Source organism: Rattus norvegicus, chromosome 5 (assembly GCF_021556685.1).
Source record: "Rattus norvegicus strain SHRSP/BbbUtx chromosome 5, alternate assembly SHRSP_T2T, whole genome shotgun sequence".
Classification (NCBI taxonomy): Eukaryota; Metazoa; Chordata; class Mammalia; order Rodentia; family Muridae; genus Rattus; species Rattus norvegicus.
The window spans coordinates 82,854,200-82,998,378 of NC_141538.1; the positions used below are offsets into that span (position 1 = coordinate 82,854,200).

Here is a 144,179-nt window from a genome sequence, read left to right on the forward strand (position 1 = left end):
ACTATTAAAGTGAATTCCATGGAAGGGTGACTTTTATGACCCCTGTTTATCTATGCTTGATTTAACAACCTACTAAGAAATGGATCTTTGAGATTCACCCAAGCCTTTGCCATTGAAGCTTAACATTTCTTTCGATGACAAAGCGCTGTGCCCTGGTACAGATGTTCCAATTTGTTTAACCTTAATCACTGAAGAGCATTTGAGTTATGTCTAGTAATTACGCATAAAACTGTTATGAATATTCATGTACATGTCTTTGTGCAAACTCATTTTAATTCTTTGACATCAGTGACCCAGAGCGGCACTGTTGGGTTGTACGGTGAGCACAGGTTCGTTGTCTAAAAAAAGTGCTGTAGTTGCTTCAGAGAATATTTTATTTTTATCAGCAAAATGTCTGAGATCCAATAGTCCTTTCAGAATTTGGTATTACCACTTGTATTTATTTTAGCCATTTTTTCTTTTTTCTTTTTTTTTCTCGGAGCTGGGGACCGAACCCAGGGCCTTGTGCTTGCTAGGCAAGCGCTCTACCACTGAGCTAAATCCCCAACCCCCATTTTTTTCTATTTGTGTGTGTGTGTGTGTGTGTGTACACAAGTGTCACAGTATGCATGCTGGTGGATATGTATGTGATATATATATATATATATATATATATATGTGTGTGTGTGTATATATATATATATAATGTTTGTGTATACACATGTGCCACAGTATATGTATGCATATGGTGTGTGTACAAACAAGTACCACAATATGTGCATGTGTGTATATGATATATGTATGCATAGATCAGCGGAAAAACTTGGATATCAGTCCTTGCTTTCAGATAGGGATAGCTTGTTTGTCTAGGTCAGCCTAACTGGCCTGAGAACATCTGGGGATTCTCCTTCCTCTGCCTCCTATTTCCCTGTAGACGTTCCAGGATTACAGATGTGCACCACCACACCTGACTGTATGTGAGTTCTGGGAATTTGGAGCCCCCATGTTTAGGCTGCACACTTTACTCACTGAGCCATGTCCCTAGCTCTGCTTTATCCATTGTTTTTCTGATTTGAGATAAGGTTTCTCTGTGTAGTCCTGGAAATTTGGAACTCACTCTGTAGACTGGGATAACCTTGTACTCACAGACATTTGTTTGCCTCTGCCTCCCAAGTACTGGGACTAAAAGTTTGTACCTCCATGCCTAGCATGTTCTAGCTATTCTGATAGATGGGAAGTAGTAACCCATCATGATTTAGTGAGTGATGATGAGAATGTCCTTTTCTGTGTTTGCCTGCTCTGGTAAAAATTCTCTTCAGTGACATAAATATTTATTTCGGGGGCTTAAGTGTTTCTTCTTTTCTGCATTCTCAGAGGATTCAAAAGCACATGGCAGTCCACTTGTTAATAAAGAAGGAACTAATGTGCTCATTAATGAAACAGCAGAAGGTAGGTAAAAATCCCCCACTTTCACAAAGCTCACGAAGCAGTCCCCTGTTGTCTATAGGGAATATGTTTGCATACCTCTGCCAGATGCCTGAAACTACAAACAACCAAATCCTAAGAAGGCCCTCCTCCACCTACAATGTAGCTCATGATAGGGTGAAACCCAGAGAAATCTATTGAAGGCAAAGATATTGTAAGTTGAAATCAGATTTAACAACATTTCACCTCTTAAATTTCACAGCTTAGTACCATAGGGCACAACAGAGTTTTTATTGAGTGGCTGACAATGACTGGGGTTTATTGCCATCCCCCCAAATCCCCGGAGAGTGTCTGTCACAGACTGCTAGGTAGGAAAAGTTAAAAACTACGTTTTGCTTTTATACCATCGCAAAGGGGAAAATTGCAAGTCAAACTACAGGCACTGGGGGCCGTTGACGAGTACAATATTTTTCCTTTCCATATGTACCTGTGATAAATCTTAATTTATAAACTGAGGACACTAGGCAAATCACTGCAATAACTGACTATAAAATAGAACAACTGTAATAATCCACTGTAATAAAAATCGCCAGCATCACAACGGTCACACTTTGAAACCTCTCTCAAACAGAACGCTGGTTACTTTATTGCAAGCATGATGACAGTGTGGCAGGTGATCTGGTAATCGAGATGCCTGCTCACTGATTCACGGTAGCATATCACGGAGAGCATGAACACTGGAGCCGAGGGGCTGCTTGTCTTGCATAGGACGGGGTAAGACACAGCAAGATTTCACGTGTCTCTGAATGGTCAGCAGTTCAGAATGCAGGGTTCGTTCGTTGCTGGAAAGAACACAGGGAATGCTTATCAGCAGTTTAGAAAATAAAGTAGACAGGTGGGGAGGGAGTGATTTTAATGTGAAAGATAGTGATTAGAAAGACCACCACTTTGTGCCTAGCCCTGGAGAGGCTTGATGTGCCTGGATGGGTGGGTGAGATCTGGTCGGGGGACATCTGCTTAGAGGAGAAAGGGAGGAGGGATGGAGGGTAGGATTGTGAGAGGAGGTGACCAGGAAGGGGGCAGTAAGCATGTAAAGTGAATAAATAGGAAGGAAGGGAGGAAGGAAGGGAGAAAGGAAGGAAGGAAAGAAGGAAGGAAGGAAGGAAGGAAGGAAGGAAGAAAGCATCACTGAAAGGAGACCAAGAAGTGGAGAGCAGAGGAATTGAGGAGAGCAAGAGCAAGCACAGAGAAAATACAATGTCATGTCTGTGATAAAATGTCCTCAGGAAACTTGTTAGTACACCAACTAAAAAACGTTAATTAGAAAAGAAAAGAATAAGCCTCCTTCAGAGGAGATTCAGGAGCAATAACCCATAGGAGACAGGAAGGCTGTGGGTGGCTTGGTGAAGAGAGTTTCTGGTTGTAGAGAAGGCATGGGTATGTAGTCAACAAGGATAAAATCAAGGCACCTAGGTGAAGTGGGGGTAAGAACAAGGTGACCGGGTTGGGTAGCAACAGAGGCCACTCGGAAAGGGTAAGATTTACTTTCTCTAGTGAGATATGTGTCTTTGAAGGCATAGGGTACAGAAGTCATCAGGTTTTGATGTTATTATGAGAAGACCTTGCCAGGCTACTGTTTTGAAAACAGCCAAAGGGAAGGGACAGGCAGGGAGGCAAGCTGGGACATTTTTTCTGATCATCTGTGAGAAGCACGATGGCATTTCAGGTAAGTGTCAAAAGCAGGAAGGTCTCAGGAAAGAGTGAACTTAGGATATATTTTAGAGAAGAGTGTCTTTTCTTACAAAGCTGGGCAGAGGAAAATGTTTCAGTGCAGGGTTCCCTTTTCCTGTAAACCACTTTGAATGCCAAGCTGCCCCCCGCCCCCACAACTGGGACACATCCAAAGCATTTTCTTAGTGATTCAGCTATACTGAGAATAAGGATGGCATATCACATAACTAGGGGTGCTATTGGTGGTAGTGTCTCCCAGTGGAGGTGCTGGTGGTGGGTGTTCGCTGGATCTGTAGATGGAAGGCACCAAAAGGCACATTTCAGCTCAAATTTAAGCCCATGCCAATTTCATTTAGAAATACACCACGCTGCTCTTTCGAAGGCAAGACTTTGAGAGGAAATTCAATGACTGCAGGAGTGATCCAAATCATTTCTACTCTCCAGGTTCCATTTTTCCCAGCATGTGGGATTGGGATGTGAAATCTGTGCCTGTGAAGGATGTTTCTGCATAATGTCCAGGGTTTCTGGGACTCCCCCTGCCCTTCCTTTGCTCAGCCTTTGGTTTTCCCACCATCTTTGCATAGCTCTTTAGCACCCTAGTTTGGGAGTAGCTCTTTCCACAGAGTGTACTATAGAAAGTTCCCCATGGTGCACCACAGACAATAAGACTGGGCCATTGGGAGGTGTCAGCAGATGTCTTCCCTGTTGCTTCTTGACTGGGAGAAGTATTTGTTTTTAATTTAAAGCATTTTGGTTTTTTGAGATTATCATATAATCATTTTCCCTCCCCTTTCATGCCTCCAAAGCCTTCCACATACTCTTCCTTGTTCCGTTTTCAAGTTCATGACCTCTTTTTCATTAATTACTATTACTTATATTCCCATGTATCTGTCCATAAATATGTAAGTACAACCTGCTCAGTCTGTAGATCGTTACTGGTATGGGTGTTTTCAGGGCTGGACATTTGGTATTGGGTAACCAGTTGTTGTGTTCTTCCCTGGGGAAGATTATTTCTCCCACTCTCAGCATCCTCAGATACTTATAGTACTTTGTGTAAGGTCAAAGCTTCCTGGACTTTCCCACATCTGTATTGGCATGCTTACTGTGGTCCTTCTTCTGCTCATGAATCCACCCTGGCAGTCCTGTGAAGATTCCAAACTCGCTCTTCTGAGTGTGCCAAGCCCATTGTTCAATTAGGGACGTCTTATCACACAGCTTTGTCATGACCTGTTTGTATAGCAATCTTGCCCACTGGCATGTAAACATCTCACAGAAAACAGATAGGAGTTTGTAATTGATAAATGTTTCATATTCAGGATGTAGCTGCTAGGTAAATGTTTGAGGGAACACTACATGTGGCCAGGGCCCAGTGGGTACACATCCGTGTTGAGACAGGCTATCACAGGTTGAAGGATTCAGGCCAGTTCAAACAGGAGGAGTGGTTTGGTTAGGGTTTTCTGATAGATTCCATGGATGCAGTAAGGAGAATAAGGATGGAACCGAGGGCCATTTTAGTGGTGACATGGGAATATTCAAAGTAAATAATACCCACAAGAGCATGCTTGACCATACCTGGCTCTGGCTGCAGACAGTCACTATTACCACCCTTGTGGTTATTAGTTACGGGGAAGCCTAGACAATACCAGTGACTTGATGTTGGTTGGCCTAGGAAAGAGGGAAAACGAGAAGAAATGCCTCAGCATCGTTGTCCATATTCTGGATGGTTCCCAGAATCATGTGTATGAGCACATCTATGCACTCGGGTGTGCGCAAGTCCATTTGTGTGAACGGAGGCCAAAGGCAACCTCGAGTGTCATCCCCCAGGTGCTGTTCCCCACCTTGATTATTGGACAGTGTCTCAGTGATCTGGGGCTTGCCAACTAGCCTAGACTAGCTGGTCATGGAGCTCCAGGGGTCTTCTTTACCTCTCCCTATAGCTTCTGAGGGATTGAACTCAGGAGGTCCTCTTGGTCTTAAGGCAAACATTTCCCCAACTGAGATATTTTCCCTAATCCCAAGAATTTGTATCTGTATGGTCATTCTTGATTCCTACACAACCTTGGCAGGTAGGCACAGTCACTCTAATTTTGAAGAGCAGGAAACAGCCAGAAAAGTGAGGCTGCTTACTCAGAATCCCCAAAGTGAGTGGCAGAGTACTAACCAGCTCAGCTGACCCAGGCTCCCAAGACTGCTCGGTTCTTTCTGGAGGTTGTGGCCAGCAGAGGTCAGAGTACTTAGAGAAACAAGGCAGGGCTCCAGGCAGGGAAGGGTGTGGGGGATGAGCAGGAGATGAGGCAGCAGAGGAGAGTGGGTGGCTCCTCTGGTGAGGGCAGATGTAGCATTGTGTTTATGAACAGTTTGTCTAGTCAGTGTTCAGACTTCATAACCATGACAGCAGCCAAGGGGCACACGTTTATCACGGCCTTCCTATGGAATGCTTCTGTAACGGGGCGTGAAGCTGAGGCTCTGTGGAAGGAAGTGTTAGAAGACATGCCAAATTCAACGGTTTTGGAAGTTAGAGTGACAAGGTGGCGAGGTGGTATGCAAGCAATGAGCAGTTGGGGCTGCGGATGAGTAACTGTTAGGGAATAGCTCCACTATCAGAGGAAAAGGAAGTGATTCAAGGCAGGCTAAGCAGACTGCCTAATCAGAAACCTCAGAACAAGTCAGTTAGCTTAAGACTGGCAGAGCCAAAGGACTGGTTCTCCCCGAGCTGGTTTTCCTAAAAGTACACAAGCTGCAGCACATTGCTGGAGGCAGTGCATGTGAGGGGGAGGGAGGGGGATGTGGGGGAAGGGAGAAGAAAGAACCAAAGACAAGAAATTCAAGAACTGGGATAACAAGCCAGAGATTCAGGGACAAGTGGAAACCAGGGCAAGCTCTCAGAGACTGAGAGACAGGAGCAGAGAGCAACAGGACACAGGACAGAGTGATGCGCGTAACTATGTAGTCACGGTAACTAGAGAACTCAGTAAGAACTCTTGAGGGATGACACATGGGCTTCCTTAGCAGCATGGGTTTGTGGCTTACGCTGCTGCACCGTCTTACACATCTAGGCTTTTGCCTCCTCTTAGTCGTTTGTGTTACTAGGGCAAAATACTTGGTCTGAGTAGTTTGTAAGTGCATTGCTCATTGTTGTAGATGTTGGTTTTGTCAAGACCAAAGAAAGGAGCAGATTTGATCCCTAGTAAGGGTTCACTCCCTCTTTCAAAGATGCAATCATGCTGCATCCTCCAAAAGCAGAGGGGGAGAAACAGCCTTAACACTTACAAAAGGGAATCCTTTCTAAGGGTACCAATCCCATCCACAAGGGCAGAGATTTGGGCGGCCTCTTCATATTAATGTGTCTAAGATGGCATTTTTTTCCTGTGCTAATTTTCTGAGGGAGGACTTAGGCCACTCCATGGTGCAGATTCCTCTGGGTCAAAGGCCACTGACATGAGACCCTGTGCATACTCATCCTCAGAGCCCCTTCCCTTGGGCTGAGCTGCATCTCTGTGCCTGCATCAGTCTGTGAGGAGAAATGCAGCACTCTGAGGATAGGGCTGTCACACACTCAACACACACAGTCTGTTTAATGTGGGAGAAAATAAAGGGCAGGGGTTTGTCTGCTGATTGCTGCAGTAGACAACCTCCCAATGTGTCCTAAACGATAAAAGTTTGATTTTCATATCATGTTGGGAATGCTTGTTTTTCTGATCAGTAGATTTCTATTATGGACCTCAGAGGCCTGGCCATAAAGTGATTGTTCTCATTGATTTTGATATTAGAAAACACATTAAAGCAGTCGTGCATTGCTTTTACTGATATTCTCTGGTGCATCTCACTAGGTGATTCTCCACTCCCTCCTCTTCCTGTACAGCTTCTTTTTAGGAAAAATTTATTCTCTCTCTCTCCCTATCCTTCTCCCTCTCTCTTTTCCTCTCCCACTTCCTCCCTCCCTCCCTCCCTCCATCCCTCCCTCCCTCCCTCCCTCCCTCCCTCCCTCCCCTCTCCTTCCCCTCTCCTCTCTCTCTCTCTCTCTCTCTCTTTCTCTCTCTCTCTCTCTCTCTTTTTGATAGTCTATCAAAGAATCTGGAGCTCACTGATTGGCTAGAGTGGCTGCCAGTGAACTCCAGGGGTCAACGTGTCACTCTTCCTCCAGGGCTGGGGTTGCAGACATACACACCGCACCCAGCTTTATGTAGGCTCTGGGGTGCTAACACAGGTCCTCATTTGGTACAGCAGGCACTTCTCTTACTGAGCCACCCGCCTAGCCACACTGCTTCTAAAACTGTTGGTTGCAGGGCCACACAGAATCAGGCCACTGAACTTGGTGGGCCATGACAGATTTTCTAACAACACTGCAAGCTTGGTTCTGAATAAATATGCACTTTGCCATGTGCTAGCCATCACTATGAACAACTCCGGTGAACCCTGCCTGTAGCACCTCAGCTCAGAGCCCAGTCTACTGTATGTGATGAGTTACGTTGTCCTTTTTGTGCATTCACAAAAGCGTCTTGCTCTTATGGGAGCAGAATGGCTTAATTATAGAAAACAGACGTTATTAACTTCCTGCTGTCATTCTTTAGCTTGTGAGTTTCAGATTGGTAATCTTTGGGTTGTGTTGTATTAGAGTGTTTGATGTAAAAGACAATCACTGTTAAAGTTGCCAATGAGTTTCATAAAATAATAATTAAGTGAATTTTGCTTAGGATTCTGGCAGAATTTCAGGCATCTTCTGAAGTGACCACAGACATGCTTTTGTCATGCTGTCCTATCTATTTAGGCGAACTAATCTTCTCATCATTGACAGTTGTAAAGTCAAGATGTCAGTCAACTCTGAAAAGTGTTGGAGACGCATTCCGTCATGTAGTGTCGAGCATTTAGCTGAGATCTAATGACTTATGTAAAAATAAGCAAATCCTTCCATCTTGTCAGTATGCAAACTTTCCTTCACCTTTAATAAATGGTAAAATTATATGCATATCGAGAAATTGACTTTGCACAAATTATGTTGTTCTGTGAGTAAAGATTTGATTTATATACTTACACAAATACTTGGAGTTTTATGAACATTTTGCAGGCACTCAGTGCAGACACCGCTGTTGCAATAGCTGCTTGTTGTCAACCATGCTCAACCTTACCATATTCTCCTCTATTTCTACCATGGCAAGCCCTTGGGCTGTGCTGCCTTACAGCTGTTTGTAAACAAATTCCAAAGGCAGTAGACAACTGTCCTACTCTGAGTACCAGAGAAAAAAGATTTGTCTATAAGGGTTGCTTCCTTCACAGAATAATTCCAGGACTCAGGCGACTTGACACACTAAAATAGAACTGGCTATTAGTCCATTTACAGCAGAGGTTCTCAACCTGTGGGTCTCGACCCTTTTGGGAGTTACATAACCTTTTCACAGGGTTCGCCTAAGACCATTGGAAAATACAGATATTTACATTATGATTCATAATAGGAGCAAAATTACAGTTATGAAGTAGAAATAAAAATAATTTCATGGTAGCGGTTCACCACAACATGAAGACCTGTATTAAAGGGTCACAGCATTAGGAAGGCTGAGAGCCACCACTCTACAGAGAAACTCAAGGCTGAGGACTTCATCCTGAAGCACGTAGGTCCCAATATCTTTTCCATGGAAACCACTGAGCCATACACAAATATGTCCTAGGTTTTCATCTTACTGATAATCCTGAGTGGCTGGATGGCAAGACTGAGTACCAGGGCTCTGGGGGAGGGGCTCTCCAGCCTGGAGAGAGAGGGGAGTTGGAGGGTGTTTGCTGACAAGGTGGCCCATAGAGGAGACAAGGAGTCAGCAAGGGGAGGGAGTGAGGGAGTGAGTCAGGTGCGATGGTCAGGAGATGGGAGGGGGGGATCTCTGAGCTGACTTCCTAACAATCAGGCTGCATCTGTGGCTCCGAGTGGCATCCAGGCCATTTCTGCTGCTCTCACTCACTGTCAATCAGTTGCTTCTTTCCTTATACAAGTTTCACAGAACAAAGACAGAATGACAATTGTCCAAGTGGTACGGAAGATACGTGTGACTTTTCATTACATGTCCAGGGTTACAAGTCCAGACATAATTAGAAAATACAAGTATTAGAAAATACAAGCAGAACAGATTTCTTTCTTCTTATTATCAGCCTATAACTTCGATTTAAGGAATCTAGAGAATGGCTCCTCCAAAGTGAACACATTCATTGTATGACAGACTGCTTTCGAGCTGGCAATGGTTGCTGTTGGAAAGATTTTCTGACAAACAGAAAATATCTGAATCGGTCTTTTTATGAGTATACAAATGCTTAACTTCTTTTACTATATGTGTATATGTTTCATCATCTATGCTATACAGTAGCAAAAACTTCTTTTAGTAAACCTTTCTTATTTACTGAATTGTATTCCTTCAGGAGTGCACCCTGCATGACCCATTATCTTTAACCTACATCTTCGAGACTTCTAAGCCTATAATAAAAAGAGACCTTGAATCTGTAACCTAGTCTCCTGACCAGTCAGAGTTTGTCAATTATCTCTGTTTGCCCTGCATCAAGTATACTGTTTTGAGTTTGCTCAGGGGCAGACAGGCAAACAAGATCCCTGAAGTAATGATGTCATCTAGCTATGTGCTTATCTGTACGTAGTAATCTCCAGAGCATAAGGAGACTTCTAAACAGTGGCCAGATAAAGTTAATTTTAGGATTTTCCTAAAAAGACTCAGGAAGAGACATAAAACGAATCATAATTCAGAAAGTCCCCAACAGTGAAACACTCAGAGACCAATACCCAAAAGTTAAAGATAGAAGGACAGAGATTACAGCAATCTGCTCAGTTTTGCTGGGATTGTGCAGTGGACATGGCTGTGCCACCCTTGGTCTCCTGGGAAGACAGTGTGAGCATCATCAAATCCTTGAATCCCTTCAAGTTCAGACCAGCAGGACCAGCATGAAGATTGTCATTGCCGACTGTGGACAGGTCTGATACCTTTGACTTGCATATGGCTTACCCAGCAGCCCCTTTCTTCTGTCACTCAGGACAGAGTTTCCCACCCTGTCTGTTCTCAGTTTCCCATAATCTTTTTGTTCTCAATTTCCCTCCAAGTCTGCCTGCATTGCAGAGATGGGTGTCTGACTATTAACAAGTAAACAAGAGTGGTTAAAAGTCTTCTTAGGCCAAAAGGGGTCACGAGTGGAAACACTGAGGAGCTTTGTCTAACTGTAGTGCTCATATGTTTGTCTGTTGCTTTAATATTCTTTGAATGAGGAAAAGCCTTCTGGCCAGCACATGGTTGCCTTGGAAGAGAAGTGACCTTTTCCTTTTGTGAAAAGGAAAGTGCCACTTCAGGCTCAGACTTGAAGATTTAAAGAACTGAAACCACCAGGGTTTGGTACCTTCTGTTAGCTTTGTTTACTCTATACTCAGCTCCTTCTAGTTGCTATTGTAACAATCCAAAGACCCACTTCAGTTGGGGGAAGAAAGGACACTAGAAAACACCTTCTGTAAGGCCTTCAGGGGAAATCACTTCATGCAAATATCTGTGTCTCAGAAGGAAACTGCCCAAGGTCAATCTTTTGTCCATCCTGAGAAGGCAGTAAGCCTAGTGGGCGCTTTTGCTTTTGCTTTCCTGTTTCCAAATATGAAAAAGTCAAGATGTCAGGAGACCGGTCACCAACTTATTGCATGACTTCAAGCCATACCCCTTCACCAGTCTCCAGTAAAACTAGGGTTTTCATGTGGGCATAAAGGGAGTGGGCTGTTGTGGGGAAATGTGCTTCCTGGTGAGCTTGGCTGATTTTTGTGACACCAAGCCTGATATTTTAGAAACTGGTTGTTTCCTATAAGCATGGGTGTGCAGGCCCACACTGGATCTCGATGATAGCATCTTGGTTAGCAATTCAAAGCCTAAGACCTGGATTGCTGTTCCTAGCTGTGTGCCTTACCTCCTTCAGACATGTGACCTTCTGCTAACTGTTAATCTTTCCCTTAGCTTCCATGTATTCTCCTTGGCAGTGACAAGGTGACAATGATATGGCCACACACTGTGAAGGCCCAAACGCACCATGTTCATACAATGTACACCCAAGGTACAATGCATGCTTCTCAGCTCTTCCTTTAATGAGGTCAGCCTTAGCTGGTACAGACTGGGTGCCCTCACCCTGTTTATTGCTGACAGACCTCTTTCTCCTTGAATTAGTTCAGAGAATAATCACTCCCAAGGACTTTTTCAGAAAGGATGGTGAGTAGGTCATGGAAACATCCTCCCCACTGAGTCTCCAGATAACTGTCCCTCAGTCTATAGCATCCCAGTCTTCTTCATCCCGCCAGATAACTGTCCCTCAGTCTATAGCATCCCAGTCTTCTTCATCCCGCCAGATAACTGTCCCTCAGTCTATAGCATCCCAGTCTTCTTCATCCCGCCAGATAACTGTCTCTCAGTCTATAGCATCCCAGTCTTCTTCATCTCGCCAGATAACTGTCTGTCCGTCTACAGCAACCTAGTCCTCTTTATATTGTCTCTTTCTGAGATATGTATGGCTCTTTTCCTTTTCTGGTTTTCCATATTCCCTTCTGCAAAACTAGTAAGCGAGATGAGAACGTCTCCAATGTAATTGACTTCTAACTCATCCTAGGCTGGATGATCTGAACTCAGTTAAAGCAGGGTTTCTTAGTCTGTTATTGATTTTGTATTTGCCTATGTATGTGTATATGCATATGTGCATATGTGCATACACCCACGCATGCATAGAAGCTAAGGGTAAAACTTGCATGTTGTTCTGCAGAACACAGTCCATTTTGATTATTTGAGACAGGATCTCTGACTTTTACTTGGAACCTTTTCCAGTTCAGCTAGGCTGTCTGGCCATGAAGTGCCAGGGATCAGCCTATCTCTATATCTCCAGAGCTGAGATTTCAAGTGTGTATTACATTACCTGGCAGTTTTCTTATATGAGTTCTGGGGATCCAACTCAGTACCTCAGACTTGTGTAGCAAGGCACTCCCATTGGCTTTTCAGAACAGGCAATTTTCTGTTGCCCTGTGTATAGAGACTATCTAGCAGCATCCATTGTCTCTTCCCCTTAGACACTAGGAACATCCCTTTCTCAGGTTGTGACAATCAACCTGAGACAATCAAGTGCTTCCAGACATTGCCACCAGTTCCCTAAAGAACATCACTGACTTGGATGAGAAACATGCCTTAGGTGCACTAAACACCGACACTTCATGCCACCACTGTGTAAGAGTTTCACGTGCTCTCATCTTAGTCCGTCCTAATGCAACCTTCTGAAGTGAGCATGTTACCTTCATTTTGCACAAGAAGGCAATGAGCTGCTAATAAAACATTAACTTGGGATATAAACCTGAGTGTTCACCACTTCCAAACCTGGTTGCTGCACTCCTTTGAATGTCATAGAGGAGTAATCTTTTGCAGATGAAACTTATTTACTAAAAGAATCCCTGGAGCTGGGGCCAGACAGAGCTAATTCAAAAGCCCATGAGACCATGTCCAACTTCAGAATGATCTATATCGGGGGGTGAGGGTACTGGTCATGCAGGTGCTTTGCCTCTGACCAGGTCTTGATCTCTTGTTCTTAGAACAAAGCTCGGCTTCCTAACTAGCACACAAATCTCTTTTCATCAGCCTTCAATCTTTCTGCACCGTTACATCTGTCTTCTCCCTTTTCTTCGTTAGCATCAGGGGTTGACTCATGAATTCCCCGAAGGCGCTATGCTCATGATTCTCTTTGGTCATCCGAATTTGCCTTTGCCTCATGTGGAACACCTCTCTGCTACCCTGGGGCTGGCCTAGGTTAGTAGTACTTTTCCCTTGGGGACACTATCTGATCCCTAAGCTTGTGTATAGTATTCCTTTGGGGTTACCCCACAAACTGCTCTGAGTTTTCTGTTGGCCAGTCTGTCCCCCTCACCATACTTCGGTGTTTTAAACACATTTACTATTCCTTTTTAAAATCTGTAATCTCAGGTCAGGTAAAGGTGCTTGCTCAAGTTTGTTAATGTTGTCCTCTGGCCTTCATGTCTCCACAATACAAAATACACACAACAAATAAGATATATAAAAATAAATAGATAATCCCTCGTGTTCAACACTGGCATTGTTACAACAAATATTTGCCACATGGATGAGTGGCAGCTGATGTTGTAGGTGTTGGATGGTTTGAGAGGTACTGTAGGAAGAGTGGTGTGAAAAAGTAAGCAACTTTTTTTTTCAGCTTATCAGAATCTGATAAGTGAATGATCAATTTGAAGCCTGGAATGGCCCAGGTTTCCCTCTTCTTACCTCAAAATCTTCAGTAACTTACCTGGAAGGTGATCCTATTCAGTAGAAATGTGACTCAGATAACTACCTTTGACACTAAGTTAGATAAGAAACTGATTTGGTTACATGGAAAGGAGTCAGTGTTCTCTCTGTGGCCTAAATATTAGCCAGGAGGGCTGAAGAACCAGGGGCTACATGACCCATGAACACTGCTTACTTTAGCCTTTAGCTCGACAAATCTACTTGATGAGATAACTTGAAGAACAGGTATTTGCGATACTTTAGAGCAAGCTTTCACAATGTTGGTAGCATGGCATTTGGTGTCATTGTGAGAGCTAGTCTATGTATGGGTAGCAGCCTCTACAGTTTCTACCTGTTAGCCACCAACAGTACCCTCTATGCTCTTATAATAACCACCATGGATATGTTCATAAATATCCTGATGCCCCAATTGAGAGCCTCTGTCTTCGAGGTGTTAGAAGTGGGGTCCATCTGATGGAGTTGTAGGAGCACTAGAGAAAATCTGAGCTGCCATTCACTGAAGAATTTTTATAAGTTCTATCTGAAGTTGGCTTTGGGAAAAAGCTTGTCACCCCCTCTGTGCTTTCCTGTGGAGTGTAGGTTTCTTTTTCTAATGAAGAGAACACTGCAAGTCCAGAACTTAGTGGATTTTTCTAAGTTCAGCTTTGATCTTAGGAGTCATCTGGAGGATGGGAAATCCTGGACCTTGGATAGGGACCAGTTATTTAGCATCCACAGTTGTGTGATAAGGGATAGAGCTGAGGCTCTTGCTTACGTGGCATAGTTTCTCTCTAGAGACTGACATTTCTCTTTTCCGTGGGCTTATTAAGAGTTTCTTGGAAGGACTCTATCTCATTGAATTTCTTATTAGTTGCCCTCTTTCCCACCACCTAAGACTATTAGACTTGAAGAATGAGTCAAGCCCTTTGTTACACTGGGGAAACTGAAGCTTAGAAAAATGAAGAGATTTGGCTAAGGCCGTATAGTCTGTGGGCCCCTGTTAACTTGCTTCTGGGATTCTATCTCCTGTGAGGGCAGTCCATCCCACATCTACTGAAGCAGAGGCTGGACCCTGTTGTAGATGTCTGCCAGTGTTCCTCTTATTTCATGGAAGCTTACTCCAGTTACACATCCTGCCCCCTGCTTTCTGTTTGCTGATGTATAGCCATGCAATTCCCACACCTGGGGCTCAGAGAACATTGTAGAAGAAGGAAAAGAAAGATGGTAAGAGCCAGGCCATCTGGAAGTTTGCTATGAGATTTTGTCTCCTAGATATGCCAGAAGTTACCCCATAAAGTCTAACCCAACCATGAGCTGACCAAGGAGGCCAACAATGAACATGCTAGCATAGAAAAGAGAACGCTCACCTGACTGAGAGAATTAGTCAACTTGGGAATGCTGAAAACAGGAGAAATAATCTTCAACAAAGTCATATAAGATTGTGAGGCCATAGGTTTGAAAAAGAGTAAGCAGGGATATATGAGAGAATTTGGGTGGAGGGGGAAATAGTGTAATTATATTGTAATGTCAAAAATAAAAAATATTTTAAAAAGAAATTATATGTTAATGTTACTTTTCAATTGACACTTTGGTTGTTGACTGAAAGTTTAACTCAATGAAATAAAACAGATGGGAAAAATCTGAAGGATTGCGCCAGGTCTAAAATGATTTGTGGAGAAATTAGATCCTTTTTGGAAAGCCCCCTGGGTCTGGAGGACATGAAGCCCTCTATCATGTAAAGTGGGGCATGGGTTGTTTTCCATCATGTGACTTAGAGGAATGAAACTGCGGTTTGGAGTCAGGTTCAGCTCCTAGCTCCTCCACATCCTCACCACTGAGAGACACCATTTTTTAATGCTCCCTCTGGGCTAATCTTGTTATCTAGATTCTCCATCTTATAATTCCAGCAAGTAGAGGAGTCATTAGAAGAGAAAACTGCATTACAGAGAGTTTAAAACACAAGGGGACAGTTAAGGAACAGAATTGGAAATCAAAGAGTCAGGGTGGACTCCAAGTCACCTGACACCAGACTGTAGATATCTAAATTGAGATTTTTATTAAATATTTTGTTGCAACGTAACACCTCTAAACTTCAGTTTCTTAGTCTACTGAGTCGGGGTGATGATACCTCCTTGGAAGAATCCCTATGGCGATAAATAATAATAATTCTTTAAAATATTTTTAATAATTAATTTTATGTATATGGGTGTTTTAGCTACATATATGTCTGTGTATCACATGTCTGTCTGGAGCCCATGGAAACCAGAAGAGGACATCGGATCCTCTAGAACTAGTATTACAGATTGTGCTAAGAATTGAGCCCTGGTCCTCTGAAAGAGCAGCCAGCACTCTTAACCACTAAGCCATGTCATTATCGCCAAGGCTAAAGATAATTCTTGGATAGTATTTGGCACCCTTGAGAGTCTAGCATGTTCTCAGTTTTTCTTCCTTCAACATAGTAAGTTTAATATAAACTGTGATTTTTTTTAAATGCAATATTGGTTTAGGCAAACTAATGAGTGGATATATAGATGTGATTGTATTGAATTTAGCATAAAACTAAGCCATGTTTGTATTTTCTTCATTTGCCCTGAGGAAATGGAGGCTCGCGCGCGCGTGCGCGCGCACAAACACACACACACACACACACACACACACACAGAGAGAGAGAGAGAGAGAGAGAGAGAGAGAGAGAGAGAGAGAGAGAGAGAGAGAGAGAGAGAGAGAGAGAGAGAGAGAGAGAGATCATTGATCTGCTCAAATTCACATATCAAAGACTTGGCTGAGCTAGAATTTGGTTTCATAATCGTTGAATTCCACAGTGGCCACTATTCTCAAGACTATATTCTAGCCTCATTTGAGTTCTAGAATTGTTCAACTGATTCAAGCCATTCTATGGACATGCTTTGAACCCTTCCAAATAAAAATAAGCTGAATGTTTATCTGAATTAGATCTCTTGTTTTAGAAGCTGCTTCTTTGAGGACCATCTGCTTTCTGTCAAACTTTGAGGACTCTAAAATCAATTCTTGTTCTAGTTTAGGTCTCCATCCATCCCTCTATTATCATGTCCCAGTACCACTTTAGTACCTCAGACTAACCTTCAGTAAAAATGGGGTGAAATGTTTTTAAAGCTCTTCCTGTTGTGGTCCCAGAGCACACAGCTAACCCCATTTCCCCTATGCCCTCCCTTCTATGAGTCCCCCGTGATTTATAACCTCCCCACCTCTCAGATTCCTTTCTTTAACCCACCAGGCTCCCCTGTTTGGCATTTTTAAAATTCATTTAGACCGGCCTTCACTTGATACAAATACTTTTCCTTTCCAAGTCTGTGTCTATACATGTGGGGACTCTGTGGCATCAACAGTCACATTTTACAGGTCAAAAATGTCTAAGACCAGAAGTCAGTTTTCTCTTCATATCTGTACCAGTCCAACATGTGCCCCTAACAGCATGTGCTGTTGGCTGCCTAAGGAAAAATCAGGGAACTCCATGTAACATAAAAGTAGGTACTTTGGAGATCCAGACTAAATATGCCTCCCAGTATTAACAAACTTTGTGATCTTGGATAAATTATAACGAACCATTGTGAGCCTCAGTTACTGGTGAATTGTGAAGAGCTCTGCGACTTTGAAGGTGTATGGTAGTCTGTTCCACAAAAGCACCATGAGGTCCAGGCAGAGGCTCTCTGCACACTGCTCCTCTTTGATTTGCACACAGTCTTACTGCATTTCATGAAGTCACTGAACACTTTTACCTCGCCTGTGATTCTGACACTTGAGCGTTTGAAAAACAGAGGCTTCAGAACAGACCCAAAGGCCGAAATTCCAGAGCACTTTTTGTAGACATGATTGGCAAGTTACCATTTTGTGAATGAACAGAATGGACAACTTTGGGAGGAAGAAGACTTTGTTGTTCTTCAAGGGGAAACACGTGGGAATCAGCTTGTGATTGTCTGAATCTCAGTGGACTCTCAATCATCACTTGGCTCAGAGACAGGTGAGATCCAGTGCCTGACACATACAATCTAGAAAAATGAACTCATGTTTAGCCTAGCAGAGTACATAAGTCCCATTTGAGCTGACACTTACCCAATCGTAAAAAGAGAAACTAAGGCTTAGGATGGGAAAAACATCTAGTTTCCTAATGGCCAACAGTAGCATTTTAGTTTCTTTTTCATACAAGGCAATCTATAACCTGGTACCTATATAGTTCCTGGTTGACCAAGATGGACTCAGTGTGGCATATCAGAACTGAATTCAGCTCGATTCTCTTGTGGTTTCATGACTTTCAGGGCTGAGCAAATTTGAGGGTGAAAGAGGAAGAAGGTGCGAGGTCAGTAAGCAGACATAGTAATTGTTTTAGTCATTTTTTTTGCATTGTTATGACAAAAATCAATAGTAACTTAAGAAGATGTTCATTTTGGCTTATGAGAAGGCACAGCACCTCTTGGCAGACTAGGAATTAGAAAACAGGGAATAGTAGGCATCTGTTCTTTTTTAAAAAAAAATTCAGTCAGGTAGCACAGTTTATGAGATGCTGCTGTCTCCATTAAGGGTATTAAAGTACCCTCCCAGACATTCTGAAACTCATTTAGGTCAACTGTGAAGACAGCCATCGATGTCTTTCTCTCTGGATTATTGCTTCATCTAAAATGTGATATGAGTTAGGGTGAGCAGCTCTCAAGATGGTTGAAAACCAGAAAGGATATGATAATATTTTTATCAGTCTTCTTGAAGTTATTTGTTTCTGGATAATAGTGGACTATCAACTTGTAAGACCCTGTTACTGAATATACCACGTACAAAAAGTATAGAACACAGAGAAACCTAGCTGGTATTCAGTTGGAAACCCCATCCTTCATGACTAGTAGTGTCTATAGTGCTGGAAGGTACTATGAAGGATACCAAAGGTGAAAAGAAATCATCAGTCTCACCCAGCCGTGACTCCTGCAAGCTACCGTAATAACACTCCTGGTAAAATATGGTCAACCATGCAGTAGTGTCATGGATATTACAGATGTAACCAACCATTTAAAAATTGAATTTAAAACCTCCTTCCTGAGATGGAACATATCCAGAGCACTGGAAGGTCAGCTTTTCATTAGGGTGAATACAGACATTGCTGGGTGGCTGCTAACTGATGGGTTACAGATGTGTGTAGTGGCGAAGATGGAGAAAGTTTTGGGAACTCTTTCCTGAGACTAGTGATGTGTGCCTCTGTGGGGTGGTAAATCATACTGGGAGCAGTATCTGGATATCACTGGTGTCTAGGGAGAGGCTATGAGAGAGCTGCTGGGACAGTAGTGCTACTCTGGATGGGCATTTTGGAAAGATTGAAACTTGAAAATTTGGGCCAAAATTTGTCACAAAACATGAGAAGAAAAAAAAAGACAGATGATAAAGACTATAGGGGCTGAGAACTTGTGAGGTTGTCCTGTCTTTTAAAAATGAGTTTATAGGAACTAGCTAACCCTTGACTTCTTAGAATTATATAACAGTGAATAAGATGTTATAATAAAAACCAAGCACTGCATCTGTCTTCCTGGGAGACGGAAATGGGTATAAATCCATTTTCTATGTATAAAATTGGCAAATAGGGTTAATTTGTTTTTATTAGTTATTATTTTCATGCCTTTTAACTCTTGTTCTTTCTCTTGTCCAGTTGCTCTGGATAAGAATATTCATAACATGTTGAATAAAAATGGTTATGGAGGACATTTTTGTTATGTTTTGCATCTTAGATGGGCAAATTAGACATCACTCTGATGTAAATTGTGAACTTGTTACATGGACTCTTATTCACAAATAGATTCAAAATAAAATATTTAGGAATAAATATATCAAAATCAGAGGAATATTTCAATAATGAGAATTATAAAACAGATGAAAGAAATTAAAGAGGGACACACACATTTAGAAGCCTTCCATATTCATGGACAAGAAGAACCAACATTGTTACTACACCATATATGTCCATGGCAGCTTATTAGATTTAATACAATTGTCATCCAAATGCTGATTGTTCTGTAGTTTTTTTGTAAACAACTCTAAACTTTCTATGAAAGCACAGAAGTCCCTGTATAGTCACAACAATCTTAGGTAAAAGGAACAAAGTTAGAGGTAGCATATTATCTTACAACATCCTGCAAATCTATAGTAATTGAATGCCATGGGGTTGTCATAAAAATAGAAACATAAATTAATGCAACAAAATAGATTGCCCAGAGATAATATCACATTTACAGTCATCTAATTTCCAGAAAAGCACACACACACACACACACACACACACACACACACACACACAAAACCATGGAATAAAGACAACCTCTCAATAAATTGTGCTTATGTAGGAAGGGGATATATGTATGAAGGGCATAGAAATTTGACCTTTATTTCTCATCCAATAGAAAAGCAAAGAGCAATAGGAACAATTCAAAGGATCAAGGTTGGTCCAAGAGCAGAGTGTATTTATAGCTAATTGATCGTTCTCCTCCCAAGGCTCATGAATAATTGTGAAAGAGGGGGCAGAAAGAGTCTAAGAGGGGTGGATGACTTCATGGAAATAGTGTTTTCCAGATGTAGCAGGGCAGCTACCTATGTGAACTCACAGAAGTTATGACATCATGTATACGACCTTTGAAAGCTGAAGACAGAGAAAATCCCAGCATGGCACGAGGAAGTGAGCACAAATTTCCACATCTGGTAGAGGATCTATTAGCAATTGATAGCTTCTTAAAGATGGAGAGACAGTCTTGTTTAAGGGTGAAGCTCCTGGTAAGTTGACCATACTTCAGTGGAAGGGTAAACATACAAGTCTATATGGCCAGTACACATTGGCCTTGATGGGAGCAGGGGAGGACTCAAAAGTTGGGTCAGCAGGGATGGGTGTGTGTGGATCTGGGAGGAGTTGGGAAGAAGCAGATATGATCAAAATGTGTTGCATGACACTCTCAAAGAAATAACAGTTTTTTAAAAAAATCCAATCAAAGATTTAAACATGAGACTAGAAACTATGAAACTATTAGAAGAAAACATGGAGAAATCAAGACAGTAAAGACGACAAGGTGTCAAAATGGTGAGATAGCTCAGCAGGGGGGAAAATGCCTAGTGAGTTGAGTTTGATTTCTGGAATCTGTATAGTGGAAGGAGAGAGCAGACCCCTGAAGTTGTCCTCCATCCTCTATACACACACACATACACACACACACACACACACACACATACACACACCACCTATGTCAAATACTGGCAAGGATGTGGAGAAAAGGAACCTATATACTGCTGGTAAGGATATAAGTTACTACAGTTACTGTGGAGCCCCATGCAGAGGGTTTCTATAATGCTGTCTACCATAGAATGTAGCAACCTCACCTCTGAGTGAACGTGGGAAAGAAATGACAGAGAGACCAGCTTGTTACTGCACTATCTACAATTGCTAAAATTTGGCTGCTCATTAAGAGGTTGATGAACAAAGAAAATGTGGTCTATATACACAATAGCAATTATTCACGTAGAAGCAGGAGTATTTCATTATTTGCATCAAAATAGACAAAAAGTGTTATGTTTGGTGAAATGTCAGGAAGAGGAAGATAAATTTTGCATAGAGTATAGCAGTCACTACTAGAGGCAGGGAAAGGGGGATGGTGATGGGTTAGATGACAAGTACTCTAATACATAGACATCAGAGATAATTTTGTGTTATGTGGTTTAGAAGTGGGAAGGAAGTACAGTTTGAAGAAACCTATGATATACATATGAATGACTGGGAAGCATTAGAATCAATTTACAAAATGAATTAGAAGCCTCCAAGCCCAAAGATATTAAGGAACCATTTATAACCTCAAATTAATTAACACCTATTGTATATATAAGATACCACATAAATAAATATATGAATTCTAATTTAAAAAGTCTAAGAAAATTATATGGAAATGCAACTAACCCAAATTGGTCATTTCATACTACACGTAGGTGTCAAATTATTACACTGAATCATATAAATTTGTACAATTAAAAGAATAGTCAAAAACCTTATAAAAGCAGATGGTGTTTGAGATGAGACTGAAAGGATGGAGACATCTTTACCAGAAGAAGAAGCAATAACAATGCACCAAGTGACAACGTTCTTAAGGAGTAGCATGCTTATAGGTAGCAGGCTTCTTGGACAGCAAATTGTGACTTGGCACAGTCAGAGTAGGGCTTCATGGAGAAGTAGGGCAAGAAAAGATATTCAGATCCTAAGAGCTTACAGATCAGATTCAGAAGAACTTCTGTCCTGGACGGCAGCCATAAGCAGTGGAAAAATGATGATTGAGTGAGATTGGATGAAAGATGCTATCTCAAAACACTGCTGTCACAGCGGCGGGCATCTGTGGGAGGTGAGAGCGGATAGAGCAGAGCCAGCGGTGCAAACCTGATTCCCTTGTCCAGTCAAGACCTGAGAAATGTGAAACCTAGAGACTCATGATATGGGAGAGGCAGCGGACAGAGAAAAATAGAAGTAAGAAATATTTACATTTAAAATTTGTGGCTAGTTCTACAATGGCCCCACAGACAAGTATGGAGCTGGGATTTGGGATGCCCTGGGAAATGAGAAGCCTCAAGAGGAATGCCATTTTGTGAGTTCCCTTGACTGGTGTCTTAATTAGGGTTTTTTTAAATTGATGTAACAAAGGCAACTTGGAGAGGAAAGGCTTTACTTGACCTTAAAATTCTTTGGTCACACTCCATCAGTGAGGGAAACCAGAGCAAGAGTTCTTGGACTGCTGCTCACTGGCTTGCCCCCTTACCTTGCTCAGCCTGCTGGGGACTACCTGCCCAGAGTTCGCACTACCCACAATGGACTGTCTCCTCCCACATCAAGACAATAGTCCATAAGCTTGCCAAAGACCAACCTCACATGGATATTTTCTGTATTGCGAATCTCTTTTGCCAAATGACTCTGACTTGTGTCAAGTGGACATACTACTAATATACAGCTGGGTGTATTTGGTAGGAAGGACTATTACAGCCCATGTAAAAGGCTTGCTGAAGGTGGTGAAACTCAGTTAAGGAACTTGAGGAATGTGGCCTGAGGCTGGAGATTTCAATCATGGCAAAATGACCTCAGATGTTGAAGGGTATTGGAAGCTGCTATGACTTGAATGCTGGTGTCCCCTCCTACAGAAACTCAAAGGTCAATGTTTAGTGGGTTATTCAAGATGTGATTAAATCTTGAGACCTCCCTTATGAGTGGGTGCAGTGCGTATCATAGAGGTCTCACAGAGTTTCAATACGTTCAACCTTTCAACTTTTCACCATGTAAGGACATGGCCATCATCTTTTCTGGAAAGAGCATCTTTTAAGCAGAGAGCACTCCTCGCAAGATAAATTATACAGAATTTTCAGAAATAAATTTCTGGACTTTATAAACTAGCTAGTCCCAGGCATGTTGTTATAGTAGTAAAGACTTGTCTAAGACAAAAGCCAGTGTGTTGGGTCCCCTCAACACCTCCCTGCATATACACTAAACAGCTAGCTGTCCCCTCTTTGGTTGCCTCCCTCCTGTCACAAGAAGATGTCCACCTCTCCCATAGAGTGTCTGTGCTGAATCCTTTTGATACCAAATATCCACCCAACAATGCAGTTTCAACCTGTCTTAGCTAGAGAAACCTCTCTTTCAAAGAACTGTCTAAGAATTCTTGCACAAAAATAAATGATTAATGATGGCATTACCACAGTAAGCCAGTGCCTTGATTGAAATTGATTTTCATTTTCTCCCCTCATTTGGAGCTCAAAAGTATTTCAAGCTGCTTGTCAAACAAAGCAAAAACATGGCTGAATGAAAGAAAGTTTTTTTTTTTAAATCCACACAGAGTTCTAGCAGCAGATTCTAATGCTGGTTGTGGTCTGCACATGGAAACAGTTAAGAAATAAGGAACTTGCAGCGGTATGACCTGAGCATGGAAAAGCATTGTGGCCATGACTCTAAGCATGATGGGTTATGGTTCTGGGCTGCTCTCTCTCACTCCTGTTTCCTCTATCCTCCTCCTACTCCAAACCTCGTCTTCCTGGTTTCTTCCATTGTCATTTATCCAACTGCCTTCTTCCTCCTTCCTTCCCCACCCAGCTCTTTCTCACTCCAGGTTTCTGTGTCATTCCACACATAGAAGCAAAGTCTGACACGTCTGTGATGTTTCACAGATCATGAAGCCAGGTGGAACACATGAGCTCATCAACCTCACGGCCACACGTGGAGACTGGTGCTGTCCCCATTCTGCAGATGATGAAAACAGAGTCCAAGAAGGATGAGATCACTTGCCTGAAGCCACATAGCCATGGGAAGGCAGACGTAAGCTGGTAGCTTGTGTTGTTTTTCCTTCCAACTCTGTAAGTCACAGAAATTCCAACCTGAAAGCTTACACTGCATTTTTCTGCACAGGAATCGAATCTTCTCCATGTTCAAGGACCCCAGAGAATAGCTGCTGTGTCCTAAGAAGATTTTTCAGAGAACACCAGTGGAGTGTTTCTCTTCTTGAAACTTTTCTTGAATTATGGGGAAGCCCTCCTTTAAATAATTAGAATCTTTTGATGCTCAAGATGCCTTGTGTATAACACTGTGCCCATAGATAGATAGGCCTAGAGTCTGGAGCCAACCCGCTGCGACTCATTTGTTAGATTGTCAGGAGTTTTGTGAACTGTTGATTGAAGACAGCAGATTTCTAAATATTAAATTATTGGTGAACAAAGATCAGAGATATGCTAAATTCATGTCTTCTTGATTGTTTTACTCTGATTTATGACCACTATTATAACCTCTGTAATCTGGAGGAGGCTCACACATTTGTGAGCAGAGAAAATAAGAACATTCCTGTACTTTTGCTTTTCTTTTCCTATGTCTGAGTCCAGTGCCATTCACTGGATTTTGGAATGTGCTGAAAAAGAAATATTTACACTTTGTAAACTGGCAAAAGTTATGAATGCAGGCCTCCCTTCTTCCTCAGGAAACCATCTGTTAAACATTTAGTAGTCCATTGCTGGCTAAAGAACTGTGGTCAAGAGTTGAGTGGCTTGTTTTATTGTCTTTCTTGCTGTCATGAACTTGGGCAGGAGAGAGAATGGTATCGACAGGAGAATGAAAAGGAAGTGATTCATGCCTCCCCTTTTCCACGTTTGTGGTGCTGATAAAAGTAGCAATGGTATGAATTATTTAACAGCACTCTGGACTCCAGAATCCCATTCATGGCCACTGGATGAACAATGGGGTCAGTTAACTTTTGTCCAAATTAATTACTAATTCCAAATAGAAGCCAGATTTGGGGGATTTATTTATTTATTTATTTATTTATTTATTTATTTATTTATTTATTTATATATATATATTTATTCATACATAAATTAACCTGATGTTAATTCAAGTGCTTGGAGCCCAACAGCAGATGTAGCAGCTCTGATCTTTGGCTTCTGATTGCTTTGGCTGGGAGTCTTAAGCTTGATGAGACATCTAAACAGCTGGCACCTTCCCAGTGATCTCAGTGCATGCTTGGAGATTATGCTCAGCAAACTGGGTGAACCACCTGGAAGGGAGGGAACTATCATGTCCTCTCCTGTCATCAGCAGACCTTGTCTGGACCTGGAAATCTCCACCCTTGTAGTTAAGAACACTTTTTCCTTTCTTCTCTTTAGTCAGATTGGTCATCAGATGTCTACGTTACTACTGTAAGAAACTGAACATGGCACTGGGCTTGGTCCATGCCTTATTTGATCTTTTGTGTAAAGGGGTTAAGAGAGAGAGGCTTATATAATCTCCTCAAATTGTGGCTTCTTTTTAGCTATGTACGTGACTTAAATCCTTCCCCGCTGCCCTTGGCAGTTATGTCTTCCATAGTCCAGTCAAACATGTGTTGAATTCCTTTTATGACCTGGCTTTGATGCTAGAGAGGAGACATCTGATTCCATCCTTGTCTTGGGAAGCCAAAGCTAATAGTAGTTTGTTTAACATTTTCAAGAGAAATGCCAGGCCATTCTAGGACACCCAGTTCTAAATATATTCAGATTGAAGATGGTGATACTTATTAAGCCTTTACTTTGGGAACTAGACTATGGAACTCTCATGGCAGGAAGAATGGGTACACTTATTTTGATCTGTGCCACATTGGTTTGATTAGTCTAGCTGAAGTTTCTTTCCATATCATGATGGTTGTAAAATCTCTTGAGAAGTCTGGAAGCCCACAGAGGAAAGCCCCTTGGGAAACCTGATTATTGACCGTGGCCTTTTCAAATAAGATTGGTTTCTAATGTTCTGAATGTTGGACATTCCATGTCTTCATTCTCTCTTCCTCTTGCCACTTGCAAGGGAGGGGATAATTGATTGTATTCGGAAAGTATGCCCAGAAGATGGCATCTATTCCAGAGGGATGGTAAGAGGAACACGTTGGCAGTAGGAAATGTCATGCTAGGAGTCTAGAGTGTCACAGGGGAAAGTACCGTAGACAGCCTATGAGGTGTGAGCACAGAGAGTCCCCGCCTGGCCAGGGAGGGGTTCAGAGCAGGTAAGATACACCAGCATTTCTCTCCCTTCCAACAAGGACATGACTTGATCTTTCTTGATGGGTTCCCTAAAGAAAGTCTTCCTTTGGTAATCCAGGATAGTGGGATGTTTCTAAGCTGGAATCCTATGTAGGAAGCATCAGCGTGTTTGCACTATTCTTCACTGCTTAGCTTCCAGAAAGAGCTATCACTTCCTCCATCAGAGACAGCTTTACTCTCCTACAATTGGGCTTTCTGAAAAACACCGTTTTAAAAGATGTTTTCCATTAATGGCATGTTTTTTTTCCAGTTCACATGGAGCTTCCAAGCTGTATGCTATTCTCTGAGGTCCCAACATGTGCACCCAGCCAAGGTTCAAAGGAACTCACTCTGTCTGGGAATGTGTTGATAAGCCTCCCTGTTCCGTTCAGATTCTCTTGAATCATCACACTGAGCAGGGAAGACGGTCAAACTGGAGTGCCTTTTGAAGTACCTGGGTCACTAACTCCACAGGCTTTCTGTGTCTGTGTTGTTTGGGGGGACTCTGCTTTGGCTATCTTTCCTCACTCATTTTGTGAAAACCTTTCCAAAGTTCCCTTTCCTCATTGTGCCTTATCTCCTGAGACTTTCCCGATTCTGGCTTCTCAGTGAATATTAATCTTGTGGGTATGCCGCCATCATCATAAAGTCATAGTGTATTTAGTTTTCTCTTTGCCCTGTCCTGAATGATGCTGGTTACTCCTTGCTTAACTCCTCAGCTAGCCTGACTATCTGGATCATCTTCAGTTTATCCCCTGTCTTCTGCTCTCCCCTTTTCATCATCAAATATGGAAGGATTCCAACACATATCTCAATCTTCCTGTAGATTACAATCATTCTTTTTCTGCCTCTAGTCTTGCTTCCTTTCTTAGTTAACTCAGATTGCAAAAACTAAAGCCTCGCATAGTGTCATAATCAGGGTGGCAAAGGCTGAGAAAAGAAATCCAAGAGCAAAATGCCAGCAAGTTCCCTTGAGGCTCTGCCCTGGCTCACAGTCAGTATCTGTGTGCTGTGTTCTCATGTGGTACAATGAGTGAGCGACTGCTGGAGCCTATTTCATAGGAGCACTGATCCGGTCTATCTTCTCTATCTTCTCTTACCTTCTCTCTGAGTTTCTACTTTGTCCCCGTTTGGGCCTTACCGCTCTCAATATTCTGTTCTTCATTTTCGTAGCAATTCTACTAAGGCCTCAAGTTCTTGAGAAGTCTCAGCTAGAGGCCTCTGCTCCCCTCCCCCAAACATATTATCTTTCTTGCTTCCAGGTCTATTTATATATTCCAATTTAAATAAAAAAACATGAAAAATTGATATTATGATCTACAAGTGAGAGTGAACATGTGACACTTAACTTTTGGTACAAAAGTCACCTTGGTCAAATATATGATTCTTAATATTAGTAATCTGACTTAGTTCTTGCTACTATAAGAAAACACCTAAGCCTAGGTGATTTTAAAAGAACAGACAGTTGTTTCTGAGTATACTAGAGTAGATGAAGTTGACTGCTGAAAAGCAGTTGGTCAAGTTGCAGTCTGTGTCTTAGAGATGGTATGTTTTGGCTATACCTTTCCACCTTCTGGAATGAAGGCTCTGTCCTTTGATGGTGAAAGAGATGTAGAGGCTAAACTTGAGCCTTCAGATCCTTTCATAAGGCACTAATCTCATGTTATTCACATGAAACTCTCATGACTGCCCACTTCTCCAGGCTTCATTTGTTTATACTGTTGTATTAGGGATTGCATTTGAATTGAAGTTTGGAAGGGACACACACTTTCAAATGATAGCATCATTTGCTAAAAATGGACATAAAGACATTTTTTTACATTAAGTTCTCTAGTTGATCATTTTATACCATGAACTAGCAGTTTGGGCCAGGTCAGGCTCTTGAATTCCCCTTCATTACTTGGTTGGTTTCAAACTTTCTGGTTTTGGTCATGTTGAGAATGGTTTGAAAAGTCGAGACTGCTAAAGAAACTTGATGTATGCTCAGTCTAGAGAGTAAAAGAAACTACCTAGTTCTTCTTACATCAAAACAAGAAAAAAATGTAAGTTACATGATGTGATGGTATGAGTTGTCGGTCAGCTTGAGAGAGTCTAGAGTCACCTGCAGCAGGAAAAGTGACTAAGACAAATAACAATGACAAACATTGTGACATGGGTCTGCACTTTGTGTTCTGGCTTGTGGTGACCAGAAGCCAGGCTGGGTCTTTTGGTGTTCCTAAGTGAGAAAGCCATCTGATGATGGCTACAGTTTGCAAATGCGTGGATTCCAGACTGATAAATGAGAAAGCAGAAAGACAAGAAGAATGGCTGCCTCCTCCATACAGGGAGAGAGAAGGTTATAGATAGGCTTAATTTACATATTCATGGACTTAAAATTTTTATAATAATTAAAAAATCAAAAGCTTGGCTAGGGAGGTGGCCCTGTTGGAAAGTTTCTATTGCTCAAGCACTGAGCTGGCTTTTTTGTGAAGCTAGGTGTAATGACATGTGCCTGTGACCCAAACCTTGTGTGTTTCATGGTGGGATCCACGTGGAGACATGGGTCCTTGAAAGTCGTTGGCCATCAACCTACTCAAATTGATAAGCTTCAAGTTCAAGAGAAACCCTGTTTCAAAAAATGGCAACTTCCTCCATGAACAATAACAAAACATCCAGAAGAAAGCATAAGATACCTCCTTCTAAGTGACTCTCAAAATAATATATGCTATAGGTGATGTGGGATGCCTCTCAGTAATGGCACTCACTTATTGTTGGCAACTGACAGCTGTCTAATTGAACTTAGGGTACACTCAACAGAAGGGATATCATGCCTGATCCTAGAAACCTAGGCAACTACTTGGGGGTAGTAAGATCATTTATTTTAGAAGACAGTCTACTACCGCCACTTCTCTAGAGCAGCATAATTCCTAACTCCACTCTAAATCTTATCCTTATACCCACACATAAGTAGAGCTTCCAACCATCGTCCAAGAAACCTCTCTTTCGATAACAAATGTAGACAATTACAGAAAACCACAACTGGACACACTGCAAAGACCAACGGACTTGGACACTCATCTGCTGCACAGCTTGTGAATCTACATCTTAGCGAACATCCCAGAAGAGAGGCAGAATGGTTGTAAGATCCAGGATACCTGGAAGTCTGCTGTGTGACTGCCTCTCTAAGAAATGGCTGGATAGCAGCAGCTCTCTGCTCCCAGACCCCGTGAGAGAGAAACCCAACCGCCTGGTCAGGTGGGCACTCCTGAGGCTGCAGAGCTGAAGAGACCACCAACACTGCTCACCCCTGCCCACATCCCTGGCCCAAGAGGAAACTGTATAAGGCCTCTGGGCTCCCGTGGGGGAGGGCCCAGGAGCAGCAGTACCCCTGCCTGAGACACCACCGGAACCTGAAGGAAACAGACCGGATAAACAGTTCTCTGCACCCAAATCCCGTGGGAGGGAGAGCTAAACCTTCAGAGAGGCAGACAAGCCTGGGAAACCAGAAGAGACTGCTCTCTGCACACACATCTCGGACGCCAGAGGAAAAAGCCAAAGACCATCTGGAACACTGGTGCACTGAAGCTCCCGGAAGGGGCGGCACAGGTCTTCCTGGTTGCTGCCGCTGCAGAGAGCCCGTGGGCAGCACCCCACGAGCGAACTTGAGCCTCGGGACCACAGGTAAGACCAAATTTTCTGCTGCAAGAAAGCTGCCTGGTGAACTCAAGACACAGGCCCACAGGAACAGCTGAAGACCTGTAGAGAGGAAAAACTACACGCCTGAAAGCAGAACACTCTGTCCCCATAACTGACTGAAAGAGAGGAAAACAGGTCTACAGCACTCCTGACACACAGGCTTATAGGACAGTCTAACCACTGTCAGAAATAGCAGAACAAAGTAACACTAGAGATAATCTGATGGCGAGAGGCAAGCACAGGAACCCAAGCAACAGAAACCAAGACTACATGGCACCATCGGAGCCCAATTCTCCCATCAAAACAAACATGGAATATCCAAACACACCAGAAAAGCAAGATCTAGTTTCAAAATCATTTTTGATCATGATGCTGGAGGACTTCAAGAAAGACGTGAAGAACTCCCTTAGAGAACAAATAGAAGCCTACAGAGAGGAATCACAAAAATGCCTGAAAGAATTCCAGGAAAACATAAATAAACAAGGAGAAGCCCATAGAGAGGAGACACAAAAATCCCTGAAAGAATTCCAGGAAAACATAAATAAACAAGTAGAAGCCCATAGAGAGGAGACACAAGAATCCCTGAAAGAATTCCAGGAAAACACAATCAAACAGTTGAAGGAATTAAAAATGGAAATAGAAGCAATCAAGAAAGAACACATGGAAACAACCCTGGATATAGAAAACCAAAAGAAGAGACAAGGAGCTGTAGATACAAGCTTCACCAACAGAATACAAGAGATGGAAGAGAGAATCTCAGGAGCAGAAGATTCCATAGAAATCATTGACTCAACTGTCAAAGATAATGTAAAGCAGAAAAAGCTACTGGTCCAAAATATACAGGAAATCCAGGACTCAATGAGAAGATTAAACCTAAGGATAATAGGTATAGAAGAGAGTGAAGACTCCCAGCTCAAAGGACCAGTAAATATCTTCAACAAAATCATAGAAGAAAACTTCCCTAACCTAAAAAAAGAGATACCCATAGACATGCAAGAAGCCTACAGAACTCCAAATAGATTGGACCAGAAAAGAAACACCTCCCGTCACATAATTGTCAAAACACCAAACGCACAAAATAAAGAAAGAATATTAAAAGCAGTAAGGGAAAAAGGTCAAGTAACATATAAAGGCAGACCTATCAGAATCACACCAGACTTCTCGCCAGAAACTATGAAGGCCAGAAGATCCTGGACTGATGTTATACAGACCCTAAGAGAACACAAATGCCAGCCCAGGTTACTGTATCCTGCAAAACTCTCAATTAACATTGATGGAGAAACCAAGATATTCCATGACAAAACCAAATTTACACAATATCTTTCTACAAATCCAGCACTACAAAGGATAATAAATGGTAAAGCCCAACATAAGGAGGCAAGCTATACCCTAGAAGAAGCAAGAAACTAATCGTCTTGGCAACAAAACAAAGAGAATGAAAGCACACAAACATAACCTCACATCCAAATATGAATATAACGGGAAGCAATAATCACTATTCCTTAATATCTCTCAATATCAATGGCCTCAACTCCCCAATAAAAAGACATAGATTAACAAACTGGATACGCAACGAGGACCCTGCATTCTGCTGCCTACAGGAAACACACCTCAGAGACAAAGACAGACACTACCTCAGAGTGAAAGGCTGGAAAACAACTTTCCAAGCAAATGGTCAGAAGAAGCAAGCTGGAGTAGCCATTCTAATATCAAATAAAATCAATTTCCAACTAAAAGGCATCAAAAAAGATAAGGAAGGACACTTCATATTCATCAAAGGAAAAATCCACCAAGATGAACTCTCAATCCTAAATATCTATGCCCCAAATACAAGGGCACCTACATACGTAAAAGAAACCTTACTAAAGCTCAAAACACACATTGCACCTCACACAATAATAGTGGGAGATTTCAACACCCCACTCTCATCAATGGACAGATCATGGAAACAGAAATTAAACAGTGATGTAGACAGACTAAGAGAAGTCATGAGCCAAATGGACTTAACGGATATTTATAGAACATTCTATCCTAAAGCAAAAGGATATACCTTCTTCTCAGCTCCTCATGGTACTTTCTCCAAAATTGACCATATCATTGGTCAAAAAACGGGTCTCAACAGGTACAGAAAGATAGAAATAATCCCATGCGTGCTATCGGACCACCACGGCCTAAAACTGGTCTTCAATAACAATAAGGGAAGAATGCCCACATATACGTGGAAATTGAACAATGCTCTACTCAATGATAACCTGGTCAAGGAAGAAATAAAGAAAGAAATTAAAAACTTTTTAGAATTTAATGAAAATGAAGGTACAACATACCCAAACTTATGGGACACAATGAAAGCTGTGCTAAGAGGAAAACTCATAGCGCTGAGTGCCTGCAGAAATCAACAGGAAAGAGCATATGTCAGCAGCTTGACAGCACACCTAAAAGATCTAGAACAAAAAGAAGCAAATACACCCAGGAGGAGTAGAAGGCAGGAAATAATCAAACTCAGAGCTGAAATCAACCAAGTAGAAACAAAAAGGACCATAGAAAGAATCAACAGAACCAAAAGTTGGTTCTTTGAGAAAATCAACAAGATAGATAAACCCTTAGCCAGACTAACGAGAGGACACAGAGAGTGCGTCCAAATTAACAAAATCAGAAATGAAAAGGGAGACATAACTACAGATTCAGAGAAAATTCAAAAAATCATCAGGTCTTACTATAAAAACCTATATTCAACAAAACTTGAAAATCTTCAGGAAATGGACAATTTCCTAGACAGATACCAGGTATCGAAGTTAAATCAGGAACAGATAAACGAGTTAAACAACCCCATAGCTCCTAAGGAAATAGAAGCAGTCATTAAAGGTCTCCCAACCAAAAAGAGCCCAGGTCCAGACGGGTTTAGTGCAGAATTCTATCAAACCTTCATAGAAGACCTCATACCAATATTATCCAAACTATTCCACAAAATTGAAACAGATGGAGCCCTACCGAATTCCTTCTACGAAGCCACAATTACTCTTATACCTAAACCACACAAAGACACAACAAAGAAAGAGAACTTCAGACCAATTTCCCTTATGAATATCGACGCAAAAATACTCAATAAAATTCTGGCAAACTGAATCCAAGAGCACATCAAAACAATCATCCACCATGATCAAGTAGGCTTCATCCCAGGCATGCAGGGATGGTTTAATATACGGAAAACCATCAACGTGATCCATTATATAAACAAACTGAAAGAACAGAACCACATGATCATTTCATTAGATGCTGAGAAAGCATTTGACAAAATTCAACACCCCTTCATGATAAAAGTCCTGGAAAGAATAGGAATTCAAGGCCCATACCTAAACATAGTAAAAGCCATATACAGCAAACCAGTTGCTAACATTAAACTAAATGGAGAGAAACTTGAAGCAATCCCACTAAAATCAGGGACTAGACAAGGCTGCCCACTCTCTCCCTACTTATTCAATATAGTTCTTGAAGTTCTAGCCAGAGCAATCAGACAACAAAAGGAGATCAAGGGGATACAGATCGGAAAAGAAGAGGTCAAAATATCACTATTTGCAGATGACATGATAGTATATTTAAGTGATCCCAAAAGTTCCACCAGAGAACTACTAAAGCTGATAAACAACTTCAGCAACGTGGCTGGGTATAAAATTAACTCAAATAAATCAGTAGCCTTCCTCTACCCAAAAGAGAAACAAGCCGAGAAAGAAATTAGGGAAACAACACCCTTCATAATAGACCCAAATAATATAAAGTACCTCGGTGTGACTTTAACCAAGCAAGTAAAAGATCTGTACAATAAGAACTTCAAGACACTGAAGAAAGAAATTGAAGACCTCAGAAGATGGAAAGATCTCCCATGCTCATGGATTGGCAGGATTAATAGAGTAAAAATGGCCATTTTACCAAAAGCAATCTACAGATTCAATGCAATCCCCATCAAAATACCAATCCAATTCTTCAAAGAGTTAGACAGAACAATTTGCAAATTCATCTGGAATAACAAAAAACCCAGGATAGCTAAAGCTATCCTCAACAATAAAAGGACTTCAGGGGGAATCACTATCCCTGAACTCAAGCAGTATTACAGAGCAATAGTGATAAAAACTGTATGGTATTGGTACAGAGACAGACAGATAGACCAATGGAATAGAATTGAAGACCCAGAAATGAACCCACACACCTATGGTCACTTGATTTTTGACAAAGGAGCCAAAACCATCCAATGGAAAAAAGATAGCATTTTCAGCAAGTGGTGCTGGTTCAACTGGAGGGCAACATGTAGGAGAATGCAGATCTATCCATCCTTATCACCCTGTACAAAGCTTAAGTCCAAGTGGATCAAGGACCTCCACATCAAACCAGACACACTCAAACTAATAGAAGAAAAACTAGGGAAGCATCTGGAACACATGGGCACTGGAAAAAATTTTCTGAACAAAACACCAATGGCTTATGCTCTAAGATCAAGAATCAACAAATGGGATCTCATAAAACTGCAAAGCTTCTGTAAGGCAAAGGACACTGTGGTTAGGACAAAACGGCAACCAACAGATTGGGAAAAGATCTTTACCAATCCTACAACAGATAGAGGCCTTATATCCAAAATATACAAAGAACTCAAGAAGTTAGACCGCAGGGAAACAAATAACCCTATTAAAAAATGGGGTTCAGAGCTAAACAAAGAATTCACAGCTGAGGAATGCCGAATGGCTGAGAAACACCTAAAGAAATGTTCAACATCTTTAGTCATAAGGGAAATGCAAATCAAAACAACCCTGAGATTTCACCTCACACCAGTGAGAATGGCTAAGATCAAAAACTCAGGTGACAGCAGATGCTGGCGAGGATGTGGAGAAAGAGGAACACTCCTCCATTGTTGGTGGGATTGCAGACTGGTAAAACCATTCTGGAAATCAGTCTGGAGGTTCCTCAGAAAATTGGACATTGAACTGCCTGAGGATCGAGCTATACCTCTCTTGGGCATATACCCAAAAGATGCCTCAACATATAAAAGAGACACGTGCTCCACTATGTTCATCGCAGCCTTATTTATAATAGCCAGAAGCTGGAAAGAACCCAGATGCCCTTCAACAGAGGAATGGATACAGAAAATGTGGTACATCTAGACAATGGAATATTACTCAGCTATCAAAAACAACGAGTTTATGAAATTCGTAGGCAAATGGTTGGAACTGGAAAATATCATCCTGAGTGAGGTAACCCAATCACAGAAAGACATACATGGTATGCACTCATTGATAAGTGGCTATTAGCCCAAATGCTTGAATTACCCTAGATCCCTAGAACAAACGAAACTGAAGATGGATGATCAAAATGTGAATGCTTCACTCCTTCTTTAAATGAGGAAAAAGAATACCCTTGGCAGGGAAGGGAGAGGCAAAGATTAAAACAGAGACTGAAGGAACTCCCATTCAGAGCCTGCCCCACATGTGGCCCATACATATACAGCCACCCAATTAGACAAGATGGATGAAGCAAAGAAGTGCAGACTGACAGGAGCCGGATGTAGATCGCTCCTGAGAGACACAGCCAGAACACAGCAAATACAGAGGCGAATGCTAGCAGCAAACCACTGAACTGAGAATAGGACCCCCGTTGAAGGAAAGAGAAAGAACTGGAAGAGCTTGAAGGGGCTCGAGACCCAAAAAGTACAACAATGTCAAGCAACCAGAGCTTCCAGGGACTAAGCCACTACCTAAAGACTATACATGGACTGACCCTGGACTCTGACCTCATAGGTAGCAATGAATATCCTAGTAAGAGCACCAGTGGAAGGGGAAGCCCTGGGTCCTGCTAAGACTGAACCCCCAGTGAACTAGACTATGGGGGGAGGGCGGCAATGGGGGGAGGGTTGGGAGGGGAACACCCATAAGGAAGGGGAGGGGGAAGGGGGATGTTTGCCCGGAAACCGGGAAAGGGAATAACACTTGAAATGTATATAAGAAATACTCAAGTTAATAAAAAAAAAAAGAAATGGCTGCATAAAGAAGGCCTGAACAATTCCAATAGTGAGAGGTCCTATCTCTAGTCCAAGAACTACTGGCAACTACTGACATATGAGAGATGGAGAATTAGCCTCTCCTGGGGAAGAGCTCCCTGATTGGTTATCTAACACAAAGTTATAAGCTATGAAACCATTTGTACACAAACAAGAAAAATGGCTCAGCAGAATGTGTGTGTGTGTGTGTGTGTGTGTGTGTGCTTCAAGGAAAAGGAGGCTATAAATTTGAGAAGGAAGCATGGGAAGGATTACATGGAGGGAAGATGGGAGGGGATGGATGGAAGGGAAGGAAGGGGAATGATGTAGTTATATTTTGTGAAAATATAAAAGTGCATAAATAAAAGTAAAGGTAGAGAACTCTCGAAGAGAGTTGGCTGACCTCAGGCCTCCATACACCTACATGCATACATATATACTACATCTACATGGACACACACTGCCCATATGTCCAACATCATTGCCTTATGACTGTGAAGAGACACCATGACCATAGCAATTCTTAGAAAAGAAAACATATATTTGGGGCTGGCTTACAGTTCAGAGGTTTAATCCATTCCCATCATGGTAGAAAACATGGTGATGCTGACAGACATGGTGCTGGAGAACCTGAGAGTTCTACATCCTGATCTGCAGACAGCAGGAAGATCAAGACCCTGGGCCTTCCTTGAGCACCTGAAACCTCAAAACAAACCCCTAGTGGCACACTTCCTCGAAGGCCACCCTCCTAACAGTACCACACTCTATGAGTCTGTGGGAGTCATTGTCATAAAACAATCACAGTCAGATAGACACAGAAATGTAAAGATAATAAAGATGAATAGAAATTGGGCTGGGGGATGCTTTACTTTGCTGGGTAAAGCACTTAGAGTACATGAGCATGAAGACCTAAGATAGATATAGTAGCATGCCTCTGTAGTCCCAGCATCATTGCTGTGTGATGGGAAGCAGAGACAGGTAGATCATTAGAAGATGACAGGCTTCAATAGCAGCAAACGGTAGGAGGCGCTGTCTCAGACAAGGCAGAAGATGGCTTAGGACACTTGAAACTTGAAAGTGTCCTCTGACTCATGTGTGCTGTGGCATGTGTGCATCCCCTCCCCCCTATAAAACATTTTAAAAATAAAAGTCAGAATCTACACGAATCATTTGAATAAAAAATAAAACTTTTAGCACTGAAAATTTTAATATATATTTATGAAAGTAATAGAATAAAGTATTGTCCTCAATGCTCAAACACAAAGCAAGATGGCTCATCTCCTGATGACTTTTGAGAAAATGGCGTTTCTTCAGCCCCTTTGTGGTGTCCTAGTGGATGTGCTTATCTTATCTCTTATTTTCATCATTGATATAATGTTGGAGGAAGACAAGAGTCTTAAAGTTCTCAAGCTCTGTCGATTTGCAGAGGAAAAAAATGTCAGTGCTGGGGACCGAGCCAGGACATTGCTAGTTCTAGGAGAGCACTCCACACTGAGCTCACCCTCAGCCTCCAGTGCTAGTTTTGGATGAGCAAAGGGACAGCCTATATGGTCAGCATGCTGAGACAAAGGAATCTAATAAGGCCATCTTCCTTTGCCCCTGCCCTTCTCTGCCCTCCCCGGCCTCTTCTCCCCTTCTCTCCCCATTCCTTTCCCTTCCCTTTTTCTTTTCCTTTCTTCTTTCATCCTTTCCCTCCCCCTCCTCTTTCTTTTCTATCCTCCTTTAGCTGTTTCTCCAAATGTTAATAGTGAAAGCATGAATGATTAACAGATGGCTTCATCAAACAATAAAATTAAATAGTGATACTTTGAAGATCTAAGTATATCCCAGAAGACACATGAAGAAAGAGCCTCTTTGCATGTTCTGAAAATTGGCATGTGCTGCTTGGGATTGCATCTGTGGTATTAAGGCAATCTGATCCTCTCATCTCTTAAGCAGGAACACACGAGATTAGTCTCTAAGATAAAACTATGAATGGTTCCCATAAGATAAAACATCACACCTTTCCCTCATATGTAGAATATAGACTTCACTATGTGTCTATGTGAATACATATGCATGCACTTGTGTAAATAAATGCATGTATCTGTGTGTTAAGGGTTAGAGGGAGGAAAGAGATGGGAAGAGTGTGGGAGAAGGGGTGGGGAAGGACAGGATGCAGCAGGGGAAATAGGAACAATGTACTATGTATACGTGTATGAAAATCTTAATGAAACTAATTATTTTTTATGTTAGCTAAATAAAAGACTTATACAGAGTCAGGTTATGGAATTATCTATGTGTCCATGAGCAGATGCATCAAGAAAGCACAGTAGGTATACCAACTGTAGTTGTATTCAGCCATCAAGAAGAATGGTGTGCTATTTCCAGAAAAAAAATAAGGATTGAACTGGAGATGATAATGCTAAGAAGATAGATGCTGCGTGCTTTTCCCCCCCTCATATGAAGAATTCAAACAAAAAATGTACACCAATATGACATGAAGTTAGAAGTAGGGCTCTCTGAGGAAGAAGGAGACCCACTGAAAATGGTGAGGAGTGGGTGACAGGGTGAATATGAGCAGAATGATAGAATGGCATAAAAATGCCACGGCATACAGCGGATACATGCTAACTAAAATTATTAGTCAAAAATGGTTCCAATGTGATGAAGATGTTAAAAACACATGTGAGGATCTTGGTTATGATCATAGGATGATAACAGAGAGTAGGGAAATAACACTATTTCTACACAGATAGGGTTTTACACACAGTATTAAAATATCTAAATTAAGTGTTGTGAGTAAAAATGACTCATTCACATGTACTATGAGACCTTATGTTGATCACTGAGTTCAGCTCTTCCAGATGGCTTCCTTCAGTGCTGAGAGCTATAATTGGAATAGAAGCAAATCCCAAATCCAGACCTTCAGATTCGCCTGGGAGTTTACAAGTTCTACAAGTAAGGCCATGGATCAAGTTCTACACCTTCAGCTAATTTTTAGAGAGGACTGGGTACTGGAAAGAATGGCAAGATGTAAAATAAATGGATACATTTGGTGACAGCATGCTGCCAGGCTAGCATGATAACATCAGTTCTTCAGGGCCCCAGGAACACTGATGGTCCTTCAAGTCAATGTCATCCAGACCTTAAGGAGCATTGTGCTTGCAGCTATGATGTTGGTCCCTGGGCTTCATGAGAATAACAAGTGAGAGTAGCCCCAGGAAACTTACAAACTAGAGCAGAGTTTCTCAACCTGTGGATTATGACCCATTTAGCGAACCTCCATCTCCAAGAGCATTTACATTACAATTCATAAGAGTAGCAAAATTACGACCATGAAGTAGCAATGAAAACGATTTTATGATTGGAGGTCACCCCATCTTGAGGAGCTGTGTTAAAGTATGGCAGCATTAGGAAGGTGGAGAACCACTGATTTGGGGGCAATTATCCAAAACTGTATCTGTCCTAGTTAGGGTTACTGTTGATGTGATGAAATACTACAACCAAAAGCAAGTTGGTGGAGGAAAGGGTTTGGTCAGGACACAATCTCAGACTTGTGGGCTGGAGCTGATGGGGAGGCCATGAGGACGAGCAGCTTACTGGCTTGCTCCTATGCCCTTAAGCCAGCACCACTCTATGGACACCTGGAGAAACTGATAGGTAACTACATCTATTCGCAGCCAAAGTGCTCCAATGGGCACGGTGGCAGCCACCACAATTTCAAACAGTGTGTGTTGCATGTTTTGACATTAGAATTTCAGTAAAATCTAGATGACCCTGAAGACATTTTCCTCCAGGACAAAGGGGCAGTCCTACACCTGGTGTGCTACCATCAGATCTGTAACTACTGGTGCCAATACCAACTTCCATTTGTAAGAGGAACTTTTGTGAATGGTGCAGTCATGAGCTCTCATGCTTGGGGGTCTGTGCCATGATTGGTGCAAACACGATCCTTCACTTCCATTCGTTCATCCTACATCATTACAATAGTTTGCAAGGTCTGCCACGATGATATGTGTACCCCTTTCTGCCTATAGAAGTAGGCTGTTCAGCTTGGTCTCTGAGGGTGGCTAGGAGATAACCTTTCTGTGCTCTCATTCGATGTTGCAAAAATTAGTCCCAAATAAAATTCTTTGGATGATTTTTACTTGCCTACTTTTGAGTAGGGTTTTTCTCCATTAATTAATTAATTAATTAATTATTCACTTTAATGGGAACAAGAATGTCCTTGGCAGGGAATAGGGAGGCAAAGTTTAGAACAGAGGCAAAAGGAAACCCACTCAGAGCCTGCCCCACATGTGGCCCATACATATACAGCCACCCAATTAGATAAGATGGATGAAGCAAAGAAGTGCAGGCTGACAGGAATGGGATGTAGATCTCTCCTGAGAGACACAACCAGAACACAGCACATACATAGGCGAATGCCAGCAGCAAACTACTGAACTGAGAACGGGACCCCCATTGAAAGAATCAGAGAAAGGACTGGAAGAGCAGCAGGGGCTCCAGACCCCTTATGAACAACAATGCCAAGCAACCAGAGCTTCCAGGGACTAAGCCACTACCTAAAGACTATACATGGACTGACCCTGGACTCTGACCTCATAGGTAGCAATGAATAGCCTAGTAAGAGCACCAGTGGAAGGGGAAGCCCTTGGTCCTGCCAAGACTGAACCTCCAGTGAACGTGACTGTTGGGGGGAGGGCGGTAATGGGGGGAGGATGGGGAGGGGAAGCCCATATAGAAGGGGAGGGAGAGGGGTTATGGGGATGTTGTCCAGGAAACCGGGAAGGGGAATAACAATCGAAATGTAAATAAGAAACCCCCAAGTTAATAAAGATGGGAAAAAAATTCTTTGGATGATTTTTACTTGCCTACTTTTGAGTAGTGTTTTTCTCCATTAATTAATTAATTAATTATTCACTTTACATCCTGATTACTGCCCTACTCCTCCCAGGTCCTCCTTACACAAGCCCTCCCTTCACCCCTCCCCTCCTTGTCAGAGAGTGTGGAGGCCACTCTGGGTGTCCCCCCCACACACCCCCTGGGCCATCATGTCTCTGTGGCGCTAAGTGCACCATCTTCACTCACTGAGGTCAGACAGAGCAGCCCAGTTAGGGGAAGGGGATTCACAGAGTTTCTTTAATGATATAGTGGACTGAGCTGGTAACAGAAAGGAAAAGGGGCTGTGGGGGGCGGGGAGCAGGGCAGGAGTAAGAGAAAAGGCAGCTGTAGCAGTGAGGACTGTGTGTAGCTTGTCAACAGTGACAAGAGGCAGCTAAGGAGCTTGGGAGAGGGACTGAGACAGACGTGATCAGGCAGAGAAGTGTCAGACAAGAGAGCTGGGAAGCTGAGGGCCAAGAAGGAACTGCGACTAAAGAGAAATAGAAGCTGTTAAAAACAAAGAAGAGAAACTATAGGCCTCAGCCATACAGAACTGGGCCAGAGAACAGCTGAGTTCTAAGAGCCCAGGGTCTTAGACACCTTAGGCCCAAGAGCTTTTTTCAAAGGCTGAGTCTTCCCTCAGCCAAAGGCCTGAAGTTTGTGTTATATATCATTGTCGGGTTAAGGGTTTTTATACCTGAAGCCTATAGGAGATTTATGACACCAGGTGGTGCCACCTACTGCTGATTGTGGTCCTCTGTGTTGTGCCCCTGCTGACAGAAGTCAAGAATTACTAAGACTGACAAATATCAGAGCTGCTTGGCCCAGAATAATAAGGCTCAGAATGATAAGGCTCCAACCTTGGTGCCTAAAGCAGTAAAGATCTGGCTTCTAAAGAATTTGCTCTGAGTCTGTTAGTCCATGCCCAAGGCCTTAGACACTTGTTTATGGTTGCCAGCAAAAGAGCTTCTTTATGCCTACCCCTTGACTCCTATCTGGGTAGAGCAAAATGGACCCCAGGCAGAAGACTCATAGTAACTAGAAAAGAAACCAGAGTTTCTGGCTAAAGGCCAGGTGAAGGGGTTCTATTACTCTATCCCCCTGGTCCTGGTATCTTTTCCTTGGTGGTTCTTTTCTACCAAAGCATTTTTTTCCAACTAAGAGAAACACATAAGTATGTGCTTCGGGTTTCCATTGCTGAAAAATGCTGTATAATAATAACTGGACACAAACTAGACATCTAGCTCAGAAGTCAGTGGGATTCTCATGATCAGGGCTGACTTTGTCCTGTGCCTGACACTCTCACCCAGTTGTGAGTTGGTTAGACAGCTTGATGATCTTGGCTAAAGTTATTCACATTTCTGGGACTCGGCCAACTTTATTAGCCAATCTGAACTAGACTGCTGCTGCTGCTGCTGGTGGTGGTGGTGGTGGGAAGATATTAGCTACTTTCACATTTCTCAAGGTGTGTTTAACCCTCCCCTCTTGTTCTAGGACCTTGCCAAAGATACTTCATTACTCTACATCATATAGTGTTGATATTTTCTCATTTTTGATGACTTTCACCATTTTGAAATATACTGATCAGATATTTTATAGCAATCCCTGTACTGAGACTTGCCTGAAGTTTTTCTTGTGGTTAGATTAGAGATTAGTGTTTTGGGCAAAGTACCATAGAAATAAAATGTCATTTCCATCTCATATCAAGAATCAGCAGGTTTGATGTTTTCAATGAATCTCATATGAGAACTTATTTTTAATATTATAAATGAGATGACAAAGTAAAAATCTAATTTCTTCAAATTAGTTCAGAAATTTAAAAATATATTTATTTATTTATTTATTTATTTATTTGTGTGTGTGTGTGTGTGTGTGTGTGTGTGAGAGAGAGAGAGAGAGAGAGAGAGAGAGAGAGAGAGAGAGAAAGAGAGAGAGAGAGGTATGTGCAAGTGTCTTCAGAGACCCAAAGAGTGTGTGGGGTCCTCTGAAGCTGGAGCAATAGACAGCTATGAACCCCCAATGTGGGTGCTGACTTCTGTTCCAGAGGACATAGAACATTCTGGTTCTCTAGAAGAGAAGCATCATCTCTACTACTGAGCCATCATCTCTTTTAAAGGCAGAGGCAGAGAGCACTAGCTCTCCAAGAGGAAAGATAAATCACTCAGTTGGACCAGAATGTGTCAGATACCTTGCTGCTGGGGTTACAGAGAAGTTGTGAGCCTCATGGTGTGGGTGCTGGGAACTGCTGGAGAGCCATCCCTGCAGCCCAAACTTTTCTGTTTTAATTGTCACTTGGATTAAATAAAAAGGTGTGAGATCTTAAGTGGCTTAGTTATTGCAAGAACAAAAGCTGGGATTACTTTCTCATAGCAAATATAAAGTGAATAAATCCAGTTCTATAAGTAAACAAAGACACAAGCATGTGCCTTTACGTTAGGATGAAGATCGATCGTTCCTAAGCAGTGTGCATCTTTCCAGCTGAAAGATGTTCATGTGAGAGTTTCTATCAGCAGACAGCTCTTTTCATGATGACTGGTATAAGAGTTAATTTAATTTCCAGTAAGCTTTTCTCTCTCCTTGACTAATGATTTCCTTTCTCCCCCAGAGTTACTTCTTATCTTTGGGAAAATGATATTATCTACTCCAGTGCTGCTCATTTTCAAAAGATGTCATGGCAAGAGTTTTTAATAGTTAGGATTCTTCACTTCCTGCCAGCAAAGGGTGGTGTCCTCTGCTTTCACTGACAACAGCAACCCAAACCAAATTTAGATGCATAATCCTTAATTCCCACATTCTAGAGCCACAGAGGAGAAGGGAGCAGGAGGGGGAGCATTCACTCACTCAGTAAATATGTACTAAGCATTTATTATGAACTGGGCTCTGAGCCAGGAGACAGTGAGACAGTGGCTTTCCTAAAAGATCAGGAAATACATGTACACGTGCATTTGTGTGTATGAAGACAGACTATTGTGGGGTGGGTTGGGGGGAGGAGAAACCGAATCTCTCAAACCTGTACATCAGCAGGAGTGGCACGTTTGGGTGAAGGATAACACAATTTCTGTATTTAATGATCTTAAGAATTTAGGGTGTGTGTGTGTGTGTGTGTGTGTGTGTGTGTGTGTGTGTGTGTGTGTGTGGAGGGAGGAGGTTCTGTAGAAAGTGACTCTTGAGCTGATGTGTAAAGTCACCCAGCCAGAACTGAAGAGCATAGAAGAGGGCATTTGGCTTCTCAAGAGAAAAATTGCTCAGATGGACCACAGTGTATTGACTGGAGAATGGGAAGATGGAGTTAGGGGACAGTCAGGAAGAGGTGGTGGTGGTGATGGTGGTGGTGGGGTAGTGTTGGCAAGAATTCCAGGTCTACCACCCGCCAATTCCAGTTAGCATTTCTGAATTGCTTTCTCCCATCTTTACAGTGGGGATGATAATTTGGACCCTTTTGGGTTAAATGAAGTAACTTTGAGGACTGTCTAGTATGGCATTGGCAGCAAGAGAGAGCCCAACAAAAAGGGTACTGAAGTAGCAGGGTTTGGAAGGTCTTTGAATTTTCTGGAGAGATCTCCTCTGGCCTCATCCTGAATGCATCTTGACAGTCAAAGTCTAGGGGTAGAAGATAAGGGAGGTGATCTCTTTTAGATTCTAGGCACACCTTGGATGGCATAGATCGAGGGCCTCACAGAGGTTGGTCTCAGTGGGACACAGTTCCCTTCTACCCTTCACTGAGAAATTTCAGACAGACTTTTCCCTTGGAGTCCAATGATGATCTCAGCTTACTCCTCTGCTTTCAGCCATTCCTGAAACAAGGATGCTTGTGATTGAGCTGCAGGAAGCAAAAAGGAGCCATCCACTGCCATACTGTGCTGCTCCAGATCTTGTGTGTAGCTTCTGTCTCCTCAGTTAAATGGTTGACTCCAGGTGTGTAGAATGTTCAACAGGACAGAAAAGGCCATGCTTTTGACCTCTGCAGGAGAGAAGGGGCCTGCAGAGGCAAGCTGCTTAGCCAGCACCCATTCAGATGTGGCTCAGAGCAGTGGGGCAGTTGCTCTTGTGTAGAGACACCAATATCTCTCAACTCACTACATGGTGAGGAACTTTTCATTCCCCTTCTTGTTCTGCTTCTTCTTGTTCTTCTTCTTGTGCTTCTTTTCGTTGTTCTTGTTGTTCTTGTTCTTGTTCTTCTTGTTCTTCTTATTCTTCCACTTCTCTTCCTCTTTCTTCATTGAGTAAATGTCCAAACGAGCCAGTGATTGGGTATCACTATTAGCTATACTGCCTCTGGCTACTCTCAACTACTGACATTTATATACCATCTCCTTGATTTTTCTAGTCAGAACCCTCAATCTCAACTGTCTTTGCCACTTGCTCTTCTCCACCAGTCTAGATCCTCCTCTGACTGACATTAAAGTTAGTCCTTAGTCAGGCTCTTTTTTGGTACCCCATTTGAGGTCAACCTTTCCAAAATCAAGTTAATCTATGATTCTGCCTGCCTTGACTTGTCATCCCAAGGTTTCAGGCATGCACTGGGCTGAGAACTCATGGAGGACCAGGACCTCATGGTGCTTGTCTCACAGATGCAGGCCAACATCATGGATATGCCAAAATAGAAAGAGTATAAGCAAGAGTTAGTGAATAAAACCCAGTATGTGGAGAAGACATGAGGATGCTTTCCCGCTGTCTTAGGACACTTTAAAGGGAAGTTTCTTGACACATTTTTAGTCTCCATAACAACAAAGTAAAAATTGTACTAAAATTTTATTTCTTAGGAGTCTGGAAACAGGCTGTATGTTAAAGATGTAGACAGTATGTACAGGACCCTGGATTCAATCCTCAGTTGTGCAAAAGAATTATTATTTAAATAATCACTCAATAGTAATTAATGTTCTCTGCAAACACTTAATAATTTACAGACAAGTAAGAAGCAAACTAAAGCCCCTATAATCCCACCAGGTAGATAACATACCTATAATTTGTTATACAAACCCTACATTTTATCTAGTGAGTCTGGATATGTGTAATTTCAATTATTGTACATTTTATGACTCTCCTTTAATCATTTATTACACCACCAACATTCTTCTTGCCACTAGTTGTGTTTTAATAATTGTATGATGTCTACTAAAGATGAAACAGAGCCAGACTATTGTCTTGTTTAATGAATCCCTCGATTCTGGCCGCTCAATGGCTTCTAATTTTTCTTCCCCTGTTATAACTTATGACATAATGAACATTTTGCAGCTAAATCTTTCTACACTTTTATCTTTTTCCCTTTCCTCTTTAGACTATATCCTTAGAAGTAAAAGACAGATGCATCTGGCATTATGATGAAGTGAGATGCAAAGCACCTACCATAAGTTAAAAAAACCTAAGCTGAAAAGTGCACACAACAGCCCTACCTTACTATAGCATGGTTTATCCCCTCCATGTCCTGACAGCATAGGTGCTTTGCTCTTGGGATTGCACAGCTGACTTTGCTGTTGCTCTGCACTATAACAAAAGACTATCACACTACTTATGGCCATCCCACACAAATATCCCCGTTCAAAAATCAGTGCCTTCTTAAGTCCCTCTGAAGCTCTCAGATAAAATTTAAATAGTCCCTTGGTTGTTTACAATACTTAATGCAGTGTAAGTGCTATAAAAGATAATCTGCCAATATTCAGTGCAAATACATTTTTCCAAATATTTTTGATCTGTGGTTTCTTGAATGTGCTATTGTAGAATCCATGGACACAAATGACCAACTGTATGGTTTCTACGAAATGCCTAATTTCGGGCCCAAAAAGCATTAAGTCAATCCACAATCAATCGGAAATCACCTGTAATGGGCATAAAGACATGCATTTGATTTTCAATCATCTTGGTGCAGACTTCATTTTTGACAAATAAGTTCATACCATCAATACTCCCATCAAAACTATTCATTGATCAGTCCTGTGCTTGCTATTGTTTAAGAACAATATTAAAATATTGCTCTAGATCTTCCTGGTTGCTGCCGCCACGGAGAGCTCATAAGCAACACCCCACGAGCAAACTTGAGCCTCAGGACCACAGGTAAGAAAAACCTTCCAGCTCCAAGCAACCTGCCTGGTGAACTCAAGACACGGGCCCACAGGAACAGCTGAAGACCTGTAGATAGGAAAAACTACATGCCCGAAAGCAGAACACTCTGTCCCCGTAACTGGCTGAAAGAAAACAGGAAAACAGGTCTACAGCACTCCTGACACACAGGCTTATAGGACAGTCTAGTCACTGTCAGAAATAGCAGAACAAAGTAACACTAGAGATAATCTGATGGCGAGAGGCAAGCGCAGGAACCCAAGCAACAGAAACCAAGACTACATGGCATCATCAGAGCCCAATTCTCCCACCAAAGCAAACACAGAATAACCAAACACACCAGAAAAGCATGATCTAGTTTCAAAATCATATCTAATCATGATGCTGGAGGACTTCAAGTAAGGCATGAAGAACTCCCTTAGAGAAACACAGGAAAACATAAATAAACAAGTAGAAGCCTACAGAGAGGAATCACAAAAATCCCTGAAAGAATTCCAGGAAAACACAATCAAACAGTTGAAGGAATTAAAAATGGAAATAGAAGCAATCAAGAAAGAACATATGGAAACAACCCTGGATATAGAAAACCAAAGGAAGAGACTAGGAGCCATAGATACAAGCATCACCAACAGAATACAAGAGATAGAAGAGAGAATCTCAGGAGCAGAAGATTCCATAGAAATCATTGACTCAACAGTCAAAGATAATGTAAGGCAAAAAGAGGTACTGGTCCAAAACATACAGGAAATCCAGGACTGAATGAGAAGATCAAACCTAAGGATAATAGGTATAGAAGAGAGTGAAGACTCCCAGCTCAAAGGACCAGTAAATATCTTCAACAAAATCATAGAAGAAAATTTCCTAACCTAAAAAAAGAGATACCCATAGGCATTCAAGAAGCCTACAGAACTCCAAATAGATTGGACCAGAAAAGAAACACCTCCCATCACATAATAGTCAAAACACCAAACGCACAAAATAAAGAAAGAATATTAAAAGCAGTAAGGGAAAAAGGTCAAGTAACATATAAAGGCAGACCTATCAGAATCAAACCAGACTTTTCGCCAGAAACAATGAAGGCCAGAAGATCCTGGACAGATGTCATACAGACCCTAAGAGAACACAAATGCCAGCCCAGGTTACTGTATCCTGCAAAACTCTCAATTAACATAGATGGAAAAACCAAGATATTCCATGACAAAACCAAATTTACACAATATCTTTCTACAAATCCAGCACTACAAAGGATAATGAATGGTAAAGGCCAACATAAGGAGGCAAGCTACACCTGAGAAAAAGCAAGAAACTAATCGTCTTGGCAACAAAACAAAGAGAAGAAAAGCACACAAACATAACCTCACATCCAAATATAAATATAACAGGAAGCAATGATCACTATTCCTTAATATCTCTCAACATCAATGGCCTCAACTCCCCAATAAAAACACATAGATTAACAAACTGGATATGCAATGAGGACCCTGCATTCTGCTGGCTACAGGAAACACACATCAGAGAGAAAGACAGACACTACCTCAGAGTGAAAGGATGGAAATCAACTTCCCAAGCAAATGGTCAGAAGAAGCAAGCTGGAGTAGCCATTATATTATCAAATAAAATCAATTTTCAACTAAAAGGCATCAAAAAAGATAAGGAAGGACACTTCATATTCATCAAAGGAAAAATCCACCAAGATGAACTCTCAATCCTAAATATCTATGCCCCAAATACAAGGGCACCTACGTACGTTAAAGAAACCTTACTAAAGCTCAAAACACACATTGCCCCATCACACAATAATAGTTGGAGATTTCAACACCCCACTCTCATCAATGGACAGATCATGGAAACAGAAATTAAACAGAGACGTAGACAGACTAAGAGAAGTCATGAGCCAAATGGACTTAACAGATATTTATAGAACATTCTATCCTAAAGCAAAAGGATATACATTCTTCTCAGCGCCTCATGGTACTTTCTCCAAAATTGACCCTATAATTGGTCAAAAAACGGGCCTCAACAGGTACAGAAAGATAGAAATAATCCCATGTGTGCTATCAGACCACCACGGCCTAAAGCTTGTCTTCAATAACAGTAAGGGAAGAACGCCCACATATATGTGGAAGTTGAACAATGCTCTACTCAACGATAACCTGGTCAAGGAAGAAATAAAGAAAGAAATTAAAGACTTCTTAGAATTTAATGAAAATGAAGGTACAACATACCCAAACTTATGGGACACAATGAAAGCTGTGCTAAGAGGAAAACCCATAGCTCTGAGTGCCTGCAGAAAGAAACAGGAGAGAGCATATGTCAGCAGCTTGACAGCACACCTAGAAGCTCTAGAACAAAAAGAAGCAAATACACCCAGTAGGAGTAGAAGACAGGAAATAATCAAACTCAGAGCTGAAATCAACCAAGGAGAAACAAAAAGGACCATAGAAAGAATCAACAGAACCAAAAGTTGGTTCTTTGAGAAAATCAACAAGATAGATAAACCCTTAGCCAGACTAACGAGAGGACACAGAGAGTGTTTCCAAATTAACAAAATCAGAAATGAAAAGGGAGACATAACTACAGATTCAGAGAAAATTCAAAAAATCATCAGGTCTTACTATAAAAGCCTATATTCAACAAAACTTGAAAATCTGCAGGAAATGGACAATTTCCTAGACAGATACCAGGTACTGAAGTTAAATCAGGAACAGATAAACCAGTTAAACAACCCCATAACTCCTAAGGAAATAGAAGCAGTCATTAAAGGTCTCCCAACCAAAAAGAGCCCAGGTCCAGATGGGTTTAGTGCAGAATTCTATCAGACCTTCACAGAAGACCTCATACCAATACTATCAAACTATTCCACAAAATTGAAACAGATGGAGCACTACTGAATTCCTTCTATGAAGCCACAATTACTCTTATACCGAAACCACACAAAGACCCAACAAAGAAAGAGAACTTCAGACCAATTTCCCTTATGAATATCGACGCAAAAATACTCAATAAAATTCTGGCAAACTGAATCCAAGAGCACATCAAAACAATCATCCACCATGATCAAGTAGGCTTCATCCCAGGCATGCAGGGATGGTTTAATATACGGAAAACCATCAACGTGATCCCTTATATAAACAAACTGAAAGAACAGAACCACATGATCATTTCATTAGATGCTGAGAAAGCATTTGACAAAATTCAACACCACTTCATGATAAAAGTCCTGGAAAGAATAGGAATTCAAGGCCCATACCTAAACATAGTAAAAGCTATATACAGCAAACCAGTTGCTAACATTAAATTAAATGGAGAGAAACTTGAAGCAATCCCACTAAAATCAGGGACTAAACAAGGCTGCCCACTCTCTCTCTACTTATTCAATATAGTTCTTGAAGTTCTGGCCAGAGCAATCAGACAACAAAAGGAAATCAAGGGGATACAGATTGGTAAAGAAGAAGTCAAAATATCACTATTTGCAGATGATATGATAGTATATTTAAGTGATCCCAAAAGTTCCACCAGAGAACTACTAAAGCTGATAAACAACTTCAGCAAAGTGGCTGGGTATAAAATTAACTCAAATGAATCAGTAGCCTTCCTCTACACAAAAGAGAAACAAGCCTAGAAAGAAATTAGGGAAACGACACCCTTCATAATAGACCCAAATAATATAAAGTACCTCGGTGTGACTTTAACCAAGCAAGTAAAAGATTTGTACAATAAGAACTTCAAGACTCTGAAGAAAGAAATTGAAGAAGACCTCAGAAGATGGAAAGATCTCCCATGCTCATGGATTGGCAGGATTAATATAGTAAAAATGGTCATTTTACTAAAAGCTATCTACAGATTCAATGCAATCCCCATCAAAATACCAATCCAATTCTTCAAAGAGTTAGACAGAACAATTTGTAAATTCATCTGGAATAACAAAAAACCCAGGATAGCTAAAACTATTCTCAACAATAAAAGGACTTCAGGGGGAATCACTATGCCCGAACTCAAGCAATATTACAGAACAATAGTGATAAAAACTGCATGGTATTGGTACAGAGACAGACAGATAGACCAATGGAACAGAATTGAAGACCCAGAAATGAACCCACACACCTATGGGCACTTGATTTTTGACAAAGGAGCTAAATCCATTCAATGGAAAAAAAATAGCATTTTCAGCAAATGGTGCTGGTTCAACTGGAGGTCAACATGTAGAAGAATGCAGATCTATCCATCCTTATCACCCTGTACAAAGCTTAAGTCCAAGTGGATCAAGGACCTCCACATAAAACCAGATACACTCAAACTAAAAGAAGAAAAACTAGGGCAGCATCTCGAACACATGGGCACTGGAAAAAATCTCCTGAACAAAACACCAATGGCTTATGCTCTAAGATCAAGAATCGACAAATGGGATCTCATAAAACTGCAAAGCTTCTGTAAGGCAAAGGACACTGTGGTTAGGACAAAACGGCAACCAACAGATTGGGAAAAGATCTTTACCAATCCTACAACAGATAGAGGCCTTATATCCAAAATATACAAAGAACTCAAGAAGTTAGACCGCAGGGAGACAAATAACCCTATTAAAAATGGGGTTCAGAACTAAACAAAGAATTCACAGCTGAGGAATGCTGAATGGCTGAGAAACACCTAAAGAAATGTTCAACATCTTTAGTCATAAGGGAAATGCAAATCAAAACAACCCTGAGATTTCACCTCACACCAGGGAGAATGGCTAAGATAAAAAACTCAGGTGACAACAAATGCTGGCGAGGATGTGGAGAAAGAGGAACACTCCTCCATTGTTGGTGGGATTGCAGACTGGTAAAACCATTCTGGAAATCAGTCTGGAGGTCCCTCAGAAAATTGGACATTGAACTGCCTGAGGATCCAGCTATACCTCTCTCGGGCATATACCCAAAAGATGCCCCAACTTATAAAAAAGACACGTGCTCCACTATGTTCATAGCAGCCTTATTTATAATAGCCAGAAGCTGGAAAGAACCCACATGCCCTTCAAGAGAGGAATGGATACAGAAAATGTGGTACATCTACACAATGGAATACTACTCAGCTATCAAAAACAATGCCTTTATGAAATTCATAGACAAATGGTTGGAACTGGAAAATATCAACCTGAGTGAGGTAACCCAATTACAGAAAAACACACATGGTATGCACTCATTGATAAGTGGCTATTAGCCCAAATGCTTGAATTACCCTAGATGCATAGAACACATGAAACTCAAGACGGATGATCAAAATGTGAATGCTTCACTCCTTCTTTAAAAGGGGGAACAAGAATACCCTTGGCAGGGAATAGAGAGGCAAAGATTAAAACAGACATAGAAGGAACACCCATTCAGAGCCTGCCCCACATGTGGCCCATACATATACAGCCACCCAATTAGACAAGATGGATGAAACAAAGAAGTGCAGACTGACAGGAGCCGGATGTAGATCTCTCCTGAGAGACACAGCCAGAATACAGCAAATACAGAGGCGAATGCCAGCAGCAAACCACTGAACTGAGAATAGGACCCCCGTTGAAGGAATCAGGAAAGAACTGGAAGAGCTTGAAGGGGCTCGAGATCTCTTATGAACAACAATGCCAAGCAACCAGAGCTTTCAGGGACTAAGCCACTACCTAAAGACTATACATGGACTGACCCTGGACTCTGACCCCATATGTAGCAATGAATATCCTAGTAAGAGCACCAGTGGAAGGGGAAGCCCTGGGTCCTGCTAAGACTGAACCCCCAGTGAACTAGATTGTTGGGGGGAGGGCAGCAATGGGGGGAGGTTGGGGAGGGGAACACCCATAAAGAAGGGGAGGGGGAGGGATTAGGGGGATGTTTGTCCGGAAACCGGGTAGGGAATAACATTCGAAATGTAAATAAGAAATACTCAAGTTAATAAAAAAATTGTTTTAAAATGTTTTAATAAAAATTATATTTCAATATCAATGTTTAAAAATAATATTTAAATTTATATTTAAAATATTATTTAATAAAAATTTAATAAAATATATTAAATATTTGGTAATTAATGAGTGGAGAGGGGATCCTATTTTAAGGTGAACCTCTTTGAGGATTGGTGATATAGACACTCATTCTATCAGTAAATCTGGTTTCTAGAGGTTTTGCTTCACTCTTGTGAGTGACTAATTATCCTCCCAGTTTTCAATTGGTTAGTATGTGTTTTCCCTAGCAGCTGTTGATAATAGTACGACTTGCTGTGCCTGCCATTTGCTAAATTATTTTGTATATCACGCTGAATAACTCTAACTCTTGAAATAAGATTCCTCATTTTCTGCAGATATATGATGTCTTTTCTAGCATTGCTTCTGGAAAAAGGTGATTTTCATTTTGTAGAGACTCTAAGGCAAGAAGGCATCATTAGTTAAAACACCGAGTTGTTAAGAAGGAACAGGGTCGTTTTGATCTGTTGGCTTACTTTGAACAAAACTCTCCATGGTATTATAAGCGTTTATTTTTTTCTCACATATGAAACACAATGGGCTGGGTGATAATTTAGTTGCTTTAAATTTAAAATGCTTGCTGTGCAAGTTTAAGTATCTGAGTTAAATATCCAGAAACCATGTGAAAAAAAGTTTAACATGGTGATGCACAATTATAATCCCAGACTAGTGGGACAGAGACAGGCCAATCCCTGGGGGATCGTTGGCTACACAATTTAACTCAGAGGACTCTAGGCCAATGAGAGAGACTTTGTCTCAAAATTAAGGTTGGTGGTTCCTGAAGGATGCCAAATTCACCTAGGTTTGTCTTGTGGCCTTGACACACAGGCAGGGATATGTGTAATAGTACACATATATACATGCATACTCACACACATGCTGAGAGAGAGAGAATAACATAAATGTAATATCATGTATCTCATTATAGATAGTGATTGATTTTGCGAATACATTTTCTTTTTAATTTATCATTTGCCTTTTACTTATGTCTTGACTATGGATATCTATGTTTCAGAGTTACCTGTAAAGGTAATCTACTAACATATAAAAGGTACGGACAATGACAAGCAACTCAGTCCATTCCAGGCCCAGGCTCCAATTATCCACTGGGAAAGAGTTTTATAGTTGGACCCATTTACCTTCTCTTTTGTGTCTATGTTCATCACTATAGTTTGAAAGCATTTAACCACTGTAAGGTGTTACGAATATTGATTATGTTTCTTACTGCTTTATGTTTTCTTTTACCTCTAAATTTTTAATGACATGGGGTTTATTTTGAGTTTACACAATGATATGTTTCTTCCTTCCTTCCTTCCTCTCTTTCTTTCTTTGTTTCTTTCCTCCTTCCTTCATCTCTTTCTTTCTTTCTTTCTTTCTTTCTTTCTTTCTTTCTTCCTTTCTTTCCTTCCTCCTTCCTTCCTTTCTTCCTTCCTTCCTTTCTTTCTTTCTTTCTTTCTTTCCTTCCTCCTTCCTTCCTTTCTTCCTTCCTTCCTTTCTTTCTTTCTTTCTTTCTTTCTTTCTTTCTTTCTTCCTTCCTTCCTTTCTTTCTTTCTTTCTTTCTTTCTTTCTTTCTTTCTTTCTTTCTTTCTTTCTTACTGAGTAGTTAGCCAACATTTACATTTTAAGTGTGGAGAGAAAGCAGGGAGTACTTCATGTCTAATTGCAGACTCCAAGAGGGTTAATTAGAGACAAATAAAATGAGCAGAGATGCCCATGCTGAGGGAAGATATGTCACAGGAAAGAACTGCTTCTGGAAGTAGAAAGGGATGTGTTCGTTATTTCCCCAGTGAACCCACGATTTGTAACTGATAGGTCCCAACAAATAACTGATGTAACAGGAGGGGAACCAGCAGGGCCACTCCCAGGCAATTCTTCCATCACATTTCCTCCATGGCTATGCCAGGGTAGAGCAATGCGGGGCATTCTCCTAAGCCTAGTAGGTGGGGCCTCAATAACCCTGGGTGAAGGCTTATTGTCTTTCAGGACTAGTGTCTTGGAGGGCTGTGAGGTGTGGCCCATCTTGGGACCCAGAGGTGAGTATTATGCCTCTGCCTTGTGGTGCTCAACTCGTGCCGTATGTGAACTTGAACACAGAAGCCAAGGTCTTAAGGGAGAGCTGAGTAGCGTTTACCAGGCAGCTGCCCCAGGAAAGTCCCAAACCTGTTCTCCTTTCCATTTTTGTCTTTCATTCCTTGTGTCAAATATGGTAATATTTTATATAACTCACATGGCCTTGGTCCAACACACAGTGTTCTCGGATTTCAAGAACCTAATCTGTTGGATTCTTATCCAGGAAAACCACATCCTTCTTTCCTGTACCAATTATGAATCCTCAGTGAACTGCCTCTCCCTTTGGACCATTTCCATGGCCTCCTTATTGGTTTCTTCCCTGCCAGTGCCTTCCTCTTGTCCTTCCTGCACAGAGTGAATGGATGGTGTTCATGTCCCCACAATACCCAGCTACGGATGATACAACTTTAGTTCAATTATTGCGGAGGTGTCTTTTGGTTTGTGAGTGAAGTCTAGATGAAACATTGCATGTAAACCCATTCCATTTACTTCTAGTCCTTTCCATGGTTGCCTTATACTCTCATTATGCCAGACTGTTGTGGTCCAACCCAGTGTGATTTCCCTCTTCCCATGTCTTCTTTCTTTGATCATGGGCATCATCGTTTAACCTCCCTCTCAAAGTTTCCATGTAGGTAAGGTCTTCCTGGTTGCTTCAAGACAGAATGACCTTCCTTTGTCATTTTCATAACTGATGTTAGTGTCCCTTGACCATCTGTGGTATCTTGCCTGGGTCCTCATTCCTCACGAGCTCAATGCTATTATTTGGATGAGAAACTTACATCTTTCTGACTTCATTCTTCCCAAGGATGAATACTCCACACACACTTGCCAAATTTGTCAGTGCTCAGTAAGCATTTAGCATTAACAATTCTTCATGGTTGCCATTAACCCAGGGGTCAACTTAAATTTAATTGCCACTTAGAAGTTGCTATAGCAAAGCTAATTAATGCCATATGCACAAAAGCTTTGGGAGGAAGGAGACATTCTCACAGCTTGTTTGAAGTAATGATTTTCAAGCTTCATTTTGGGTTTTTAAGTAGCATCTTTGTAATGACACCTCAATTAATTCATCCTTAAGTCTGTCTAGAGTCAGGTCTAAAATTACCACTACAAACAAATCATTATAAGACATACTAAATTATGGGGATTGAGGTAAACAGAAATTTATCTTTTGGTTGTTTTAAAGGTACTTTAGTTCTTTTTTTTTTTTTTTTTTCCGGAGCTGGGGACCGAACCCAGGGCCTTGCGCTTCCTAGGTAAGCGCTCTACCACTGAGCTAAATCCCCAACCCTTAAAGGTACTTTAAATGATGTACAATAACTGTTTGCTGTTTGTTGAATTGTTCTACATGCTCAACGTGCATTTATGTATTTAATTTTCAGAATGCCTCTAAAAGATAGTTAAAAGTTATCATTTTCTTTTTCCATATTTTGAGACAGAAGCTTGCTACGTAACCAAGGCTGGATTCCAACCTTTCATCCTCCTGTTTCAGTCTCCCTCATGCTAGGATTACAGGAGCCTAGCACCCTGCCTGGCTTCAGTTATCCTATTGTCCGGCTAGAACACAGGCTGATCTAGATGGCTCATTCCTAAAGAAGATAGGATATTACAGTTAAAAGGAACAGTATAGAACCAAAGGCTCTGTGCTTTTATGATGAATCTTCTGTTTCACAAAGAGAAATGAGTTGTAAATTTTAAGATGTCTTTAGTAATTTGCTGAGAGCTATGTGTTCCCATTTCTTTGGTATGGCATCCTAATGTGTGGTCATTTATCCTAGTGAGATAAAGTAGCACCTTATTCAAAGCAGAGACATGAATTTTTTTGATCAACTTTTCTGATTGTGTCTATAACTTATATTGGGAAAAATGGGATCAACAGTTCTCAAAGTGTGGTCTAGGTACCCCATCTTAGCGAGCCCCTAGGATACTTCTAAGAAGCCCATGGGATGAGAACTACCTCTTTAAAGAAATGAAGGTTTTATTTGGCTTTCATACTCACTCTTTCATGAATATACAATGGACTTTCTCAGTTTCTGTGTGACCAACATGACCTATGACATGGCCACATGTTAAAGGCAGGAGCCAATGTGGGAATCCAGCTGACTTCTTTTGTACCAAACATTAAGGAGATTTGAAAAAAAAAAAAAGTCATTCTTCTCATCAAATTATTTTTTTTCTTGGAAAACAGATATTACTTTTTTTTAGTAACAGTATGTTATTATATTGACCTTTTAACATCTGGTAGATATGGGTTCATTGTTATTTCAAAATAAATAAATGTATTTTTAAAGATTTATTTTATTTTAAATTATGTGTATGTGGATATGTGCATGTTAGTGCACATGCCTGTAGGGGCCAGAAGAGGGCATCAGATCCCCTGGATCTGGGGTTTCAGGTAGTTGTGAGCCTTACAATGTGAGTGCTGAAACTGAACTTCTGTCCTCTGGCAGAGTAACATGCGCTCCTAACTGCTGAGCCATCTCCTCAGCCTGCCCAATGGTCATTTAAAAAAATCTTAATTTGGTCATCATTAATAGATAAAACCCATACAAACAAATGTCTAATTATAAAATAATTAATAGGATTAAGAGCATTTGTAGTAAGTTGAGCAACAATTTTTCTAACATATTAAAGAACCAACAACCTTGAACAACGTTAGTGTGGAGAAGGTGGAACAGATATGGGTCTTGACTTGCATCTAGGATTTCTTTCTTTTTCTCTTTCTCCTTATTTTTTATTTTTCTGAAATTTATGTATTTAAAAAAATCTATTGAGAATTTTCTACATGAATACAATCTGTGTTGATCAGATACACCCCATCTCCACCCCTCCTGTCTAACTCTTTCCATGTCCCCCTACTTTTGCGTTTTAAGTTCATGCTTTCATTTAATTTTTTTTATGGTTTTTGAGTTTGAACCCAGGACCCGACATAATGTTCGACGGATGGTCTTCCATGAAGCTATCCCCTTATCTTACACTGGTTTTTGAAACTGTAACTCAGTTCTCCGTGTGTGCTTAAATGCTTAAACTTGAAATGCATTTTGCCATGGTGATTGATTAGATTTAAAATTTCACTCATGTGTATTTGTACATTCTATCCTGTTGTAGGTGCTCTGTGAGTGCTGGAAGAAAAATGATGCATAAAAGCATCTGTCCTCATGGAGCCTGATCTCAGCATCCAGTCCTATAGTTCTTCCTTGAGTAGCTATTTTCTGAGTCTTCTGAATCTTAGCATGTCACCCAGGCAGTTGATAACAAGGGGAGCTAAGGTGCCCATGTGGGCTCTTCTAAGCAAATCAAGGTGAATACAGTACTCCTTAACAGGTCTCAAGATCAGAGTCAAAGGAAGGGAGAGGTCTGTGCTTACTGACGTGAAAAGGACATTTGGGTTTGGTGTGAACCCCAAGGTTAAGAAAACAGACTGAGACTGAATGGGCAAGTCCAGCTGAATGGCTGGCAAGGTCAGCCTGTGTGCGGAGAGGTAGGCAGGCTTCTGGAAGTGAGATCACTGCTCCCTGTGTGCAAGATGTAGGGTGTGGCAGGGGCCCAACAGGGGAGACACTGACCTATGGAAGGGAAATTTTGGCCCACACTAGCCTTTCAGTTGCCTATGGAAGCTTTCTTATGTCTTCTAGATTACTGGCAAGCAGATGTCTCTCTTGGGTGTGCTTAAATGTCTGTGCCATCAACCAGTGTTTCCCAAACTTGCCAGATTGCAAACTTTCCCAAAGCACAAGCATTAACTGCAAGGGTTTGTTATGGACACATGCATGAGAGTCAGTTCTAGATGTGCTGATTTCAGGAGGGGTCTGGGGTTCAGAGTCCTCATCAAAATGTCCAGCCAATCTTCTTTTTCTAAAATTACAGCGAAAGGTCTGTGAAGTGACACAGCGGTGAAAAGTATTTTCTACCCAGACTGACGACCTGGATTCATAAGAACCCACAGAGTAAAAGGAGGCAACCCACTCCTGAGAGCAGTTTTTGACCTCCATAGTTATGCTATGGAATGACACCTCCCTCAAATAAATAATTTTAGATACATCTTATAGTCATGTTTGAGAAGACCAATAAAATCTCATCACCAAATCTCAAAGCTGCAAACTGAGGAACTTAAAAGACAAACAAACCCTGAGTGTTTGTCAAACTCTAGTCACAGTGACCCAAGCTAAAATAGCAAAAGCAATAAGAATAAATATAAACTGGCAATAATTTGAATACTATGATAAGACTCTTGGGCACGTGCTTGTTGCTCCTTCAATGGAACCATGTTCTCTGCAGTCTCACATTCCTGGCTGCACTGGGAAATCATAGCTGACCTCATTGCTGGTGCTTTCCTGGCTTTAAGATGCAAAGAACATGGCATTAGAGCAAGTGAGGGGTGTGATTAGGGGTGCTGGAGGAAGTGGGGGAATGACAGTTTGCTTACAGGCCTGGGGGTAGGGAAGAAGGTGCGTTCATGTTTGGGGCTGTAAGTGCCTGGCAGTCATGGCCAATTCACAGTTAAGAACAATCCACTGATGCAAAGTGGGAAATGGATCTCTAGGCGCCACTTAACTGGAAACTTTGAAAGGATGGGGAGAAACGAGTCACAGCAGGGTTCTTATTTGTTCCAGAGAACTTTCTGAGTAAATGTCAGGCCTGCACTGGTCCCACAGGAAAAACGGTTCAGTTTTTCTGGAGAAAGTGAATTCTCAGTTTTGTGAAGCACGTATTATTTTTTGGAGACTACTGAGATGGAAGTTATCAGAGAGACCAGCTGTCCCGCTCTCTTTCCGTTTTTCCTTACACAACCTGGTCTGGGAGGCCGGAGGTATGAACTTTGAGTGCATGTGTCACTGGCTTGCAGAGTAAACTTGGGCAAGTTTCTGCCTTTTCTCACCCTCATTTTCCCAGTGGTTAAAGAAAAGTCCATTGATTTTATTTGTCTAGAACGTCACAAAAATAGAAAGTGGTCACGGCATTGGTGGCTGACCCTCCAAGAGGAAGCAGCTTAAGTATCCAGAGGTAAAGGTTTGAGGCGCCTTCGCCTTCTCTATGCTCTGAACTACATTTGCTGGTGGTCCAAAGTCCACAGGATCAGCTTGGGAATTAAAGAGAGAAAGAAAGAAAAAAAGAAAGAAAGAGAGAGAGAGGGAGGGAGGGAGGGAGGGAGGGAGGGAGAGAGAGAGAGAGAGAGAGAGAGAGAGAGAGAGAAAGAAGAGTACCTTCATTTACTTATAGATTGTTTTTAAACTAAAAATTTCAGTTCTGGGGAGATGGCTCAGTGGTTAAGAATGTTCGCTGCTCTCACAGAAGCTGCGAGTTCCATTCCCAGCACCCACGTGATTTACAACTTCATCATTACAACTTAAGTTCCAGGGGATCCGATGCCATCTTCTGGCCTCCAAGGGCATTAGGCAGTCATGCAGTACACATACACACATGCACACAAAATGCACATATAAAGTAAAATGCAGAAATCTTAAAATATCCAGTTTCTTCTTACTGAGGTGTGATTGATGAATAAAAATCACATATAAGTAAGCTATATGATGCTTTACACCATACATACCAATCGACATGTAGATTATCTCACATAAAATTTTATATGTAGTTTCTTAGCATATTTAGCAACAGATATTAACTATTTAATTATATTAACTAGCTAATTATATTAACTATTAACTATATTAACAATATTAACTATTCATCTTATAACTGTAACTTTATGCATTCTGTCCAATATTGCTGTTTGCTACCTACCTTTCATCCCCTACAACTACCATTAGACTTTGTGACTGTGAACTTGGCTTTTTTTATTTAAAAAAAGTATATGTCACAATTAAGTGAGATTACACAGCATTTGCTCAGCATTGTGTGTCTGGCCTATTTTGTTATAATATTTTCACAATATGTCCATATTATTAAGAATACAGCTGTCCTTATTTTTTTAAGACTGAAAAAATTTGGTGTACATTCTTTGTGTATGCATGTCTTTGGTGGTTATCAGGCTGCCCCATGAATAGTTCTGCAGTGTTTCCAGAGATATCCACTTGAGCTCCTGCTTGGTTCAATGGCTATAAACTTTGCCCAGAGATCAGCACTCCTTTGGTCTGAATGAGTGATTGCCTCTGCTCCCAAGAGATGTGATTTGTTAAGTGCATTTCCCAAGTGCGAACATTTTATGCAAGCCACCGGCATGGATCAAGGACATTTGGATTCTAAGTGTAGTTTCCCAGTGAGAGGACCAGATGGTCTCTTTTCTCCTCCACTTCCAGCCCCAATCCTTAAAACTGAGTGGTGATGGCCAGGAGTTCAAGTTGCTACAAGCTGTTAGGGGCCAACTCTAGAATCAAGACTTTGAATTTGGCTCTGCTTTCATCCTTTAGCTTTGTATTTCCTGTGGGACCTGGTGTGGATCACCTGCCTCATTATCAATACTCTTATGAATGGACACTGTAGAATGTGTGTGTAGCTCCATTCAACAGGATGTATGCAAATACACAGGCCTAGAGCTGACTCTCAGAGATTCTGGGTCACATAGGTAAAAAACAAGTTGTGAGTCACTGTTCTGAACCTATGGCAGCTGCAAACCTAATCCTAGATACCTTCCATTGTGTGGTATGGCGCAACTCACCTACCCATGGAAATATGAGGGAGCCTTGGGCAAGTTTCCTCTTGCATAGGGTTGTCACTAGTTTCTAGGTCTGTCATGCCTAGTGGGCCACAGGTTCTTCTGGAAGTCTTCCACCATAACCAAACATGAGCCCTCTCCTCACCTTTTAGGCTTATGGCATCAATTAGTATCTTTGTATATGGCTGAGAGCTGCTTATCTTCTATCTCAGCTTGGGCTCTGCTGGAGGCAAAAGTTAAGGCAAAGACTGAGATGAGATGCTTATCTCGATGCTACAGGAGTAGAAGAGTGGGAAAGGATAACTATAAAGAATATGCTGTTGGGGTTGGGGATTTAGCTCAGTGGCAGAGTGCTTGCCTAGGAAGCACAAGGCCCTGGGTTCAGTCCCCAGCTCCGAAAAAAAGAACCAAAAAAAAAAAAAAAAGAATATGCTGTTAAGTTGGCCATTTTGTGGACCGCAGGGTATTTATTCCCTTTGGGGAGCTTCTGTGAATTCATGGAGCTTAGTGGGTTCAACCAGGAGTGTTTTAGTGGACAACATATGGAACTATTTTGGTTGTCAAAACTGGGAGAAGCTATCAGTATGGAGGCCAGGCATTATGGTAAACATCTTCAGAGGGTACAACATAAAAATAACTGGCTACTGTGGTAAGTAGAATGGGCACAAAAGGGTGTTAGTCAACCAAGAAGGAGAATGAAATGATGGCATTTGTAGGACAGTGGATGAAACAGGAGGATGTCATGCTGAGTTATGCAATCCAGATACAGAACCAAAACACAGGTGTTGTACATTTTCTTTCATATGTGGAAAAAAGAGAGAAAAAAAGGATGTCCTGAATGTAGAAACATGATTCAGAGGATGGTAACTAGGGGGCAAGAAAGGGAAGAAGCTGAGAGGATCAATGTTAAAAACATGATATATGTAGGTTTGAGAGTGTCATTAATTTTGGCCTAGGGAGATATCTCAGTGGGCAAAGTATTTGCCACATAACCACCCTTGGACCTGATTGTCAGAATCTATAAAATGCTAGACAAAGTAGCTTGCGTTTGTCACCTGAGTGCTCCTATTGCAAGATGGGAGAGGGAGGCAGGAGATTCCCTGGAGATATATGTAGTATCAAACAAGAGACCCTACCTCAAATAAAGTGGAAGGTTACAACCAACCCTTGAAGTTGTCCTCTGACCAACATATATGTCCTAGTACATGCTTGCTTCATGTCTAACCCTTCTTCCTCTCCCCCTCACTCTCTTACGTACGCAGATATACAGACACACCACAAGCATACACACATAAGACAAAAAAGAGATGCCATTACTATACATTAAAATTAGAATGGCATTTTCTGGTCTATAATATCTACTGTGCTGAGTCTGAGAAATCTAGACATTATGCCTCAGAATTGTCCTCCTGCTTCCCCAGGATCCTTGAGCATCTGTCAAACTCACCCACCTTCACACAAGGGTCCACTCTGAGGATGCAGATGCCTGGACACAGCCAGGCTGCACTTACATTAGAGATGATCAGGCTTCTGTGGTCTTGGAAAGCTCACTGAGACAGAAAGCAGAGATGCTATGACACACATCAGTGGGACAACCGCCAAGTGCTTGCAATAGCTATGGCATATACTAAAGCCATGTCTGTGCCAAGTGGGTGTGGCGGGTATAGTTCTTGTAGTTGAGTAATGATTCTGGGATGCTGTAGAGTTTTGGTACAACTGAAAGTCCTGTGGGACAAAGCTAGTTTAATTCTGGCCGTGGATATATTTAAAGGCTGAATACAGGGTGGAGTGGCTATCTGCTGAAACAACTCAAAGCACCATCTCTAGGCCAAGATGAAGTCCTGTCTCTAGTACTTCACTGATGCTTTCACTGAAGTAATGGATCTTTTCTGTCTCTGACTCTCATCATGCAGAAAGTGGCTCCATAATGGTTTTTATCAAATAAAGTTCTTGTGAGGTGTGTGTGTGTGTGTGTGTGTATGTGTGTGTGTGTGTGTGTGTGTGATGTAACATTAATAGTGCCTGATATTTAGTGAATATTAATTGACAATGACATCAACTCAGGGTTTTTGTAACATAGGGTGACTTTGTTCTCACCTCCTCACATTGGTGATAGGTGCAGGCGTTTCAGTTCGGTTGAAAAATCGTTGTTGAGCTCACATTGTAAAGGGCTGTGGTAGGCTCCTGATCAAGATCTCAGTAATAATAAGAATCTTCTATTTATTTTCCCTGCAATTCCCTCTGTTTACCCACTGTCCTTTTTGTTTTTGAGTTTAAGAAATATAAAGGAATGTGTGTGAGCTTTAATTTTTTCAAAGCCTACTTTCAATGAAAGTTCTTTGTAATTTTAATTTTTATGATGATTCTTTTTTTTTTTTTTTTCGGAGCTGGGGACTGAACCCAGGGCCTTGCGCTTGCTATGCAAGTGCTCTACCACTGAGCTAAATCCCCAACCCCTTTTATGATGGTTCTTAAATGCTTTAAAATCTTCCTTCTAGTACACTTCTCACCAAAGGTAGTGAAGAAGGAAAGATACAGGGAAAGTGGACCAGTTTAGAAATTGTTCTTTGGAGCAAATCCCACCTGCATTGTCAGGAAACCTGCAATTCAGATCACAGGAGTCAGCAGCGGCAGCTCGAGCCATTCACAAACACTTCACAGATCCAACAGCAGCCAAGTTTAGTAGAGTAGGGATAGCAGCAGCAGGGGCACAACCTAGTCTCAGGCATGAGTCAGCAGGGACATGAGAAGTTCTCAGCTGTGCCTCGCTCAATGAAGGGAAGACCAGCGAAGACTCAAGACAAAGAAGCATTGTAGAACTAACTCTACCAGCAACCCTCTCTCACAGTCCACTGAGTCCTATTTATACTCCCTCTGAACATCAAGTGTCCTCCCCAGGTCTTACCTCACGACATGTCTTGCCTCAGCAAGTGAGTCTGTCTTAGCAAAACTCCTCTTGAGTCTGTTATCAACTGACATCACTCTGCCAATCTGCCTGAGGGGCAGCAAGAAGCCATTGGCACACCACCAGAAACTTTTTGGTGCATTACTCTCTAATGACTCCCTACAAATGGAGCTCAACTATGCAATGTAAGACAGATTTAGCAAAGAATCCCTCATCATATATCCTTTGACATGCTTGCTTTAGTAAAACATTCTTCACCAGTGTCTGGTTCAGCAAAACATTTCATGAGTCTGCCTTAGGGAAACATTCTTTCACCTGTATCCACTTCAGGAAAACACTCCTTCACGTGTTTGCCCCAGCCAAACACCATATGACACAACCGACTCTCCAAAGAACCCTTACGTTTCCACTTCAGATGTGTATTTGTAACTTCCAACCTTGGAAGGTTGACAAAGGAGGACTGTGAATTCTAAGCAGCCTGGGCCATATGGTAAGACCCTGACTCAAGCAAATAACCATTAATAAATAAATATAGGTGGAGAATAAAGAATATAGGGGTTGAAGAGATTAACTTTGCTGTTAAGTGGTTGTAGATTTCGGATTTGGATTTTGTTTTCTTTTATGTCTTCACACTTACAGAATGAATGTAATTCACCCACTTCACTATGTGGTTTGAGGTATGAACATATCAACAAATATTCTAAGACTTGATAAGTGAGCCAATTGTTTTACTAAGATTCAGTGTTGTAACTCTATGTGGGGTTTTCCTGGGTTCTTTTTACATGATTACTCATAAGCCTGGATCTTGTTCTGTAACCACAATTTATGTTTTATAAGTGTCGTGCTCTATGCTTCCAACCATGATGTGAACAGCCTCTACCATGTGCTCCTCCTTCCATGAGCATGGGTTTCCTGCCTTGGGGGATAGAGACCCTCTTAATGAGACAAAATAATTCTGCCCTTCACTGTTTTTTTTCTTGATGATATTATGGTTCCAGTAGCATGAGAATGTTTAATATGGAGAAATGTTTAAAGAATCAGTAATTTAAAGAAATGTAGTATTGATACAACCAGATTTGAGAAGCACTAAATTCTGTTGTAAACATAATGAGCAGGGAACATACCTTGCTATGTTTTGCCATCCCAATAGCTAATATATATCCTAATGTAGAATGTGATCAATAAATGTTTATGGATAAATTAAAGGCCAAATACTAAATCAGAGGACATTTACAGCACACAGGAGTCATCCTTTTGCCTTAGGATACATACTTTTATTAGCCCATCTTTCTTGTGTTGAAATGCTTGTTAGTACCTGAAGTATCTGAATTGATTTATACCCATGATTATAAAACCTTGTATTCAGAATAATTTTGAGTGACAACATTTGCCCTTTCTACTCCAAAGGTTGTGTTGAAAATAAAGGGAATGCTACATTTAAAAAATTTAGTTGCAACTTCAGCATGGTGTAGACATACAAGAAATTAATAGTATTTATAAAAATTCTACATGAGGACAGGAGAATTGGGAGTTTGAGGCTAGCCTGGACTACATAGTGAGACACATCTGGCTCAGATAGGGTTTGCATTGTTGTGAAGAGAACCATGACCAAGGCGACTCTTATAAAGGAAAACATTTCATTAGGGCTGTCTTACAGTTTCAAAGGTTTAGTTCATTTCATGGTGGGAAACATGGTGGTATTTAGGCAGGCATGGTATTAAAGAAGTAGCTGAGAGTTTTACATCTTGATCAGCAGGCAGACTTGACACTAGGCCTGGCTTGAGCTGCAAGACCCCAAAGATACCCTTCTCCCCCCCCCCACTTTGACCAACAAGGCCACAGATCTTAATAGTGGCACTCCTTATGGGCCAAGTGGTCAAACACATGATTCTGTGGGGACCATTCCTATTCAAATCACCATACCATCTCAAAAAAACAAAAGAAAAAGAAGTTGATACAACATATTTAGTTAGTCTCTGTAGTCACAGATTTAGAACTTGTGCCACTAACATGATTCAGGGGTCTGACTTAAAAAAAAAAACACACTTATTGACTACATACAGAGAGGCTAGAGGAACAAAAGGTAGGTCATATGGATCATAGTTAATAGCAGAAAGTAAAATTTAAAGCATAATATAATTCTAATTAATAGTTCAGAAATGACTACCTTATGATTTGCAGTGGAATGCACACACAGGTATGCACGGATAAACACGATACCAAAGATAGGAAACAAGAGCTTCAGAAAATTCTAGAAAAATGGATAAGAATCAAAATGTCAACAAGTAGTTGGGCATGTGGCATAGTTCCATTATCCTATCAATCTGTACATTGTCATATAACCAAACATTGATGAAACTACAATGATGAACAGAAAGCAGGAGTTACTAAAGCCAGAATTCTAAAGATACAGCTGTTGGGTTTATACGTTTGGTTGGTTTTGTTTTATTTTTGAGGTCTTATATAAATCACATGACCTTGCCAGGTCCCTTTGATCATCTATAGAATGGGAATAAGAATGCATTGTGTTTGAGGGCTCACAAGCAATGCAAATAAGCTCATGTTCTCCTGGCCATTCCCAGCATAGACAGTGGAAGAGAAAAGTTTAGGATATGAGGGAAGTGGACCTGTTTAGTAATAGTTCTCTGGGGATGAGCTTATGAGCTCAATGTTCTTTGTCAGCAGTTCAGTCCTGCACCAAACACCAAATATGAATCAACAGTTTCAGTCTAGTCTTCTAGGCAGGCAGACACCATACATAAACCAGCAGCTGTAATTCAATCCTGAAAAATTCACAAGGCTCACCAACTAGCCTGAGGTGAGGCAGTGAAACAGCAAGCTGCTGCAGGAACCTCATGAGTAGTTAGTTCTTCAGTGAGTTTCTCTCAATTGTGGCATTACCGCAACACTATGCAAGCTGAACCAATACATGCGCGCATTAGCAAAGAATAGCAAGGTGGAGAAAAGCAAACCAATGCTCCGCTCCCACTGCCTGTGGGGTAATATTTGTTATTCCTTCATCACGTGTCCTTTCATGTGTCGGTTCCAGCAAAAACATCATTTTACTTGTGTCTGCTTCAGGCAAACATTCTTTCACATGTCTTCTTTAGCAAGACATCCTTTCGCCTGTGTGCCCCAGCAAAACATCAGCTGATAGAACTGACTTTCTAAACAAACCAGAAGTTTCCACTGTGTGTGTGTGTGTGTGTGTGTGTGTGTGTGTGTGTGTGTGTGTGTGTGTTCTTTGCATATGTGTACTTGAGTTCAGACGCCAGAGAGGGCATCTGATCTTGTGGACCTGGAGTTGCTGGACATGTGGGTGCTGGGAAATCAAATCCTGTTCCTCTGCAACGGTACTTTCAACAGCTGAGTCGTCTCCCCAGCCACTGCATGGTATTTTTGTTGACTAGAACTTCTGTAGGCAATATTCTCTGCAATGTATTATATTTAAAAACAATGTAAAAAGTATAATAATCCCTAAATTTCAAGTAGAAATTATACAAAAAGAACAAATTATATTCTGTGTATTTAAAACTTTCTGAGATGAAGGAAAAATCATATTGGCAATGCCAGGATGTTTAGGGGGTAAATCAGTGTGCTGGTTAGTTTTATGTCAACTTGATAAAAGATATCAGAGAGGAAGAAAACTCAATTTAAAAATGCCTCCATATAATTTGGCTGAAGGCATGCCTGGAGGGCATCTTCATAATTAGTGATTGATGAGGAAAGCTCAATCCATTGTTGCTGGTGCCATTCCTGGGCTGGCAGCCCTGGTTTTTATAGAAAGCAGGCAGAACAAGTCATGAAAGCAAACCAATGATCAGCAGCCCTCTATGGCTTCTGTATCAGCTCCTGCCTCCAGGTTTCTGCCCTTTCTGAGTTCCTGGCCTGGCCTCCTTCAATGATGGACTACAATATGGATGTGTAAACCAAATAAAATCTTCCCTCCCCATCTTGCTTTTAGTCATGGCACTTCATTACAGTAATAGAAACCCTAACTTAGACATGTAAACAATGAAATTTATACATTACAACATAAAATTTGCCTAGAGGAAAATTAAGAGCCCTAACTACTACATAAAAAATACAGAAAATAAAAATTATACTCAAGAAATAAGAGAAATAAAGAATCCACATTTTTAGAGTTCTTTCAGTCAAATTTGGGTAAGGATGTCCCAGAGTCAAGTTTCCTCAGTAGCAAATACCTCCTGTAACTCAAAGACATGAGCTTACTTGCATTGCCTGTGAGCTCTCAAACACAGTACATTCTTATTCCCATTCTATAGATGATCAAAGGGACCTGGTGAGGTCATGTGATTTATATAAGACCTCAAAAACAAACCAAACCAACCAAACATACAAATCCAACAGCTGTATCATTAGAATTCTGGCTTTAGTGGCTCATACTTCTTCTTGTTCACCATCACTGTGGTTTCATTGATGTTTGACTATATTATAGGCAGTCTATGGATTGATAGGATAATGGTTCAGGGTAGGAAAGTTCTGAAGTCCAAATCATTCTGTCAAGCTTGATTTGGTGGGCTCCATGCACTTGCTTTAGTTTCAAGACTTTACTATCCTTCTTCGTGGGGCATGGAAACAAGAATGGGGGTGAGGGCAGCAGTGAGAGGTATAGACCAGCTTTCCTGGTGTGTAGGTTACTGGCTTCTGTGGAAGAGGGCTTCCAACAATAGTGTGGCATGTGGTCATATGTTTGTAAGACTCCATTAAGCCTCCTGACTTAAAAAAAAACAAAAAACAAAAAACAAAAACAAAAACCTGTAGCATTAGAGTATCCAAGTAATCCCCAAAACTGTCTTCACACTTGAACACTAAGACTTCATTAGTTGCAAATCAGACTCCACTGCTATGTTCTTTCTTCTAAGAGAAAGGGGAAATCCAAAGAAAATCCACCAAAAATTTATGCCTCAGAATTTTCTGGCGTATTGAATCTATCTCATGCGTATTTTCTAGGTGCTGGCCCCAGAAGCAGAATTATCAATAGTGTCCCTGTCTTTGGGAGCTATGGGAAGACTGTCAGTCTTTTACCTAGGTCAATTCAGAAGTACAAGCAAGTAGCTTAACTCAAGAATATAAACTCTGGGGATCTCAGGAGACACCCCTTGACCTGCTGTACAAATCCACGAAGAAGAGAGAAAAATAGAATGTCAGTCACACAACTAGGTCTTAAAAGATGTATGGTTTATAGACACTGGAGGCTTCAAGATTTTCTAAAATACTATGCAACTACAACCACTGACTCAGCTACTACCACCAAATTTCTCTTTAATAACAATCATATGTGTAGAGACTTGGGCGCTATGCTGAACACTTCCTGAGTCCAGTGATCATCTAACACTTGGATTGGTTCATATTATCGACTCACTTACCCAGTATTTACCATTTCATTATCTGTTGATATTTTACTAGATGAGACTATATACTTGGCAGTGAAGATGAAGAGGAGGAAACCTGTAAGATGACTTTAGGAGGGAAAACTACTGCACTGACTTCTTGCTTGGGTGTTGGGTATTAGTGAAGATGACATTCATGGTTTGGTCAGTAAAGCTGATGGTCATGAAAGTTAGTAAAGAAGGCTTGAAAAAGGGAGGCAAAGGGTAGAAGATCCTAAAGTAATGAGTTATAGAGTTATAGAAACTGAAACTTTGAAATGGCAAGAAGAAAATGTAACAGTACCATTCAGAAGAGAATTATCTGGATTAGAAGGTGATGAAGCAGTTACTGAACATATTGATGTCATCAGGGACCTAATGATTATAAAAACTTTCCAAAGAACCCTAAGTTGGAAAAGAAGAGGGGTCAGGATACTAGTCACATGGATGTTGAAATTGGGAATGCTGAGGACAGCTAAGTCATTGAGAAAGACATCACAATTAGGTGTCTGGAAAAGTCAGGTTATTGTAGGGCTGAGAATGATGTATGTGGAAGTTGAGACTAGAGACTGAGTAACGAGGACAAGGGATACTCACTGAGTTCTGAGCCATGGGGTGTGTTGGCTGATGATGTGAAGACCAGTTTTGGTTGGGTAGTGGCATAAAAGCTAGAGTGATTGACAGTAAAGGGATAACACTGAAGTCCCCCTTTGTTCCACATTTCTATTTATGTTCTGAAGTATTCCACAAAAATTCTCTCTGCTGTGTACTTTTGTATGTATATTTTTAATGAAGTAAGACATAAGTATATCTGAGAATCCATTTCTTCCTATTTAAAAAGTTTTAGTATGACATGCTATATTATGTAAATGAACATTAAGGGAAAGTCTTAAAGTAGGTTTAGCTTCAAAGCACATTGTATGGGGAGGGAAAAGCAGTGGAGTGGTAGGGAAGGAATTAGAAGAGCTGGGTTAGGGAGTTAGTTTGATCTAAATTCATGGATGCAGGTGTGAAATTCTCAAATAATAATAAGAACTTAAGTATGGAAACATATTTATTTATTGATGAGAATGAATTAGAAAAGGTTAGGGGAAAACGATCATGTTTCCAGACAGAAATAAAGAAGAAATATGATAGTTTTTTAGAAGGTAGGGAGGAACCATTGAATGGAGTTTTAAACCTTAAAAGACATTTAATCTTTATTAGGCCCAAAGGACACTTCCTCTGTCACACAGGTTAAGAGATGGAAGAAATGACCAGATACTGTGGACTTGGGTATGGGAGGTGAGACATTGCATTGTGAGTTTGGTTCTGGTAATGTCTACTTTTCTCAAGTATGAGGCAAGGTCATCAGTTGAAACTAGATGGAGGAGTTGGTGTGAGAAGGGAGGGGAGAGGAAAGTTACTTACTTAGTAAGTGGAAAAAAATAGCTTGCCACAGAAAGATGGCCATCTTTCTGGTGATAGTGAGAGGCCATGGGTCCTTAGAGAATTACGTGACTAGGAAGTGCATCATATCAGCTGTGGAGTTGTATTCTCTATTTATTTAGCATCATACAGCTGATTTGGGCCAGCCTTAAAGAGAGGTGAAGTGTCGCTGATATTTTCAAGTGCACGTGGTGAGAGGGATATGGATGAAGGGACATGTGTTAGGAAACATTTTACATGATTATAAATGAGATCTGGCAAAGTTCAAGAAGGGCGAAAGAGTCTGGAGAGGCAGAGGGATGGTAGGAAAATGATGGAGTTTAGAGGGTAAGGTCAAATAATTATAATTAAAATTAAGGGTGGGTGATATCTCGAAGCTTAGAATCAGGACTAATTGGAGATGTTAAGCCAGGAGAGGAAATTAAAGTTGATCCTTCACGGATATTTGTTTTTGTTGGTTGGAAGGTCCAGAATGTTACTGTGAGAGTGGGCGTCATAGGATTGGAGGAGGAGACTGAGGAGCAGAGTGCTCGGGATGCTGAGTGTTCGTTTCCTCACGTGAGTGTCAAAGCTTGAGATGTTGAGGATGGGTGTAGGGATGAAGAAGGAAACTGAATCAGGTCTTCAAGATCATTGAGGAATTGTCAGGAAGTCACTAGATTATAGTAAAAGGATAGTGCTGCCTGACTTTCATACTTATTCATCCCAGGTAACTCATTTTATTCACCCAAGTTTAGCTTGGCAACTAGTGTATTTTGGGGCAATGCTTACAGGAATGAGTCGAAGGTGGATGTATCAACAAAGGCCCACTCTGAAACACTTATTACTTCCTTTTGATCCTTCCATGACATCCCCTGGGCTATGAAGGAAGATGATAGAGATGTCTGGTTACTTTTCTCCATTTATGGCCATGGCAGGAGTCACTTATTCTCAGGAGTTTGACTGCTTATGAGTCTTTATAGTTAATACTGCCCCCCCCCCCTGTAAAAAAAGGAAGTTTCTCTCCATGACCAAATCTGAAAGTAGCAGTAATCTGTGGGTATAAACACAAATGTCAGAATGCCATTTGATGGGCATGTTGTATCATTTATCATAACTACAGTGCACTCCACCGCCATAGGCTTTTATCTTAGCTCACAGTATCAGATGTGTCTACTCATACAGAATGAGATTTATGTACAATGAGAAAGTCATTGGCTATAATGGTTCTGCTACTCCTTCATCAACAGACATATCTTGCCTTGAATGTTGGTAGTTATGCTGGTTAGTTTTTATTATGTACTGATATAATAACTTATGGTCACCTGGGAAGAGGTAACCTCAAGCAAAGAATTGCTTCGATTAGAATAGCTGGTGGTCATATCTGTGAAAGTTGTCTTCATGGATGATTAAAGTTAGGGTTGGCAGCCCACTATCCCTAGGGACTTGAGCTATATAAGAAAGCTAGCTGAGCATGAACCCATAAGAAATGTTCTTTTAATGTTCAACATCTTTAGTCATAAGGGAAATGCAAATCAAAACAACCCTGAGATTTCACCTCACACCAGTGAGAATGGCTAAGATCAAAAACTCAGGTGACAGCAGATGCTGGCGAGGATGCGGAGAAAGAGGAACACTCCTCCATTGTTGGTGGGATTGCAGACTGGTACAACCATTCTGGAAATCAGTCTGGAGGTTCCTCAGAAAATTGGACATTGAACTGCCTGAGGATCCAGCTATACCTCTCTTGGGCATATACCCAAAAGATGCCCCAACATATAAAAAAGACTCGTGCTCCACTATGTTCATCGCAGCCTTATTTATAATAGCCAGAAGCTGGAAAGAACCCAGATGCCCTTCAACAGAGGAATGGATACAGAAATTGTGGTACATCTACACAATGGAATATTACTCAGCTATCAAAAACAACGGCTTTATGAAATTCGTAGGCAAATGGTTGGAACTGGAAAATATCATCCTGAGTGAGCTAACCCAATCACAGAAAGACATACATGGTATGCACTCACTGATAAGTGGCTATTAGCCCAAATGCTTGAATTACCCTAGATGCCTAGAACAAATGAAACTCAAGACGGATGATCAAAATGTGAATGCTTCACTCCTTCTCTAAAAGGGGAACAAGAATACCCTTGGCAGGGAAGGGAGAGGCAAAGATTAAAACAGAGACTGAAGGAACTCCCATTCAGAGCCTGCCCCACATGTGGCCCATACATATACAGCCACCCAATTAGACAAGATGGATGAAGCAAAGAAGTGCAGACCAACAGGAGCCGGATGTAGATCGCTCCTGAGAGACACAGCCAGAATACGGCAAATACAGAGGCGAATGCCAGCAGCAAACCACTGAACTGAGAATAGGACCCCCGTTGAAGGAAAGAGAAAGAACTGGAAGAGCTTGAAGGGGCTCGAGACCCAAAAAGTACAACAATGCCAAGCAACCAGAGCTTCCAGGGACTAAGCCACTACCTAAAGACTATACATGGACTGACCCTGGACTCTGACCTCATAGGTAGCAATGAATATCCTAGTAAGAGCACCAGTGGAAGGGGAAGCCCTGGGTCCTGCTAAGACTGAACCCCCAGTGAACTAGACTGTTGGGGGGAGGGCGGCAATGGGGGGAGGGTTGGGAGGGGAACACCCATAAGGAAGGGGAGGGGGGAAGGGGATGTTTGCCCGGAAACCAAAGAATTATTATTAAGTATTAAATAAATTTAAAAAAAACATAAAAAAAGAAAAAGAAATGTTCTTTTATGGTTTTTGCTTCAACTTCTGTCCTGACTTTTCTCAGTGATGAATTGTGACTTAGGAGTGTACGCCCCATAACTCATCCAAGTTGCTTTTGCTCTGAATATCTTATCGCAACAATAGAATCAATCTAGAACAGTATATAACATACAAGGCCTATAATCTAGCAAAATTGTTAGTGATAATTCTGTCCCCAGCAATGTGCATGGTGCCTTCTGGTACTATGGAATATAGTTAACAAAGGAGGAGTTCAGTTGCAGCCTGAAATTTACATGTGCAAAGTGAGTTGTGTCTTTAACAATATGTCCTTATATTATGTAGTTCTGAAATTTATCAACCACAGTAACAGTAGCCTCATGGTTTGGCTTCCCCGACCTCCCCAGCCAAGGAATTTTCCTGAAGGAACCTTCTTTCAGCTCACAAATGCCTTCATTTATTAACCTGTGACACCCAAGACTTAGAATAACATACAGAAACCTTTTTAGAGAGCGTGAGGAGCTCTTTACAGCGCACTTATGTCTGCTTCAAGTAACAGTCGTTTGGTCTTGGATGGCTAAGGAGATCATAAAGAAGGATTGTTAGCAAGCTCCAATACACTGTGAAAATATCCCATCACTTGTATAAATTGTTTCATCAAGCAAGTAATGGTGGACACAATAGCATGGACGGTGACACTGGCTCATCTAGCATGCAGTGGTCTATAGTCAATATCCATGAGCCAAATGGCCTCCTTATCCTGGAATGCTACTGTTGCCATGGGGATGCTGCATACTCTACTCTCCTCAAGAGTCCTGTCTTGATGGTCTTGATGAAACTGGCTTTTACTGTTTGGTCTGGCTTAGGCCCAAAAGGAAGCAAGTGTTTGCTCTGCCTTCTTATACTTGCTATAGGCACTGGTATCCCAATTCTGACAAGCAGTATGGTGCTTGCCTTTCTATCAGATTCATCTAGATCTTGACAGTCCTGGTCTGGGTAAACGGTCTCTAGTAGCACTTTATTTTCTTGCAGGGGAGAAAAGTACACAGCTTGCTCTGGGGTAGTAATTACCCACCCCTGGAGCGAGCTTTGTCTTCTGATTTTTGTCTGCTCTGTTTTATCATTTCCATCTTCTGTGAACTGTTGCTTAGGGCTTGGAAACTTCTGAAAGCACACCGCAATTACTTTTTGTTTTCTGTTAAATTTCCACCTATAAATCAGCTCAATACAAATCTTGTCACATTTGCCTTCGAATGATACCTTCTCATCATTTTTCCTCTCTAATCTCCTTGTGATTGCTCTATCTACACAAGCCTGATTTAAAAAAAATAGTTCTAAATCATTCAGATTTTCCAAAGCCTCTACTGTCTCATAAAGATCCCTCCACAGGGCTCAGCAAAGACACTAAAACTCCATACCAGTTTTGAGGTCCCTGATGAATCAAGTTCTTTTAAAACTCTCCTGTGAGTATGATCCTACCTAGTCCATGGAACATTAAATATTGCCCCTCTCATTCCAAGCTCCCTCAGCAATGTTTGTCATTCCTCTACTGTCTTCCCAGTCTGATGTTTATGAGAATCATAAACATGTATCCCTAGGAACTTGTATAAACCAGTCTATCAGGGCCTGATTTTCCTTACATCTCTGCAGTTTATGCATTCATTGTCTCTAGGGGGCAGAAGTTGCATTGATCAGTTTCTCTGCATGCACAACATTCAGTCTAATTTCATCTGTCCCTATGTCCCTTAGCCACATAAGCTAGGGCAATAGGAGGCTCTTTAATTCCTGGGTTAAAAGTCTTTCTCAGTTCAAGAAGTTCAGGTGCTAAAGAATGCCATAGTTTCCTGTACCACACTGTTATTAAGACCCTTTGTCTGCATGCTAAATGCTAGCTCACCTTTCTCTGTTATAGGGGCAGATGGAGTGCATCTAATTTACACTCCATTGTATTTGGCTTTCTGTGAGAAATGGCAAGCCGACACTAGATCTCATTCTCTCTTTCCCACTGCCTCTGAAATCAGAGACCACTGTGGAGGAAAGTGTCCACAGGCCTTTCCCCCATTGCAATCACTCGCAAAGGCATTTTCTTTTGGGAAAACTGTAGTGACAATTCTGGAATTTTAGTTTTCCTAAAAACACCACAGAAATATATTTTCATATTATAATAATGTGTTTTCATTTTGATCCCAGGTGTAGGATATAGGGCTGCTCCAGATTGTCTTCAGAAGATGAGTATGATTTGTCTCATGCTCTAGCAGGGGTGTGATTTTTTCAACTGCAGGTAGTTTCTGTGACCAGGTGACATTTGGAATTCTAGGGACTTTTTAGAGGGCTTATAAATGTTCTAGGGCCTTGAGAAGTTGGGTGGATTGTTGGTGAGTCGTTGGTTGTTACTTGGTCATAGTTTGTTAAGAAGCCATGTGCAAAGAAGAAAGAAGATAAACTTAGATATTCTGATGGTGAAGGTCAAACTTGACTCAAGGAACTCAATGTCTCAAATCAGCAGCAAGTAACCTAACAATAATCCCCGCCCCCCATTTCCAATTTCAGACTTTATGGGAGGATTTCTTTTTGTCCTCTCTATTCTTTTTTCTCTTATCTAGTGTTAAGGGGTTGAACGGATGGAAGAAAGAGAATAGAGAAAGGCAGAAGAATAATCCATGAAGTAACAAAAGGCAAGCTACAGGAAACAGGCAGCCGTTCCATACCTTATCACCTGGAATAAAGGTCTCACAATTAACCACACAACTTGCTTATAATCCTTTTCTGTCTGTGCTACTTTCAGAGATTGTAATGTATTTTCTAGTCTACTGACAGTTCTGGGGGGATCTCCACACTTGTATGGTGAACATCACTGCATGCCACTCCATAACAAGTAGAAGAACAAGAGGATCCCCACCAAGGATGCTCCACTCTCAGATGGCTTTGTCTTGATCCCATCTGTTGTCATGCATCACAGCACCTCTACAATAAGAATTCACACCACCCTTTACTACATGGGAGAAGCAGCCATCTTGGGTCAATCCACATGGATCAGTGTCCATTACTTGTTTCATAATCCATTGTAGCAGCTATGTAGACACTCTTTCCCAACTCAGCTCTGCTTGTGTTAGCTCCTGTTTGGGTATCAGTCGTGTATAAACAAAATTGCACCTAAATTTAAAAAGTGCCCATCCACTCCAGCTAAGGGACTGATGACAAATGAGATGAACAATCCTATCTATTTCTGGCTTAGCAAAACAGTAAGTTTCCTGGGGTTACAAACAGGCTAGAGGATGAGGAGTTACTTATGCAGTATGGGTGATCTTAAGACATCTAAAACACTAAAAACATCCATCATTTGTAACATGCGGTTGACTCATGGAAGTTGAATTCCTAGAGCTACTTGCATAATTGTGAGGCAGCTCAGCTGACCAGAGACTCCTCTCAGCTGCAATTGTTGCTATTTATAGGACTGTGGGGGAGGTTACAAATCTTGTGAATTTCATGTACTTCTCAAACCTTGTGAGTTTCATTTACTTCCTGAGTCTTATGAAGCTCCTTCTTCCCTCCAGGAAGAACTATTTTAATTTGGAGGAAATAGCTGTACAACTGAACGGATGTGAGTTTACAAGAGACTAATATGGGCAATGGAGATGAATGATGTATGCCTTAGTTACTCTTCTGTTGCCAAAGACAACATGTTTCTAAGACACCATGACCAAAGCAACTTATAGAAGGAAGTTTATTTTATTTGGGGCTTACAGTTTCAGAGGGTGAGTTTATCATGGAGAGGAGCATAGCAATAGGCAAGGCAGGCATGACTGGTGCTAAAGCAGTAGCTAAGAGCTTGCATCTTGAGAACTGAACAGTGAGGATGGGGAAGCACAAGCTGGGAACGCCACAAGCTTTAGAAACCTCAACCTACCCTTAGTGACAAACCTCAGCTAAACCTTCCTAAGTAGTTCCATCCCCTAGGGGCCAAGCATACAAAGTCTACGGAGGCCCTTCTCATTCAAACCACAAAAGAACAGGAGAAAAGGCATGCAAGGAGGACACCACTCCCATCTCAAGTCTTGTGGATACGGGAGTTTGAGAAAACAAAACTCTGAGAAGGCAGTAGCAACAGTAGTGCCTGAGACAGTGGTGAGAGTTCACTGAGGCAACGATGTAGAAAAGAGCTCATGAAACCACACTGAATCGTTCTCCAAAGCAGTTTTCTATTCCCACATCTTGGTATTTGTCCTGGCAATTCCAGCATTTTTGATCTTCTATTAAGGCTTTCAATCCATTTTGAGTTAATTTTGGTGCTGTGAGCAACATAGATACAATTTCATTCTTCTGTGTGTGGCTACAGACCTTTTGTTTAAGAAGCTTTTTCTTTTCCAATGTGTGTTCTTGAGACTTTTGTCAAGTGTGTGTGTGTGTGTGTGTGTGTGTGTGTGTGTGTGTGTGTGTGATAGTACCATTCTCCAATTTGCAACAGAGGCAGAGTCATACATAGCAAATAACGGATGAGTGAAGAGACAAAGATTAAGACCCTTTTTTGGGTCAGAATTTGAAATTACAGTTCATCGTGGTATGAAAGCTGTCAGTAGGAGCCTCAGGCAGCTGGCTGCATTGTGTATGCAGTCAGGAAGTTGAGAAAGATTAATGTTTGTACTCAGCTTACTATCTTTTAACTCAGTCAAGGGTCCCAGCTAAGGGGACGGTGCTACCCACAGTTAAAGGTGAGTCTTTACACGGAAGTTAAGCCAGCTCAGAAGCCCCCTTCCCAGGCATTCCAGAGATTTGTCTTTTAGGTGATTACAGACATTGTCAAGTTGACAATCACTATTAACTATCACAGGACTGTGAATGAAACTGTGACAAGCATGCCCCTACCTGTTCTTTGGTGTCCATGAGACCTGTTTTGTTGGTGAAATGAGCCTCGATGTGGAGTAGCTGGATCACAAGGCAAACACGGGTATTGGTTTGGTGGACCCTGCTGGACAGTGCAATGTGGTGACTGTACCACTCTCACTTCCTCCAGCAGTGAATAAGATTTCCAGTTGCTCCACGTCCTCATCACCAAGGGTTGAGTATTGGCAGTAGCTTGATTTCAGTCAGTTGGTGGGAGTGTAGTTACACCATACTGTGGTTTTCATTCCCATTTCCTTGATGTCCTAGTAATACTGTCAGGAAGTTATTACCACCCCAGACACACAGCGATCTCTTTATTGAAGCCTTGTTCAAAGCATTAGCTCACTAGACATTTGAATGGATCCAAAATGTTGATAAGGAAGATGATTTGTATTTTCATCTTGGCCACTTGAAGATTTTCAGATTGTGGATGTAAGACTTTTGCCAAATAGCAAGGGTCTCCCCAATCTGTGACTTTTTTCAATTCACTTACATAGTGACAAAACGGTCTTCATTTCAATAACTGCCAGGTAGATCTCTCCTGAGAGACACAGCCAGAATACAGCAAATACATAGGCGAATGCCAGCAGCAAACCACTGAACTGAGAATAGGACCCCCGTTGAAGGAATCAGAGAAAGAACTGGAAGAGCTTGAAGGGGCTCGAGACCCCATATGTACAACAATGCCAAGCAACCAGAGCATCCAGGGACTAAGCCACTACCTAAAGATTATACATGGACTGACCCTGGACTCTGACCCCATAGGTAGCAATGAATATCCTAGTAAGAGCACCAGTGGAAGGGGAAGCCCTGGGTCCTGCTAAGACTGAACCCCCAGTGAACGTGATTGTAGGGGGGAGGGTGGTAATGGGGGGAGGGTTGGGAGGGGAACACCCATAAAGAAGGGGAGGGGGAGGGATTAGGGGGATGTTTGCCCAGAAACCTGGAAAGGGAACAACATTCGAAATGTAAATAAGAAATACTCAAGTTAATAAAAAAGATTTTATTCTCTTATAGCTCGTATCTTTCATATTTTGTATGCCGTATGCTTGTTCTCTTGATATCATGAAGATATCTATATGTTTGCTTACTGTTTATATCCATGAATATAATCTGATTCTAATTTTATGTATGATATAAACGGCACGAACCAATGATAAATTTTTATGTAGATAACCAATGGTTCCGACACTTTTTACTCAAGAGAATGTTGACAACTTTTTTTATGCTATTCAAATAATCCTAAGTGTTTGATTTCATTCCACTTATCCATTTTTTCTTCCTGTGTTAATATCACATTATTTTAATTTTCTTTGCTTTGTAGTAAGTTGATTTCTAATGATAAGTCTCACAGTTTGCCCATTTTCTTCAAAGCCATTTTTCTTGTTTGAAGTTCTATGTATTTCTAAATAGATTTCACAGTTTATCAATTTCTTTTCTTCCACCTTTTTTTTGTGCTGCTAGGGATGAGATTCATGGCTTCATACATTCTAGGTCAAAACTTTGCAACAGAAAAGTTGGCACACCTTTAAGCAAATTTGCCATTTTTTTGTTTTCTTTACTTTTGAGAATCTCCTATGTACACATAATGCATGATGATTATATTAACTTGCATTGCCTGTTAATCTCTCCTTTGATTTACAGCTCTACCTTTCTTTCTACTCAGTCCCCGAGTAGCCATGTTACAGAAAAATGACATCTCAAATTAGTTCCTTTTCTATTGATGTGACAAAACACCATGACCAGGGAGCTTATGAGAGAAAGTATGCAATTTGTCTTATGGTTCTAAAGGCTTAGAGTCTGTGATGCTGGAGCAAAGGCCGAACAGCACAAATAGTTGAGAGCTCACATTTTGATCTGCCAAGTGGGTGACAGAGAACATTTGGGGAAAAGCCTGAGTCTTTGGAAACCTAAGTACGTCCCCAGTGACACACCCCTCCAACAAAGCCATACCTTTTAATCCTTCTCAAAGTTTCCATCAACTAGGGACAAGTTTTCAAACATATGAGCCTATTGAATTGGGGGTATTTTCATTCAGGCTACTAAGTATCTCCCCTCCACCAGTCATTAACAACTATTATTTCTATTAAATCTCTCTCTCTCTCTCTCTCTCTCTCTCTCTCTCTCTCTCTCTCTCTCTCTGTGTGTGTGTGTGTGTGTGTGTGTGTATGTGTAAGGTTTTTATCTTTTCTCAGAACTATTTTAGAGTTGGAAGAATCTTTGAAACTTTCATTAGAATTTACTCTTATATCAGTGAAATTTTGAAATTTTGTAATTGGTATACTTCCCTGAATCTTGTTTTCCAATTGCTTGTTGACAGTTTACGGGATAGAATTTATTTGTAGATATCCAGACAGATTAGTGGGAGGTGAGAAAAGAGTATGGGGGATTAAGATGAACAAATGAGAGGGAAGTAAATATGGTCATAGGACATGATATGCATAGGAACCTTTAAAAATACTCAGTACCATGAACAATGAACAGACACCAATACAATTCTTCATAAATCTATTGATTTTAATCTATTCATATATTATCTCAATTCAAATTCTTATTTCATACCTTTTTTATTCATTTATCTTACCTTTTTATTCTGGCTAGTCCCTCAGTTTGATATTGAACAGAGTGGATGATAATGGGAAATCTTCAGTATTTTACCATGGAGTAACATTCTGGTTATAGGTTGTTTTAAATATGGCTCCTTTGTTTCCTGCCATTATTTTAAAGGGCAATGAATGTAGGAAGAACACTCACATTTCTCAGATGTTTCTTTTACACAAATGAAGCAAAATGCATACTACTTCATGTCTCATGTCTTGCTTGGCTCTTATTCATTCTGCCACAGGGACGGTGGGCTCACTTCTCTCTTTGTGCCTATACTGATCAGTTTTATGTTAATTTGACACAAACTGGAGTCATGTGAGGGGAAGGAACCTCAATTGTCCCCAGAAAACATGGCTTGTAGGCAAGCCTGCAGGGAATTTTTTGAGAGATTAGTAGGGAGGACACAGCCCATTATAGATAATGCTATCTCTGGGCTTGTGGTCCTAGGTTCTATAAAGAAATAGGGGGAGCAAGACATGAGGAGCAAGTTAGTAAGCAGCACCCTTCTGTGGCTTCTGCATCAACAGCTTCCTCCAAGTTCCTGCCCTGTTTGAATTTCTGTTCTGATTTCCTTCAGCGATGAACAGTGACGTGGAAGCTAAATGAAACTTTTCTTCCCCAAGTTGTTTCTTGTTATTGAGCTCATGCCAACAATATATTTTTTTTTTTTTGGAAGCTGGGGACCGAACCCAGGACCTTGCACTTGCTAGGCAAGTGCTCTACTACTGAGCTAAATCTCCAACCCTCATGCCAACAATATTAACCCTTTCTAAGCCAGTGACACTGGGAGCAGCGAGATTTCTAATTTTCTCGCATTACTTTTCAGTGTTTAAAAATTAAAACATTTTATTTGAATTTTGTTATTGTTATCTTTTTTCCTACTATCCTTACTCTTATTATTGGAGTGTGTGTGTGTGTGTGTGTGTGTGTGTGTGTGTGTGTGAGAGAGAGAGAGAGAGAGAGAGAGAGAGAGAGAGAGAGAGAGAGAGAGAGAGAGAGGACAATTTTTCTGTTGTCTCTATAGTTTCCATGGGTTTTGGGATCCAGTTCAGGTTTCCAAGGAAGTATCTTTAACCTACTAAGTTTTCTTACCAGTTTCCCTCTAAGTATTTTTAAATAAAATAAGCTTGTCACAAAGAATTTGGAAAATGATTCTGTCTGAGCAAGGTGATCAGAGTATGAGCAAAGTAAGATCTTTATGGGTTATTGAAGTCTCCTTCCTCGTTTTCTGCCCTTCCACTTTCTCTTCTGTGTTCTTCCTCTTCCAGGTCTCCTCCATCCGTCCTATATCACTACAAAGCTATGGTGGCCCTTCTTTCTTCCACAGCTGATGGGAATCAACAAGGTTGCTTCTTGACTCCTGGCCTAAGCCCCGCCCCTTCATTAGACCCTTCTCAGGGCCTTGGTGACTTCTTTTGATAACAGGAGCAACCTCACAAAAATAAGATGAAAAGAGCTTTTTAGATGTAAAAGTTCTCTGTCAAGGGCCTGGCTGATAGTAAACTCGTTGTACATTGGCTATTGTCATTGGCTGGTACGACATTTGTGAGCTTTAGCATACATCATCAAATACTCTTAGCAGAACGCTTTGTGTGTACCTGACCTATTTTTAGAATTAGTTTCCGAGCTCCATAAAAACACATCTGGGTCTCACACTCTCCTTTTATTTATATCGAGTTTGTCAAATTTATTAACCATAATAAAAAAGCAATGAATTGAAATTTAGGGATTTTTAAAAACATACTGTTTCTGATAATATCATTAGTCCGATTCTTTCTGTAGTTCTAATGTAGGTGACAGCTGTGACTGTATGCAGAGCTTTTGTTCTTTTGAGCATTCATGGGGAGAACTGAGCAGAGCTTCTCAAAGAAGTGGAATGCAAATGAATTTGGCCTCTGAAAATCTGGGTTAGAGTGCAGAGGCACGGCTTACTTCTGAGGCACCCTGTGTCTCAGCCTTAGCATGGCTGTCTCTACACCAGTAAAATGGGGGCATACTGCCTCGTGCTAATGCAGTATTTACCTTTCTCCTATTTCCAGATTTAAAATGTGTGTGTGTGTGTGTGTGTGTGTGTGTGTGTGTATTTGTGTGTACATTGTCACAAGATTGTTCAATTGACAACTGTGGTAAAGAATGCAGACCAATTAACAAGGACAGTTCTCTACAGATACTAAGAGTTTGGGTGGCATTAAAAACAGACAGAGAATCGTGAAAAGCTATACCATAACCACAGAGCAAAGAAACAGTTTCTATTCTCTAGCCAGTAAATTACATTTTGATGGGTAAGATTTACATGTACTGCCATCAGTTTTCTACGACTTTCTGAATTATAACCATTAAGAGACTATGGAAGATTGACAAGATCTGAATTCATAAAGCAACACTCTCGGTAAACTTCTGCCTCAGAATTTCCTTCTTTACCACATATTTTTGCAAATAGAACATCATTTTTGTTTACCCTTTTTGTAAAAGGAGAAAAGAAAAAAAATCAATACAGGAAGTTTTTTTGTGAGAGCAGCTTTTATTCAAATCACCATGTGATTCAGAGATAGACATTGTTGGCATCTTGTCCTTACTGGTTGTCTACTGTGTTTCCCCAGGCACAGGGATAAGCTTTGGTACATGCTTGAGCAGGTCCTCTTGTCTGGTGTAATCAGACAAGACTTGTCTCAGTAGTGCAATCTAAAACACAGCCACAGCGAGAATCTTATATCTCCTCACTGGCTTCTTTAAATACTCCTTACCAGTGTAAATGGAAAAAATATTTTTATTTCCCTCCAAGTCATTATCTGTTTTCTGCTTTTTAAGTAAGTAGCTACCTGACAAACAAAATAAAGACCCCATGGACCCCCCCAAAAAACCCAAAAAACAAAAAACAAAAACCCCCACAATTTTCTTAAAGCATTGCCTTCATTATAATTTCTTTGGAGAGATTTTTATTAAAACCTTTTTTTTTTAAATTTTTTGAGATGAAGCATCATCGTGTGGGCCAGGCTGACCTTGAATTTACTGTTCCTCTAAACTCTTCATGTGCATTGCTTCCCCCAACCTAACCCCAATGCTGCCATTCTAGCATTTCTTTCTCTCCTTCTTTCTCTCCCCTCCCTCCCTCCCTCCTTCCTTATTCCTTTAGTCCTCACTGCTTTCTTCCTCTCCCTTCCTTCATTCTTTCCTTCCCTCCCTCCCTCTTTTTCTCCTTTCTTGCCTCCTACTCTTTCAATTCCTTCACATTTTGAGGGTGAATATGACCAAGTCCATAGGGAAGGCCTAAGAATTTCCCCCAACACTCGCTGACATAACTGAAAAACTCGGATACAGCCCCTATCACAGCAGGTAGTCTTGAGGGGTTTAGGTAGTAGTGATGGAGTATGAGTCTTTTTGTGGGCAAATTTACAAAGTGTGTGAGTGTTCACTGTGCGTATATCTGAACATACAAGGCACTAACAATACCAGCCGGAGCTGCAGGCTGCTTTCTTTAAGGGCCCAATAGTCAGCTTTGCAGGCATGTAGGAGCTCTCACATTCTGGGATGGCCACTTCCCTCACCACAGTTGCACAAAACCAGGCATGGATTCTGAGTGATGAGGGATGGAGCTGGAGTCCTTCAACGCTTTATGGCCAGCCATTGGCAGAGGCGGCCTCTTGCTTACTCCTGAATACAGTGTAGTTTTGAGTGAAATAAAAATCAATGCCGGGGTCTCCCAGTTTTTGTCAGTGGACAGTGCTGCTTAGTTCTCTCATCTGTCGCTTGAAATAACGGTTTTGTAAACCCCAAAGTGCTATGCGGGCATGGCAGACAGCACTTGCTCCATCTTCCATTTATTGAAGAAATATACACCAAATACCCACTGTGTGCCAAGAGCTTTCCTAGGATCACAATGATGGTCGATGCAGATGAGTCACATAAAACCTGGAAAAAGTACTAATACTGGTGTGCTGGGTGATTGTGAACTTGGACTCATAGCACAAGATGGGATGGAGGTGGGGTTTTACCCCAGATACAGGCACTCATGAAGGGAAGTGGTTTGTTCTGGGCAGGAAATGAGTACACATTGGGATGGGGGTGGTCAAACTTCTTCCTCTCTCTGGAGCCCAGAAAAGTTGTGCCAAGACTCTGAATTGCAGAAAGATCTGTATGATTCTGTATGGGGGTGGGAGCTATTTCCTGGCCACCGTGGGGTTGAGTTAGGGCGAATGGTATCAAATTCAAAATGTCCATTCCTCAGTGTCATTGGCAAAGAGGACAGGTACCCTGTTTCTGGAACAACCAGAGTCAAGACTCAAAGTTCTGCAGAGGCTCAAAAGAACAAGTGATCTTTTGAAGCCCAGAATAGTGTAAATGGGAAGGAGATCAGGCCAGAATAACTAGAAGGAGGAATGGTCTTATGTTTGTAGACCTAGGAGGGAGTGTATTCTGCATTTGGATGTCTTTCTCAGAGAACAAGGACTTACACGTAGGGTGCAGAAAGTGAATGTGTCTTGTGCTGACACCATCAAGGCTCATGGTCTAACTTAGTCAGAGAGTAGCTCCTGAGAAATGAGATCTGATTTGGGATTTTATGAAAGAGGTCAAGTTAACTAAGCTGAAAGGGTAGAGGGGGTGCAAAATCCTTGTGGATGACGCTTGCGCAAGGTCAAGTGGCCTCCTGACTGCTCACCACTCTGTGGGAATAGATGAGACTCAGGAGCCAGATGGTGAATGTTTATATCTTGTTCTTGAGCTAAGAGGCTGCTTACGCTTGGACAAGCCTTTGCATTTCTTTGGACCCCTGTTTCTCCAATAATCTCATGGGACTATTGGGAGCGTGAAAAGGCCTACAGTGTCTGGAAGATTCAGTGTGCTGCCCGGATTCGGTAAGCGTCAGCAATCCTGCTTACGTGCTATAGAGTGGGTTAAGTCAATGCACCATGAATGACATCAGAGGAACCTAGATAGAAGACAGTTGAGGTCTGTGTCTTTGTGACTGTGTATCAGCAGGAACAGAGTCTCCTTCAGCATTTGGCTGCTGCTTCCTCAGCTGCACTGGGATGGGCTAGGCATTATTTTTCTGACTGTGTGTAGACAGCTAGTAAAAGGAAACCAGGGAGACAGAAAAGGGCCGAGTCAGAAGGTCACCACAGTTATGTCATCTGTGGTCCTAGCCATGAGAACGGAATGGTAAATTACTTAGGCTGGGTTCTCTTGAAGGCAGACTGACCTTCAGTTTAGTGTACCCCAAGACACAATAGTCAATAACTCAGACTGGCCATTCCCTCATTGTACTGATGGTGGAATCTGGTTTCCAGTTTGGTTTGTGCCAGATCCCTGTTTCCCTGCTGCTTCCGAGATGGATTCCAGCTTCATTTCTATGTGGACAAGGGGCTCATCTACAGCGTGTCTGGGGCTGCCTCAGTGGAGACTTAAGGAGAGGGTCTTTGATGTTCTACCTCTGTGGTAGCCTTACCCAAAGAGTTCACCATTTCGTAGGGACTCTAGATAGACACACCCTTTGAGTGTTTGTTTCATGAAGATCTTTGCTGAGCCAATGTCTGCTGAAGGAAACACCTTTGTGTGTGCATAATGAGCCTTTATTTCTTTCAAACCTGCATTGACTCATTTTCTTCTTCTCTCTCTCCACAAGTCAAGGTACTTCAGAGAAAGCATCCACAATAAAATACCCCCAGCTGCATATTTTTTAAACCTAGTACATAGGTCCTGGTGGCTTTGGAAAGGATTCTTATCATTCTAAAGCAGAGGAACAAAGAGTCCTTGAGACTTGCTAAGGTCAGAAGGTTTGCAATTGCTTTTATGAGGAATTACACTCACGCATACTGATGTAGTAGTGACTGTCCCTTCCCATTGGCCACCTCTACATGTTTTCTCTCCTTTTTTCTATTACTGGAAAGTATAACCCTCAGTGGACCATCTGGATGATGTCCAAAGCTTTCAACACAGACTCCTACCCTAGCCCCAGCTCTTTCCCAACAGTCCCAGGGAGAGAGTGGGCAAAAAGGTAAGGTTTAAAAACTGATGGTAATTTCCAATGAATGAAAGCAACATGTTGATAAACTGATGTGTTTGCTAATGTTTATAATAATTTACATAATTTTACCATAGTTTATATAATGTTTATTATTATAAATATTATAGAACACATTTGCTTAGATACAGAAAGGGGAGGGAGATGCTACTTCCCAAAGGCAGATAGAGTAGGAGGAATGGGAGCAGAGTGGATTCTAAGCCATTGTCCTTACTAGAGAAGCTAGTGTTCTCTAGATAGCATAGTACCTGGGGATATTTTTTCTTAAGATCCTTAACAAAAACCCACATTCCGCTTCTTTACTATAAGAGATGCTCCTTTTTATACAAGTTGCCTGGTGATGCCAACACCAGGACATAATTTGAATGTTGAAAATTTAAACAATTAACTTTAAATTTTTTTCATTTATTTTAGCACATATTTAAATTTTATTTAAAAATATTTTTATTTATTCTTTACCAATTGTACACTTAGATACAATGTATCTTGCTCACATCATGGTCTATCTACCTTCATCTCCTGTTAACTGAGTTTAATTAGTTATTAGTGAATGAACATTGGGCAATCTGTACATGTATGTGGGTCCAGTAGCTGCACCCACAAAAGAAAAAGGCACCCCTCAGGTATTAATTGCCAATAGTCCCTCAGCTAGGGGTAGAGTCTCATGAACCCACTCCACTCACCATGCTGAATAAGAACACACTTTTGACTTTTTATCTAAGTCAAAGTGATTTCATAAATCAGGCGATTCCCAGGAAGATACCATCTGATTCTTTAAATGATGTTAAGTATTACTTTAGGTTAAAAAATTATGATTGCCTTAGTCATCATCTCTCCAAACAGGAGAGTCCCAAGCTCTTTGGGTGTGGCTCTTTATATTCTTCTGATAATTTATGGAAATCAGTGTATGGTCTCAGTTACTGGAGTCAGAAACTGGAGTGAGCAGGAGTTGAACTCAGCAGAGTTGTTTCTTAACAGGATCTTTTCTTTCCAAGTCTGGACACTTGGAGTGAGTATGATAACCTCACTTCTTCGTAGTTCCTCTTTCCTTCCTGAAATACATACAGAAGACCCAAACAAACAAACAAACCAAACAAAAACAAACACACAAGTGGTACAACACAGTGTCATACACTGCAAGCTGACCCATGTAGAGCTTTTCAATTAAAATTTTCATTAGCTCTCTGAGAAATGTGGACAGCTTACTGTAATCATAGTTACTCACTCTCTCCTTTAACTACCTTCAGGTCCATTCCCTTCCCGACCCACCCGACTTTCTGTCCTCCAAGTTCTTTGACTCCTTTTTGAAATTATGTTTTATTGACTGAAAATTCCTTTCATGCATAAAGTATGATTTGTATATTCCCGATTCCCCTCTCCAACTCTGCCCAACCCAAATTCAAGTCCCTCTACTCCCTCCTGCTGCTTCCTCTCTCCCAGATGTTCCCTCTCTTCATATTTCTCTATATTTTTTCTTTATAATATCCCACTGGGCCCAGCTTGTGCCATCCAAGTATACGTGGGCATGGGAGCATATGCTGGAGCATGGGTAACCTATTAGTGGCTATACCCTCAAAGGAAAGTGACTCTTCTCTCCCCATCAACTGAAAATGGTTCCTCAGCTAGAAGTAAGGATTAGTGAATCCCTCCTCCATCTGTGTTGGACTTTTGACTGGCTTGATCTTGTGCAGGCCTTGTGCAGGTAACCACAGTTAGTGAGGTCATAAGCACAACAGCCATGTCCTATCTAGAAGACAGCATTTTACAGCATTTCTCCATGTTCTTTGGCTCCTGCTTTTCTTTTTTTTCTGTCCCCTCTTTTGCTAAGTATTGGGAAGAGTTTATAGTGCTCTCATTTAAGGCTAAACACTCATAGTCACTTATTTTCAGACCAGTAATGGCTGCTGCCCACTGCAAAGAGAACTTTGCCTGACCAGTGTTGAATGTAGTACAGACCTATGGGCATAAACATAAATATTTAAACGGCAGTTTGATAAGCTGACTTAAATATTTTGTTTCAGCAAAATAACAATAGTTCAATCCTCCCTAGGGCTAATGATCTCCTTGGCCATGCACTTTTGACTATGTTTATAGCATCAGACATGAGTTCTATCCTGTGGGACAGAACCCAAATTCAATCAAAAAACACTTTGCTCTCCCCATAACGGTCCTAACCATCATTGCATCAGTGGCCATCTTAGCTAGAAGTGGTATTGTGGCTTGCAGGACCCATTGTTAGATAAGATCACTGATGTCTTTTCTCTTCCAGTGCCAAGGATGGTACTTTTTGGCCCTATGAAACCTAGCCATTGTAGAGAGAGTTTCCTGGTTAATTTGAGATTGAGTTCTCTGTATTGTGCAGCCAAAGTGTGTGGTGTCTTCATTAATAAGACCTTTTCATATAGTTATAATGGACGCCTAGATAATAGACTGCATTGTTTCAGAGACTTCTGGGGCCTCCCTGACCAATAGCTCATAGAGAGATATTTTATTCCTGGCCCTGTGGCTTTTATTTAATAACTCATGTCTTTTGGGAGCAGAATTGCCCACTTCTGTTTAATATCCTTTAAAAATATATTTTGTAATTGCCTTAATTCTCAGTCTTGGGTAATTTACTCCCTAAATCTCCTGACATTCACCCTCCATTATTAACTCTTAAACTTAGTTTAATGTTTGGGAATTTAAGACAATCCTGATGCTTAGATTCTAACCTCAGAGATTGTAATTTAATTGCTCTTGTATGTTGCCTGATATTTTAGGTTTACAAACAGCAATACAGCAATAACCACCACCACCTTTCATTTGATTCTGAAGCACACCAAAAGTTACCATAAACTCTCTATGGTTAGTATCCTCACTAATTATTTCTAAAATCAATATAATGGAAACAGCAGACAGGTACCTCAGAGTAAAAAGAGGATGCATGCATTATTGTATAGAAAACATACTATGGTTTGTTTAAAAGAGCCTTTCAGTAAAGGCAAAGAGACTGGCCTTTTCCTCTTTAAATTCTCAGATATCCCAGGTGAATTTTGTCTTCTGCATATGCCATATTTATTTCATAGATGCCTAATAGAATGCCTAATAATATGAGTACTAAAATTCATTTGTAAGAAAAATATCACATTCAGGCTACATTTCTATATTTTGGGTTTATTTTTAACTGTTGAGGTGGTAACCAGATGTCTTAGACAAGGTCCTTTCCATAAGATGTATTTGGGCTTTAAATGGCTTTCTTTTATAAATATAAAAAATATATGAATTTTTAAAAATTCATTTATAAAATATTCAATAAATAGTGGGCTGTGTCTCAGGAACTGTGCTGAACAAGTGCTGCCTTCTGGGGTTTTGATGTCAGTGGAGATGTCCGTTTAGAGAACCAAGGCTCCAATGGAGAGTGGTGTCACTGAGGATGGGGGAGACCGCAGAAGATCTGGAAGACTCCTATCAGGGAAAACATGGAAATGGAGAATAGAGCAATGGAAAGGAATATGTGGAAGGAGCTTTTCCTGGGAAGGAAGGCATCAGACACCTGGTGATGGGGAAAACATTGAAGGCTGCAGGGATGGGGAGGAATTAAGGTGATTTGACCAAAGGCAGCAGGAGGAGGAGCAGGCAAAAAGTAGACAGACTTGTGGTTCCTTAAACTTTACCATCTACTGGCTGTAAGATGTCGCCTGGACTACTCCAAGGCTTGGATTTTCTGTGTCATTATTGGGAGCATAAGTCTAATGGTGTTTATCTCCTAAGGCTGATTTGCAGATGAAACAAAAGAGTATATAAAAAATGCCAAGCACGGAAGAGCTTGATAAATGGGTGCTTCGACTCTCGATTATTAATGCTGACTGGAGATGGTTTGTAAAGACTGAGACAACCAGGGATGTGTGCTGGGAAGGATTTTGAATAGTGTGAGTGAGCTGATAGTGGAAGGAATTAGATAATGGAGGAATGGTCAAGGTATGAAGGAAGGATCCTGAAAGACTGCCAGGAGGAAGACAACAGCCAATTGCAGTAAGTCTGTCCATACTGAGACTGTGTCTGATAGGAATCCACGAGAGGGGACAGACTTCCTTTTAGCACATTACTGAGACCAACTAGAGATTGACCATAGCACTTTAAAAAGGTACAGATTGAGCCTTTATGTGCAGCTCCTACCCATAGTGCGATGCACAGTGGCAGTCATCCCTTCAATAATCAGGCTATCAGGAGTCTGGTTCTTCCTGAACCACAACACTGCTATCAGAAACCGGAAACCATTGCAATTGGGAGGCTGCCCCACTGCCGTGGGCAATATTGCATTGCCAAAATCATGCTTTCCCAGCCCCTTTAGCCTCCCTGTGATGTATTGTGTTAGCAAGTGAACACTGGAACTTGTGCCAATACCACTGCGGAGTGAAACCAAGTGCCATTTCACAGCTGTGCTTGCTGACTGAGTGGACAAACATTCCCAAGTCCTGCTCATCTCAGACTCAACAGCACTGGAGTCCTAGTGACTGGGGTAAGGGGAGTATGTTTTAGCTTTGCAATATCTAGATTGCATACTAAGAGATTTGCAACATACAGTGTATAATTAATGAGAGTATCATTTAGCCAGGATGGTAACTACAAGTTTTGTTTGCTTTGTTTTGTTTTAACTTGGTCCTTGCTGGAAATGTGAAATATTTCTTCTGGGTTGAAAAGATGCAATTCTGGAGAAACTACTGCCCTGGCTGGTGCATGCGAGCCTTCATTGTAAAGTCTCAGGAGAGAGCCATGGGTAGAGTCCAATGGCTACGGAAGGTGAATGGCTGGATCTAAGAATAAAATCAAGCTGTGGATGTAGTTTTACAGGAATTGGAAGAAAACTGTCATTCAATTTCACAAAAGTGAATTATCACCCCATGAGATACTGGGGAAGATGGGGGGAAAAGCAACCTGGACCAGACACAAAGAATCTACACGATTGATCTTGGTTCAAGAACCTTTCTCTGGGATGTTTCATCGTCCCTGTGCATGTTGATATTCTTTAATAACTCTCCAGAAGAAGAAAAAGAAGAACCGAATCTAGAAAAGATCCAGAGTACCTTGGAAAGGCATTGGTGCAAATTCACTTGCCATGATTGTTCACACTGGTACCTTCCATGAGGCTTGTGGCACACTGGAGCTCAGAACAGAAATGTCGAGTGAGTGGACAGAGAAAAGCAGTTCTCAGAAGAGATAGAAAGGCACTCCCGATCCACAGGACTAAGCTCCCATCCTCAAATGTGGTCACTGAGTCTCTAAGCCCTTATTGGCCACAGTAAAGCCAGCAGCCATAGGGAACGTCTGCTTTCTTTTGTAGAGAGAACTGACAGTGTGAACTGAGAGCTCCCCAAGAGAAGAGAAAGTCTATTTCATCCATAGGTGAAATAAATAGTTAAACCTGAAAGTGAATCCAACATTTGTCTTTATAAGAATGGGCAGAGATACATTAGAGCAATGAAATCAGCATCCCATGTTTAACTGAATGAACTAGATTGAAGCTTTGTTTTTCCACCTGAGTAAATCTTAACACTTTGGTATTACATAAAACATTGCAAGTCACGAAATGTCATATAAAGTATATCTTTTATTAAAAAATTTAAAAGGCACACAAAATTGTTCCATATATTCTTATTTAGAAAACCAATGTGAGTTTATGTAAATGAAAAGCAGGCACAGATTTCCAGACAGCAGTTATGACTCCTTGGAGAGGGAGTAGGGGATGGAAGAGTGTGGCTAAGCTCTATCTCCATTTTTTTTAAAAAAATGAAGCAGATGGAAATCTGGAAAAATATTAATAATAATTAAATAAGCTGATGAAGCCTAGGAAAAATATTATTTTCACTTCTTAATTAAAAATAAATATAAGCATATACAAGCTTTGAAATTCCCAATTCCCTGAACTAGACTAAGCAGATGATATGTAAAACATGACTGGAAAAATATGCACACATGCACATGCACATATGTGCATATATGCACACACATGTACACCTATATATGTATAGGTTCAAACTAAACAGTAAGTTTTATTATTTTTTAATCTAAAAATAGTATTGGCTTGATCCTAAACTCCTTTGGTTCTGAGGGTTGTAACATAGCTCTTGCCCTCTTCTGTGACTCAGTTATGGGCCAAATCTACAGAAGATGGAGATGAAGTGGCTGGGGCACATAGAGGAGGGCAGAGGACTGCCTTGGTGCGGGGGCTGTTTCAGTGTGGGGCTGGAGAGATGTGACCTGAAGCCTTTCCTAAAAGCCGTGGGAAGTCCAAGAAAGCCTGATGAGAAAGAGCAGAGCTGGGGTCAGGGGCTGGATGAAGTCCTTGAGGACTGGATAGGGACTGGTGTTCTCTGGATTTCTACACAATGGGAAACCCACCAGGGCTAACTGACCTCACACCAGAGGTGGAAGATTTCATCAACTAAAACAAACTTTTCAAAGACAATTTTCATCAAGTTTGTGAGTGCATGGCATATAAATTCACTGAATTTTCACTAAGCAAATATGGGTTTTAGGTAGCCTAAGCATCCAGTTAGAAAAATGATGTGCTTGCACGTATGTGGTGATAATTAATCTTCATTGTCAAGTTGACAGGATTTGGAATCTACTGGGACACACATGCCTGGCTGATTTTAAGATAGTGTCTCTTGAGAGATTCAACTACATGTTGTAGACCTATTCTGAAGGTGGGCAGCACTGTCTTATTGACTAGAATTGCAGACTGAATAAATGGAGAAAAGGGGGAAGAGAGATGCATACCAACGTCCATCTCTCTCTACTTCATGACTGCGGACCCAGTGTGACCATCCCCCCACATTCCTGCTGCCTTGCCTTCTGGCCATTGTAGACTGTAGCTTTTCTTAAAGTGTGATCCAAAATCAATCTTTTTCTTCAGTTGTATCTATCAAGCACTCTGTCACATCAATGAAAAATATATTATTACAGATATGCCAGAAAGTCCCACGGGGGGCAAGTTAATCCTCAAAAATATCATAGTTTAGTTTTAAACACCTGGACTGTCCACTTCTTATGTCCACTCCAGCTGACTTATTAATAATTGTTGGCTATATTTGTTTCCATTTTGCTACATTTCACTTTTTTAGATGAAGTGACCCTATCTTCAGTGGTTGGCTTTCTGAGCACAGCGTGACAGAGACTGTTATTAGGAAAAGATCAAATCATAGTACAAAAGGCAGGTACTTCTACCTAGAGGACAGCCTCAGAAAAATGAACTGGAGTCTTTCTTGACTTCGAATCTGAAAGGGGAGAACATTTGCTTGGCTCTCATATAGGTTCCTCTAGAATGCATGTGTTGATTTAATCTCAGAATCACTTGCCCCTCATTTGAGTACAGCACACATATGACAGGTCTCCTTAGTGTCCAGCATGGCAGTCTCCACACCTGATTCTATTTGACCATGCAAGAACCTGACCTGTACCAGGCAACTACTTTTCCAATAATCAGAGAGGAGGACACCTAAGCGGAGGTTGACAAGAGTTACTCTTCGTTTTCAGTTTTGTTTCTCTGGGTTCCTCTCACATCAGAAAAGCTATATTTTCTTCTTTTCCTTTTAAATATTTCGAGCCTCTTTTTGAACCATTGTTTTTCTCCTTTCCCTCAGAAGAGCTCCTATTTTACTCCATCCTCTCATGCAGCACTGACAGGACTTGCTTTCCTCAGTGAAGTATAACTCCCAGGGGTCCGCATATCAGATGATTTGTCAGAAGTCTGTCTCCCACAATGCTATAGAAACAGCAACCTTGACGAGTCTAAGAGAACTGCGTGGCCTCTCTGGTCAGGAGAAGCTGTTAATGTTTGCTGTCCAGGAGTTCTTCCCACTTTCAAGGTTCGCATTGTCAACAAATTTGGGGGTGGTTACTTAAAAACTGCACATAGAATGGATTTGAGGCAGAAAATGCCACCACATACATCTCAGGAGATGGCAGAAGCTACTCCCCTAGGTGAGAGACAGGATTACCTGGCCCATTACAAAGAGGTTGGAGTATCATATTACACGGCAGCATGGAAATCCTTATGACTTGCTGAGATGACCGGCAGACAGACATTACTGGTTCATCAGTTTCCTCATGCCATGGGAGGCTTTTTGATCTCTTGAGAAGCTCAGCTCAACAGTCTTATCTTCTAAGTTGAGGAAGAAAGTGTTGGGGAAATGTAAATCCCATCTCCTACTTTTTCAGATTCAGACCCCGAGTTCCAGGAGGAGGAAAAATGGCTCAAGGTCAGTGAATTAGTGGTTATATTGAGACAACTTGACCCCTTTTAGTGCCTATGTAGGTCTCTGTCCACACACTGCACCCTGCCTGGCTGTGCATCTGATGCAGACCTCGCCTTCTAAACCTTGGGCTTGTGTCTTTCCATAGGACAGAAGGAGAAGTACACTAACTCACATGCTTAGTTTGAGTTGTCCTGATATTTTCTTTGTCCCATGTTTGGACAGATGAAGTACTGTATGGTAGACAGCATTTTCATAAAGGTTAAGAGTAGCTATTCAGTCTGAGCTACTATATAGGAAGACGGACAGCACGTTATCAAGAGGGAAAGTGTTTGTATCCACATACTGGAAATTATCCACCCGGACAGATATGGTAGAGTTGACCTGTAGGTAATGCAGCAAGAACTGAGAGAGATTATGGTAGATGTTCTTGCCTTGAACTCCAGACTCACACACTGTTACCAGTGCCTGCTTTTTGATCTTGGAATTGATGACGAGCTGCAGTGTCAGGTCCATGGAATGATTTGAGCACTGCACGAGAAATTGCAGTTGACAAATGATGAAGTACCAGCCTGGGAATTGGACCACCAGGTTCCCATCCTGGTATACGAGTCCGTGGATGGTACCGTCTTGGTTCCATGATAGTTTGGCACTGTTGAGATGTTTCGACACTGGAAAGATAGAATTATTACTCATATGTTAGGTACATGTTGGAAACCTCTTTTGCAAGGTTCCCACTCAGCATCTCTGTTTTCTAGATGGGTGCCTATCATCCCAAATATTTAAACATCTTCTGAAGTACTCTTTCTAGAATATTCTCCCATAGCTGATTTTACTTAGGAAGTCACAGGAAGAAAACCATGCTCTCTTTTGTTCAATGCTCAAAGTACAGGGTTGGATCACACACAACACTGCATTGGAAAACAAAAAACCTCATAGAAGAGTTTTCTAATGGAGGGCAGCTCCTGCAGATGACTTTCTTTTAATTATGATCATATGATATTTCATATCATATGATAGTTGTTAATATTTTCTTTTTACCTTTGTTCAGTGTGTAAGTGTGTGTGTATATGTTTTTGTGTTAGACTCAGGCATGTGTGCAGGTGGAGGTGCAGGTGTCTGTGTACATGTGTGTGTTTAGCCCAGAAGACAACCTTGGGTATCAGTCTTTACACAGTACCAGTATGGACAGTATTGCTTTACCATCTGTCTTGTTTCTGTTTTTTAAAACAAAGGTTTATTATTATTTCTGTGTATTTGTCTCTATGAGTATAAGCAATGTGAATGTGTTTTGTGTCTACAGAGGCCAGGAGAGGGCATCAGATACCCTGGAGATGGAACTACAGGCAGTACATACATGTTGTGAATGTTGGGAAACAAATTTGGGTCTTTCTGGAAGAGAAAGTGCTCTTAACTGCTGAGCCATTTCTCCAGTTCCATAACTTTGTTTTTGATACAGGGATTTTCACCATCCAGACTCTTGCCCAGTAGGCTAAGCTGGTCAGCCAGCGTGCTCCAGGGATTCCTTTGCCTTTGCCATGGTAGTACTGGGACCATGTTTGGATTTTAAAAAGCAGAGTCCTGGACTCCAGCTCAGATCTTCATGCTTAAAATTCAATCACTTGACTGCCAACACCATTTCCCTAGCTCCTCGATCTTTTAGACCACACCCACCTAGGCTGTATTTTGCACAAGGTCTATGCTGTTGTGTTATTTCTCGGTGAATGGTCATTTCATATTTTGATAGGCATTGCAGCTGCTGTCAGAGCTGTGACATTTAATACTGTTCAATTTCAGTATTGAGTTTTTCAAGAGACTCTATTAACTTTCGAATTTAAGATAAAATAAAAGTATGTTGTGCGCATGCATAAAAATCAACAATGAAACTTATTATCACAGGCAATTAATATGTGCTGATAAAAAACAAGATATACCCTTTAATATGGGCTGAAGATTTGAATGTCTCCTTTCTTTAAAGGGCAATCAAACATCCTTGCATGGGCCCCTCATGCACACAGCAAGGGACCCAGCATGTAGGATTATAGAAAAGCAGAGAATTAACAGCCTCTAAGCAAAACTGTTTGTGTGAAAGCCAAGTCTCCAAGTCCTAACAAAAAAAAAAAGCACTGACTGGTAAAGGTGCTTCAGAATTAGGAGGCTGGCATGCTGGTTTTAATTGATTCAATGCTTTCTCTTCAATCCTTGTTGCAATTCAATGGAAAGGCAAGGACTAATGTAACTGCAAAATGGGATTTTTTTTTAAATGAGCAAAATGGCTATTGGGAGAATCTTGGCCATCTCTTCCGTGGCTCATTCTTTCACGTTCTAAGTGCCTCTTACTGTTTCACTTACAAAAGACTCTTACCTGAAGCACACTGCAATATGCAAACAGGCCCTGTGCCAAGGAGCTCATTAAGCTGTCAATCTGGGGACCAGGCGATTTTGTAGTTCCCCTGTGAATAACTTCATAGGGGCAGAGAGGAAGCCGTTCTTTCTTTGCATTAGGAAAAAGATTGCATTTGGCACAAACTAGTAAGCTAGTGCGTAGTCGTGGTCGTGGTCGTGGGGGTAGTGGAAGAAGGAGGATATGATGTAGTCAAGGGATAAAAGTGTCTTCAAAGGACAGATAGGAAACCTAAAGGAGTGAATGAAGTGGTTCCCATCTGCTGAGGGAGCAGTTAAACACCTGCCCATCTGTCCAATATGGCCCCTAACGTAGCTCCCTCAATACTCTTGGTTTTTATTTTTTAACTGTGCCGTTTCTAACCAAACTCTTTTTCCCCCATCAAATGGGGGCTGAGAGAAGAGCCTTGTAGATTTGGAGAAAAGTACTCTCATCTTCTTATTCTAAGACATTGAAATTCAATTTATAAAAAGTATGATATAGGCTAAGAACATATTTACATGTCACTTTCAGCCAGAGGAGTCTAGCTGGGACCTCTGGATTAGAAGTTGGCATAAGACATCTCTAGCTTTGGCTACTGACCTTGGAGGTAGGCCCATGACTTCTTGGATGGAGTCCTTTTCAGGGTACATAAGAGGTCCTCTGAGCAATTTCCTAAAACAAGATCAGATGTGAGTTGTCTCTGGGGACTGCAGACAACCACATCTTTTTCTGTGACCCACTGAGATGAAATTGACTAGTCTGTTCCTGTTCCTGAGGTTAAATTAAACACACACACACACACACACACACACACACACACACACACACACCCCACTAACAACACCAACACCAACAATAACAACAATCCCCAAACTTGTTCTCATTTTGCTGTTAAGTAGCCTAGGATTTTCACAGTTCTAAGGTTTTCTTCTGCTTGGACTGTTACAGAATACTGTAGAAGTTAGCCAGATGTGATCTAGTTCCAATAGCATGCTGGGCACCATTCTTGACAGTTCTCATGAAAGGTGTTATTGAACGCCTCCAATAGGTTGAATGAGACCTATATTCTTCAGCCTGAACACCAGTCTCTCCAACAGCAACACTGATGCAGGTTTTGCTACCCAGCATCCTCAACTCTGCTTTTACCAGCATCAGCTAATCTGATTCTCAGACTAACCCAGGGCCAACTTTTATGCTTGAAGACACTCAAGGACATACTCAGGGTTAAGTGTCCATGTAGAAATATGAGGATTCCCTATATCTGCCTCACCTAGACAGCAAAGATAGAAACATCCCCTTCGATTTTAAGAGGACAAAACACTAATGACATCTTAGTAGGAAGCCTCCCTTCTGGAGCTTCTTAATAGAGACAAACACACTATTTGTGTCATTATAGCATTAGAGAATAAAAATATTTTTAATATCACCACTGATGATGATAGCTCTTTCTTATTATAACAAGCTCTTTTGTATGCAAAGGACCAAATTATACATTTCTTGCAGTGACTCATGAATTCAATGTATTTGGAGCAAATCTCCTTGTCATTGGGCCGTGGTTCCCCTATCTGGAGAACTGGAAGCTCTCCAAAATGACATTGATATATTTTGATGATGTCACCACAGATGGTCACTCAGTCCATCCTTCAGAGACTAACAGCTCTAAGCTCATGTAAGAGGAGCCATGCCCTGCCTACTGTCTCTGAACAGTATGTCCTGAGCTCCCAGTCACTTTCTTTATCCCATTGCTCAGATTCCAGAAAGTCCCTGGGGACTGCGAACGGCTAAAAGCTAAGCGAAGGGTTCCCTCTGCTGTCTGAGCAAGCTCACTACTAGAGGAACCCCCAGCAGAAGCAGGGCTATTCATCTCTAGCTGCCCTAGCTGCACAAAGGGGTTCTGGCCCATCAAAGACTGAAGGCCAGCTTCTACTCTCTAGATCTTATCCCATAATTATCACCTAAGCAGAGTTTGTGAGGCTTGCTGCTACCCTGCACATACTCATAGGGTGTGCAATCAGACCTCTGATCCTGAAGTGTAATAGTCTAAGGAACCGTGACTCTTGTTCAGCCTCATCTTTAAGACTAGGACATCAACCAGAAGAAACCAGAGAGATGCAAATCTGACCTACTCTTTGCTGGGAATCACTTTCTGCTTTATGTTCCCTACAGATCCTACGGGCTTTTGACTTCTCCCAATCTCTCTAGTCTTAGCCCATACCTTCCCTCATCTCATTTTATTCTGGGTCTTAATAGTACTCAATGTCACCACCACCACTGCCATCTTAACTAATGTTGACTATTTCTGTGACATTGTGCTGAGTGTGCTACAGCCATGATTTCATTTTTCCATTATTTACAACCATCCCATAAGAGATTTAATTTTTACAACCATCCCATGAGAGACAGTTTACAGTTATCTCTGTTATATATCCTAGAAACCGTAGGTTTTCAAAGTTTAACTGGGGAACAAAGATGGAGCAGAGACTGAAGGAATGGCCGAGAAATAACTGCTCAACTTGAGACCTATTCCTTGTGCAAACGCTAATCCCTGACACTATTGGTGATATCTTGTGCTTGCAGACAGGAGCCTGGCATAACTGTCCTCTGAGATGCTCTACCCAGCTGCTCACTGAAACAGATGAAGAGACCCACTGTCAAACATTAGACTGAGGCCAGGGACCCTTATGGAAGAGTTGGGGAAAGGTTAAAGGCCCTAAAGGGGATAGGAACTCCCCAGAAAGACCAACAGTGTCAACTAACCTGGACCCCTGGGAGCTCTTACAGACTGAGCCACCATCAAAGAGCATACATGGGCTGGACAGAGACCTCCAGCACATATGTATCAGAGGACTGCTTTATCCAGCCTCAGTGGGAGAGCATGTGCTTAATCCTGCAAAGATTTGGTGCTCCAGGGTGACAGGGAATACTGGGGACGGCATCCTTGTAGAAGCAGAGGGCGGTATGGGAAGAGGAACTCTGTGAGGGGTGCAGGAAGGAGGCAGCATTTGGGATGTAAATACATAAATGGAAAGGTTAACTGGATTGTTTTTAGCCACATGTCTAGTTGCTGGTAGAGTGGGGATTAAAACTCAGTCAGTGTGACTCTAATGCCCAAACTGATTTATCCCCCAACTCTACTCAAATTTGGAGGCTTGTAGTTCCAGTTCACAGCCATATGAATGTGCTTCCACCCAAACACCTCTGGTTCCTGCCACATGATATCCCCTACCTCTATCAAGCCAGTTGTCCTTTGAAACACATCCTGGCACAGACTACTGTTTAGTCTCTTCTACTGATCATCCAAGAAGATGCATTTGCGGAATGGAGTCAACTAGTCCATCTCTCCTATTTCCTTCTGTTGTTCTGGCCAACCCAGTACTAAGGGCATCAGTGTAGTGAGTAGTGTGCTCGGCTTGCTTTTTCCCCCTGACAGGAAGAACATTGGCCTTACTCTCACAGATTCTGTCAAATTAGTTAGGAAAATAGGATTCATGCCCTTGACCAAAGCCAGGCTGTCACAACAAAGACAGGCTCTATCTCTCTGGTCCAAAGGTCCCTCTGTATCAGATGGCTTGTGGTGATAACTGCAAGAGCTGAGCATCTACAAACAGATGGTGGCAGAGGTACAAGCCCAGGCTTGTCTCTCCCACATGCAGGCATTTTTTTCTTCTGTTTTTTCCCCTTTGGTCTTCATGTGTATAGTGGGGTGACCTCAGTTGTAATTCTGAGAAAGCCAATAATGGAAAAAGTCTATCTTATTTTGAAGCATTTGCATTTCCTGAAGTCAAATGGCAGGCATACTTTAGTTTTTCTTAAAGAATTGATTAGATGGTTTCGTGCTAAAGAAGAAGCACGGACTTCTTCTAAGAATGGCATTGTTGGAGATGGTTCAAGGAGGAGCTGGTTAGTGAGAGAGTGACACTGTCGAACTTGAAGAAGACCCTGGAGGAGGCACCCTCTCTGTTACTTCACATTTGGAGGTGTCAGCAGAAGCAGCGTGAAGGATGCTTGGTAGGGTTGAAAAATCAAGAGTCTCAGTGGTGTTTGAAGGCTTAAAAAGCTCTCAGCTAACAAATAGCACCACTCTGACCTCCCTTCCTCCCACATGGTACCAGGGCAGACCTACAAAATGTCCTAAGTTAGAACTCAAGTCACAGAGATGGCAGCTTGGCTATTTGGCCGGTCAAGTTGTTCAAGGAGTGGGTTGGCCACTTTGAAAATCTCAGGACTCTTGCTAAGACCTAGACAATATTGTGTGGAGTGTCAATCATGTACCTCAAGTCTCTTCAGCTTGAGGACCCATGATAAGATAGTCTATTGTGGATATGAAGACCTGTGTAGGGGACCCCTAACAGTAGGGATCCTGCCATAGCCCCAGAGCTTTGTGGACTGAGCATCCAGACTGTAGACTGTATCTCTGCTCTCTGTCTCCCCAGTGACTGAGTCTGGAGGGGCTTAGTATGAGAGATGGAATATGGAAACTCTCTGAAGATGGAGGCTAAGTTGATGTTTGGATGTTGGGATTCTGTAATATTCCCTTTCAGATCTTAGCGTTCCTCTTTAGATGGAGAATGTTGTTGATTGAGATGTAGCAATGCCTTTCTAGATCATTCTAGAACAGCGAGGGTTAAATGGAGGAGAAATGAGTCTGTAGCCATTTCTCACAATGAATCTGAAACCTCAAGACACAGCTGGAGGGTATCCCTGAGAAGGCAGCCCCAGTGAGCCTTCCTGATCCTCTAGTCTGGGAGAAAGTCAGAGTCAAGTCACATGTCGGGAAATTGGGATTTTGAGTCAGATGATTTGTGAGCCAAATCCTAGTCAACTTCTTCAGAACCTCCTATAAGGACCAGGCAGATGGTGCTTCTCAGAGAGCATGTGGTTCTCGTGAAGGTGTTGGACCCGTCATTTCCCTTTTCAGTGAAGTACGCACAATCCACACCGATGTGTAGCTAATGTGACATAACTCAAAATTACAGACGTCAAGTAACTAGTACAACACATGGCTGGTCGTGATTCTGAAAATGTGAGGTCGCTTTTCTTCTTGTCTCCTTTTCTTGCTTTCTTGGCACAGCTCTGAGATGCCACGCAGAGAAGATTGGATAATGAGATGCTCATTAAAACGAAACACTGTATTACCTGTCAGAATAGACTTTCTCACTTCTCTACACAATTGTTTGAGTCTCTCTGATTTTTTGGGGGGTGGGCGTGGAGACATCTTGGAAATATTTTTATCTTTGAAGAAACAGAGAGCTCTTTAGTTTCTCTTCCCTTGGAGAACACTCAGGAAAATCCCAACAGCGCCATCTAGAGGAATCTTCATTCCTGGCAGCATTTGGGCTCAATGTGAACTCTTATCCTGGTGGGCATTGTGCAAAGGATCAGTTCACAGACATTCCTTCAAATCTAACTATTTCCTTGATGCTACCAGACCAAGGTCATTTCTGATAATAGACAGAAATCTCAAGAGAAGTCATATGTAAAAGGGAGACTCTGGATTCACAACAGTCCTTGAAAAAAAAAAATCCCTGATGGATAGCATGCTTACTGTTGAACCCAGAGAAAGCAATGAATAAAAATGGGTTGAAATCAAATTAGGTTTCACATCAATACTATGAAGACTCTTGGGAGCTGTAAGTCCATCAAGTGCTGACCTGTTGTGTTATGTAAGGTAAACACATCTGGCTCTAGGGCACTTCATTGTAGTTAATGCATACTAAAGGCTGATTGATGGACCTGGCAGTGTTGGGGGCGGGGTGCGGTTTAAGAAACATCTTAAAATCCTTCTAACATTCTAAATGGCCTTTACTATGCCATGGCCTATTTGCAATGTGGAAATACAGAAATACTCTCTGGCTGCTAGGTTTTGGCTGAGACACATGTGAGTTCAAATCTCACCCTGGCTACTTACTGGTTATATGGTTTAGCACCAGTACGTGAGAGCCTATGAGCTGTTCTTTCTTCCTCAAAGTGAAAAATAATGTACACCTCCACAGCTTGTGAGAGGATTAAGTGGAATAATATGCAACACTGAGCCTACTGTATACCACACAAACAATATCAAATAGTTGTCTGGTCTGGGGCCTGGGCTAATTGGCTGGCAGAGAACCAAGACCAGAGATGTTGTGTCTGGGACTTGAACAGAATATAAAAAGGAACCAGTTTGAGGTCTAGTACTATCAACCCTTCTCCCCTTCCTCCTCTGTCCCTCTCCTTTTTCTTCCTCCTTCCTCCTCCTTCCTCCACTCTCTTAAAGTGCTAGGATGGTAGGGACGTTGGTATATTCTCTGGAGCTAGAGCCTGCGTGTTGTCTCTGGCAATTCTAGCATCAAATCAAAACGTCTTCATCTTTGTGTTCTCTGCTATTCCCTATACCTCACATCTTCTCCTGCCTTCTCATTCTTTGAGGGGGGTGGGGTGAAAATTGAGAGTGGTGGCTTTAGAACTCTAGCTAGCCTATCCGGGACTCCATTCCACTTCAGTCTGAAGGGCTCACTTCCTGGGCATTTTTCAACAGTGAGATCCCTGATGCCTGTTAGCTCTACCCCGAGCAAAAGAATGTAGGTTTAAGAGCAGGTTTTATTGAGTGTGTTCAGATTGATTGGAGGAACAAATAGGTTCCTTGTGGCAAGTGAAGTAAGTGACTGTCTGAAAAGCAATTTATCCCCATGGGAAAGCATCATATGATGCTGAAAAAGGGGAAGAAGAAAAATGGAAACCAGGAGTAACAAATTGGAGACTTGGGCATTCTGGATCCAGCTCCATCCCTCTCACAGAGTGGGACTCTGCCAGTCAGTGTTTATTCTCCTGAGGGAAGGGGTTGTGAGGACAAGAAGGCTGTCACTCCTTGTGCCATATCTTTGCCATCAGTGTGATTTCTATATGGCGCATGGCCATAGACCATTTGGGTCAGTGAAAAACCGGAGAGAAATTAGTCTCCCTGGCTGTTCAGTTTTCTCATCCTCAGTATTTCTTTATTATATAGCCTACCTCATTTCATGTCTTTTGATGCCCTTTTTCTCCTCTTAGCTTTGGAGGGTATGAATTTGGAGGGTATTTAGGACATACATCCAGGACCTCTGGGTACCATGGGCCACGTAACATTTACAGGAAAGAAACAAAATAAAACAAAACAAAACCCAACTTTCTAATGACAGGATATGGAATCACTCCAGGTTACATGATCCCCTCAAGCTAGTGCCAAAGCACCAGTAGCCCTCTGTTCCAGAACTTAGTGATAGAGTATGCTAGACTTTGAGAAGTTTCTAGTGGCTGGAATAGCTTCAGTTTTTACAAGACAGAGCCCTCCTAGAAGTCTTCACCACATCCTGGGAGACCCTGTACTGTACCATACGTCCATGAGACTATTTCTATAAGTCCTGCATCCTTTCATGGATACTGCTATACAAAGATTCGAGGTTCTGTTGGGTGTGGGGCTGGAAATCAGGGGAGCTGGTCTAGAGCAAGAGTGAGGTTGAATTTTGTCCAAACCCTGAAAATCTTGTCCTGAGAGTGGCAGGAGTAGGACTGCTTCCTCCTTGCTCTGGGGCTGCATGTCCAGGCACATGTAAGCGTTACCACCCCCACCTCCACCACCCTTGAGGGAGTCACAAAGCCTGGTGTCCAGATTATAGGTTAAACTTCATCTCACCATATAAGGACATGTCCTACAAGCACCTGGAATTCCTCTTTATGCAAAGGAAGCATTCCACAGCACCTCAACCCCAGCCAAAGATGTACACTCGTCCCTTCAAGCCCCTACCCATTCCTCAAGGGTTATATAGCCCTTGATTTTCCTCAATAAAGGGAGCCACTACACTTAGAACTGTCTCCACAGAAGGCTGTTTCTCCTAAACTCACTTAGACCGAGATCCTGCCTAACCTACCAGCCCTGGCTAAGTTTCACTCCTACCAGAGCAGCTCCACGTGCAATGGTGCCTGGTGAGGTCTGGAGGGGGAAAAGTAGACTCGGGGCACCAGTTGGAACTCCTAGGAAATCCAGGGAAGAGGGGCTGTAATCTGGGATTTGGACAAATGAACCCAGAGCATGAGTAACATTAGAGAGTCAAAGTTCAGTGGCAGCAAAACATTAGAGTAAGAAATGACGAGAGGATGCAGGAGCCCTGGCTCCAAGCTGCATGTGGAGGAGGTAGATCGTTCCATAGAAGATGGGAGAATAAAATGGACCAGGTGGATAATGCTCTGAGGTCCAGCCAAGTGGGAAAATGAAGGTATAATTTGGTTTCATTTCATGTTCCTGTGGCTCCCTGCAGGAGGCATGTTACCTCTCTCTGCTAGAAGAGAGAGTAAAACCCAGCAGGAAGCAGACTGGACAGGCTTGCCTCCCAGCCTTCCCACTTGTCCATGGATCCCACCGAATGGCTAACAAGTCTCGAGGACAGTGGAGTGAGTGCAAGTTGGCAGTTGACAGGCCTATTCAGGCCAGGAATGACAGGTTTGTGACAGGTTTGTGTTAGGGCTCATTGCTAACATGGGTGTGGTTTGCTGTGGTTTCCCTGTAGCTAAGGATATCCTGTGCTGGGCTACTACCTCGGCATGTGTGCAGAGCCCTGCATCCCAGGCTCTGGTCAGTGCTGACTTCCTGGTTACAACAGCTGTCATGGCACAGGGCTCCCATCCTGGTGGCTTCTGCCCTTGTGACAAACCTCATGCCCCTCACCCCCACCCAGGGCTTTCTCCCAGGAATTTCTGGAAAGTAGGTTTGCCCTACCTGGGATGTCTTGCAACAGTTTTCTTGCTTTCCCTGCCTGCTTCTTTCCTTTTCCAAAAGGACAATTCGTTTCTTGTGTTGACTTAGGATTAGTTTGCGGCTTCAGAATTTCTTCAGACAATTGTCAGGCTATTTCTTTCTGTCTTTATATAGAGGACAAGAGAACTCTACTCTCAGGAAGTGTCAAAGAACTCTGCTGTAGATAGATAGATGATAGATAGATGATAGATAGATAGATGATAGATAGATAGATAGATGATAGATAGATAGATAGATAGATAGATGATAGATAGATAGATAGATGATAGATAGATAGATGATAGATAGATAGATGATAGATAGATGATAGATAGATAGATAGATAGATGATAGATAGATGATAGATAGATAGATAGATAGATGATAGATAGATGATAGATAGATAGATAGATAGATGATAGATAGATAGATAGATAGATGATAGATAGATAGATAGATGATAGATAGATAGATAGATAGATGATAGATAGATAGATAGATGATAGATAGATAGATGATAGATAGATAGATGATAGATAGATGATAGATAGATAGATGATAGATAGATGATAGATAGATAGATGATAGATAGATAGATGATAGATAGATAGATAGATGATAGATAGATAGATAGATAGATGATAGATAGATAGATAGATGATAGATAGATAGATAGATAGATAGATAGATGATAGATAGATAGATGATAGATAGATGATAGATAGATAGATAGATGATAGATAGATAGATAGATAGATGATAGATAGATAGATAGATGATAGATAGATGATAGATAGATAGATGATAGATAGATAGATAGATGATAGATAGATAGATAGATAGATAGATGATAGATAGATAGATGATAGATAGATGATAGATAGATAGATAGATGATAGATAGATAGATAGATAGATGATAGATAGATAGATAGATGATAGATAGATGATAGATAGATAGATGATAGATAGATAGATAGATGATAGATAGATAGATAGATAGATGATAGATAGATAGATGATAGATAGATGATAGATAGATAGATGATAGATAGATAGATAGATGATAGATAGATAGATGATAGATAGATAGACAGATTGTGTGTGTGTGTGTGTACATGTATTTATACGTGTTCATGTGTATTTATGTGTGTAGAAGTCAGAGGTCAACATAGGGTGTCTTCCTCAATTGCTTGCTATATTTCTTAACCTGTTTTTGTTTTTGTTTTTGTTGTTGTTGTTGTTGTTATTTGGTCTTTCCTTTTTCCTCAGAGCTGAGGACTGAATCCAGGGCCTTGTACGTCCTAGGCAAGCATTGTACCACTGAGCTAAATCCCCAATCTCCACTATCTTCTTTCCTAAGACAAGGTTTCTTACTGGACCCAGAGTCTTCCAGTTTGGTTAGGCTGCCTGGCCACTGAGAGCCAGAGTTCTTTCTGTTTCTGTGTTCTCAATGCTTGTATTATTGGTATACCAGCTGCTCCTGATTTTTTTGTGTGGGTGATGGGGATCTGACTCAGGCTCTTATGCTGCACAGGAAGCATTCGCCTACTTACAAGCTTGTGAAAGAAGCACTCTTTCTAGCCCCAACTCTAACTCATTTAGTATGTTTAGTCCAGTGTGATTGGAGAGGAGAAATCTTCCTAAAGAGACCTACCCTGCTGGTGTGGGGGACCAGGTTTTGGCCTCAGATGTTATTTTTCTCCCTCGCTCTATTGCAGAGCCCCCAGTTTGTGGAGTGAAGGCAAGTATAGATGTGCGATAGAAGTCAGAGTCAGGCCATGCACAAGGTGTTGGCTCCTTGAAGCTCAAGTAGGGGTGGCAGAGTAAACCTTGGAGTCTCATATTTGCACTACTGTTGTCTCCTGTAGAGCCCCTAGCAAGTCCCTCTGACTCTTGGATCTCAGAAACTTACGGGCAAACGGAATGTTAATGGCAACATCCCCCATCCCTTCACCCCTGTACTGCTAACTCTCAGGGCTGGTCCTCAGACCAACCCAAAGGAAGTAGGACCAAATTTAATATTTGCAGTGAGGAGTATTATCAGCATCGGCAAATAGAATCTGGTTGTAGAAACCCTGAATTAAAAACAGAGGTTATTTTGTTGTTGTTGTTGTTGTTGTTAGTTCTTGTTCTGATATTCCTAGTCAAGGGCCACGTGAGGAGATGACTGGTAAATGGTCAAATCCATAATTCCCCAAATTGGGGATTTCATGAACTAAAGAAGTTTTTCCCTTAAATGAAAAACTGGGAAGTAACTTGGAGAGTGTATTTTATTTTGCCTCTTATGATCATTAAAACAGAATAAATGACATCTGTATCAATTTCTTCCTGTGATGGGAGGGGCTAACACCAAACCACAGGAGGATGCACTTTCCTGGAGTGTTTTCACCTTAAGTGTAACTGACTGGCTGGCAAAAGGACAACTTTGTCCTTTATTTTTTATTCCATGTAATCTGGGGCTAACTGTAACCCATTGGTTAGAGCTTTATGCTTGGTGAACTTTGATTGGAGTGCTCTACAACCAAGAAAGAACAGCTAGTTGGTATGGCTAGGGTCCTAATACCTAATCAAGGCTATCTTCACTATAGACATTTTGTCCATGGGAGGTGGTTACTGCCCCTTGCCAAATGAAAACTTCCAATCTTACTCAGAAAACTCTAAGTGGAGGTGGTGGCAGGACAATGGAAGCAGAGATGGAGGAATTATGTTTAATCAGGTGGACTGTTCCTTGCAGAGCTCCACAGGAACATACACAACAAGTTAGCAAGGATGTCTAACTCCAAAGCCCATACTGCCTGTACCAGACAAGTCTGCTATTCCAGTCTATGGGCCAAGTCCAAGCACTACTTATTCTGTAAATAATGTCTAGGGGTATGTAGTCATGCCCATAGATTCGTGTGTTTTCAGGCTCTCCTAATTATGGTAACTGCATGACTGATTTCAGCCAAGGCACCCAAAGCCTAGAATATTTACTACCCAAATCCTTGCAGACAGTGTCTGTGACCTACACTTTTACTTGTTCTTTTATTGCATAACTGGTTATCTACACAAGTGAGGAAATAAGACCAAATACTAGGCTCTAAGTGGTTTTGGCCAATAATGAGATTATTCATTAATCTTAAAAGATTCAGAAGGCTGCTGTCCGCCTAGGGCTCCTTGCCCGAACATTCTAAGTCTTCAGTAGGATGCCCTGAAGGAAAGAAGCTACAAATGTGTTGCTGCTGTGAGGAGCTGCGTCAGTTTTTCTATGTCCTCTGAACCCAAAGAGGCCCAGCACCTCTACCCTAGTGTCCATGAAGGTCGATCTACCCATCTCATCTTCTTTCCTTTCCTCATCTACTTCTGTGGTTAGGCAGCTGTACTTGGTACCTGGACTCTGAAAATTGTGAGTGGAGCTAAGGTGGGGATTGATATTTTGAATAGAATACACTGAGTCAGGGTCAAGGACCTTTTGGTTTAGCCTGTATGATCAAAGCAAGACACTTTGTCTCTCTGTCTGATTTTTTATTCTTTGAGCCATGAAAAAAACTAGTCAGATGACCTTGGGTTTGATCTTCAACGTTAATTGAACTCTGCATATATCCCCTTAGGAACTAGTAGGGGAAATAAGTTAAAGCTCCTGTGACTGGTAATGTAGAGGGAAGAAGTCTGTTTTCATAGACCTTAAACTTCATTAGGTATTTTGGCTAGTTGACCAGTTATTTGACCATTGGTTTATGCTGGGTGTCATGCCACACAGTTATGATCTGGCCCTGATTAGCTCATCTAGAACCACAATGATCGTGTTTAATGAATGTGTAACAGAGTCTTCTGTGTGGAAAATGGTATCAAGATTCATAGGCAAATTTGTTCAGGTTAGGGCTTCTGGCTCAAAATTCAAGGCTATCGAGGTCCACAGCTTGGCTACGGCAATGGTATTGTTAGTGAGAGTGTGACAGGCAGGAGGGAGGTTTGTGTGCATTAGCACAATGATCAGGGGTTACCAGATGAGCCAGAAGCATCAGCTTGTCTCATTCAGCCCCAGCTTCCCTCTGCCCCACTCTGGAAAGAGTGACAGCATTTCTGTTTGATAAATAGGCATCACACACTGTGGTGTCATCTGCATGATTCACTACACAGTCATTCCTAAAGCTGAGCTCTTACCTCCTTTAAGGGGGACCGACTCAGTTGTTTTTGGAGTGGAGTCCTGAAAGGGAATAGAAAAAAGGGCAGAGTGAGGGCACCACTGAGGTACAACAACTTATCTTCCTTTTCACCTTGGGAGTCCTCAGAGCACTGTGCAATTTAGAACCCACCCACCCTTAGACCCTTAAAGCTTGAATATTCATTCATTAATCGATGATAGTGTACTTCCTATCCATGCCAGCTTACCTGTCTACCAGAAACATGAGATAGGTGTCACCATCCACATCTCACAAACAAGAAACAAGACGACATGACTTGTCCACGGATACACAACAAGCTCGTGTAGCTCGCAACCACGGCTGGAGCTTCCGCATTCCAGTCAAGAGCTTTCTTACTCTCCACACATAGTATTTTTTTTCCCCTCTTAAGTTGACATATGAGCGAATGAAGTGAATAAATATACACACTCCCTTCTTTACACATTCGGTTCATCTAAAAGTGTTGTATACATACCTGGAAGACATCCTTCTACCTTGCTTGTGGTTGGAAACTGTGAATTGTTTTATTAGTGTTTATATTCCAAACATTATATTGTATCATAAGTAAACAGGCCTCTGACCTCATGGATTTATCATAAGCTTATAGCCAGATATAATTTGCAAATATTCATAAATATGTAGCACAAAGGTGTATTTGTTTAGTCACATGATATTCCATAAGATTTATATAATAATTATAAATGTCTACATAGACTTTTAAGTAAATGAGTAAGAGATTGATAGAAGCATTGTCTGCTAAAGAGGAAACTGTGCTGGGAGTCAGAGGGGATTAAAGAGAAAAGTAGTTAGTGTGTTCTGTCAAGGAGGCCATAGAGATGGAGGGGCACTGGTTTCCAAAAGATTCCTCAGAGACTAGCTTTCCACTGTCCCTTATTTCACACATCAGCTTAGAGAGGCATGTAAGTGGCCTTCCACAAGGAGTAGAATGCCACATTTGCCTTTTGGCCTGTATAAGTCACAGTCACCTCTGGTACACTTAGTTGAGATAAATATAAACACTAGAAGTGGGTGAATATTTTCATGGGAAAAGTAGTTTCCTAATGTCTACCAAGGCTGAAAGTTGGCAACCAACCATATCTGACTTTTTTAGTGTTCTGTGCAAGAGCTGATGACTATCTGGAGGTATCATTTTAAGTTGTTTTCTCAAGAGCTCTGTCATTCTCCTTCTGTGGACATTGTTATCTGTGGAATAGGTATTTTTTTGTAACCCAAGAGGTGGCATTCAGGAATACAGCTCTGAAGGCCCTGAGAATACAAGCTTTGATGTCATACTAATATGAAGAAAGTCTATGTTTGGGTCTCAGTTTTTAGGGTTTCCCCTAAAAAACTGAGAAATTAATTTGGAAGATACTTTCCCCTCTGCTTGTTTTCCCACTGTGTTGCCTTATTTCCTGAATATTCTAAACGTGTGTAACGGTGCTTTACATCTATGATTGCATGATTACCCATATGATTCTTAGGAAAACCTGACATCACAAAATTCCCCTTTATGTTGCTTCTGTGAGACAACAGCCAGCACTTCAAGAACGTATTAAGCAGCTGTCTTAATGCCAAGCATGACTTTTGATTAGCATGATGCACAAACACACAAAGAAAGGCATTCCCATTTAGATGAATTCTAACTGGATTGAATGTACCAAGAGACCCATATCTACTCAAACATCAGAGTGACTAGCAGAAGAGCAATACCAGTGAAGCCATCCCAGTGGCAGAAATGCTAGAGAATTACTCATTCAGCCTTGGATCATCTATGGTGTGCATTGTGTCACTCATTAAAAGATATGCAGTAGACCTGGTCCGTTAAAACAGCCATTTAAAGACCACAAATAAATATGCAATCAGAAGAGTGAGTATAGCATACACCATGAAAGAATCACAGTGCTTAAAGAAAGAATTTCTGAAGCTTTAATGCTGAGGGTCTCAGGCTGCAGCAGGTTTGGGTAGAGCTTGGGTTGCCATTATCTCTCACAGGTTCTGGCTTCCAGAAAACCTTTGACCATTAAGGATAGAAGAGGTATCTATCCTTATCTGGGAGGACAACTTAAGTATATGTAATGGGGTGGGGTCATAGAAGGGAAAGCCTTGGTTTTGCCTGTCAACTGAGAGTTCTATCTCTCCAGTGCCAAAAGCACTGGCAGTAGATCCAGCAGCTTCACCTTTTATGTACAGTCCAGGGTATTCAGGATAGAAGTCTGACTGTTCCTATGTTGAAGAACGCAAAGTCTTATAGACCATCCATCAAGTTGATGGTTTTGTAAGGAAGGATGCCAAGACACTAGAGTCTAGGGCCAATTCTCGACTAAAATTCTTCAGTGAACTTTCCACTTGGCCAAGGACAGAGCAGTTCATTGTCAAACAGCCCTTGAATTTGAGAATGGAGAAGCAAGTCCTAAGGACATGATGACTGCTTGCATTTATGAGACATGATGATGACGGTTAGAATTTGTCAGATTGTTTTGACCCGAGGCACTATACTGAGTGCTGTGTGTAAACTGTTTTAATAAACCTTGCTGGGGGAATTTGAGACCTTGGCTGGGCAAAATGAGAACTATCCTGTTCAATGACTTGGCTTTGAGTAAGGTAGGACACAGGCTTGACCTAGATGCAAACAAATGGCTTCCCTCAGGCTGTCATATCATCTCCATAGTAGCTCTGGAAAAACAATCACCATGGTTACCAAACCCTGCTTCATTTCCTCAAGTATACTTTCTCTTTCTTTCAGTCTCTATGGACATCTGATGAGCATTCCAACAGTACTGGAGTTCTTTCTGTGTAATGAAAAGAATGGCCGTGTGTGGTCTGTTTTTCTCCAGGTTAAATGACCCCCAACCCAATCATTAGCCTAGAACTGTATTTTTCTCTCCCTTAATTACTACGAGTAGAGCTCTGGCCAACAATTCCTACTCTGGGCTGTTGCAGTCATAATTAGATATGGCATGTAAATGACATACCCTTGTTTGAAAATAGTAGCTATTTGACAGGGACTGCTTTGGGTCCTATAACGTGTTTAGTTTGTCATAATTCCCCAAAAGGTTTGTTTGCTTTCAAAGCAATGGTGCGGAGGTTACGGAACAAGTGTGTGTAAGTTCCCGTATTTGCTTTTCAGACCAAGTCCTCTTTTACTAACAACTAAAGTGTGGAACATCTATGGAGAATTCGTATCTGTTCTTAGAAGATGGCTCATGGCACATGGAGATCTCTATTATCTTTAAGCTAAGATGATTAAACACTTAATTCAAGGTACCCTGGGCCTTACTGCATTGGTCTTTAAATGGGCTTCAAGAATTAAGAGTTGTCTAAAACACAGAGAAATAATTTAATCATTACAAAAGATCCCAGAGATAAGAAAGTTGGCCATACTGTCTGTGAAGGCCAATGACTCCGTAGCATTGTCTCTCTAGATTAAAGTAAACAAAACAGCAGTATGTTCTCTCAAGACACAAATAGAAGAGGGAATGGCAGTCATATGAGACCCCCAGGCAAAGTATTTTTATTAGGAACTCCTGGTTTGGCAGGTCTGGGATTTGGAGCACACTGGTGTAAACAGTGTTGCTTCTCTCACTTGGAAAAAAATATATATGTCAGTCTTCTGGTCATGTCATCATGTCTGGTTCACCAACTATTCTTTGACTAGCACTGGCTTCAAGACATAATGCAATAGGCAAAAAGGTCTTATAGTCTTGGAAGGTCGCTGCAGGAAGCTCTTGTCAGATGTGAGATTAAGAACTCTTCCTGCTCTAAAGATGGACTTGGTACTTTGTCTTCTGGACCTCCTTTATCAATGAATGTTGTCATCTAGTCTCACTTCCTGATATGTCTTGGTCTGCTCTGGTATATGACCTTAGACTCCCAAATAATGATTTAAAAAACACAGCCACAGAAGACATGGGGAAATGAAACACGGACTGTATGTGATTGTATGTTATTAGGCAATATTGTTGAGTTACTGTGAACTCTTGGCTATAGTAACAGTGTTGTGCTGGATAGAGATGGACAGAGCATGGATGAGTGAAGCCTACATACAACTTGCCTTTATATTGCCTTTAATTTTTTATTGCCTTAATTTTTCTATTGCCTAACATTGCCTTTACACAGAGGCAGCATGAATGTGAAGGATACTTGACCAATTTAGAGGAAGGTTATATGGGCTTTATCATAATAGTTTTTAAAAAATTAAAAGTCAGTTTCTAGATTTCCTCAGATTCGGCTTACATTCTAGTTACTCCCCCAAACCCTTCCTACCCTAACCAGAGGTGGCTCATTCTCCTATCATCCTGAAGCTCAGTTTCATGGGCTTTCTCAAGTTGGGAGAGTTCCCAGAATGGGTCCCACACAATGCATGTGAGTCTTTCCTTCAAAGCCCTGCAGAGTGCTTGCTCCTTAGTAAAAAAATCTCAGTTCTTTGGGAAAACGTAATTCATTAGATTAATTAATTGAACAAATTATTAAATATAATGAACTCCAGATGCAGGGAGTCCCTTAAGAAGAGGACAGTGACCCAGGCTCCTCCTAAACAGCTTCGATCCTATACTATCCTTACCAGCAGCTACCGACTATCCATACCAGCAGACAGAGAAAGGTAGGCTCTGTTTTCTCTTTCTAGAAATGGTATACAATATTTGAAAATCAAGCAAGCTGAGACCTTGCTATACCACTGTGGGCTGTGTTTGTGTCCATTCCTAGGCCTCGGTAAGCCCAGCCTCCTTGTTTAGGAAGCCAAGACATGACTATGGTTGAGGGCCCAGAGCCTTCCTTATAATACAAACACTTCTCTGTGAACACAGTGCCTGGGAAACCAGGGGCATCATGGATTCTCCTTTCCCAGGGTGGAATAAGAGAAGCTCTATTATATTTTTTCCTTTCACTTTGCTCTCCATGCAGACTGTTCATCATTACAGTCTTTCCAAAGCTATGGGGAAAGTGTGTACGTGCTTGAGTTACTCAACCTTTCTTTCTTCCCATAGTGACCTGAAGAGCTGTACCATCTCTTTGGAGGCTGATAGACAGCATTCATTCAAGTGAAATGATGCACATTCTATTCCCATTTCTAGGGCTTCAAATGCACATACCTATTTGTAAACATGCACAAAGGGTAAAACGTCCTAGAGAGAAATATAACAGGGCTCCTACAAGGCACAGGTAAATCATAAGGCATCGGCACAAAAGAATCAGACAGGACTCTACAGTGGCACAAAGCAGAGTTCTACGGACAGAGAAGGAAGGGTCTCTATGCTACAGCACTATTAAGGTGGACATAATAGTGAAATCTGGGCACTATGGATTTGTAGACACTCAGATTTATATAAGAACACAGGAATCAGTTCACCGTGACCTTCTCAGCAAATTCAGGCTGTTGCTGGGAGGACAAGACATGAAGTCCCCTTATTTGTTGGTTTGTTTTGCCAAACAATGTAAACATATTTCATACTAAATATTGTTGCTTTAAATGTAAACAAAAATATTTTATCTCAGAAGGCTTTAAAGACATCACTAGAGAGCTATATAAATAATTCAAGGGCGGGGGGATTTGGCTCAAGATTTTGGTTAGGGTTATTTATGAGTGCCTGTAACAGTAAATGATACCTCAGTTTCCCTTTTGTCTCCACTATGGAGTTTTCACTTTGGAGTTATTTGTTCCTCTAGCCAGTCTCAAGGATCCTGGCTGACTTTCCTCACATGGTTAACTGTTCCTTCTCTTATCTCTTTTCTCATCTCTGTGGTTTTCCAGTGGGGACTTTTATTCTCATCTCTTCCATTTCTTGAAAAATTATTCCTATTTCTCACTAGGACCAGATACTGTAGTTTCCAGTGGTGTTTTTCTGCAGTCTGCTGGGGAAACACTTCTTCACAGTGGTCTCAAGGTGGTCCTACATCGGGCAGTAGAGTAAATCTCACAGTTCCCAGTGGTACACAGAGGATGCCATGTTTTCATTGCCCTTTCCAGTGTTAAACTAAGATGTGAGTCTGAGCTCCTCAGACCTTTCCTTTGGGTTCTTTGACAGATTCCCACCGAACCTCTTCAGTTGCTAAGTTCACCTGTTGTAGCAGTCCCTATCTCTCTTCCTACAGGATGTACTCTGGATAACCCAGGCCCAGGGGACTCACATCTCCCCAGTTCTTGACACAGTTAATGCCTGATAATGTACTAGAAAAGATGTGAAAAGCATTAGATTCTTAATAGCATAGCTATTAAAATGGAAAGCCCTAGCTGGAGAGCAAGTATCGGACACATAAGAAATCACAGCTCAGAGACAGACTGTGCACCATTCTATACCCAGGCACTGAGGTAAGCCAGATCAATAGATACAAGAGGACAAATCTCTGAGAGAATGGGTGCTAACGTTCTCCATGTTTCTGCCACCATCAGGGCAAGCGAAGGCGAAGGGAACAGCCTTCTCACAGAGTATCCAAGAGCCACTAAGCACCCCCTCCACTGTACAACTTGCTCAGGGTGCTTGACCTCAAGCCCTGTCCCCTGCCTGCACCTCATTTTCTGCATCTGCAGAAACAGGGCAGAAGCCTGTCCAGGTTTCCCGGGAGGAATCATTTCAACAACGGATTTGAATTGGTTCTACACGGTGCCATCATCAACCCTCCCCATCTTGGCTTCTCTCTCACACCCAACAGTTCTGCCTGTGTCCTTCAACTGACAAGGCCACTCCAATCTTCCTTATCTGGCCATTGCTGCAAAACAGCACATTTCTGGTGCATGGCAAAATCACAGTGACAGAGAAAAGTAGAGAAAAGGTGCCCAAAGTTTTGCCTAAGAGTCATTCGCAGCAGATGCAAATCATCCATTGAATGGTGAGTCCCAAGAGCTCTGAAGGCCAAGTGTGAATAACTTCCTTCACCACTCCCCAGGAGGAAGAGGCTTCAAAGCTTTATTTAAATGTCAATACTTGATGATACTTGTAAGACCCTAGCTTTCTCTCAGCAACTAGTAAGCTGCAGAGCCTGTGGTCTAAGGCAACTGAAAGAAAGCCAAGAAAGAAGAAGAAGAAAAAAAAACCCTGAGTGATAATAATATGGCTTGTGAGAATTATGAAACAAAAGTAGGCCTGTTCACACTTGGGCAGGGTGTTGGGTGCGTTTCATACGTTTATCCAAATCACCATGCCTGGATCTCTCCCTGAGCCTGTGAGTCACGCGAGCTGACCATACAGTGCTTTCCAGACAGCGTGTGAGAGTTCTCTCTCAAGGATTGCTTTCCTAAACTACAGTTTGGCTTTCTCCTGTAACCCTTCCATCTTAACCCCTTTTCACACAAAGTCACTCGCCCCAGACGGTGTGGCCTCCCATGTCAGGTGTGCATCTCAGAGGGTAGAGCTGACAAAAACATTGCTACTTTTTCAACACCCTGAGCTCTTCAAAGTCAGTGGCTTGTGAGGAAGCTTTCGATTTCTTTTGTGGGTTTTAACCTTGAAATACCAGAGCTGGGAAGCCTTGGCTTCTCTTGCGCTCTCTCTCTCTCTCTCTCTCTCTCTCTCTCTCTCTCTCTCTCTCTCTCTCTCTCTTTCTCTCTTTCTTTCAAATATCACGGTTTTTAAAAAAGTAGTTCCTCACTAAAAACAAGCCAACAAACAACAACAAACAAGCAAGCAAACAAACAAACAACAACAACAACAACAACAGACTTGTTAATAGAGAGGCCTCAGAAACCCTGGGAGTGGGGATGGAGGACATAACCTTAGAATTAGGCTGAGTGCCTTCCCGAGCTGATGACTACATGTACTTATTCTAGCAGGGCTCCCTATGTCTTCTTCCCTCCATACCGTGAGGCTGCGACCCATCTGGGCTTAAATCTTAATTTCTCGAGATCAGTAGTTCCTCACTTCTCTTTTGGCTCAAGTACATCTGGAAAATTTTGAGCTCATGTCCATTTATAGTACTCTTTAAAAAATTCTAAATTAGTACACAAAGTTCATTCTTATTTCTCCTCTCCCCGTTTCTCTGATATAATATCTCTATATATTCATAGTTTTACTTATTTTCATTTTTTAAATGGTTTTTGCTCCCAGTTAACTTATTCATTAGCTCCCAGAGCTGTTCCTCTAGAGGATGTAAATTATAAATAAGAAAAGGAAAGCAGAGAAAAGATGTTTACTCACCTTTTTCTGGACTACCAGGACCAGAATGATTGCCAGTGCCACGACAAGGCACACCAGTGCGATGGTGCTGAGGTAGAAGTAGCTGCGGGTTCTCCAGGGCCTCGTGCTTCTCCAGAGGCTGTCTGCCGAGCCGGGCGGCACCTGCATGGCTGGGTCAGGGGAAGGGGCCCCACGGCTGCGTGCTTGTTGCAGCCCTGGCTCCATGCTTTATATAGTCTGTCCCACATCACACCTTATCTCTCCTCATCTGATTCGATTCTGCACCCAGCTCTGTTCCAAGAAGGATTTTCCCCTGCATCCTGGATCATGTGACTTGGAAAAAAGCCTTCACCAGTTGCCGGATGGAGAAACTCTTCTCTGGGGGCGTGAGGCGAAGGGTGGCTGCAAGGGTGGGGGAGAGGTTCATTTTTCATCGTCCGGGATTAATTTGAGTGCAGAGAAATTGTAGCAAGAGACGAAGGTTGATGTCAGAGGGTGGTAGGAAGGAGACAGTTCCGCATGTGTGTACACCAACCACTTCTGTTTCCTTTAGCTTCAGCCACAGAACGCCTTCCCGCGGGGACCCTGCACACTGCATGATCCGTGCTGGTGGCGCAGAAAGCTTCCAGATTAGTCTCTTTGCTGGGTTCCCGGAGAGAGCAGTCGTTTTTCAGCCGCACAAAGACTGTTGGGGTTGTCAGACAATCACAGCCTGCTCTAAACTGGAAATACACCCATTCTTGGGCAAGAAGAGCCTACTATGTGGGCATTTACTTACCTGGAGACAAGGTTGTGGCACTAGGAAATTTGAGGACAGTTTCAAAGACATGGTGAGAGAACTGGAATTTGGAAATAATTTACTTCTGAACTAAAGCTCCTAAATCACTTACAGTGTGATTTCAGGGGCTGTTAGATTGGCTGAAGAGACTGTCTTGTCATAAAGTTCATACCAGGGGAAGAAATTAGTGAGGGGGTGAGGGAGGGGAGGCCGAGTGCTGAGGAAGGTTCGTGTGAAGTGTCTGTATGGTGTGTGTGGGTGCAAATAGTGCTCCAGGTATTTGTGATGAAACCAACATTCAGGCTCAGGTACAGTCTTGGGAACTTGGCCTAGAGGCTGACTTTACACTCATCACAAGCCTCAGAGGCAAGTAATATTTCTCCTTTTCAGTATAGGAAAACGAGGCCCAGCAAGCATAAAACCGTTCTCAGTCAAATCTTCACTTGTTAATCTAGTGGAAGAACTTGGTGGTGTATCCAAACCAGCCTGGCTCCGAAAGCCAGCAGGACTCTTCCCTGACAGGCTGAAAAACCTCATGCTCCGTCTTAGCCATCGTCTTCTCAGCTTTGCTCCTTGAGTCAGTCAACACAGCCCTTGCTTTAACCCCCCTTTGCCTTGCAGTCATGGGGAAGATCAAACAGGATGATGTAAGAGGGCTTCCTGAATGGGAATAGGCTTGGCAGCTGTTGTCGGACAATTCCTGTTAAACAGCTCAAGTTGCCCTCTGGGCCACGTCTGGAATTTCATATAATAAATAGATCCCTGGGACCCAGAGCCGGATCATAGCTGTGAATGTGAATGATCTTTATTTGAGAATACCTCTACAAGCACTTATCGCTGCTGTGTGGCGGTCACCAGATGTGGCCTTCAGAAACCTTGTCTGCTATTTCCCCTGAGATTGACAGCACCCCTCTCTGTTGGCTGTAGTCTATCTCTGCAGGTCATGGGAGATGCCAGAAGCTCCAGCAAAATGCCACATCCAAAGCCAAGCTTGGATTATTCACCTTTCTGGATCTGTGTAGCTCTCTATTTGAGTATCCAGCAAGGCAGCTTACACTTAGGAGATGGTCTAGAGGCCCTCTTTGGTGAGTTCATAAAATGAAAATCCACAGAGGTGGGAGAGGCGGTGGGGGATGAACTGGTGAATATCTTCTTTGAAGGCAGTGTCTCCATCTGGTTGTCAAGGAAGCTGAGTCTGGGGTTTGGAAGACAGATTTGTTGTTACTCCCTTGTCCTGCTGGTTTAGATAGGGCGAGGCAAGCTAGTGTTTTTGGGGGTACACTTGTTTGACTCAGGGAGAAGGCCTTGTCCTTTGCTGGGTAAGGACAAGGAGTGGGTGGCAATCTACCCAGAGCTGCTGAGAACCGGCTGCTACCTTGGCCCTCTCTATTTAGCCCCTTTGATCAAAGTGGAAAACTTGTGATTGCTGAATGGAAGCTGTGGGTGTTGAAAAATAAAAAGGCTTCGCTTAAAGTTCAGGTCTTCCTGAAGTCCCGTGGGGCTGAGGAGTCAGTGGAAAAAAATGTTTGTCTTATACTTATAGTTTTGCATAATGTACATTGTCCTAGGAGGGAGGGCTGACAAGGGGGAAAATCACCCTTTGTTCTTAGAACCTTCTGAACAGTTGAGATTTTCAGATCAGTCAGTAACAGTTTGTGGGCCCAACTTCACTTTGTTTGCGGTTGCATCCTCTGCTTGTGAAATTTCGGAGGTGCCCTATTCCCTACTCCCATTGTCTTCAACTCCTCTATGGTTTTTATGTTCTTCAAGATCTGGTCCAGACAACTGAGTAGCCAACTCCTTGGGATAGCGGGCTCCCTTCTGTTTCTACTTAAGTCACACAAGGTGCAAATGAAATACGTGTTCCTTATTGAGTTATTTTTCAATTCTTCTTGGAGGTTAAACTGGACAAGAAATTTAACATGCAAAAAAAAAAAAGAAAAAAAAAGAAAAGAAAAAAAAAAAAGAAAATGCAGAACTTGGCTAGAATGGAGAAAGGCCGGGTAGAAAGGCTCAGTCTAGCTGATTGCTCACTTTATAAGGCCCAGAAATATGATACACGAAATAGGAAGCCTTGTGATTTTTTAGCCCACACTATTTATTTCACAAGGAAGTAAATGAAGATATTGAAATGACGTGACCTGAAGGGTTTGAGAACTCACTCAGTGATCAAGCATGAGGACCTAAGTGTGTTCTCCAAAGCCCATATATAAATGCTGGGTGCTGTGGCGTGTGTTCTGGAGACAAGGACAGGTAGATTTGCTGATTAGTCAATGTAGCGTAATTAGGGAGTTTCAGGATTGCTGAGAGACTCTATCTCAAGAAACAAGGGCAGTGGATCTTGAGGGATAACACTAGAAGTCGACTTGTAGCCTCCATTGTACACACACACACACACACACACACACACACACACAGAGAGAGAGAGAGAGACAGACACACACACAGACACACACCCATAGACACACAGACAGACAGACAGACAGACAGACACACACACACACACACACACACACCCCTTTCTCAAAATCAAAATGGAATGATGATTTTTGCTCATAAGGGAAGGGACAGAAACAGGATTCTTCTTCCTTCTGTCTGTTCTCTAGCTCTCTTTGCTGATACTATGCTAAACCCATTCATGCTTCTTTGAATGTTTCTCTCACCTTGATATGCCTCTGTCTGTCTTTCAAATCTCTCTGAACTGTGGCTACCTGGCTCCATCTTCTCAGTAAAACCTGCCTCTGTCTTGCAGCCTGCTAACACACTCTCTAGACTCCAGGCCACATCACCTAATGGTTTAATTATCTGCCTGAATCTACTTACCGACAAGTGCATGAGCATATGTGAGATGCTGGAGTCCTAAAGCCATTCCTTATGTTCTTGCTTTCCTCATCTTTACATCCTATTCACATGATTTAAGTCTAGGTCCATAAATAACCGAGCCTCAGTAATTGATCTTCTTGATCTGGTGGCTATGGAGCAAGAAAGTTCTAGAAGGCTAGGTATACAAAAGAATTGTGTGATGGCATTTCTGCCTCTTTTGCTTTTCCTATGCTATCATCTTCCTTACTTAACTGCCTAGCAGCACTCCGTTCTAGGATGTCTTAGTGAGATTGTCCATTGGTTTCCTTTAATGTAGTGTTAGTTGCTAAGATGTGGTTCCCGTACATGATAGTGTTTTAAACCAAGCTAATTTCCCATCCTTTGATGAGTAAAACTCATTTTGAAATAGAGAGGATACAGCTGTATCTTCCCTACCTTTCACTACCTCCTAATAGTATGAGCTTGGAAAACTCCATCATACAATGTAGGAGCCTTTAAGGGGTGGCTTCTAACTCAGCACCATCGGCATCAGCATCACTAGGAGAAGAGTGAACTTTAAAACCTTCAAAGGCTGCTGAAGCAGATGCTCAGGTTGGCATCAGGAAAGCCATGTTTGGAAAAGCACTTCAGAGTATCTTGGTAGCATTTGACAAACTGGTATAATGACTAAGAAAGAACATCCTAGGTATCCTTGGGTAGCAATCCTACTGTTGTACTATGCAGATGCGCAAAGAGAAGAGGAATAAAGTAGTCTATAGCATCATGTAATTGGGAAGTGCTGGTCTGAGGACTATTTTTCTGGTGCCTTGCCTGAGCCATCTATCTAAGCTCAGTTACAACTGTGAGATCTAAAGTCACTATTGATTATGAGGATACAGATAGATCTAGAATAAAATGAAGATGATTTAGTATCTATAATTGTCTTGAATTGCTAATGTGTAATAAAAAGTTGTTGCTGTTTTATTTAAATATGGTGTACTTGAGAGGAGTCAACAAAAGACTGAACTAAGCTACCTTTTGAGGAGAGACCGTCTGTCCCCTTAACTCAAGAGACTTCAGTTTTGCTGGGGCTAACTTCATGAACTTCATGGACATTAGACTTCAGTCACAACGTGACATTTTGCTCAAATGACACAGTAAAAGGCTGATAGGCTTGGAGCAAGATCGCTCAAATATGGCCCAGGGTTAAATCTGGCAATCTCCTATTTTAGTCAACAGTGTTTTATTGAAATAACCACGAACATTGGCTCATGCACTTTCCGTAGCTATTTTCTATAAGGGTAGAAATGAGTAGTTTCAGTAAGGACACCATAGTTCATACAGTCTAACATTCTTTACTACTTATAGAGCCCTAAACTCTTTTATTATAGAGTTTATAGTCCTTATGGACTTTTCTGATCCATAATTTAGAATACTAAAATGAACTCAAGGCAAAACAATCACGAAGACTTGGGGGAATAACAGAGACAGGTTTAAGCTTCCTTTATAAAATCCTGTGAGTGTTTATGTTGCTAATCCATACTTTCATCTAAGAAGACCTTTTTGAGCTGTGTGCTTGGCATATTATGAAGGCTGACTGTTGGAAAGAATGAAGCATCTGAGAAAAAGGTTGGGTAGAGAACATTTTGGAGATACAAAGATGCTCTCAGTATTCCATACATTTGTTTATAAATTGCATGTGGAAGTTTTAAGACAATTTAAAATAAACTTACAGGTAATAATGGAAATGATTAACATAAAGCCAGAGATCTGAAGGGAAGGAGTTAGGTTAACGTATTGAGAAATGTTTGACAGTTAGATTTGCAGGTGTTCTGGTCATCATGGCAAAGAAGGAAGAATATTAGGTTATATCAGTCTCTTTGCTCATGACAGCAGAGGTACTCAACAATAGAAATGCATAATTTGATGGTTTTAAAGACACTTTGAAATATATAACATTTTGAAATTATTGACGATTGTTGAAAACATGCCATTCTGAAGAATTAGTGTATCAGGCAACCTTAACAAGTGGAAATACTGGGACATTTAAAAACAAATAGAGTTTCAGCCAAAACCTGACAGGGCATGCCTGCACTCCTAGCACTTGGAAGACAAGGTCAGGAGGACCCCGAGTTTGGGGCTAGTCTAGAGTATCTGTTGAGAACTTCCCTCAATAAAGAAATGTACTTTAACTTTCAGTGTCACAGAATTAATGAAAAAAGTGAGAGAGCCAAATATAGACACAAGATATCAAATGTATACCCTCTTCCAGTGTAAAGTTAGAAAATTCAGTGGTTGAAACTGTCCTTCAGAAAGCTATTGACACTGCACTCGGAGCTTAGCTGAGGAAAGGGTATTCCATGATGATAAGTCATGGTACAGGGAGAGGCATCATCATTGAGCATGGAGAGTCTATGTGTGGGACACTATCAAGGTAACAAGAAGGTAGGCAAGCATCATCTCATTGTCAAGGGAACAATGTGAGAGGCAAGCATTATATTTCCTTGCATGGAGTTTGTGAATAGGCTGGTATGATGCTGATTTAAAGAAGTAGTTGTAACAGGATGGTACAACTAACTGTTGATTCAGAGTGCTGTGGGCACACATGGGGAACTCATGCTGACACACCATCTTTTTTTTGGATAATTTTGTGGGTTTTTCGGCTTCTGTATTAGTTCAACAAGAAGGAATTCACCACGAACTCTAATAAGCCATTCAACTCCCTTCTCGGTTGAAATCTGTCAGCATCTGATATTGCTTGCACTGTCCTGGCTACATCATTTTTGCAAGGCTTCTCTTACCTCCCTCTAGGTCTCATTTTCATCCTCTGATCCTATAGAATCCTTCCCTTACTACAGATACATTGCTTTATTTTGAACCATATACCTGCTAACCTCCTCTGACTATTCTTTTTTAAGGCCAGTATCCTTCTTGCAACATTAGAGGCTCTTTTTTGCATCTCTTGAAGCTCACAGTTTGTATTATTTAATTTTTTTGAAAATTAATTCAAAGGCATGGCTTCTTCTTTAAAAAACAATTAATGTGTTAATTTTATTATTTATATGTAGAAGTATTTTGCCTGCACCTATGTCATTGCACTACGTATGTAACCGGTACCCGAGAAAGTAAAAAAATGCATCAGATAAACTCAGACTGAATTTGCAGGTGGTCATAAACCAAAAACTGCATGCTGAAAATTGAAACCAGGACTTCTGTAAGAGTAACAAATGCTCTTAAACACTAGGAAATCTTTCTAACCCTGGGGACTTTTCCTTTTCCTTTTTTAAACACACACAAGCACAAGCACATGAACATGCTCATGCTCACACACATACACATGAATATATATATATGTATATATATATTATTAAATAAAGAGATACAACCTGCTCAGTCCATGTAATGTTATTTGTATGTACATGTTTTAAGTTGCTGCTCAAATATTGTCTATTTTTCAACCTTCACTTCCAATTAACAATAAACTTCTCTCCTTTGTTAGTTTTTATAGCATTTTTCCTCTGATTAGAGTAATTATTTTATGTATTCAGCAACTTCTCTGCATTGTGTTGAACTCCAATTTTATATTATTTACTCATGAGTATCTTTGTTCACTGTTTTGCTAATTTTACAACAACTCCCTAAGTGAGAGCTTTTATATATGTTTTCCAGTGCTGTCTCTCACCATGGCAGTCCTTCCTTTATATGTAAGCAAAGATGCATGTCTTCTAAATAGAACAGGCAGAAACTATCACACTTCTGAGAGAATGGAAGCCTGTGAAAAGAGTTTTGATAGACAAGTGCCATTTCCAAAGGGGAGGTAGTGAGGAGGTAGTAAAGGAAGAGCTAAGTACATTTTGAAAGCTCAGAATCTGAGGATTATTACTACTGAGGATTATTTATCTTTACATTTACTTATTTCTACTATGTTTTAGGCAGGATTCATTTATTCACTTTGTAGTTTAGGTTGGCCTCAAACTCATGATCCTCCTGCCTCAGCTACCTGAGGGTTAGGATCATAGGCTTCTATACCATACCTAGTAGAATTCTGCTTTGTTTTGTTTTGTTTCAGGAAAATGGATCATTTATGAGCTCACTAATAAAATATTTCATGTGAACAATCTGGACTGAATATTGTACTAGATGTGTGGAGGATTATGGGAGGTCAGAAGAGACACCCATGTCCTACAGTAATGTTTTCAAATGCAAGCAGAATCAGGAAGTGACATTTTTCTCTTTAAAGTGGGCTAAATTTTCTTCTTTCAATTTCTAGGAAATATGTAAGCTCAGCAGTCATGACTTTGAAGTAAAAATCAATTTATCTCCAGATGGTTAGGGCAACCCAGTAAACCCTTGGTTGACTGCCTTAGCTGTGCAGGGGCACATATTTTCACTTGGGAACAGACAAGCCGGGGAGAAACAGGTGAACCACAACAGATGACACCAATGCATTTTGCACAGTAATTATTCTTACTGAGAACAAAAACAACCTGGCCTAACTTTGCCTCTTTAATATTGAGCTTTAAGCTTTGTGATTCAGGGAGCACTGGCAGGCTAAACATGCTCAAGTGTACATATCCATTTGATACCTGTGTGACACGGAGCTATATATATATCATTTTGTGGGGGCTCAAATTGGAAAAGTTGGGTGGAGTGTCTCACTGAGATATCCTGCCTTGATGAAGTGATAGAAAATGGTGGATATTTAAAAACAAGTCACACCTCCTTCTATGGCAGCTATGCTCAGAGCAGAGCATGCACTCTGCATCCCCACCCACTCAGCTCACATGCAGTTCTAGCTTGACCCCCTAGGTGTCCTGCCACATTCAGGATCAGAGGCAAGACCCCAAAACCCTGCCCCCAATACCTGGTATAACCAGGACCCCAGGTACCCAGTCATAGTCTCATGCTCCTTCCAGTTTGTGCCTGTGCCCAGAGTGGAGACTGTGCTCTTCATCAGTACCCACTCAGTCCACACAGATGCAGCTTCACCCTCAGGAGTTCTGACACATCCAGGATCACAGGATCACAGGATCACAGGAAAATAGGATCACAGGATCACAGGAACATAGGATCACAGGATCACAGGCTCGCAGGAAGGACAGGCTCCAGTCCAACAGTGACCACTAGAGATAACCAGATGGTGAGAGGCAAGTGCAAGAACATAAGCAACAGAAACCAATACTACTTGGCAACATCAGAACTCAGTTCTCCCACCACAGCAAGCCCTGGATACCCCAACACACCTGAAAAGCAAGATTGAGACTCATTTTATGAAGATAATAGAGGATGTTAAGAGGACAAAAATAAATCCCTTAAAGAAATACACAGGTAAGCAAGTAGAAGCCCTTAAAAAAGAAACACAATTCCTTTAAAAAATACAGAAAACATAATCAAACAGATGAAGGAATTGAAAAAACTATCTAAGATATAAAAATGGAAACAGAAACATTAAAGAAGACACAAAGGGAAACAACCCAGGAGATGGAAAACCTAGGAAAGAGAGTAGGCATCACAGATGCAAGCATCACCAACAATACAGGAGATAGAAGAGAGAATCTCAGGTGTAGAAGATGCCAGAGAAGACTTTGACAGAGAGTCAAAGAAAATACAAGAGCAAAAAGCTCCTAACACAAAGCATTCAAGAAATCCAGGACATAATGAAAAGATTAAACCTAAGAATAATAAGTATAGAAGAGAGTGAAGACTCCCAACTCAAAGTGTCAGCAACATCTTCAACAAAATTGTAGAAGAAAACTTCCCTAAACTAACCTAAAGAAAGAGATGCCCATAAACATATAAGAAGCTTACAGAACACCAAACAGACTGGACCAGAAAAGAAATTCCTCCCATAATATAATAATTAAAAGAACAAAGAACAGAATATTGAAAGGGGTAAGGGAAAAAGGTCAAATAACATATAAAGGCAGACATATCAGAATTACACCAGCCTTCTCAACAGGGATCTTGGGCAGATGTCATACACATCCTAAGAGAATCACAATGCCAGTCCAGGCTACTACACTTAACAAAAATCTCAATTACTTCAAATGGAGAAACCAAGGTATTTCAAAACAAAACCAAATTTAAAAAATATCTTTCTACTAATCCATCCCTACAGAGGCTAATAAAAGGAAAAGTCCAACCAAAGAATGGAAACTACACCCAAGAAAAAGCAAGAAAGTAATCTTCTTTGAAACCAAAAGAAGATAACCACACAAACATAATTCCACATCTAACAGCAATAATAACAATCATTGATCCCTAATGTCTCTCAACATCAATGGACTCAATTCCCCAATAAGAAGACACAGGATAACAGACGGATACATAAACAAAAGTCGACACTTTGTGCATACAGGACAAAGACAGACACTACCTCAAAATAAATGGGTAGAAAAAATTTTTTCAAGCAAATGGTCCCAAGAAACAAACTAGAGTAGCCATTCTAATTTTGGATAAAATAGACTTTCAACCAAAAGTTATTTAAAAAAAGATGGGGAAGGACACTACATACTCATCAAAGGAAAAATCCAACAAGATGAACTCTCAAATTTGAACATCTATGCCCCAAGTGTAAGGGCACCCACATTTGTAAAAGAAATATTACTGAAACTCAAAGCACGCATTGAACCACACACAATAATAGTAGGAGAATTCAACACTCCACTCTCACCAATGGACAGATCACAGAAACAGAAGCTAAACAGAGGCAAAATGAAACTAATAGAACTTATGAACTAAATATATTTAACAGATATCTACAGAACATTTCACCTTAAAACTAAAGAATATACTTTTCTCCCAGTACCTCATAGTACATTCTCAAAAATTGGATATAGACTAAGGCTGGTCTTCAATAACAACAAAAATGACAGAAAGTCCACATACACATGGAAGCTGAACAACATACTACTCAATGATAACTTGGTCAAGGTAGAAATAAAGAAAGAAATTAAGACTTTTTATAATTAATGAAAACAAAGGCACAACATACCCAAACTTATGGGACACGATGAAAGCGATGTTAAGAGGAAAACTCATAGCTCTGAGGGCCTCCAAAAAAACTGGAAAGACAGCACTTGACAGCACACCTTAAAGCTCTTGAACAAAAAAGAAGCAAATACACCCAAGAGGAGTAGATGGCAGGAAATAATAAAACCCAGGGCTGAAATCAACAAAGTAGAAACAAAAAGAACTATACAAAGAATCAACAAAACTAGGAGCTGATTCTTTGAGAAAATCAACAAGATAGATAAACCCTTAGCCAGACTAACCAGAGGTCACAGAGAGTGTATCCTAATTAACAAAATGAAAAAAGAAAAGGGAGAAATAACAACAGAAACTGAGAAAATTCAAAATATCAGATCCTACTACAAAAGCCTATATTCAACAAAACTGGAGAATGTGGAGGAAATGTACAATTTTCTAGACAGATAACAGGTACCAAAGTTAAATCAGGAACAAATAAACCATCTAAACAACCACATAACTCTTAAAGAAATAGAAGCCATCATTAAAAGTTCCTAACCAAAAAAGCTCAGGACCAGATGGGTTTAGTGTAGAATTCTATCAGACCTTCATAGAAGACCTAATACCAATACTGCCCAAACTATTCCACAAAATAGAAACAGAAGGAACACTACCCAATTCCTTCTATGAAGCCACAATTATGCTTATACCTAAACCATACAAAGACCCAACAAAGAAAGAGAACTTCAGAACAATTTCCCTTATGAATATTGACACAAAAATACTCTGAATAAAATTCTTGTAAACTGAGTCCAAGAACACATCAAAACAATCATCCATCATGATCAAGTAGGCTTCATCCCAGGGATGCAGGGATGGGTCAATGTATGGAAATCCATCAGTGTAATCCACTATATAAACAAACTCAAAGGAAAAAACCACAGGTCATCTCATTAGATGCTGAGAAAGCATGTGACAGAATTAAACATCCCATCATGTTAAGTCTTTGAAAGATCAGGATTCAAGGCCCATACCTAAACATGGTAAAAGCAATATACAGCAAATCAGTAGCAAACATCAAATTAAATGGAGAGAAACCTGAGGCAATCTCACTAAAAGCATGGACTAGACAGGCTGCCCTCTCCCTCTCTACCTATTCAAATAGTACTCAAAGTTCTAGCTAGAGCAATCAGACAACAAAAGGAAGTCAAATGTATACAAATTGGAAAGGAAGAAGTCAAAATATCACTATTTGCAGATGATATGATAGTATACTTAAGGGACTCCAAAAATTCCACCAGAGAACATCTAAACCTGATAAACAACTTCAGCAAAGTTGCTGGATATAAAATTAACTCAAATAAATAGCTTTCCTCTACTCAAAGGATAAACAGGCTGAGAAAGAAATTAGGAAAATGACACTGTTCACAATAGTCACAAATAATATAAAATACTTTGGTGTGACTCTGATCAACAAGTCAAAGATCTGTATGAGAAGAACTTCAAGTCCCTGAAGAAAGAAATTGAAAAAGATCTCAGAAGATGGAAAGATCTCCCATGTTCATGGATTGGCAGGATTCATATAGTAAAAATGACCATCATACCAAAAAAAAAAAAAAAAAAAGCAACCATACAGATTCAATTCCAAACCAATTCTTCATAGAGTTAGAAAGAGCAATTTGCAAATTCATTTGGAATAACAAAAACCCAGGAGAGGGTAAACTATCCTCAACAATAAAAAATCTGGGGGAATCACTATCCCTGATTTCAAGCTGTATTACAGAGCAATAGTGATAAAAACTGTATGGTATTGGTACAGAGACAGGCAGGTAGATCAGTGGAATAGAATTGAAAAGCCAGAAATGAACCCACACATCTATGGTCACTTGATCTTTGACAAAGAGCTAAAACCATCCAGTGGGAAAAATAATAGCATCTTCAACAAATGGTGCTGGTTCAACTGGAGGTCATCATATAGAAGCATGCAATTTGATCCATTCTTATCTTCTAATACAAAGCTCAAGTCCAAGTGGATCAAGGACCTCCACATAAAACCAGATACACTTAAACTAATGGAAGAAAAAGTGGAGTGTTGTAGTTGTACAGAGGGTCAGGAAATTGAATAAAAATATGTAGCAGTGGGAGATGAGCAACTCCACATAGCGACTGGAGGGTCCCAGACACCAGGGAAGTGAGAGGCTCCCAGGACCCAATAGGGATGACTTTAGCTGAAATGCACAAAGACCACCTCCAGTAGATAGGCATGGTCCCCAGCCGAGGGATGGGGCCACCTACCTATCTCAAAGTTTTTAACCCAGAAATATTCCTGTCCAAAGGCAAGACAGGGACAAAAATATGATGCAGAGACTGAAGGAAGCAGCATCTGGTGACCGCCCTATCTGAGGATCCATGTTGTCTGCCGATAGGAAGCCCAGACACTGTTGCCGCTGCGGAGAGGTGCTTGCTGAAGGGAACCCGGTGTCGACTGGGAGATTCTGCCAGCAACTGACCAATGTAGATGTGGATGCTTGGAGCCAACTATCAGACTGAGCTGGGGACCCTGGTGGGGGAGCCGGTGGAAGGACTGGAGGAGTGGAGAGGGATTGTAACTCCATAGGAATAACAATGTCAGGGGCCAGACAACCCAGTGCTCTCAGGGACTAGATTACCAATCAAGGAGTGTACAGGGAGGGATACATGGCTCCAGATACATACGTAGCAGAGGATGGCCTTGTCTGACATCAGTGAGAGGGGACACCCTCGGTCCTATGGAAGTTTGATGGCCCAGCGTAGGTGGAATGCTGTAGCGGTGGGGCAAGAGTGGACGGGCGGGTAGGGGAGCACCCTCATAGAGGCAAAGGGAAGGGGGAATAGGACAAATAGTGGGATGGAGAATCCTTGGGATGCTTCCAGGTACAAATTGGGTCTACAGGTTTTGGAATGTTCCCGAAGTTTTCTTTAGTTGATTTGAAGTGTTACACACCATGTTAACAAATCACCTCACCTAGACCCCATATCTAAACAGCTAAAGCCCTCCCCTCTCCTCTCTGTCTAGTTGGACCACAAAGATGTCATTTTCTCTTTTCCTCTCGCTTCCTTCTCTGTTCCCATGCTCTTCCCCTTTTGTCCTTTCTTAATCTTTATCTCATTCACTTCTGGTTCTTTTATCCTGCTGTTGGCTAACTCCTAAACCACAATTTCACCAAGTGTACTTATGACTTTTCTTTTTATTGCATTTTATCCAAAGTATTTGTAATGACTACTTGTTGCTTTTTATGAATAAATTTCTAGAAATAGAAACCCGCAGTTCTTACACTTAGGCAAAGCTACAGATAATGCCTTGGATTCGTGTCAAGTATTTCCTTTCCTGATGCAAGTAGTTTCCTATGTGTCATAGGAACATTGGATGTTTCCTTGTCTGGATGTCATGGACCACTTTTCACTACCTCTTTCTGGGGAATGAGATAAACAGAAATAGATTTAAGCCTTTATCCCTAAACCTAGAACACAGTAGTCAATCTGGTCCCGCACATCTTTTTTCCTTTCTCTGTACGGTCGTTTCCCCAGGTAGCCCTTTCATTCCTCAGCTCGTAAAATGTTGGCATAGCTGACTAGTAACTGGACAGCCTGCAAACCCTGGGGAAATGGGAAAGACACTGCTATGCCGGGAGTGTGGTTCTACCAGTTTGATCAAGCTCTGAATGATTGTTTTTGTCCTGGAAGAGGCCGTCTTGGGCTCATGCTCTCCCTGTGACTCCAACTTTGGTTTCTGTACATGTACATGGGAGAGCCCAGGAGAATAAAACTGACCCAACTTTTCAGATTCTTCTTGACTGCCTGGCTTTGATTTTTACTCTCTCTCTCTCTCTTCTTTTGATGAAATGGGTCTTGTACAGCAATGTCAACAAATGAACCCTAAATGTGACTTTACTTCAAACACTGGGAGGATTGGCTGTGTTGCACAGAGACCGAGCACTAACTGATTAATTGTAGTCTCAAACATGACTTCATTTATTTGTTTATCAAGTCTTCTGGAGAATATTAGTAATGCTGTGATTAGGAATTAAAGATAGAAACTGTTACACTGGCCTAGATCCTTGATCCAAGATGGAGTCATCTAAGACACCAAAAATGGAAAACTTGTGTGGGTCCCAAGCCTTTTGGAAAATGGAAAATAACAATTCTATACTTACAGAATACTGCTGACCCCAGAGCTTGTCACAAAAGAACAGCTTGACCACAGCCTCCTGTAATCTTAATGGCCAGAGGTCCTCTGGTAAAATTTTACTTACTGTACTCTCTTTCGAGTGTGACAGGTTTCTTTTTCTGTTTGTTTCTCAACATTCTCCTGTCACACTCATACCCCACTAAAAGCACCCTATAAAACCACAAACATTTTTTTTTGGTGTGGTAACAGTCCTTTCTCTTGGGGACAGCGTATACCATGGGTCAATCTTTGCCTTTTGGCTTCAATGTAAATTTCCTGGTCTGGTTCTCATTAAGCCACATAGAAAGCAGAAACAGTGAAAAGAAACACGTACATGGATATCAATTTTATCTACAAAGAAGTAAGGGCTTGAGATGTTGGTTGGTGTTCACTGTTTTGCCTGGTCAATGTGATGGCTGATTCGGGCACTGGTTTCTATGTACTCCTGATTCTTCAACTATAATGGTGCATAAGACATAGCCTGAGAGCTTCTGAGCTTGGAAATCCTAACTCACAAGGCTGGGTGGAGGTGACTGGATCTCTAAGAACTTCTTGGGACACGTAGATGCTTCTTTTCCAAGGGTCACATTTGAATGTGCAAAGAAAGAGTCAAACTTTCACACGGTGAGTCACTTCATTTGGAAGAATAAGGTAGAGGTAACCCAGAAGTCCAATGAGATGGCACCTTGCACTTATCTTCATTTGGAGTCTTCACAGCAGTTCTCAAGCTGTCATCCTCCTTTTCTTGGTGACAAGGTGTGGTGCTGTCATATAAGGTGTGTCTAGGAGCTGTACTCCTCTTAAAAGCTTTAAATTCCATAGGACTCAGAATCTATCATAATTGCTTCCAGGCCCTCTCTGTGGGAAATCTAAATCTATTTCTTCTCACCAGGTATTTCTAGCTTTTTTGTAGTTTATTGATTAAAGTAATTTCCCTCTTAATGATGTTGTTCTCCTTGTATCAAGAAATAGCTTCTAGGGAATAAGCTATGCTAGAAGACTAATCAATCCATAGTCATTTTCCACAGGGATGAGGATATACTGTACTAACACTGCATTAATGCACACAAGACTACCAAGACTACAATCCCTTGACTCCTTTACAGGCTGACAGGGACTCACAGCATTCTTGGGACCATGGGCTATGCTAGGCTAGGAGCCTATGAGTTCAATCTTGAAGAGCTATCTAGCTGTCTTCATGTAGAAGACGCAATAAAGCAGTCTTAGGAAGAGACTGGGGGAGAGTGGAGCTTCAAGACTGAGGAAGGACCTGATGAGTAGAGAGAGGTGTGGTATGTTGTGGGATGTGGTGTGCACATGATTACTTTACCTCTACAAGTTATTGTTTAAACCAGGATGCCTGAGAGGCAAAGTGGGCTGTTCTGTCTCAACACACTTCCAATTGAAATATTCCCTCCTGGAAGAAGGACAGAGGCTCTTAACACTGAAGAAGTAAACAAAACATGCCAGGCACAGGAAGTAAATGAAACTTACAAGGCTTGAGATTTACAGAGCCTGGAGTCCTGCTTTTGAGCCATCTCCTCAGTGGATGTGCATCCTTGCTCCATCCAGTGCATTGGCTAAGGCCTATCTGATCACACCAGCTCCAAATAAGATCAGGCTTCATAGGGTGGGGGTAGCAAGTAGGAGCCCTATGGCATGCATGGGTTGTGTGGGCAGCCTCTCCCTCTGTGCCTGCTTTGGAGTTGCCTCTTCTCTCTGCTCATCCCAGAGCCTCTCATCTCCATGCCTTTTTCCACTCAGGTTAGGCCTGTACCTGTGCTTCTGAAGTAGGAAGTCTATATTGGCACCATTTACCTACTTCACTTGTGGTCTGGCCATTGTACCTCTTTTGAGGGAAACTGAAGCGTAAAGAGGGTAGGTAAACACTCAGGGTTACTCTTTTGGTGGGGCAAGGCTGATTGGAGAGGACCTGAGCAAGGCTTTTGTTTCACGCTGACACTGGAGCCTTTCTTTGTGTGTTGGGGTCTGTGAATTCACTAGGACAGCCAGGCTGTCTGTAATACCCTGACTCACTTGGGAGAGTGCTGAGGACCCTTGCATGGTTCATGCTTCCAGGACCCTCTTTGGGCCCTACCTATATTTGTGAAACCTGTGGCTGAGGCTTAGAGCCCTGCCCTTCACCCTCCATGGTTATTCCTTCTTTGACATATTTGTACACAGGAATAGGAAAATCAATGTCATCCTTAACTCTAATCCTCATTTGCAGTGGTTGCCACCTTTTGACTAGCTGAGAGGAAAGAGTTCAGATCTCAGAGTTTCTGCCTTTGATGCTACTTGTCTGTGTCCATGGGTGCTTCAATGCACACTTCTGAAGCTTTGCCATCAAGTACAAGTACTTGAGACATACCCAGAGTCTCAACTGTGTAGTCTGTGGCTCAATTTAAGCTGCCCAACTGGTTGGGAGAGAGTGAGGCCTAGAAAGGTAAGTTGCTTTGCCTGAGGTCTGTCAGCTAGCTCTGTCAGTGGTGAGAGGGAACACAATCCCACACATAGTCTTTTGCTTTTTTATAGACGGAGAAACAATTGGTTTCAGTTTTAACTGTGAGTTCTATATGAAATGAGTAGAAAGACATCTTGCTAGCTTTTGTATTGCTCAAATGTGGGCCTCAAGCTATAATTTTTGAAAGAGCTTTAACACAGTGTTTACCACCTTCTAAAGTTACCACCTTTGTAAGAAACTTCTTTAGATAGTGTTTTCCTAAACACCCTCCATGTAATTTAAATGCCTTATGAATAATTGTGCTTTGCACATGAAATGGGTAAGTTGGTGAATTTTTACCTTCCTTGATCATAATACATTAAGATTATGAGTTAGAACTGCTCTGAGATCCTCTGTGGGCCAAGTTTTCTGCTTTGTGTATTCCAATGAACAAAATACTCTTGTCGCTGCCCAATCTGAAAGTGACAGTTGGAAGAAAAGCAAAATAAAGATACAGGTGACCCCTCAGCAAAGTTGTCAAACAGTCACATTGGCTGGGGAGAAGAGACTCTGATGGGTTCCACCTGCCTGCATTTTGTGCTGGGAACTCCCCGGGACAGAGCTTTCATGGATTACCCCATCACTTATGATGGTTCGGGTGGGCTTTTTGACAACACTGTTGCTTTCGAGTCATCAATGAATCTCTAAGTAATCCCCTACCTGTACTCTTGCGAATACCACCAGTGTGCGGAGTAATTCACTGTACTAGACTTCTTCAGTCTGCTGATGGTACCCTATCTGGAGTAAATGGATATTCATTCATAACTCTTCAAGAGAAGGCATGCAACAGAGCTCTAGTTGAACCACACTGAGGACATAGGTATAAATGCAACCTGTCTTAGTCAGACTGGAAAACATGCATGGTCACTCTAGGTATACCCTATTTTGTTTTCAGTGAAAATACATGATTCACCAGTGTATATAGAGCCTTGTCTGTGTGTGGGAGGGAAGGGTGTAATGAAATACTGACTTCTGCTTCCAGATAAAAACGGAGAAAGCACGATCATCTATTATGATCTCTGTGTGTGAGTAACACACAGGTGAGTAATTTAGGGCTAGAGAGCCTCTGAGGTTCTCTATAGAGGAAAAAGGTGGGTCTGAAACTTTTGGTTCTTTTCTTTCTTTTTCTAGACTTCTAATCCATGTCTTCAGATGCATCAAGACAGAACAAGCATAGGTATCCGCACATTGTTAACCTTTACGTATCGGAGACTTAAGAAAATAACCGTTTATTTCTCATTTCTTTGCAGTGTAATAGAGTGACATGTAGCTCTGATAGTGTCAAAAGTAGGTGGCAGGCTTTAGTGAATTTACCTTCACTATAACCAACTATAAAAGACGTTGACTTTTATAATGTAAAGGGTTATATGCCCTCATGTTTTCAGCTCATTATATGGTAGACTTATTTTTCTTTCTTTTTTTTATTTATTCTTTTCTCATATATTACATCTCAAACACAGTTTCCCTTCCCTCCTCTCCTCTCGGTCTCCAATCCCCTCACTTTCCTTCTTCCTCAGATCCATTCCTTCTGTTTACCTTTAGACAAAAGCAGGACTCTCAGGGATATCAACCAAACATAGCATATAAAGTTGCAATGAGACTAAGAACATCCCTCACCTTAAGGCTCTCTAATAAGACTGAAGGTTTCATGATCACACACCTGCAGTAAAGAATTTGCCATTACAGTTTTCAATAGGAAACTATGAGTCTCCTTGAGCTTCTGTAATAACCAGAGTCAAGAGGAATTAAATTCTAGGCACTTATTCGTCTCCTTTCTTGTGCTAGCATGCTTGGCTTCTGGGAACCTCTCCTCCTGCCTTGAAGACAGCTGTCCTCTTGCTGTTCCCACAGGGTAGTGAAAGGACTCATAAGAACCCCTCACTCACAACATTATGCAAACTTAAATACCCCCATGCTTTCTACCTCTGGATAATAACACATGGGGATGCGAGTTTCAGCCTTTATCAGTGTATACATTTAGAGAGGAGATAATGATTTGCTTTCTGTCCTATTTCCCTCCATTGTTTCTGCCTATCCCCAGGATACTTCATGATTTGAAACATGTATCCTTGAACTCTGAACTTCTTGTGAAATCTAAGAGTTGGAACTCATATGGTTTCTTGATGCATCAGTTCCCTGAATTCCCTGCAAAAGGTATTTAATCTCAGGTCCACCCTAAGAAGTTGGATATGGTTTTACACATCCAATTTCCACCATGACAAAAGACTGTTTAGAACCATGGACTGTCTCTTTTCATCAAGATCCGCTGTGGGGAGTCATGAAGAAGGCTCTTTGTCTACAGAGCCACAGCCTAATCTCCCATAGAAGGCCTTTCTGGGCTCCCAGCCACAACCATCACCAAGCCTGTCTCCATCAAGCTAAGGACAATCACCTGTAAGACAAGCCAGAGCTCTCCTTTTCCTCCTGGCCCTGGGCTAGACTCTGTCCCCCAGCCCATGGACCTCCAACTCTGTTCTTGGCTCTTCTGCCACTCCCAGTGGTACTTGGATGATCAAGAGTCTGAGAACCCCACAGCCCCGGCCTTATTGCAGGCCTGGGGACTCCTACACCTAAGATTGGGCTTTCCTACCCGCAGAGCAGTAGTGTGGGGTAAGCACAGTCAAACTCCCCTCATTCTGCCTCCCCAAGCAGCTATGCCCAAGGTAGAACAGATGAAGGCCTACAGATATTAATGTAAATGTAGTAACTATCATGACAGAGAAAGAGAGAACTGGCTGTTCATCTCTTCCTCCAGTGTCTTCTGAGAACCAATTCCAAAGCAGATTTCTAGAAAATCCATACAATGCTGACCAATAATTGGTGTACTTGCTGAACAAGCCTCATGGAGTTTTCTTCCTTAGAGATCAGTATTACTTTTGTGCCTTTAAAAAATTAATGTAATGTAATTTAAATTCTGTGTAGAAAAGGAAACAAGACATGACCATGGTAAAGGAGTTACCATGGGGAATAATACTTGCACAGAGTCTTGGAGGATGTGTTTATTATGCTTCTCACTGTTGTGACCAAATATCTAACAAAAGCAACTCATGGAAAGAAGGGTTTATCTGGCTACTGACAGGAAGTCATGGGAGCAGGAAACAGCTGCTCGTGTTGCATATACAGCCAGGGCAGAGGTAAATGTTAATACACATTTGTTCTTCTCTGCCCCTTTTATTCTCTTTACGACTCTTGCCCCATAAAATGGTACTACCTACATTCAAAGTGGGTCTTCACTAGTCAATTAAAATTGTCTACAAACTCCCTCTGTGGCATGCCTGAAGTGTTGTATCCTTGGTGATTCCAACTGTGGTCAACTGACACTGAGGTTTAGTCGTTGTGGTGAATATTTGGAAATAAAGAAGTAACTGTTGTTGATGATGACAACAACACTTAGTGAGCTCTTAGTGTGTTCTGAACTATGTGATTTTCATGTATTGTTTAAGCCATTTCTCATAATCATCAGGGCCTAATTATTAACAGTTTTGCTTATAGATTGAGTTGGAGTGAGAAAGGTAATATTACAATAAAAAGGAGGAAGTGCAGATTTCCTATGGTTGGAAAGATGACAGTCCATGAGTCATTTCAGGAATTGAAAGGAAGTATCTGGGATCATACTGTATAAAATGTCAAATGAAAAAACATTTGCTGCCCATTAAATTATGATTATGTTGGGGAAGGGAGGAAGAAGTAAATGTGGAAGTTTGTGTTTATATGTCAAATACAACTATATAGAAATGCTTTACTCTATGTGCTGGTCAACTTTAACTACCAACTTCGTATAATGTAGAACCACCTGTAAAGTGAGTATTCATGGGAATTACTTAGGTCAAGTTGATCTATGGTGGATTTTCTGGATTTTTAATTGCTATAGAAAGACCCAGCCCACTGTGGGTGACACCATTCCCTAGAATAGTCCCTGAGTGAAGAAAGTGAACAAGAAAGCAAGGGTGTGTTTATTTTCTTTGTTCTTCTTTGTGGATGTGGTTGCAGCCTCAACTTCTCCAAATTGATGCTATATAGCCTGAAACTGTAAGCCAAAACAAATAAACCCTTTCCTTCCATAGTTGCTTTTGATCAGTCAGGGTATTATTATTATTATTTTCTTAGTCATAGAAATGTAAACGAGGTTAGGATGCAATATAACATGAAGTTATGGAGAATTTAATTAGAAAAATTTGTGTGTGGATTTTTCATAACATTACTACAAGGCCCCAGTAGAAATATATTTGGGGATGATATTTAAAACTATTATGGCTAGAGTTTCCTGGTACCTTTCCTCATTTGATGTTGTAGGAGTGATGATGATGTTAAAAAGGTCAGTGTTTAAAGTGGAATATTTCCACTTGATTTAAGTGTGCTCTGTAGACTGGGGAAAATAATAATTTAATATAATATGGTGGATCATGGATCATCTAACTTGTTGTTTTTATGGGGAGGATTTTCCACATCAGATTAGAATATAGTCCACTTGTTTGAAGTTGGAGTTTAAGTCTTTGTTTCTAGCCATTAACTTGACAAAAATAATAAATGTTCCTGCATTTCTTAATTTCATGGACACAGCTTAATTTCTTTGAAGCTAAGATTTCTAAATGTATAATTACATACACATTACATGCCTAATGATGACACATGTCAATGCTATAAGCAAATGCATTCCATGCTAAATGTTTAGCATCTTCAATAGGCTAGATTCTGAGAAAGACATAATGTGCTCATGAAACAAGACTCGTAACAGTGTGCTCCTGAGAATCAGACTTGGAAGGCACTTACGAAAAATAATCCAGAAAGGCAAACATAGAAGTGGAAATTTTTCTGACTACTAAGAAGAAAAAGAGTGAGCTGACGGGCTCCCCTGAAGATCTTTCTGCTCTCTGCAGTGAATTTGCTATACAGATGGTAGGATATATATATAATAGGGCTGGATATTCCCTATTAAATCTCTATAAGATCTTCTGCTTGAGTGAAATGCTGTACTGGATGCTGCTGATTTGTTTTTGAGGCAGGGTCTCATTCTCTATCCCTGTATTCCCAGATTTCACTATGAAAATCAGGCTGGCCTCAAACTCACAAAGAGCAGCATGCTTCTGTCTCCCAAGGGCTGAAGCCACTCTGCCTAGCCTGCTACTGATATTTTGAGGTATTCCTCAGTTTTCTCTTTTCCTGTGTAGATTTTTAGATATGGCCCATTCCCTCCTGCTTTATACCCCTCCCTGTTTTCACTAGCCATGGGCAACTGCATTGTCTATGTCTCCTTTTGGGGTCTCTAAACCCTACCTTTACTCATGTTTATAGCTCATTATGAACATTTTACCACATTTGTCTACAACACCTGGTTCTTGACATTACCCAAATGGAATCACACTTCAAAAGGTGTTTTGAGGATGTGGCTTTTTGTATTTGCAACCTGAAATGTCAGAAATTGTAGATCAGGTATTTAATGGGAGGAAGTGAGTGTTAAAAGTGAATAGAAAACATGTATGATGGTCTTAAGGCTGGACAACTTTATATGTTCATGGAATACATCAGGGAGAGATGTATATGTAGAGACAGAAAGGAGGTAGTTCTAGATGAGACAGAGAAAAGGACAGTGACAGTGGAAAGAGTGTTTTAGTGTGAGTGAAGTAAATGACATTAAAGGAATTTAGGAAGGAGGGTGTCATGATAAGATTAAATTCATCATCCTATTAAGTGCTGACAGTCACCAAAGGACACTACTCATAGTGCTGTGATCTATATAGAGTACCTGGGAAGGGAAGGCATCTACAAAGGTAGTAAAAGCCTTGCCCTTCCATGTAGCAGAATCCTAGAACTATAGGGAGATACATTTACACAATGCCAACAGGAGACACAGTGCAAGGAGTGTATAACAAAACCACATCTGGGATGAGGAGGGAGGATTTGGTCATGTGACTGCACTTGACTGGGAATTGTCAGATACATAGGTTTTAGCTAGTGAATATATATATATATACATATACATATATATATATAATTTAGAATTGAATAACCTTTCATGGGACTCATCTCTAGAGAGAACTTATTCTCCTTCTCCTAGCAGCTATAAATTGCCTCTATTTTTTCATGTAGTGGGTCTACCCCATGAGAGTTCCTTAGTGTACTGTTGGGATGTCAAGTGGGATTATCACTGTTAGGTCTTGTTTAGTCTACTATATTGTTATGCTTTCTCGGGTCTAACTTTCTGTCATTTATAGAAGATGTATCTTGTAGCAGATGTCCTAGTCCTTTGGCTCTTGCAATCTGTCCACCTGTCTTCTGAGATGTTCTTTGAGTCTTCTGTGTAGGACTTGTGTTGTAACTATATTAGTTGAGGCTAGGTACATCACTGACAGTTACAATCTGCACTTTGACCGGTTCTGTAGAAGAAAATGGAGGCATGACCTGGCAGTCAGCTTACTTGGCATACTGTGTTTCTAAATATGACTCCTTGTTACAGGAGTCAGAACACTGAATACTGGAAGTGTGAGTACTGTAGCTGGCCTCTGGATAAGTCTGCACTCTCCATGTCTCCTTCAGTGTGCTTCTGCTGCATAGAAATCCTGGTGGTATGAGCACTCATTAGCCAAGGTAATGGCTAACCAATCACATCTGATAAGCTTCCTCTATGTGAGAACTTGCTAGTGTGCAATAAAGCAGACATTGTTCCCTGAAACTGTCTCCAGGGTGGATCTCTACGCTTCTCCTGATCCACAGGCATCGCTGTCTTTTGGGGAGATGCTGCAGTAAGGACGGTCCAGTATCAATTTCTATAATGGCTTCTACTTCAAAACAAAGCTTCTTTGATGATGTATGGGGATATCTGAGGATATGAGGATAGGTATTACAAGTGCTGATTCAAGAAAGTGGTAGGAAGTTCTCCTCTCAGGTACCTGACTGGACCCGCCACAGGTGGTGAAACTAGGGTTACAGTGGCAGGCATGATAGCTTCCCTTCCTGTTGAACTGGCCTTCAGTCCAAGTGTGTGACTGTTGATTACCCCCAATATATAAATGAATTTATTGCACCCTAGGGTATATCTTGCCATGCTGGTCTTCATTGTGGTTTGTAGGTTTCCCAGCTGGGTAGGACTCTGAGTTGCTTTTCTCCCTTCACAGCTAGCATAGCACCTTCGGATAGGAGAAAAGCTAATCTTCAGGAGTACGCTTCTAGTTCAGTTGCAGCTAAATTCCTTCAAGTCCTGTGTCTGAAGTATGGGTGCCTTCAGCAATAGGGTCTTCCAATACTGTAAGCTGACCAACATCAGTGGCAATATCATATGTTGTTTCTGGAGTCTCTTGGATTTCTCTGACCAATGACTTCAAGGGTTGTTTCTCATGGCTGAGAATGCAGTTTTTGTAAGTGTTTGGCCCTTGTGGGATATTATGCATGCATGTGTGTATATATGCATACATATGTTTATATCCACATACATATGCATGCACATGAATGTATATACATTACTGTGTGCACATGTACATATATGTAAATACATAATATACATGTCTGTAAGCATATGTACATATATGTAAAGATGCACATGCATATATGTATATAACACACACATATATATGCACACATATGTGTTACATGCATTTTTGACACGAAATATGCTTCCTATACCTTTCTAATCATTCTTAGTGTTCCTTACTCCTCCCTTCCTCTTCCTCGCTCCCTTTTCCTCAGTATTTCCCTTCCCTCTCCCATGATAAAGTTTCCTGTTGTGTTTTCTCCACCCCTGCTTCATAGCCCCTATGTCCTACTACCTCCCCATGCAGTTTCTTTTGTGTTCACTCCTGCACCCTTCACTTCTCTTGTTTGTATGGTCACTCCAGCTTGTATATTGATATCTAAAGATTTAGAACTGTGAACCACAAATAAGAAAGAACATTCATTTATTGGTATTTACTTTAAGTTCATTGAACTGTTTCTTCTTATTTCTTTAAACTTCTTGAGTTCTTTGGTGAAATTTGTGATAGTCTTTTACTTTCTGTGTTCTGGGGCTCATTTAGTAAAATCTCACTGGAGAGCATTTCTATAGCACTGGTGGACTGCACTTGGGGCATGATGCCTTGGCCTTTAATATGATCTGGGT

General features: G+C 41.3%; 1 protein-coding gene and 1 long non-coding RNA gene across 5 annotated transcripts; both read right to left on the minus strand.

Annotated features, from left to right (window-relative positions):
* Window positions 1-1,649: 1,649 nt before the first annotated feature.
* LOC134478996 (uncharacterized) lies at window positions 1,650-62,805 on the minus strand. Of its 3 annotated transcripts, none has more exons than XR_015620939.1 (3): window positions 62,693-62,805; window positions 4,708-4,800; window positions 1,650-2,246 (listed from the first exon to the last, which is right to left on the minus strand). It is a non-coding gene; the product is annotated as an uncharacterized LOC134478996 (long non-coding RNA). The 3 variants fall into 3 exon arrangements; XR_015620940.1 differs by lacking the exon at window positions 62,693-62,805 and adding an exon at window positions 5,297-6,062 and having other exon boundaries at window positions 1,656-2,246; XR_015620941.1 differs by having other exon boundaries at window positions 1,662-2,246; window positions 62,753-62,790.
* A 29,956-nt stretch (window positions 62,806-92,761) lies between these two features.
* Window positions 92,762-121,529, minus strand: Tnfsf8 (TNF superfamily member 8). 2 transcript variants are annotated; one of them, NM_001319033.2, is given in 4 exon segments: window positions 92,763-96,097; window positions 98,413-98,484; window positions 110,704-110,746; window positions 118,853-119,342. In NM_001319033.2, coding segments are annotated over 4 exon segments (714 nt in total). In that variant the 5' UTR covers window positions 119,057-119,342; the 3' UTR covers window positions 92,763-95,702.
* Window positions 121,530-144,179: the final 22,650 nt, after the last annotated feature.

What these genes read in the sequence shown, in the direction of transcription:
- Tnfsf8 (XM_087551075.1), bottom strand. Translation starts at nt 119,056, where the DNA reads ATGGAGCCAGGGCTGCAACAAGCACGCAGCCGTGGGGCCCCTTCCCCT. An exon ending in TCCTGGTAGTCCAGAAAAAG is followed by an intron (nt 110,747 to 118,852) that starts GTGAGTAAACAT and finishes ATTCCCTTTCAG; the next exon opens with GACTCCACTCCAAAAACAAC. An exon ending in GTCGGTCCCCCTTAAAGGAG is followed by an intron (nt 96,098 to 110,703) that starts GTAAGAGCTCAG and finishes CTATCTTTCCAG; the next exon opens with TGTCGAAACATCTCAACAGT.